The sequence below is a fragment of the Sphaerodactylus townsendi genome, linkage group LG07 (genome assembly GCF_021028975.2).
Source record: "Sphaerodactylus townsendi isolate TG3544 linkage group LG07, MPM_Stown_v2.3, whole genome shotgun sequence".
In the NCBI taxonomy this organism is placed as follows: domain Eukaryota; kingdom Metazoa; phylum Chordata; class Lepidosauria; order Squamata; family Sphaerodactylidae; genus Sphaerodactylus; species Sphaerodactylus townsendi.
Genome location: NC_059431.1, coordinates 45,908,446 through 46,052,624, shown reverse-complemented (window position 1 = coordinate 46,052,624; position 144,179 = coordinate 45,908,446). Strand labels below are relative to the sequence as shown.

The 144,179-nt window shown below is 45.0% G+C and overlaps 1 protein-coding gene and 3 long non-coding RNA genes across 14 annotated transcripts in view; 1 reads left to right on the top strand and 3 right to left on the bottom strand.

Moving 5' to 3' along the window:
* The window catches only part of LOC125436593, a 42,418-nt gene extending 25,093 nt beyond the window's left edge, over positions 1-17,325 (bottom strand). The window contains exon 1 of the long non-coding RNA XR_007245086.1: positions 17,002-17,325. This is a non-coding gene — a long non-coding RNA (uncharacterized LOC125436593). The remainder of the gene's footprint in view (positions 1-17,001) is intronic.
* Positions 8,267-12,936, bottom strand: LOC125436595. The gene is made up of 2 exons (XR_007245088.1): positions 12,214-12,936; positions 8,267-8,949 (listed from the first exon to the last, which is right to left on the bottom strand). It is a non-coding gene; the product is annotated as an uncharacterized LOC125436595 (long non-coding RNA).
* Positions 17,326-23,816: 6,491 nt separating the features above from the next.
* On the bottom strand, positions 23,817-33,469 carry NR2F1 (nuclear receptor subfamily 2 group F member 1). Of its 2 annotated transcripts, none has more exons than XM_048503747.1 (3): positions 33,025-33,469; positions 30,019-30,546; positions 23,817-24,874 (listed from the first exon to the last, which is right to left on the bottom strand). In XM_048503747.1, the coding sequence occupies exons 1-3, from the start codon at positions 33,461-33,463 to the stop codon at positions 24,594-24,596; spliced, it is 1,248 nt and encodes a 415-aa protein (XP_048359704.1). In that variant the 5' UTR covers positions 33,464-33,469; the 3' UTR covers positions 23,817-24,593. The 2 variants fall into 2 exon arrangements, with proteins under 2 accessions (XP_048359704.1, XP_048359705.1); XM_048503748.1 differs by having other exon boundaries at positions 30,019-30,543.
* Positions 33,470-35,484: 2,015 nt separating this feature from the next.
* Positions 35,485-139,551, top strand: LOC125436591. 10 transcript variants are annotated; one of them, XR_007245084.1, is made up of 9 exons: positions 35,485-35,817; positions 58,605-58,789; positions 90,766-90,889; positions 100,439-100,564; positions 120,586-120,822; positions 125,883-125,982; positions 127,515-127,577; positions 127,777-127,884; positions 131,674-139,551. It is a non-coding gene; the product is annotated as an uncharacterized LOC125436591 (long non-coding RNA). The 10 variants fall into 10 exon arrangements; XR_007245078.1 differs by having other exon boundaries at positions 125,888-125,982; positions 127,515-127,884; XR_007245085.1 differs by lacking the exon at positions 127,777-127,884.
* Positions 139,552-144,179: the final 4,628 nt, after the last annotated feature.

Below are 144,179 nucleotides of genomic sequence, written 5' to 3'. Positions count from 1 at the left end.
GTTTGAGTTGCCTGTGCAGAATCAGACTATGACCCATTTTGTACAATGCAGCTCTATTAGCTTTGCAAAAAAGCCCTCTTGAATCATTCAGTTTTGCATAGTTTGAAAGTCCAGACAGTGGGACGCTTGCTGGCCTCCTGGGGCAAACCACAGGCCTCTTGGCCAGCACAGCTGTATTCCGTCCTTATCATTTTTGCTAGGCTTGAATCCCGCAGGAGGCAGATCCAAGCGGCACACAAGATTATTCAACTCTGGCTCCAAGCAACTATGTGAAGCCCCTTGCCCAGCTGCTCTTTGGGCTGCATCCTGTGGGAGAGCCACAATGTGAAGAAGAGCTCCATAAGATGAGACATCACCTGAACTAATGACTCAAAGCCTGCAGGTACACTGACCAGAGATTCCTCCCTTTTAAAGACTTTTGGGAAAGGGTACTGTGGCCAGTTTGGGGAAAAAGGAGTCTAATTCCCTCAAATGCTGGGGGGGGGGCACCCTTCCACGGGAAAGGGAGCCCTTTGGACTGCATCTTTTGTGCTGACTGTGGGCTAGGCTCCCCTGGCAGCACTTGGGCCAAGCTGCACCATCCACCCCACCGGTAACCGAGATCCAACTAAATGCTTCTTGATGGAGTGTGTTGATGGTAGGCCCCTTAAATTTAATGGAAGTGGGCAGCAACTCAAGTGCTCCGCCAGATAAAATAGTGGAAATGCTTTCTCAGAGGAGTGGAAGAAGAGATCTTTCTCATTACCTCCACGCCACAGAAGACCCCCCCCTACAAATTCTTAATTCTCTGGCATGACTGTTTTGGAGGCTGGCCAAGAGGGTGCTCCTGAATGGCCTCCCTCCTTCTGCTGCCCCAGGGGGTCCATTAACCCTTCTCCCCTCCCCCCCATTGGTAAGGGAGATGGAAGGGATGCGCAACAGTGATCGTAAATTGCTGAGGGGTGGGGGGAGAGAAGGCAGGTGTGCCCCTCACCTCGTCGATGAACAGGGATTGCTGAATAACTTGCCCCCTTCAAAACCTTTCAGCTTTTTGCTCACCATCTGATCTGAGAAAGTAAAAAAAACGGAGTGTCAGTTATGGCCTTAAAGCACACTTTGGAGGGATAAATGTTGGTTTAATTGATTCCTTTGGATCGATGGTTTTAAGGTTGCACACCACTGGGCTTGTCACATCTGGATGGCTTCGGAGGCAGCCAAGAGGTCTGGAATGAACCCGCTCCACTGTCAGCACAGCCAGACACCGAAAGGAACAGGGGGAGGGTGGAGAGAGGTGGGTACAGTCATAGCAGCACACAGACAAGTTTCAGAAAGGGGCGGTGTTGGTCTGCAATGGAAGGATTCCAGTCCAGTAGCACTTTAAAGACCAATAAGAGTTTCGGAGGATGAGCTTTCAATATGCTCTCTTCGTTCAGGTATCTGATAATGGGAGCTTTGATTGTGGAAAGCTCGCACACATAGATTGCTGGTATTATCTGAGCAATAACAATTTCTGCATTACTCTTACTGGCTGAATCCACCTACCCTCCCAAGATGAGATGGTGTGTTGTTATCGTTCTGATCATTAGTTCAAAGACAAAGGGGGAAGGCTAGAGTTTCTCAGAACTGTTACTTGGGCAAACGACTACTGAAAGCACCCCCCTCCCCCCCAAAAAAGTGGAATTGCCCTGCAGTTTAGATTACAAAGAAGAAGCTAGAATGCCCTCCGGTTAGGGGAGTTTAAACTGAATGCTCACTTATGAACTTATCTGCCTTTGGGCATCTATTTTTACATGAGAAGGAGTAATTCCAACATTTACGTCTTTAAACCAGCTATCCAGTCACAAAAATAATTTATAGGCAACCAGCCCCTCCAAAGGTTAGTCCTTAAAATGCTCCCATTTTATAGATGGGTAACTGAGGCTGAGAGCCCAGCCACAGACTCTTCTCTTTTGCGGGAGGGGAATCTGTTTGGGTTGATAAAATAGGGGGACTAAAGCCCGGCCGTTTATCCAGCTCAGCACTTCCGCATCAATAAGCAATGTGACACGGATTCCTAACCAACTAAAGTGGGACCTCAAGGTATTTATTTTCTCCAAAGCGGGTTCCTTCTCCCTCCTCTTCATTTGGTTCTCAAACGAAACTAACAACTGTCATTAGAAGGAGATCGTTTGTGCTCCAGTGCTCAATTTTCCATTCGGGCTGAATTAAATCATAATGATAAAACCCAGATCTGCTAAAGAACGTGGGAGTAGCCCTCTGCAGGTCGGGCGAGAATCGCCGCGTTAATTGTTGACTGGGTCCCCAACGTGTGAAAGAGGAACTTCCCCAAACTTTGTAAGCACGGCCATGGCGTCCAGCCACCCCCTCCCCCGCCATTTTCACTTTTCTCTCCAGTTTCGGATTGCGTGTGTTTGTGAGCATTTCACCAGATCAGTGACAGCTCTTTATTTGCATAATTATATGCTCTGGTCTGAAGAGAAAACTAACCTCCACATTTCATGGGTCACCAAACTGCGACAATCAATGTTTTATCACGTATGCTAAGCAAAACCTAAGAAGCTATATGAAGTTTCTTGGGGAGTTTTTACTCAGAAAATTAAAGACGCGGTGCCTCTTCAATGGAGGCAAACTCTTTCCAAGCTCTTTGTAACCGAGTTCTGTTTGAAGGAGTGAAACTAGAGATTAACACGGAGATCTAGGGATGGGTTTTGGGCGAGGGGGGGGGGAGGTGCGAAAAAGAAAAATCCTCAAGCATGACTTCCCAGCTGATCTCCCAAAAGGAGCTCGGAGGCATTTCCCCACTTGCTGGATCCAAATACTGGAAGTCGAGTTTGCTGCGAGAAGGCGAAGGATGCGCTCGTGGCCAAAGCAGTGGGGAGGCTTGTGGGACGTGTGTGTGTGTGTGTGTGTGTGTGTGTGTGTGTGTGTGTGTGTGTGTGTGTGTGTGCGTGCGCGCGCGCGCGCGCCAAACTGGCAGGGGGAAGACTAGAGGTACACTTGCTCGGGGTCCAGGGGAGAGTGGGTCAAGCCTGTATGGTCTCCTTATGCAGTTTCACAATTAAAATAGATTTTGCCCCTTTCCAGGCTTTGTGTGTGTGTGTGCTGTGCGTTGTGCAGTACACACGGAATTTATATTTGGGCCTTAAGGAAGGGTGAAAGGTTAAGAAGTATAGATGAGATACTGTATTTAAAATAAAATGTGACTATTACTCAAATCTCCACCCCCTCCCCCACTCAAAACAAGGTTTGCGTGGCCCATCAATGCCTAATGATCTCCTGTTACCGTTAGGATGGAGGAAGTCTGAATTTTGGATCTGGTAAACATGAGTTGTTGGAGGAAAGGGACTGGGGGCATGGGGGGGACTGACCAGGAGCCAGCAGGACAATGGGGGAAAGTGTGGACTCCCCAGGACTGCAATGGGCTTAGTAGCGTCAGGTGTTTCTGAGGAGCAAAAGCAGCCAGGTTCAGTGCGACCTGAGCTGAGCAAAGAGAGATCTGCTGGGCCCCATTCCTATGGGACTGCCTCAGGAGTCGATGCTCTGCCTTGACTTCTCTGCAGATCTGGGAAGGCGTTTTCCTGGAGTTTCCAGGTCTCTTTCCTAACCCTTTCCCCTATGCTTCTTTGGCCAAGGCCGCCTAAAAAGAAGATGAAGCTGCGAGTGCGTCCGAATCCAGTATGGAGAGCAGGCAGAGGCTTTCTGCTCTCTTTCTGTCCCATTAGTTTGGCTGGAAGGGTATGTGAGGGTGTGGGTGTGGAGGGAGCGACGACCCGCGATGACTGCCTGGTAGGAGCCCCATTCAGTGGATGAGCCTACGAGGCCCTGCTAGCAGCTTCCCATCGCCTCTTCTTCTGAATAGAGGCCAAGAGCACCTGCCCTTGGCACCCGCACCCGCCCCATCACTCCCCGCACTCCTCACTGGAAGCACATCTGGTTTTCCTTTAGAAACCATAAACGAGCAAGTCCTCAGCAAGAACACGGCCGCGGCTGCCGAGGGCCTGGAGAAAAGCGCGGCTGCATCAGGTTACCTGGCCCTGGCAGGCGCGGGCTGACTCGCCCTGAGAAAGGGGAGACCCCCCTGGTCTCTCCCCTCCTGGTCACCAGAGCCTTTGCCTAGACCAGTTTTCGGGGACAGGAACTGCGTGTCCGCAGACAAACTTGCTTCATTCTTAGAAGCGATGGGAGAAGGAGAGAGCGAGAGAGACTGGAAACTTTCGAGCCTTTCTTCTCTGCAATTTGTATAAGGTCTTTTTTTTATTACTGCATCTAATTGTACTAACAATCCCCCCACTCCTAATATCCAACATTTGCTTTCAAAATCCTGTCTTGAAGAAGCGCTGATCCAAATGGGCAAAGTGATTTCCACCTCTCTTTAGGATCACCAAAGCATATTGGAGACAACTGTGTTTTTAGCAAAGCTGATCTCTGGGTTTCGAGAGGGTTCATGGGGATTCTTTCTTTCCACTCCTGGCTCCATATAGCTAAAATAATTATGACGAAAACAATGTTGCTACAGCAACTTAAAGAACCCTCATGCAAACACCAATAGTAAATAAAATCAAGTCAGCGACTGTGACGGGTTGTGTGAACGAATCTCTCTTTTTCATCTCTCTGCCTTTGTATAAGATTAATTCTTTTACAAGTATGCAGCTGATTGTTTCACGTTCTCTCTCCAAAGTAATATTATCTGAAAAGTTTACAGCAATTTTGCATTAATTCCTATAAGGGGCATTTTTTGGTAGGGATCAAAGCAACAATTTCCAGGGAGCTTCAAATAGAATAAGAGGAACTAAGTGAGAAATAATAATGTAATCACTGGTCATTGATCATGCTCTCATTCAGCTGAAAACGTAATTTGCGGATCGCCAAAGACATTTTAAAGTTGTGCCACCCGTCCTCATATGAGTATAGCAACTGGCTTCAGGTCCCTCCAATGCTTTGCAAGCTTGCCTATCCCGGAGGAATACTCTATCTACGGTTTCATGTCCTTAAATATCTGGTTGCTAACAGATCAGATTGTAGGTTTCCTTTTGTTAACCGCCCATAAAACCGTGAGGGTAAAAAGTGTGAAATTTGCAAGTAAATCTGACGTTATCGACGCAGTCTTTCAACTTTCTTTTCACCTGTTCCAGTTAGAGCGGGAAGTTATTCTTTTCTCCTCACTTTCCTTCACCAAAGTTAGCTTCTTACAAAGAATTTAGAAAACAGAAACATCAGGACGACTGAGCAAGGGGGGGGGGTTAGTGGCTCTTTGCTTTGTTGCGGGGGTCGCAACAAGTTTTGACAGACAAACTGAAGCTGGGACAGCCGATTTCCCCGGAAAGCGAAGCAGAGCTGGAGCTGCTCCAGCCACTCCCGGTAGCACCATGGACAGCGCCTAGTTCTGCGCTCACTCTCGGCCCCCGATGCGCCTCTTGCCTCGCCCACGCCACAAGATCCCACTCCCGGGGGAAACTGATCCGGGAGCCCACGGTTGACTTCCCTCCCCCTAGCACCGTGGAGGAGCTGCAAGTTCCTTCCTCTTTCCTCCTTCTCCGGCGACCCACCCGATGTACTCTTCCGGCTTGATCCACTGGCATTTTGCCGTTCCTATTTCTTTTTCACTTACTTACTAAGCCGCCATCACCCCCGCCTCCATTTCTTTTGCCACGATTCCAAAAGTGCCCACTCGTGGCTTCCTGACTGGTTTGGTCTCATTTGCTGTGCACATGGAGCGTGTGCGTGCGGGCGTGCATGTTGTCCCCCCCTCCAACCTTCTTGAGCCGATCCTGGTTCGCCTTGCACAGAGGCTACACTAGGCGAGCCAAGATTATCCTGACCTGCAGCAAAGTCTATCCTTACTTCTTCTCTGATGCGCGTCCACTCTGCGCAATCTTACTCCCAGACAGCTGGTTAATTGCAGCCCCCAGAGAGGCACCCCAGAGCCACGGCCCCACCTAAGAGCTGAAGTGTCTGACAGCAACTCACTTGACAGCCCTGCCTGCCTCACTCCCCCCTTGTCCGTCACCCCCTGCTCAAAGGTCGGAGATTCTCTGCCTCTGCCCCACAACTTTACCTCGCCCCTGCAGTCGCACCACCTGCTGAGATCGACGGGGACTTTAAACCCTGCTCATTTTCTTCTTCTTCTTCTGTTAGGTTATGCATTGGGCGGCGGCGGCGGGGGAGGGGAGTTGATTGTCTCTTTTCTTTCTCTTTGATCACATCTCTGTCGTTTTAGCAAACAACCTGGAGCCTTACAGCTTGTAAAGTCAAGCTATTTACGTGTTCCCTGTTAGAATCCAACGCGGTGCTGGTTGCTCATTAAGAACGCGGCGCTCTCAGCCTTTGGCGCGCCCGTGATCAGGAGCCTTTACATTCACTTCTCTGATCAAATCCAAAGTGTGAAAGTGATCAAGGAGCTGCTGGGGGAGTTTAAAATATTCGGGGTTTTCAGTTTAACCCCCGCCCCCAATTGAACAACAACTAACAAAAGTTGCAGACCTCCAAACTTCTAAGCTAGAAAAGTAACTGCTCAGAAGGGCGTTTGGGGCTTTAGAAGAGCCAGTCTCTCCCCAGGACCACCCCGGTCACAAAGACATCAGATCGAGCTCCACGAAGCGGTTCTTTAGGTGTGCGTTTCGCGGCTTTGTCTGCAAAGATGTCCTTTTTATCTGCCTGCCTAATCTTTCAGACGAGACTTGCTTATGAAAGGGCTCCTTTACAAGATCAAAATTATGCGGTTTCTTGCAGCCGTTTACCGGGCAAGTTATAAAGGAGAAACAGGCCAGTCTCCCGTCTTATACCGGCAGTTCCAGTGCCGAGATGAATTATTTCCTTCTCCTCCCACCTGTCGGCAGAGTTTCTCTTTCCCCCGCCCCCGTTTCTCACATGAGGAAGCAAAACAGACACTGAGGGATCGCCCGGACCCTCTCCTCTTGATCTTTCGCGGCTCTCCCAAAAACACCTAAGGGAAGGGACCCCTTTCCTCCAAACCAACCAACAGCCGGCGGGGCAAGGGCGGGAGTCGCTTTCGTTGATGTGAGCGGCACCCTCAAAGTCGAATCCACGCCACTGAACTTTTAATTCGACAACCTGTTGAATCGGCAGAACTTTGGAATTCCCTTTTGCAGAACTTTTCCCAACACAGCGCCTTTATAGTCTGATTCGAGTTGATTCACGATTGTAATTGGCATTGTTGTGATGGGCAAAGGAAACACGAAAGCAATTTTGTCTCTCCCTTAGTTTGCGATTTTAAAGTGAACAAATGGGCCAAGATGCAGTTAGATGTTTGCATATTGAGAAGCAAGACGCTAAGGGGGGTGTCGTTAGGATGTCTGCTTACTGGGAAATGAAATATTTGTTCCTTTCTTTGATCACATTCGGGTTTCCTAAAGCGTTTGCCCCGCCGGCTTTACAAATAATTCCTTGCTTCCAATTTGACACTAAATCTTAATGCCTCAGTTGGTACGCATTCCTCTTTCTGCCCGTGGTTTTGCTTCTGTTTATGGGTCACAGTTTTTCCTATGCATTTATGAGGAGTAGTGTTAAAATTGGTTTTAATAGGGGTCATACACAAAATATTGCAGTCTAAGAAAACAAGACTGCAAGGCAGGGGGAATGATATTTCTCAATGAATTCTTTCTCAATTATCCCCCCACATCGGCTTTTGGGTGTCAGTGTGATTATGTTCTTTTTCTCTTGTTCCTGTCAGGAGCTGAAAAACCTCTTCCCTCTCTTTCTCCCTCTCTTACCTCCTCTAACCCCTCAAAGTCGTTCGAAATTACTTTTCTTGTCTTTTGGCCATTTGTCAACGCGAACAGTACCTGGGCTATCTAGTTAAACGGAATTGTTTCGTGTACATCATAGGGATATAAAAAGACTCCTCAGCAGAGTTTTCTGGGGATCAGTAGGTGCCCATAAATGTCCAAATGCCCGTGGGGCATTTATAGGGGCAAATAATCAGGTTTGCAAGTAATATTCTGGCAGAAAGTTGCAGAATCCTTATGATAGTCCTCCAGTTCATTTTTTTTTAAATCAAACATTGTCAAGAATGGTCAGTTTTAGGCAGGATTCGGGAACCCCGGGGCTGACCTGAAATGCTGCTGTTTACTTCTGCTCCGGTCATATTTCTGCCCCAGAGTAGGCATCATCTATCTGTCCATCCATCCACTCATATACATGATGTGACAAATCTATTTCCTTGTCAAAATGCTGTAGCTCTTATTTTCTACGAGAGCTTCTGCCTCCATTTCTCTCCCCCCCCCTCCCCATGGAAGTGAACTTTGAAAAAGCAGAACTCCAAAATATATAAAGTGACACTCTCCGCATTTTATTAATCTTGATCATTTTGATTCCTTGCACAGTAATACTGATCTTGATTTGGGACTCCCCGAAATATTTCTGATATGCTCCACTGGTCTGATAACTGTGCTACTCAAAGTACCGTGGTGGGGGAAGAAGGGGGCGGACGGTGCCCTCGAAGATTCAGTAGACCAGCTCGGCACTTTTTCTAGGGCAGTTTTGCCCTGCCAAAGGAGGAAGAGATTCGTCAGTTTTTCAAGCACTGCTCTTCCGAATAGCTCTCACCTGCCTGCTGCTAATGAAACAGATCCCTGGGCGATTTGAATGGCTGAGCGTGTGTGTGAGGCGAATCAAAGCCAAGGCAGGGTAGGTACTCCAGCCAAGAGGAGATAAGGCAAGGCGAGGCAGCGGAGGGTCCCTCTGCGGAAGAGGGAACTCTCCCTGTAGGTGACACTGGAACCGCAACCCAAGAGCCAAATTCTGCAGCATTTCAGTTTCTCATTATCAGCTTTCAAGTCCGCTACACAAGAAGCATTTCTGAACTTAATCCGGAACATCTGGCTGCAACAGTAGCACATTTTTGTGTGTGCGCGCGCGTGCGGTTTGGAGCTGATCAAGTTGTAAATTTTCCGCCTTGGGTTTTCAGCGCCTCCTAGTTACAGCCTAACACTTCGAGGTTGTACAAAAGCTCTACATAAAAGGGGGAAAATGAAATAATAGCCATGTAATTTATCAAATGTTACCAGTCACACCAAACCAACCCATTTCCCCCCTTGAGCTACTGATAAGGAAGATCGTAAATTTTGGGGCAAACGAGTCAGAATGGAAAATGCAGCAAATTGCGCCTACAAATTCCATTTAGCAAGATTCCACAACTCATCTGTTCTTTTAAAAATTATAAATATAAGTTATCAGTATTTCTATAAGCATGATAAGGACAATATTGTCGGACTTGATTGTGTTAATAAAACTTTCAGAGTTCTTTTATGGACAGAGATTTGCCATGGAATGAATGCCAAGTCATACAATCAATATAAACGGCTGAGTCTTTTAAACTCCCAAACGGTCTTCTGAATTAACTGAATACACTTATAGAGCCCAGAGGGTAATTCCTACAGAGTAATGCTAAAATTTAGGAACTAATGAATAGAGCCCCACCCCCACCCCCAGCTTCAAAATTCTATAAAAGATAAGACCTGTCTTGGATTTTTATGACTTTTTAAAAGTTTAAATCTCTCGGAACTGTTTTGATCCATACGTGACGGGGGGAGGAAGCTTCAATTTATGCTGCATTCATTCAGTTGCAAACTTGTCTCGCATCCCCAATTTTTGTTGAATCTTGCGAACACAAATTAACTACATTTTGGCCTAGTTGGCCATCAAGCACCTCCCTTCCCACACAAACCAAACAAAAAAAATCCCAACATTAAGTAGATTACAACATGATTACAACAGGAATTGTCGGAGTAGATGGCACGGTTCATATTTTGCGGCTGAGCTGCCTTTTATTTTCATCGGGATATTTATAGGCTCTGGGTAATTCTTCATATTATTTTATTAGCACTTCTTGGCTGGGACCACGATGCATTTTTTTCCCTCCAGAAAGAAGAGAGCAAAAATCTGATTTCTGTGGCGGTGGCTGGAAGGGAGGGGGATGAGAAAAGGGCCGTTTCAGTTCTGAACCGGGATGTCTTGAAAGAGACAGCGCCATCTAGCAAACAAATCGAGAATCAAAGGCAAGAAGTCAGAGAGGCCCCTTCGGGCAGTCAGAGAGAAAGCCGAAGAGGGAGAGACAGAGCCGAAGTAGGAAACTTACACTCCCGCGTCAGTTTCACCTGGACTGAGCGCTCTTCCCCCCCAGCAGCAGACAACCCACACCCAGTCAAGTGTTGGGAAGTCTGTCCCCTTCCCCTGTCTGCTTCTGGAGGAACAGCTCTCCTTTCCCCCTCCCTTGTTTGCTCTTCTGCTTATTAGACTCTCCAACTCTTCCTTAACCAAGGCAAGATTCGAGCACTCTCCGGTATTTATACGCTCAGGACAGGTACATCCACCTGGCTGGCATGCAGTAACCTTCAGCGCTCTTTATCTCCACCCAGCATCTTTAAAGCAGGGTGGGGGGAGGGGGAAGTCATCCTGGGCAATAGAGAAAGGACATCCCGTCCTTCAGCTGTAGCCCTGGATCTCCCACCCCACTAGACAAAGCGATTTGCTGATATCACCGAATACGGGAGTGTAAACGCTCCCCTGAAACAGGAGTAGCCTCTTTGATCAAACTTGGATTTCAAATGGCTTTGTCGTTCAAGGAAAACAATCCCCTCCAATATGTATTTTCTTGTCTTTCATAGGACTGCAAAACAAAGGCAAGGGTATATTCCACCTTCCTTGCTCTTTGATTAGTCATCTTTTGTTTTTCTAACTTTCAGGATATCAAGCCAGAAGGAAAGAAAAGGAGGGAGGCAGGGAGAGAAGGAAACCAAATAAACCAGCTCTGAGTTTTTGAAAGCGATGTTTACATTAGTTCTGCAAAATTAAACAGACACCAAATGATTTTGCTGGAAAGGAACAGTAACCATTCCGCGAGCGCCTTGAAGGTTCCGTAATGAAGAGGAAACATCATAAAGGCTTCATCAAAATCTTCCCCCGTGTGTTTGGTTAAAAAAAAGACCCAGACAAACAACCTGCTCCTTTGCCCCAGAGGTCTTTATGGGCACCTGCCTGCAAACGTTCATTGCACAGTTTCAGGCAGCCCAAATGTCAGGGATCGCTCTTGTCACGCCGTTTTGGGGGCTTTGGGCTTCAAAACATCTCCCTGGGACGAAGCTGCCCTTCAAAAATTATTGTTATTGTGCTAGGGGTCCGCCCCCCTTCCGGGGTCCCCCTCCCTCCCTCAACTGGCCGACTGTATTTGGAATTTTTTTATTTTTAAAATTCAGTACTGAAAGGTTTCGTTGGATGTCCCAGCTTTTCCCCGATCCTTTCGGCGGTGCGCTTCCCAGTCAATGAAAAAGACCTGGCCCCACAGTTTTGAATGAAGAGCGAAATTCTCCATTCTCGTTATCACTACAGGTCAGTTCTCCCAAGGAGCCGGATTTGGTAGCCTGCCTCACTGAATGAAAACGGAGGATTCGGCTCCACCACTCCCTTCTTTTGGCGGCCTGAACGTTTCGTTCTGTAGGATCCGTGGGAAGAAGGGCTGGGGGGGAGGGGGACCCTCTCCCGTTTTTGAAGTTCACTTGACAAACTGAAGAAGGTGTGTGTGTGGGGGGGGGGGGGCTCTGGCTAGCTGATCTCTTCGGGTGGCTCCTTCCACCGGCTGCCTCATCCTTCACATTGCCCTACCCAGGAAACCCGCTCCTCCGTGGGGTTCCCCAGCTGTTTAAACGAGCATTGATTTATTGCGTTTAAAAGTAAATTTACACACACGCCAACGTCGCTCGGTTTTGTTTCCCCAGACCCGAAGATTTATTTTCTACTTAGCGCCTTTCTGACAAACCGGTGTCCTTTAACTTTATTACACGTCGATGAGGAAATCTGTCTTCTTTCTCTGCCCCCCCACCCCCCGAATTTATGGCTCTTGTTACCTGGTTTGTGCGTGTGTGTGTGTGGGGCGGGGAGAGGTAGAAGAGAATTTCCCTGACAGCCAGAGCCGCTGTGCTCAGGAAAAGACACCCAAAAAGTGGCCTGAAGAAATCTCAGTGCAACCCGCAGGCCCACAGCTATTGGGACGGGGCTCAAGGACCAGGATTCCTCCAAAATCCCCATGATTTTTCGAAAGGGGGTTCGGGGGCGGCTTAATCCATTCGGAAGCTTTTTTTGCAAACAGGAGAGGGGGCAACCCGTGGTGAAGCAGAACCGATGGTTGAGGCGTCTGTAATGCTCCTCTGGCAAGCGAAATAAACCCTATGCTCCCCCCTCCCCCTCCCCCGCCCCATATCACGCTGCTGCCTTCCTTACCTCCGCGTAGTAAACCCCCAATTACCAGGCTCGGGGCTGGCTGATCTCAGGGGACTGGGCTGCACTTTGAAGCCGCGTTGCCGGTGCGCTTCATCTACGTTTGGGCGGCCTTTAGTTCTCATTAAAAGGCCACGGGCTTCTTTGCCCTGATCTGCGGGCTCCGCGCTTCATCTCGGCCCCTTGAAAAACAAAGTTCTTAACATCTTATCACAGGGAAGGAGGCGCGGGGTCTCTTCGGGGTGGGGTGAGGGGACCAAGCGGGAGGCAGAGAAAGAGAGGGAGAAGAGCACGGGCGGGGGGTGGTGGTGGTGGTGGTGGACTGATCTGGACAGGCGAGCCACAGCTATGTTAAAGCAGGCGCCTTGGAAGCAACGGGGCCGATTGTCGGGGCAACGGAGGAGCTCTTGAGCGGAGCCGCCAGAGAATAGCCCAGGGTCTGGCTCACCACCCCAGTTCTCCCAGTGGCCTCCCATAATCATTTCGCCGTCCGGCCAAGGAGGAAACTCTCCTTTTGCCACGCAGAAGGGAAGATGCTCAGGGCGGAGGCCGAGGAGAGCTTCTCGCCAGACACCCTTTCTTCCCGCCCCTAAATTCACAGGCCCGAGACAAAGACACCCTCCCCGGCATGAAGGGTGACCCCCCGCCAGGCTGGCCCACTTGTTGTCCAGCCGGCCAGAGTGGCTGAGACGCGAGGGCCCTCGCAAAGGGGATTTGGGAGGCTGCTCTGGGGAGCGGCTGGCCCTGCTGTGCCTGTGGAAGAGAGCGGCTGCATCCCGAAAGGCCATCTCCGCGCCTCTGATGGGCAAGGGACGGCTTGAAAATGCAGCCAGGATCCTGCCCCAAAGGGGCCAAGCCCTTGCCCACCCCCCTCGTCACATTAGGCGCATTTCTTTCTGGCTGCCCTTTGAATAGGGCCGTGTCACTCAGAGAGGGGAGGGCCCTCGCTTTCACCTCTCTCGCTCCTCGCAGGCGGGCGGCCTCTGGCTCTCCCCCTCCCCCCCACGCAGACCTCCAGCCAACGGGGGCCCAGGACCCAGCAAAGATCACGGCTTTCTCCTGACGCTCAGACGCTTGACGCGGCCTGGGAGGCTGTCGGCCCCAAACAGCCAGCAAGCAGCTGGGGGTGAAAGGCGGGCGCTTTCGCTCTGGGCTTCTCTGCGGGTGGGGATCTGATCCACACAGACACTTCTCCTGCTGGTACCAGGCCCAAAAGAGTTAGGGCTGGGAGCCCAGTTAAGAGGTTCTCAGAAGCTAGACCTCAGAATTGGAGTGACTCCTGCTCTCCTGTCTGCAGAGAGTGAGGATTGAGGCATAGAGGGGAGTCCTCTCCAGACATGGGGACAACGGAGCAATTCAAGGCAACCCCCCCCCCCCAATACTCAGAGATGTAAGCACGTCTTGCGGCTCCGGTCCCTGTGGTGGGCTTTCTCTCGGATGTGGCTAGAAAACCAGCCCTCCAGGACCCCCCAGGACGGGCTGCAGGCGCCTGCACCTGATGAGCTTCTGGCCAGACCATCTATTCCGAGGGCCTTAGACTAAGGTTTGGTCTCACTGCAGTGGACAGAGAAACAGGCTGCGGCTGCAACAGATCCTTTCCTCCCTGCGTGGGGCCTGCTCGGCCTGGTTCCCCCTCCAGCAGCCAAGGGCAGCTTTCTGCTTTGCGCGCAGAAGGGGAGAGTAGAAAAGCCTGCAGCCCGATCCATCAGTTACTTAAGCAGCTTTTCCTGTACCGTCCAAATCTACCCTCCTTTGTGACTTGACTAAATCCCAGGGATTTGGGTAAAGGAAGGGATCCGATCAGGCTGTGCTGAGTGACCCCGGGAGGCCAACATTTCGAGTTGCCGATAGATTTAGGGCGGGTGGGAGTTGCAATCAAAGAAAGGAGGGGCAAGGCCCCCAGTCTGACAGTTGCAGAAATCGTGAAGGGCCCCAACGGATCAAATCTCCCCTCCCCCCAGTCCCCTACCCCTGACCGGCTTACTCGGAAACTCGAGAGGCCGCTCCGCCCGCTCCAGGCGGCCAGGCCAGCCACCAGCTCGGGCTCTGCTTTCTGGTGGCCCTTTGCAAACGGAACCCGCGCCAGGGAGAAAATAAAACGCCAGTTAAAATGCTATTAAACCCCGCAGAAGGTGCAAGGCTCGCGCCTCGTTTCGCCTTGATATGCAATTAAATTACAGCAAATTCCTCTTTAAATAATATCGTTTGGAATCCTTCGCTAAGATTCAAGGATGTCTGAGGTTAAGTAGCTTTTAAAACGTCAGTTCTAAATGGCTTATGCAATGAATAGCTACCTTTAAATCCTAACACCATTATAAATACGCGATACATGTGGATGTCAGTTTATCTCTACATATTTCTTTTTCAAATGAGGAAAGCATTCATGATCATCATAATATAAAAAGCTCCTTGACATATTTTAGTTTAGAAAAGCAGATGTTAATTTTTCCTCGCTTCTCTCTCTCTCTCTCTCTCTCGCTCGCTCCCCAAGTCTTATTTTATGACCAACCCTGCTGGAAAGAAGCCAGCTCGATCCTCTTCGGTGCTCAATGACTAGTAGTCTGGGCGCATTATAGTCTTCGCAGTACAACTGAAGTACATCTTTCAGCAATAAAATAAACATTTGGGGAGGGGGAATTTTGTAACAGCAACCGAAATCCAATAAATTAGGGAATTGCTGTGAAATAGGAGAAGGGGAATGTTCTAGTGGGAGAGAGATCACACCTGAAGCCAAGGGGGGGGGGAGTATTTGGTGAGGATATTTGTTCAGCCTTAGGGCCTGCCCCAGTGTGTGTGTGTGTGTGTGTGTGTGTGTGTGTGTGTGTGTGTGTGTGTGTGTGTGTGTGTGTGTGTATTTTCTCTCTGAAACGAGGTTACAGAATGAGTGAGATCTGGTAGTGGCTGGTGGTCCTCCCTACACCAAGATCACACGATTCAGGGTCCCCCCCCCTCTCTCTTTAAAAAAATATTGGGAGGCTTCCCTGTGCCCTTCGGAGCAGCCCTCTTTAACTGCCCGGGGGTGGATGTTTTCTGCCATGCTGTCTCCAGCCAGCCTCCCCTTCCTCCAAAGTGATCAAGTGTAAGAATTCCCAGCGTTTTCTCTCTCCCCTCCCCCCTTCTCTTTTCGCCCCATTAACTAATATGTTTGAGAAAGGTTCTTGTTCGCACTGAGTTACACGGGGACGAGAACACATGGGAGGGCGGGAGAGAGAAGAAGAAGGGGGGAATGGAGCCTTCTCTGGCATAACAATTAACAGTATGTAATATTTATAGTTCCGCAATGTTTGCCATCAGGAAAACACACCCGCACAAACGCAACATTGGGGGAAGTTTAATAAACAGACACCCAGAGATTGATCAAATAGAATGAATAAACATGCCCGGATTATGCAGCCGCCTGCGGTCGGTCGGCCTGATCTCGGTTTAGGAGTAAATGGCCCTGGAATCGAGCTGGGGAGTGGGAAGGTGTGTGTTTGTGGGAGGTGGGTGGGTTCGGCGATTGGGTCCACTGCCGAAGGATACCACCTCCCACTTTAAACCCTCCTTTTGACTGGAGGGAGTCCGGCTGGGCCCTTCAATCACAAAAAGACTTCCAGATCCTCTGGATTCTCCATCACTCCCTTGGAGGAGCATTTAGGGGAGGGGGAGGGGGGGGCGTGTGCCTGCCGATATCTGCCTCGATGAACTCTGGGAGAAGGGCTTGCTTTACTTTAATTTACATGAAAGGAGGCGAATCAGCCCAGAGGCCAAATGGGACTGAGGCGACTGTAACAGCCCCTTCCCCAGTCCTCAGTGCAGGATCTGGCCGGCTGGGGCAGCGCCATCATCTCGAGCCATGTCTGCAGCGCCTCACCCGCCAACCGCGTGGATGGCCGCTAACCGAGGCTCTCGGCGGGGGCCCCGGGCTGGGAGATGCGGACCTCGTGGCCCGCCGCTGAGCAAGGGGTCGCCTCGACCAGCCGGGGCATCTCCAGGTTGCCGCGCAGCCCCCTTCTGGGAGCCGGCTGGAGAGAGTGGGCGGGGAAGCCCCGCCCCTTTGCCTGGATAGGCCGACTCGCAGTTGACGTCACAAGCAGGAGAGGAACTGAGCGAGGGGAGGGGAGGGGGAAAGAGCCCGCCTGCCTCTCCGCAGTTGTGAAGTTCAGATGGGAGGGGCGGGGGCGGGGGCGGGGGCGGGGGCGGGGAGAGGCAGAAGGGTCTGCTCGAAACTTGGGTCTTGCGAGGCGCTTCTCACTTGCTTCCCCCCCCCTCCCCCGCCTGGCATGATCTAGTGGAGATGATCCAGGGGATCCCTGCCGCTGGAGTCGGCCTCACTTTGTTGCTTTGTGCGTACCAAAATCGCGCTCCAAGTAAGCTTCCGAACACGAGCAGCTAAAGAGCCAAGCGAGCTCAAGTCGCCCCCCAACCCTGGCCTGAACAGACGGACACAGACAGACAGCGACGCCTGGAAGCCCCGCCACCTACACTCTCCTGAATTGGAGCTCAGATCGGATCTCCGCCCTCCCCCCCCCCCCCCCCCCGCCTCTGCGACAGGCCGGCTCCGGCTCCGGCTTCCCGCAACCTGCCATCCCAGCGCCTCCTCGGCCCTCGACTTCTCTCAGGAGGTCGCCTGGGGCTGGGGTGAGATTCGCCTTCCCACCTGGCCCGCACTCTTGCTCACATCCCCGCCCCCGCCCAGCTCCACATCCTTTGCCATCGGGGGTGCCAGCAGTGGGGGGAGTGGAGTGGGAGTGTGCAGTATGTGGTCCCCCACCCGCAATGATCACGGCTGGACACGCAGCAGTTACTTACTTTGGGAGCTGGCCTCGTGGGAGCGGCCTGTTCGCCTTCCTTCGGGTCTCTGTGCCGTGCCCAGACACTCCGCCCTGGCTGGCGGGACCTGCTTGGTCGCCACAGGCCTTGGACCAGCAGCCAAGACGTTCAATTAGCCCCCTTCCGCCGTCTGTCTCTTGCTCGCCCCCTCCCTTCGCAGGCGGCCTTCTCTTCTGCCGGCTGCCTGCCTGCCTCTTGCTATATTTTATCCCCAGACGAGGCGGGGGGGGGGGGGGGGCCTTAGGTGGCCGGGCGTTGCGGCCGAGTTCTTTGGGAGCAGGGAGCCGCGCCCCCGAAGGCTGGCCTGGGAGTGGGAGTGCAGATTGAGACATATCGGGATCCTTATAAAAGGGTCATTGCATAAGGGAGGTTGGACACCAAGTTTGGACTCGTGACTGGCATTCGTGAGAGGCCTGCATATTTTAAACAACAACAAAGCAAGCCCCCAATGAAGGGCTTATGGGGAGAGGAGAAGAGAAGGGGGGGTGGCTGGGAGAGAAGTTACTAAGTGACAAACATCTGTCAACGGGGGCTAATTTGTACGCTTTGCTGCCAGAAGAAAATGACCCGTTTTGTGGGAGTAGTTTAGGAGTTTCAAGGATCTGTGTGTGTGTGTGTGTGTGTGTGTGTGTGTGTCCCAATCTTTGTGCGTTTCATCCCAGTAAGTTTATAAGTTGGAGCTAATGGAAAGTGGTCTTGGAATTAAAGTCGAGCCCGCTGACACCCAACAGTTCTTCCTGATCAAACGGTTCAACACGGGAGAACAACAACTTTGAAAGGAAAAACCAGCAGAGGACAAAAAGACCAAACTACCCCAGAAAGCGAGTGGCTCTCCGGCCTCCCCTTCGCCCAGGCAGGTCTGGATCAGGAGCAAGCGCTTCCCCCCAAAACTGGAGCCTCTCCGAGCGGGAATCAGAGCGGGCGGAATCTCCCTCCAAACCCGGACCCGGGGGATGCGCAGGGCCTGTCCAGAAGCCGGTTCCTCCTCAGACGTGGCAGGACAAAAGGAGGGGAGGCCTAGTGGTGAGCTGGATATCTCTGTTAGTTGTCAGGCAGGTCGCGGGGCCAAGCGGGGAATGCTAAGCAGCTATGGCCGAAGGGCTGGAGGGGAGGGTCTTCTCTCTCTCCCCCCCGCCCCCACACCAGTTTTCCTTTGTGGCCCTGTAAGGACTCCTGAAGGCTGATCGACGGCCTGGTGAGACTCCAGTGGTTGGACATATAAGCCCTTTGGTTCTCTCCCCTCACCCCCGTCCCCGGATTGGGAAATCGCCTGGAGGGCTTCTGTGAATCGGGTTTCAGGGCATCAGCTGGGCGGCAGCAGGTATCCAGCAGGCGGCTGGACGGGAGGGCGCCCGCCGGGGCCTTCGGGGGAACCGTGGCTCTGGCTCTTGGCGAGGCGTCGGGATGTTCCCAGCTTCTCTCTCTCTTTCCGACATGCATCTCCCCGCCGGCCTGTCTTAAGCAGCGAGATCGATAGCTGACCCCACGGCCGGGCCGATATGAGATATGATCAGCCTTAAACGCTACATACAGCAAACACCTCCCTAAATCAAGACGACGGGACGGCCCGCAGCGCCCCCCACCCCGCGCCCCTCCGCCTCCCAGGAGTTGTCTCGGGCCCTCCTCTCCAGGCCGCTTCCTCCTCCTCCAAAGTTTGCAGCGGGACACAGGCCTCGCAGTCCAACCCGGGCCTCTGCAGCCGGGGGAGGCGGACCGGCCTTGCTCCACAGCCCCGCTTGCTGTTCCCTCCAGGGAGGCCCTTGTCAGCCCAGCCTGAGCCTTCTTGGCAAAACGGGGGATATCCAGTGACCCCCCCCTCTCCGTTAATTGCCTTCTTTCCTAGCAATTGTATTTATAGACCCATTTGCTCCTTTCCGTATTACGGCCTTGTGTTTCTAATGGAAACCACATGGGCTGCCGACGGGGTGGGAGTGAAATGCTTACCAATCAACTCCCCCCCCCCCCCGCCGCCCTGCATGACTGCGACTCACAGCCATGAAAAGGGGCATCTTTGCTTAAAGCGTCAGTTTATGATGCTGTCTTGGAGCAGGTATACGATATTCAATTAGGCTTACTTCAGAGTAATCCTGCCTACCATTAAAGTGCAGTGCTGCTGAGCCTCTCCTCTCTCTCTCGGATTACCATTTGTTCCACTAGACCCGAACCGTGCTTTTCTATCCAATTATTCCACCACGGAGGAGGAATGCACAGATAACAAGACCAGGGCACCTCATCCCACCCCCCTCTACAGGTGGCACCTTGCAGGAATTGAGCTGGGTCGCCAGCAGAAAAAACAAACTCTAGCCGGCGATTCCTTGGCCCTCCCTTGAGCCACAAGCTAAACCGAAGCCAACGAAGCCGCAAGACTCCCGACTCCTGCTCATTTAGCCCCATATAAACCAGCCACAACGGCTGGTGCAATCCTTTTCTTGTGTTCTTAAAAGAAAAAAAAAAAAGGGGGGGGGGACCCTTAACTACACTAGCAGACCAATCCTAGACATACTTGTACTTAAGTAAGCGCCACCAAGGGGTTCATTTGCAAGTTAAGCGCACCTAGGACTCCCATCGGAGTCCCTGATCCATCAACAAGGGCTGTTGATCGGTTTAAAGCGAGGTCCTCATCCAGCTACTCGAAGGAACTTCCAAGCATCAAAGAGGATTTGGGATGGGGTTTGTGTGTGTGTATGGGGGGGGGGGGAGATGTCACATTTGCCTTACTTGGAGTTTCAGGGGTCTCAGTAAATTTCTCCTTGCTTTACACCTATTTTGTGCAGAATCATCTTTGGGAGTGGGAGAAGAACTGTGTGTGTGTATTGGGGGGGACGGGGACGGAAGAGTCTTTCAGAAGAATATTTAAGCCAAGATTGTTCAATGATCATTTTTTTAAAAACCGACCGCCCCACTCTGAAAACGGATTCGCTGACAAGGAAGGATAATAAATGAGAGGCGCTTTCAGATAGATATCTCAGACGTGAAATTGCGCCCAGCTGGTTGTGTAAGCAAACAAATAGTTCCATGTTCGAGACTCTCGACTTGCGGCCTGATGAATGGGACACGACAGAGGCAAATGGCTCTTTAACTCATTTCGTAGCACAAACTCGCAGGGTCTCCCCAGTCCATGGCCCCCGCGAGGCGTGGATCCCTGGGCCAGCCCTGGAAATGAGCCTTTGATGGCTTCCCGCTTGTGATCGCACCTCTCTCACCCTCCCCCCTCCGCAGGGAGGTCGCCTCAAGTCACGCATTCCCTCCGACGCCCCCCCCCCCGCGCAGTTTGCACAAAGGTAAACTTCTCCACCAGCAGTCGCCAGTCACGAGGGCTGGCCGCTGGCCTTTCTGCCCGGAAACCCACTCCAAACCCATCAAACTGCTCATTAAAAATAAAATGTAAAAAAGTTTTCCCCTAACACAGAATGTGTGCGTATGTTTCTTTTTGAAAATCACACTCAAATGGGTGCAAGCAAAGGATCCCAACCAAGGGTGGTAGGGGAGGGGGTAGATGTCTGGAAAAATGCGACATTTAGGGAAGACCCCCCCCCACTCTGAACAGCAACTATCAGACACGACCGAAGGTGTGGGGGGAGCGGCGAGTGCCCCCCTCCCAGTCTCGATTATCTGGTTTTCGTCAAGATGCCAGAGTTTCCCGGAAGCCCATAGAAGAGAGTAACTCATCCCCTGTAACTCTGTGCAGCACCGGACTTCCAAACCGCTCATCTGTGGGACCTGCTTGCCTGCAGCCCGGGTGGCAGCAAAAGGGTCCCTCTCTGTGGGCGGGGTAGGTCCTTGAGGGAACTTCCTCCCGGCCTTTCTGCAACACTTTCCCACCACTTCGATCTCATTCAGCCCACATGTGGCCTGTTTTGGACTTTCAAAGGGCACGAACCTTTTACAAAAACAAACTGAGTGAAAGAGAATGATCCATACCAAATGATCGATACCAAAAAGAGGCAGGCAGGCAGGCAGGGGGTCGAGCTCTCGGCAAAAGCTGCCTTGGTTCTTCAGTTCAGCCCTGGAGACCCTGCTCTAGGCACCGGGGAGGGGGGGCACCTTAAAATTTAATTCAGAAGAAGTTCCTACACCTCGGAGCCATCCCTAGTGGGTGCCCGAGGGGCTGTTTGGCCGGCCAGGAATCCTTTCCTACTTAGATCCTAAACAGCTTGGCACGAACCTCTCCCCGTTCATCTGAATGGAACCCATTTCTGCCTAAAGCGCTCATGATCTCTCGCCAGCAAGATGATTCCAAGTTCTCCATGTCAGGCCGATCTCTTGTCCCTGTGCCGAGAGGGTCCCCGTTCACTTGGCTGGGACGCCTCCACTAGCGTTTTTACACTGCAAAAGTCGTCTATCCATTTATTGTAAAAAGCCACCTCCCCCTTCCGTTATCCCGTTTATTAGCGGTCCAGCAATTGGCACCAGTCAGTCACCCCCAGACAAACAAGTCTTGGCGCTCCGCTCAGAAAATTGGATTGACTAGAAGAGGCTTTTAATTGGGGCGTGGAAGGAGAATAGAAGGAGGCCAGGCCTGCTGGAGAGAAGGGGGCACCGGGCTCATTGTAGCTCCGCACTTTCCTCGCTCTCCCGGGGACCTTTGCTACAGGGGTGGGTGTGGGGGGTGCGAGCTGGCAAACTGCTGGAAAAAGTTGGGTTACTGTAACCCCGGGGACGCAAAGGCCTCTGTGGGAAACCTGCCCTAGCTAGAGACTCAGGCTCCATCCAAGAACTTCTCTGTTTCTTAAGAAAGGCAAGAATCATGATCTGAGATATTAACACCTGAGGAAATCTTAGCTTTAAAAAATAATCTTAAAAGCCACCACATATGTAAGTTGAGAGGGGGGGGGGGTTCCTTCTGCCCCTGATCCATTCGCCCATGAAGTCCTGTGAGGATGTAACTTACTCGGTTCGGTTGGCCAAGAAGACCCGGGATTCCCTGCAAGCAGTGTTGGAATCCCTACCCCGAGATGCTGGAGTTGAGCTGCCTCCATCAGTAACGTTTGAAGGCCAGAACCGAAGCTGCTACCGAGATGGTAAATCAGCGTTCCTGAACTTGACTACTGAGAAGGATTTGGGGGGGGGGGGAGGGGATTCGTTAATTTTTATTATTATTACCCATCAACTGGAAAATGGAGGGCGGGAGAAGGATGACATAGCAATTAATACATTTAATTCTGAGACACCCCCCACCCCTTCTCCTCTCACTTTCTCCAGCACTTCCTCCCCAGGGGCTGAATGGCCAAGGATTGAAGATCTGAGATGATTCGGTCCTCTCGCCTTTCCCGGGGAACTTAGGGCCACCCCTCTCCCTGGCGATTCACCAGGCGCTGGGGGGTTCAGAGGGTGCCAATGTAAGTTCTTCTTGCTAAAGGAAGCGTCTTCCACCTTGCCTGCTGAAATCGACTAGTTCATAGACCCTAGCTGGCTAGCAGCCATGATTATGCAGCTATAAGTGCCCACCCTATAGAAACTCTCTCTCTCTCTCTCTCTCTCTCTCTCTCTCTCTCTCTCTCTCTCTCTCAACCTTCCTCGGATCTACTGCCTCTACTTTATTAAAAAAAAACAGGCGGGTTGGACTGAAGGATCTTGTTAATGTACCCCCCCCCCCTTGGAAAGTGTAGACAGCAAATTAACAGGAAAAAAACCTCTATTGCCAGTCACTTCTCCAATTGAAAATCCTGCCTCATCCTGGATGTGTTCAGAAGGCTGGGGAGAGGGGGGCGGGCGGGAGGGGGGGGAAAGCACAAATGTTATTTTTAAAGATTCAGCTTTATTAATACGTTAAGAAAGAGCTCCCTTGGCAGTGTGGGTTCTCACCGCGCTGTCTCAGATCCTATAAAACATTCATGCCCTGAAAGCTGTTACAGAGATCCGAAGCGACTAGCTCCAAGCACGGGGAAATCTTTACCTTCAGATGAAGCTCCACTCTGAGCACGACGGCGGGGCTTTTTCTATGGGCCGTCCTGTGGCCTCGTGCGGGGCTTTTTCTAAGGGCTTGGGCCGTCCTGTGGCCTTTTGTAAGAGACACTGAATTAGGATGCACGGAAAGGCACCTGGCCGCCCACAGCGACAGCCACGTGTGTCTCCTTCAGTCCCTGAACACAGGGGCCAAACACTTGTATCCTCCCCCTATAGATCTGATACTAACACATCTCTTGGGGTGGGGGTGTTTTTGTATATAGGGAGAGACAAAACTACATTCATTTTCATACTTCTACTTCAGTTACCCTCGCAAAAATAGGAAACTACCGAGCTGGGGATTAAAACACGTGAATAAATCGCAAAGATGTACCAGAAACAACACCCCCCCCCCCTTACAGTAAGTCTCTGCACAGCAAAGCAGCCCTATTTTTGTAAGGGGAGAAGCTGAAGAAGTTCTTTTAGTTTTTATCTCCAAAGGAAGAAACAAGCAGAGATGGAAGGCCCGGGAGCCTCAGTCCCAATTTGTATCCCATATTATACACAGCGGGTTTCGAAGTGTCTAGTAGTCAAAGGGAATTCCTCTAACTTCCATTTTCTCAGCCTCAGAAAGCCAGCCAGCTTGGGAATACTGCGAGCTGTGTGCACCTTGAACAGTAACCTCGCCACTTTGTTTATTACTTTTAAAATACACTCCCTCCCACGGAACTCCAGGAGAAGCTACAACCCCTTGGTGGGGGGAAAAGCACCTCCGCCCACCCCTCCCAGAAACCAGAAGCAACAAGACTCAGGAATTGATGTGGGATTTTGGAGTCGCTCTTGGGGTCTCTCTCTCTCTCTCTCTCTCTCTCTTTCTCTCTTTTTTTTGCTAAATTCTTTTATTTTTGTTTAAATTCTCACTTCAATTTTAATTCTTGAAGAACAGCTTCGACAACATATATCGCACTCATAAGAAGCAAAGGGTTATATCAAAAATTATTAGTATAGAATCACAGGAAACCTGGTTTGGAACCAGAAAAAAAATACAAAACAGATATAGATACATACACACAGAACAATTCCTTGTTTGTTTTTTAATAATTATTTGGAAAATGTTATTTCCCGCCCCTCCTAATCCTTGTTTGTTTCTTGTGTTTTTTCCTTTATGCGCATACGATGTTTTAAATTTTACAAAAAAAGTGAAAATAAAGACTAATATCTTACAAAATCAAGAACAATGTTCGTGGTCAGCGTTTGCCTGTGCCCCCCTTCTCTGTTCTACACCAGTCAATTCGCCTTGGGTTTCTGCTTTTGTTTTTTTTAAACTGCGTTGTTTGTTTGTTTGTTTGTTTGCTGTACAGACGAAATCCATCTCAGTCCGCCATAAATCCAAGAAGATCCGTTCTAGTCTCCTCGTGGGGTTTAGGTTAAAATCCCTTCGGTCCTTTCTTCTTATTATTTTTTAATGCTCCCATCTGCGTGCTGTTTGTTCCACAAACACGGCGCGTCCTTTCTGGTTATGTCTTTTTTCCCCCCGCAGGCTTTCCCAGGGTCCGAGCCGAGGGGGCCGTCCGTGCTGTCCTCGGAACCTCCCACACCCCGGGCGGCGGGCCGGCCCCCCTCCGGCATCGGCGGCGTCGGCGGCGTCGGCGGGGTCTCTGGGCCGGGGGCGGCGGCCAGAAGCTCTACGAGCACTGGATGGACATGTAAGGCCAGTTGAAGCTGCTGCCGGAGAGCAGCATGTCTCGGATGAGCGTCTCGATGGGGGTTTTACCTACCAAGCGGACGAAGAAGAGCTGCTCGATGACCGACGACGAGACGGTGCGCAGCGAAGGCAGCCGGAGGAGCAGCTTGCCGAAGCGGCTGGGCTGGTTGGGGTACTGGCTCCGCACGTACTCCTCCAGGGCGCACTGAGACTTCTCCTGCAGGCTCTCGATGTGCGCCGCGTCCGACAGGCCACAGGCATCTGCCCCACGCGCCGGGGAGACAAGAGGGCCACACCGTTAGCCGGCGGGGTGGCGGCCGGGGGCACCCCGTCCGCCCGCCCGCCCCACTCCCCTGCTCCCAGCGCCGCCGCCCCCCGCCCTCCTCACGCCCCCCCCCCCACCGTCACCTGGCAAATAAATCAGAACCGCCGGAGCCATTTTCCCCCCAGCCAGGGGAGCGCCTGTCTCGGCTGCTGGGGAGACCCGCACCATCCCATTGTTAGCCCCTGGACATAATCCTCCCCCCGTCCTCCCCCCAGCTAGGCAGACCCAGTCAGCCGCGGGGGCTCCGCTGCCTCCCCCCCCCCGTCCCGGATCATCAGCGAGAGGAAAAGGCTGCAGGGCGGTATCAATGGGCCCAGGCGAACGCCCGGCGGAACCCAGGCCGGGAGGGAAGGGGGCCGTTTCCACCGCCGAGGAAGGAAGGAAGGAAGGAAGAAGGAATGGAAGGCCTGCTTTGTCTCGGGATCTCGGAGATGGCATAATTGAAAACCGTCCATATCTAGGGAAGCTGTATCATCAACGGGAAGAACAGACCCCCCCCCCCCCCGCCTGTGCTTAAGGAGGTTTCTGCAGCTGCTCACGTTGGCTGCCTCGCTCACACAAAGCTACGCCGGCTGCTGCTGCTGCCTCGCATGAGCCGGGGCGAAGTCGGGCTGGAAACGGGAAGGACAGGAAGGCCCCGAGTGTGTGTGTCTGTGTGTAGAACTGCACTCCCCCAAACACCTAGATGCCTCGCAGGCTGTCCTCAGCCAGTAAGGACCCCATCAACACTTTTCTTTCTTTCTTTCTTTCTTTCTTTCTTTCTTTCTTTCTTTCTTTCTTTCTTTCTTTCTTTCTTTCTTTCTTTCTTTCTTTCTTTCTTTCTTTCTTTCAGAAATAAAACCCATAGACTGTATCTGGAAGGGAGTGGAAGTCCCACACCTGACCTAGGCGGTGAATAATTCCTGCTCAAGAAATCGCAGGGCACAGAAACGTAGAGCCGCTGTCACCTCCCTAGTACAAATACACGCCCTGTTTTCTTGTATTAATAATGAATATTTCAAAACACCGGGATCACAAGCCAGCAGCCGGTGAGAGCAGGGCGGCTGAGCACAGATCAAAGGCAGCCTTGGCTAAATATGAATTAATCGCGGGGCCATGGCCCCAAAAGGAGGAAACAGCTTGGCGAATGTAAAAGGATGACCCTGCAAAAGGCACTATGGATTATTCAAAGCAGACACCCCCTCACCCCCAAAGAATCAGGGGCAAAGGCACCTTCTAGCACTGGTTTATGTTGAAGTTGGGGCTCTTTCTGCTTCCACGGCTGGCTGTGGCAAAGATTGCCCAACACCTCCATCTCCCAGCCTCTGGCCCCAGCGAAAATATAAATACATCCAGATTCAGTTCAGGGCCTTCTGAGGAAAAGACCCCCATGACTCCCACAACTGACTAAAGAGTGCCTCGATGTGCCATTAATCGCCAGCCGACTGCTGGGCTATCCATACCTTGGCCTTAAATGCAGTGATCATTTGTAGAATCAGAAAAAGCTGCCCCGGCTGGCGGTCACTAGCAGAGGGTGCTCGGCCTCCTGGCTGTCAGAGATCACCTTCTACGGCTCCAGCCAGCTCCTAACTTAATGTTTATGCCCCATATCTTGCCAAACAAGAAAATATTAAATGGGGTCGATTCCCTCCCTCCCTCCCTCCCAGCACATTTCTCTGGAGGCCTCTTGTCCCATCCCCCCAGAATGGTAAGATATCTATCCCACCGTGGACCACAAACGTCCCTCCGGCTCACCGCCGCCCCAGGATCCTTGAGAAAGGACCTTGACAGAGAGATGGGCAGGTGCTGCTATCGCCCAAGCTCCTGTTTTCTTTTTTCCTCGACCCCTCGCCCTTTTTGCATTGTCAACACATCTCTAAATAAATGCCGCATCAGTCTTTTTTTTTAGCGCCCCTGGATAAGTCTGTTTTATACTCCCCTCCCCCAAACTCCCAACAGGCTGGGTTTTATTTGGCTCCCCTTGCATCAGAGTCAGTCCAGAAGGACTTATTTCCAACCCAATGTGTCTAGAAGTGGGGGAGGGGGGAGGCTTGCTTTCAACCTCCACAGTAACAACAGGATCTGAAAATTAATTAAACAATCTATGCTATCTGATCGATTAGCTGATTGAGTTGAGATGAAATAGAGCAAAGACAGAGAGCCAGGCATAAGCCTTGCTCCTTCTGTGAGCTACCTCTCAGGAAGGATGGAGGGGGCTGGGGGGGGGGGGTTGGGAAGGGACAGGGGAAGGGTGGATAGAGGTGGAAATTACACATGGCCCACTTTTTAAGACGGCCATATTTCTCCCCGCAGTCATTATTTCTCCATATTTCTTCCTGCAGTCTATGGCAAAGAAATGATGTAAATAAATAATCATTACTGTTCTGCACAAGCCAACCTGAGCCTTTGTACTACAGGGAATGTATTTCATGTAACGCATCCCGAAGAGTTTAGTGTTCAGGAAATATAGAGGTAATCAGCTCGCATATAACCAGAACTCAACGTTCTTATGGTGCAGAAGATGGATTTATTGAGCTGATCTTATCTAACCCGGTCCCTCCTGGAGACTGCATATCAAAATGGGGGGGGGGGGCAGTTCAGTAGGAGCGTTTTTAATGAAGCTTGCATATTTGTGTGAAACGAAACAAAACAAAGCAGGTTTGTGGCTTTCAAGTCACTGGTGGGACAGACTCCAAAGTTTTTGTGGGTGAAAAGAAGTACCCAGAGCCCTGATGGCGGTGGTGGCCAAACCAGTAAAACCAGGCCAGAAATGTTGATTCTCTCCTCTTAAAAACCACTGACTTGGAAGTAAGTCTCTCTTGGCGTTTAGGATGGGGCTGTTCAATTAAAACCCTTGGGACAAGGTGACTAAAAATGTCTTTTCCATCCATCAAAGTTTGCTTAAAAGTTGGATGACTTGGCGAAAGACCTGCCATAAATTATCGTCTGGCGAGCAATCAAAGGAAGATTAAGCCGAAATGGAAAGGGGTGGGAAAGAGAAAAGGGGGGGGGGGGAAGAGGCCGGATAGTTAATTTGGCATTCTGAATTTTCTATTTTTATGCCCCCCATAGAAGCTGGGAAAATATCATTATTCTTGTTCCCCCACCCCAATTTAACTGAGGTGTCAATTTAATTGCACCACCTTGGTGAAAAATAAAAGATATTAAAATGCAGGGCCATGCACAAGTACATAGAAACAGAGATACAGATAGCCTTATAAATTCATCCAGCTACTATCTGAGCAAGAATTTGACAGAGCAGAAAGGAATCCTCATTTTTGCCCCCTGGTGTGTGTGTGTGTGTGTGGGGGGGGGGGGTCCCGCCTTCTAGCCATCCTTTTGGGTAACACTCGCACTCGTAAACCAGTTAAAAAACAGAGCAGGTTGCTGGAGGAGTTAAATCAACCTGGGGGTGGGGGTGGGGCTCTTATTCTGTCAGTTTTGTACAATACGCTTGGGTCAGGCAAGGCTCCTGAAGAGAAAACGCACCCCAACCTGGAGGTGGCTGCTCCGTTTGTCTCAAGATCTGCCCCTGATCTTCAGCATAGATCGAGGCCGCCTCTTCGGCCGCCCTGACTGCGGACCTGCATTTGCAGCCAGAGGAACGAGGGGGGGCAGTCACGGTCCACGGTCGGGGAGCCCCCCGCGCATGCCAATGAGATCCCCTCCCGGCCTAAAGACACGAGCCGCTCTTCAAATCGATATTAATACTACAGTTGTTGCATCACAATATATTGCGTGCAAACGCAGGAGTCCCTCGGCTCGCCTCGACTACAGAGCACAGGCGATCCCTCGCGCACGAAAGCCGGAGCGTTCCTGGCGGATCCCCCTGGGCCCAGCCAGGCCCGCGCCTGCAAGGCCATCTTTGTTCCGGGCTGCTTTTGTATCGCCTTTCTGTATGCTTGGAAGGCCCGTTTTAATGGGCCAAGAAGGAAAGGGCCTTTTAAAGAAGTTTTTAAAAGGTGGTAGGTAGATCAACACCCGCAATGGCCTCCAAACTGCCCCCGCAACACTTCGTATTTCCTGGCCTTGTGATGTTTCTATAAATTTCCCTCGGAGCAGGTCGCAGGGAGAAAAGGTACCCTAGAGTCTTATGGCCTCCGACCGGAGTTATTCACAGACCAGGGTGCCGCACTCTCCCGAAAAGTGAATCTGAGCCATCCATCCTAAGCAAAATTGCAAACCTGCGCCTTGCCCCCGCTGATCCTTCGTTTGATATTTTTGCAGGCAATCTGCTGCCTTCCTTAATATTCGTGCCCTGTCCCATTGTTAGAAGAAAAGAAATAGGATCTCGTAGACCCGATCTCCTAACCCTGGGGCTGATTGCGGGCCTTCTTTCCCACTTGCTGGCTGGACAGGGGGGCTTTCCTTTCCTTTCTCTCTTTTTTAAGAGGAGCTGGAATCCATTTTTACGAGCCTCACAAACCACAGCCACGGCAAATATGAATGGTTTTCGATACGGGGGAAATCAGGCAACAGTAAAGCTGTATTATTTATGATTTATTTGTGCTTGGTCTTCCTTACTGAAAGAAGCCCTGGCACGGAGGGAGCCCTTTCTACAAGGCCTTGAAACCGACTGCCTGCCTGCCCTTTTCTTCCTCAGGACCCCCCCCCCCTTCACCCATTAAAAAATAATCTAAAAGGGAAGGTGGGCAAGAAATGCAAGAAATGGGCAAGAAATGTGAAGTGGCAGGGCCCTGCTTCTCGCCTCCCGGCATTCAACCTGGCATTTAACCTGGCATCCTCTCCAGGTTGAATGCAGAAGACCCACCTTTCATTTGTCAGTTTCACCGGAGGCCTGAAGGAGGCCCTCCGCCCCTTGGCCAGCAGCAGCCTCTGGTAGCCCTTTGACTTGATCAGAGGGAATCCTGGCCATCTACATTTCTGAGGGGGTGGGGAAAGAAAGGGGGGGCTATTTTCCCCAGGCCAACTCAGTTTGGTCCCTGCAAGAATGTCCCGGTTGGGCTGCCTCCTCTGGACAATCTAAACGGGGCTGGGAGGTCGTCCTGCAGATGCGGGGAGCTCCCTGGGGACGTTCCCCCCCCCCTGGGCCCCGAGGCCTCCTCCCCCTCCCCTCCAGACCGCGGTGCAGGCCACTGACCTGACGTGAAGAGGACGATGGCTTTGAGGCAGCTGTACTCGGCCGAGTCGACGTGGAGGGCCTTGAGCTTCTCCACTTGCTCCTGGAAGATGCGGATGTGGTCCATGAAAGCCACCACGCGGTCGGCGGACATGGGTGAGGCGTGGAGGCCGGCGGCGGCCAGAAGCGGGGCCACGTGCAGCGGCATGGAGCACTGGGCGGCGTTGAGGACGAAGAGCTCGCTCCAGGTGAGGCGCAGCAGGGCCACCTGGTCGGTGATCTGCAGGTCCGGGAAGAAGGGGATGTTGCGGGCCCACTCGACGGCGCTGAAGAGCAGCCGCGCCGCCAGCTCGCAGATATTCTCGATGCCCATGATGTTGTTGGGCTGCATGCACTGGCTGCCGTAGCGCGACGTCGGGTAGGGCTCGGCCCGCAGCAGCAGCGAGATGTAGCCCGACAGGTAGCAGTGCCCGTTCAGCGGGTCGCCGTTGGTCAGCGCGTACTGGCCCGGGTTCGGCTGGCTCGGCGGCATCCTGCCTCGCTGAACCGCTGACGAAAAGAGGGAGAGAGAGAGAAAAGGAGAGGAAATGTGCATCCGGCAGCCTTGGCAAACCCCAGCCCGCCAGCCGCGCGCGATGCAAAGCCGCCTTCCCGCAGCAACACACCACAGGCGCGCACACACGCACATACACCAGCGCGCACAAACACACACATACAAATCCGGGTGGGAGGATTGGGAGAGGAGCACAATGCAGGGCCCTGGACTTGCATAGTTATGCAAATAGGGACCTTGCTATCCCAGGCAAGGCTGCCTAAAATACTAATAATATTAATAAATTATTATTATTATTAATAATAATATCCTGCCAGAGCTACAAACAGCCCTTCCAGAAACCCCCGAAGTCATTCTAGCCTCCCAGCCAAGCAGGTGGCTGAGGCGACCAAAAGGCAAAATCTCTGCTGGATTTGACCAGTCCCCAGCCTCACTTTAGCAAATAGACTTACAAAGGTGCTTCTTTTTGGAAAGGGGAGATCCATTTCCAATCTTGCCTATGATTTCCCCTTAGAACTAGGTCCCAGCTCAATTTCTGACATTAAAAGTTTTAAAAGGCTAAGCGAGACCCGCGCTCGCCTTCAAGAATGCTCTCCCTGTCCAAAGGGCAGGGTCAAGAATTTTATTTTATTTTTAAAAGCAGACATGAAATAAGATTTGGACTTACTGAATCCAAACATGAGTGTCAAAATGGGAAAGGTGGGATTAAGTTCTTGCCTTTGTTGCTGGAGTAGAAAAAAGGCAGCCCAGTGAAGGCACCAGCTGGCCACTGCACAAAAAGCAGGATCTAGGAACTGTCCCAACCCAAAACGTAAGCAGGCTCGGAGTTCGTGAAGCTGTGCAAAGTTTGCTCTCTGAGTGTGTGTGTGTGTGTGTGTGTGTGTGTGTGTGTGTGTGTGTGAGAGAGAGAGAGAAAGAGAGAGAGTGTATTGGTGTGGGGGTTGCTTAATCAGGGCCAGCGATTCAGCCTCATGCCATGTAAACAAAGGTACCTTAAGACAAAGATTCCGCCACATTTATTTTTCATTTTGCAGGAGAAAAATATTTTCTTCGATCTTTTTGAGGGGGAGTAAATCCTCCTTTTTTACAGGGGAAATTTAATGTTCCCAAAGACCGCTCAGCCTCTCTCCTCCAGCTCAAAATTATACTTCCAAACCTGGCTTTTTTGTGTGTGCTTCAATGAAGTGCAAACACCATTCAAAGGCGGTGCTCTATTATGTCTTTCTCTCACTCTCTCCTTTCTCTCTGTAAATGCACATGTATGGATGTACCCCAGTCCCTCTCCCACCAACAGCTCTCGGAAGCTACAAATGAAGTCGTCAGTGGCCAGCGCTAAAGAAATCCTTTCCTTTCTTGTGTGATAGGGAAAATAAACAAAATAATATTCTGAAACCCATCTATGCCACAGAATGGACAGTTTGCCACATTTGGCATCCTTACAGAGAGTAAGGAAACCTAGCTGTAACTATTTGACTGCTAAACAGGTGGTGGGGGGAGGAAAATAAAATAAAGATACCACATATACCAAGCCATTAACTCTTGCCGCTGGGGGTGGGAAGGACAGCAAGGCAACAAAAAACAAACCCTCCCTCTTTTTTTTGGAAAAACTGGGAATTAAAACAGCAGAAGTGTTCGTTTTGTTGCCCAAAGATGAGCATCCCATTCCAGAGGCAGGTGAAGTGTTATGATTTTTAAAGGGGGGAGTGGATGAGGAACGCTGTCCTGTGTTGCAATTGGGGTACAGCACTGAAAGAGGCGGAGGAGTTTGATGGCCAAAGAAATAAAAAGAGCAGCATGCTTAGGGGGACAAACATGACAGAACTGGGGAAGCACTGATGGCTCACCAACTTTCCTTGGAAAGCACGAGGGAGTCAAAATAAAGGCCAGATCTTGTGACGGGCAGACTAGCAGACCAGGGCAGAGCAAGAAAGCAGCGACACGCCAGCAGCATTTAACCCCCTCCCCTCCAAAACCCCCTCCTCACTCATATTCCCCCCCCCCCCCGCTTAGATGCATGTCTTTCAGCTTTCAGGCCGCGTGTCTTCCTTTCTTTTTGAAAGGGAGATGGCTGGAAATGGATTTAACTAACGCAATCCTTCCCCCTTGTTTGCTTCCTTGGGGTAAAGACCCACAACTCAGGGAGAGAGACGCGATTCCAGGATCGAGAGATCCGGGTGCCCTTCTTCCCCTGCTCCCAGCTCACCATAGAGAGCAAGTCTCAGGACAGCGTGGGGCCCTCGGGGATTCGACACCCTCCGGGTGGCAGCTGCCTTCGTGAGCAAGAATAATACCGATAACGTGAAGAAGCGCGAGCGGCTCTGGGGAAGGGGGGGAGTGCTGCATGCGGTGCAGTGGGGGGGGGGGGAGGCTTGGAGGAGCGGGTGGGGGTTTGCCAGCGATTCCCTCCCCCCCCCCTTTTGGCGACCTGGTCTGGGGACGCGCATGCCGGAGTAGAAGAGGCAAGAAATATTCACCTTCCCGCCTCATGCCCACTTTGAGGCACTTCTTGAGGCGGCAGTACTGGCACTGGTTGCGGTGGTGCTGGTCGATGGGGCAGTTCCGGTTGGCCCGGCAAGTGTACGTTAAGTTCCGTCGGACGCTGCGCTTGAAGAAACTTTTGCAGCCCTCGCAGGTGAACTGGCCGTAGTGCTTCCCGCTGGACTTGTCCCCGCACACCACGCACTCGATGTGCTGTTGCTGCTGCTGCTGCTGCTGCCCGCCGCCCTGTTGCTGCTGCTGCTGGCCCTTGTCGCCCGGCGTGGACGGGGCGCCCGGCTGGCTGGGCGTCTGCGGCGTGTGCGGGGCAGCCGAGGCCCCCTGCTGCGGGTCCCGGCCCGGCTGAGCTGCTCCGGCGGGGCCGCCCCCGGCCACGTCCTCTTGCGCATCTCGCCAGCTGCTAACTACCATTGCCATATCTCGGGCCCGCGGAGAAAAAAGAGTGTGTGTGTGTAGGGGGGGGGGGGGCTGCCGGGGAAGAGGCCGGGAGAGGAGGGGAGCGGGCGGGGTGGGGTGGGGTGGGGTGGGGAGGGGAGCGGGTGGGGGAGAAGGGCGGCTGCCTTGATTGGGGGGCGGCGGGAGAAGGCTCCGGGCTGCTCCCGCCTCGCTGCTGGGCTGCTGCCGCCGCTCTGCTCGGCTCGGCTCGGCTCCGCGGCTTCCTCTGGCTGCCCTGCCCCCGTCTGCCCTCCTTCCTCCTCCTCCTCCGCCTCCCGGGCTCCGTCCGCTAGTCGGGGGGTCGAGGGGTCCCCAAGGGCTGCCTAGACCCCCCTGGCCTCAGCCCACCCTGCCCCCCAGCACCGCGTCCCCCTTCAAGTTGCCAAGCCGGGCAGGGCGGCGGCAGCGGCGGCGGGCAGAGGCATCCAGGAGCCCGCGGCCAGCGAGAAGAGGCGGCCGGCAGGACGCTCCGGCCGTGGCCGGCACAGCGCCAGCCCGCGCCGCCCAGCCAGCCAGCCGAGCCGGGCCGCGTCCGAGGCCGGGAGAGGAGCGAGGGCGGCGGCGGCGGGGGCGGCGGCGGAGCAGCTCAGGGCGCGCGGCGGTCCGGGGGCCAGGTCGGAGGCAGCGCGGCGCGGGCGGCCATTCAGGGGAGGCGCCTCGGGAGCTCCGGCAGGCCGGCGAGGAGGAGGCCGGGCGAGGCGCGCTGGGCTCCGGCGGCTGCTGTGCTGCGAGGCTGCCTTGGCTGGGGCCGCCGCCGCCGCTGGAGCTGCTGCTGCTGCTGCTGCTGCTGCCTCCTTTGCTGCTTCTTCCTTGGCTGCTGCTGCTGCCGCCTCCTGTGCTGCTGCTGCTGCTGCTGCTGCTGCTGCTGGTGGCGTTGCGGGCTGCTGGCGGTGGGCCGCCTGCCTCAGCCGCGCGGGGAGAGGAGATACAAAGGCGAGCGCCCTGCGGCCCCGGTGCCCGGGAGACGGATCTGCAGCCGAGCGGAAGAGCCCTGGACCGGCAGGGAGCAGGAGCGGCGACCGTCAGCCGCCCGGCCGAGCCCGAGCCCAACAGGCGAGAGATCCAAAGTAGGTCGAATAAATAAACCCGCGGCTCCGGGAGGCTTCCGCGCCCGCTCCGTGCCTTCTTTCTTCTGCCGTGCCGCTGACAATAATCACTGGAGAGCGCCCAAGAAAACCGCTCCTCTTCTTCGTCTTCGTCTTCTTTTTTTTCTTTAGAAAAAAAAATCGAAGCAAAAAAAAAAATCTTCAGCAGCCACCAGCAAAAAACCCTCCCCTAAAATAAAAAAGTATTAAAAAATGGACGGTGGAAATCTTAAAAGGAGTCCGTCTTTTTTTCTCTCTCCTCCTTTGCTCTCTTTCTTTTCGGTCTTTTTTTTTTTTTAACTTTCCCCTCTCTCTAGCCTCATTCAGGAAGGAAGCGAAAGACACAGGGAAAAGAAGGGCGGAAAAAGAGAGGAGGAAAGAAGGAGATGAAGAAAAAAACCTCTCCAACTAATAGAATATGCAAGAAAGGGGAGAGAGAGAGAGAGGGAGAGAGAACCAAAAAATGAATGCGTGGAAACGGGAAGACTAGCCGAGCAATGTTTCCGAAAGGGGGATCTGCGCGAATGTCTGTATATAGTGAACTTTGACACGACTATTGAAACTGACACGTTTCTATGGAGATCGCTGCCTTATATGGAGCTCATGTCAAGGAGCCAAGAGAGGGGCTGCTGGCGACTGATAATCAAAGGCGACTGACTGGTCAGAGCCCTGAATTGGGGGGGAGAGAAAATGGGCGGCTAAGGTTAGCCAAGCCTCCTTTCCTCCATTGGCTGAGGTCTCTCTCTCTCCCCCCCCCCTCCCGCCTTTATTCTTTGCTACCTACTGACTGAGATGGGAAGGAGGCAGGGGGAGGGGAGGGAGGGGGAGGGAGAGGGAGAGAGCGAGAGCGAGAACGAGAGAGAGGGAAGGAGGGAGGGAGGCAGGCAGGGAGGGGGGGAGGGAGGGGGGATTCTTCTGACAAGCGCAATTTACATTGAGATCGCCCTGCACTGCTATTTACTTTGAGACCTGATTAGTATGGGTCGTCTCTGGTCACACACACAGACACACACGCACGTTAAAAGAAAGGAAGGGGGCGCGGGAAAGAGATGCGTTGCGATAAGGGGAAGGGGAATTAAAAGGAAATTATTTTGGCTCGTTCTGAAAAAGTTTTTTTTAATTAGATTTCTCTGTGTCTCCTCGGGATTTTATTTTCTTTCAAAAAGACCCTGATTAGGAATTACGACACTTGGACTGGATTCCATTGTTTAATGCCTGGAAGTAGAGGGCTAAGGAGATTCCATAAGGAATGTAAGTATTTAAAAATACATTTATGGTTCCATATGTTCCAGTTCAACACGTTCCCCACTCTCCCTCCCCTCCCTCCCTGCCTCCTCCTTTTCTTCACATTAACCTCCCCCACCCTTTGCCTTTTAAAATGTTTCATTATCGTCACTAGCACTGAGTGGATTTCGCATTGAGTAGAAATCAACACCTTGTTACATTTGGAGAGATCTCCCACTCCATTTCTAACAGATCCCCCCCCCCACCAAGAATTCTAACTTGTCCTCTTCTGTTCCCGCCTCCCTTCCAAGAATGTTTTTAAACAGCCGCAGTAATGCTTAGTATATAACAAAGTAAGCGATCGTGTAGGCTATTTTATCCGGGGGATCAGTGCTTGCACGGGAAAGTTCACGAGAGAGAGAAAGAGAGAGAGAGAGAGAGAGAGGGAGGGAGAGAATGTGAGTTTGGAAGAGTGTATCCTGGGAACAGACCGGTGGAGGGGAGCGGGCAGAGAGCCTCCTTCTCCCTTGTTGGTGGAATCGCTAGATCGTGCTGCCATCTAGCGGACAGGAAGAGAGAGGTGAAACTACCGCTAGTTAAACGCCCTCTGTATTTTTTTTATAGAGAGAGAAAAAAAAGCTTCAGCGGCTGGTGGTGGAACAGAAAGCCATGCAAATATCTGGACTAATCATTTTCTCATTGTTTTCCTGCCCCCTAAGACTGCACGGGGGGTGGGGAGGGCAACCCATTTCGTACCAACCGTTTCCCATTATTGTCGATGGTCTTCTCTTATGTCCTGAACCTCCAGTCCTCCGGTACATCTTTCCCATCCTTCTAACTTTTATCCAAGTTTTTGAATCGGCTGAGAAAGAGGTGAGCGGTTGGAAAAGGGGGGGGGGGGTTTGAAGAAAGAGAGGCTGGTGCGATTTCAAAAGTCTTCAATAAGGGAAGAGGAAGCGAATTTGTATTCTGGGCCAGTATGGCTTCTAAAATCTTAGCAGTCGGTTTGGAAAGGAGAATCTTGGTTTGCTATCTGTTGGTGTGGTAATGAAGAGGGTGCCCCCCCAACCCGCCGTCACTTTCCCCTGCCAAGCTGTCCCTATTGTAGATTGCACTGATAAAAGGGATGTTATTGACTATGCAAAAGCAAGCGCCCTCGACTGCCTCTCTCTCTCTCTCTCTCTCTCTCTCTCTCTCTCTCTCTCTCTCTCTCTCTTTCAATAAACTCTCGGTCCTGTCTTTTGGTGGTCACTGACAAGGTGAAACGAATAAGATTAAATCACACACACACACAGCTCCGTACGTGCATTATCTAAGATTTTATTCTCCGGACTGTGAAGATACCAGGTTGAAAAAAAGAGAGGCAAAGCGAGAGGAAGGAAGGGAGGGGGAGAGAGAGAGGAGAGAGAGAGAGAGAGAGAGGCTAAGAGAAGGTACAGAGAAAGGCAGCGCGCAGCTCCTTGACAAGATTTCTTCGGACTCCGGATTCCCTCCACCGGCAGCGGGCAGCCCTCGGCTGACTAAGGCAAGTAGTTTTGGCTTCGTCTAGTCCGGGATTCTGACGGGGGCTGGAATCTGGGTAGGGGCGTCCCGCTGGTTACAGATGGGGTTCCCACCTCCCCGTCTAACTTCCTTAGATGGAGTTCCACCTAAAACAGAAACTTGGCAGGGGTAGCTCTTTCTTTCTTTCTTTCTTTCTTTCTTTCTTTCTTTCTTTCTTTCTTTCTTTCTTTCTTTCTTTCTTTCTTTCTTTCTTTCTTTCTTTCTTTCTTTCTTTCTTTTATTTCCAATCACTCCTGTTCTGGTCTCTTGCTTGCTTTGTCGGATACTTTGCAAGGAATCCAGTTTAGGCCTGGTTGAGATTTCTCAACCAGATTTTTTTCCCCTCTGAAACAGATGGGGAGGGGCGTGGGGAGAGAGGATTCGGCAGTGATGGTGACTGATAGTGGACAGGCTGTCACAGGACTGAATAAAAATACTGCGACCCCCTTTCAAACACTCTCACACATGTTTAGCCTAGAAGTCAAGTTTCCTTGAAATCTATCAGAGGCACTCTGGGGATGGAGCAGGACCTTGGCTTACAGGGTGACTCGAACTTGCTTAGGTGACCCTCCGCTCCTTCGGAAGAGAAGTGAAAACCGGAGCAGGGATCTGTCCCTAGTCACGGTCCTGACTGTGCCCAGGTGACCTGAGAGAGACGGGTCTTCTTTTTAGCCTTGACTTCCCGTCTCCTCCGAAAGAGGGACTCCAGCGCGCCTCCAGGCTAATGGCAGCATGTTAAGACTGTTGTCTTTCACCTGTTCCGTTTGTTATTTGATCACCTAATGAAAAGATCGATTGCAGCCTGTTTATCGGGGGGTGGGGGGTGGGGGGTGGGAGGGAGTGCCAACAGGTTAAAGGGACAGCAGTGAGATCCACTGGAAAGGGAGAGCCTGGGACAAAGAGGGGGACCTAAGGGGAAAAAAGTGTGCAAGGAATTACATCAATACAAAACATACAGTACTCTCTTTTCCAATTCTTTTGAGGAGGTTAGGATTTTTGTTGTTATTGCTGTTTTTTTTTAAAAGCAAATCACTACTTCACATTCCTTTTAATAGGAGCATAAAGTAGCACCTCTTTAATCTCTCTCTCTCTTTTTGGTGACGGGGGGGGGGCGTAGAGGACTGCCATTTTGATAGGTTCTCTAGGAATTCACCTCTTTTAGGGAGCAGGGCTTGTGCCATGGAATGGGAACAGCAGGCAATTCAGGCGAGAAAAGGTGAAACCTTCAGCAGGAGAAAGCCTTTCTATCCTCAGAAGCTCCAGGCAGAACTCTTTTTTCGCACTTGAAAGGAGAGGACAGGGTTGTTTCAGTGCCACTGGGTAGCGACTCCCCCCCCCCACCCCCGCCAAGCTTGTCTGTAAGTGTAGGCTAAGAGCCCGAGCAGAGCGACACGCTCTCCGTTCCCTTCTGCCTGCAATCATTCCTGCCCTGCCCACATGGAAGTCGTTTGGGCTTCAGCTGTGCTGCTCTGACTCTGGGAGCCTATCTGGGGCTATGGTGGGAAAATCGCTTAAGCCTTAAGCAAAGGCTGAACTGGTTGGACGGCTTGCCAGATGGTTGTAACATTTTCGCAGGCACAGGACGGTTTGAATGGGGACATCCTGGGCGATTTATAGATGTGTGACTGATTTATTTTTTAAGGGGTGGTGGTGGTGGTGAAGCACATCAGGCTGTGATGTTCTGAAGAAGGTCCGGTTTAAGGGTTTGTGGATACCCCCTCACGATGTTGAAAGAGGAGAACTTGTTAGCACTCCCTTGGCATTTCGGTCAAGGTGGTTTTGTAATCTGATCTTTAAACACAGATGGAGTAAAGCCGAGACTAAACCCACGGGGCAAAGCACAAGTTTTATTGGAAGTAAGCTCATTCATTTGAAAGTCGAGGAAGTAAAGCCACTTAGTGTGTTTAGGAGAGGATTGGTAGCTTCTCTGCATGCTCTGAGGGTAGCAAAAATAAATGCCTTATCCCTCTGGATGAAAGAAAAATCCTGGGTCTGTCTCAATTGTTTATGGGCCAGAGCAGGGATAATTAAAGGTAGGTAGGTGGGTGGGGGAACCCACCTACATTTTAAAAGAGATGACTCTGACAACTGCATAAACCTTTGGCTGGTGCATTTTATTATTTTTTAAAGTTGTGTTATGCTTAGTACACACAGTCCTTGTTTTATGTTTGGAGCAACCTTATATGGAAAGATATCGGTGGACACATAACCTTACTCTCTCCAGTCTGTGTGTGTGTATATGTGTGTGTGTGTGTGGGGGGCGAGGTAAAGAATGTTACTTGCAACTTTGAGCAACTCGCTCCCTATTCTGGTATGAGATCCAGCTCCATTTCGTTATGACATGACATTTGGAAAGTGCTTTTTAAAGCACACATATGCCATTCCCGTTCTACATGGATCTACTTAAAACAGATTCAGGAAGCCATACGGAAGGCGGGCTCTGAATTCTGTTCTCTCACTTCCACACACACCAATGTGCTGGGCCGTTTGCCCCACAAATCAGCGCACTCGCTCGCTCTTGACAAGCGTTGCCTTTTAGATTTTGGATGTACGATCCATCAGATGGGTCAGCCTGTCAGGGAACATCTCTCTTTCTCTCACTACTATTTCTAGTCTTTGGCAAATATTCCTGGCCTTGTCCCACCCCCTCTCCGAGCCTCTTCCCTCGGCAGCGTGGATTGAGCCCTCGCTGGCCCCCTGCTCCGCTCTCAAGCTGGCAACTACTCCTTTTGCAGGGCCGAGTCTGCCTGCAAGCCAGTCCTCGGCAGGGAGGCTTAGCCAGGCAAGGCCGCTTCCACCAGTAGCGGAAGTAGGCCTGTTCAGTGGCAGCAGTGCCGGGTCAGTTCTCCTTTCTCAGCTGGTCAAACGAAATCGCAGGCTTGTCCCAGTCTAGGACTGCAAGCTTCTCTCTCTCTGTGCTGTGTCACTGCTTTGCATATTCATCTAGTTCTGCAGATTAAAGTGTCCGAGCTCTCTGCCGCTTTCAAACGGGCCTTTCCGCTGCAAAGTAACCTCCCAGCAGATTCAGGCGTCCTTTTGCCAACCGGCCACTGATTTAGACGAACTTTCTGGCATATGCTTCAGGGTTCAGGGTGTCTGGGATCGCAGGGCGGCCCCCCCCCCTTGAGTCTACAACAACAAGCCTTTATTGGCATACAAAACGTGACAACATTTCAAAGTAAAACAAGTTTAAAAACACAGTTAAAATTACTAATTTTCAGTATAAAATTTGCAACAGTCTCGCAAAAGAGCACATCAGAGCTGTTCAGGAGGTTGGGTATCTTGTAACACTCTTGCCACTGAGAACATTGCAAGAAAATAGAATTCATATATTTCATGCGTATCTTATCATATTTAGGGCATACAAACAGAGAATGGTCAAGTGTTTCAACTGTAACCAGATCACAAGAACAAACCTTTTTAGAATGTTCTATATTCTTAAATCTTCCCTCCAGGAGAGCTGATGGCAGTACATTACATCTTGCACCCCCCCCCCCTCTTTTGAGTCTGATTTGGGGGTTTAATCGAGGTCTAGGCATGGCAGGTTTCAACTCCCCCCTTCTCCTGGAGTAAAGGAGCATGTCTTTGAAAGGGATCAGACCCGTGTGTGCAAAAAAATGTACTTTCTCTGCTCATACCCAACATCCCAAACGAGCTCATTTAAAATTGCAAGCCGAGGCATCCTTACAGGGAAGTGAATCCGGCTGAAAGAGATCAGGCTGACTTCCGGTGCAGTTCGGCCTTGGAGAGAGCTAGGAGAGAAAGCCCCTAAGCTGCCTGTTTATTAAAGACAGCTGGGAGCAGGGAGAAGCCTGACGCGGAGGTGAGTGGTTCTAACCTTTGGAAAGGGGCCCGTTTGAGATGCCCTAAAAAACCTCTTTCTGTTATGCAATAAGCATAAAGCCCGCCCCCCCCATTTTTTGTAACGACCAGAGGGAGGGGTCAGGAAGCAAAACACCTTCCCCAGGCCATCTGGCCTGGCTCCCAGCGATCAGTCTCTAGGCTGGGCCAGCTCTGGCTGTCGGGCACTTGCCTCCCTGGGTCCTCAATCTCTCACTTGCTGCCCGGGTCAGCAACCACCCCTTGGCCGTTGGGGGGCCCCGGCCAGGAGACTTGAGACAGGGCAACCCTCCCTGTGCAAGGAACCCTTGTGTAGCCACCTGAAGAATCGAGGCCCTGAAGTCGGAGTCGAGGTGTTTTTAGGAGCCTGCAAAACAGCCTGATCCCCCGACTGTGGGACCTGTTCCCCCATCCTTAACCTGCTCTTCCCCGAGGGGCTAGCTCGGTCAGCTTCTGGTGCTTTTGTTGCATGGCGGACAGGACCCGGGGTCGGGCCATCCCAGCAGTAGGCCTGGGCATCTTTCTGGCCCAGTCGGGTGTTTTTATTATCTGTGGAACTGCGATTGCAATCAAATGTTTGCTTTGGACATCGGCAAAGCTGGAGGGACTCTGCGAGAGGGGGGCAAGAGAAATGCGATTGGAAGCTACAGAAAGTGTGTGTGGGGGGGATGGGACCCCCCTGTTTTCCCACACGCCAGACCGAGCCTGGCATGCTGGCCCTGGGCCGGTTGACATTCCCAAGAGCTCGGCTGCAACGGTGCTGCAGGCTGGGAGGGCCCTTCCAGCTTGTCGGCTGGTTTCCCAGAACCGCCACAGCTCCCTCTTTTGGACGCAGCCCGTGAGAAGCGCCCCAAGCGGGCTCTCTTCTCCCCGGGATGCAACCAAGTCCGCCAAACAGTCGTCCCCACCCCTCCTCTGCCTGGCTTCGGCGCTCAGCTGGCGCAAAAAGGGGGCGCTGCGCGGCCAGTGATGCCGGGGACGGGGCCTGGGGTCAGCCGGAGCTCAGCCGAGCTGGGTAGAAGTCATAAGCCTGGCTTTTCCCTTAAATCTGTCAGGGCCGAGATATGTTTATTACAGGCCTGGGCTGGCAGGCAGCTCAAGAGCGGGCGGGGGAGAGCTGCTTTTTAGGGGCCTGTTTGAAGGCCAGAGAAACTAAGCGCTCCAGCTGAGACCGCTGCAACGGGGTGCGGTGGGGGGGGGTGCGGTGGGGGGGGGGCTGCCCTACAAGCCTCCTGAACGGCGCGAGGCTGGCCCAGGCGGGGTGGGGAGGGAGAAGAGGGATCCCTTTTATTGTGAGCCCCGGGCACGGAGGCTTCTGAAGTTGAAAGGGGGAAGTAGAAGGGCCTTTTGTCCCATCTGATCCTCGGCTATTCTGGGGGCTCAGGTTGGTGTGAAAGGGACCAAGAGGTCACTTGAAATCGCCTTTTATCTACTTCTCTTTTCTCTCTGGATCAGCAGCTTTGAATAGGCGCCATCTAATCGCTCTTCATACAGAGAGAGAGAGAGAGAGAGAGAGAGAGAGAGGAAAATGCCGCGACTCTCGAAGGAGGGGACGGGATTGCGCTCTCTGGTTGCCCCAAGGCCTCAGCCAGGCCTCAGTGGCGTGGAGGAGTGCTGCGAGGCCGGGGCAGTCTCCTCCTGGAGAAAAGCAGGGAGGCCCAAGAGAGGCGCAGGTCTCCGGGGGTCCCTTCGCCTCTTCCTTTGCCATTCAGACCATCAGTCCGATGCTGGACTCCCCCCTTCTCCCGCAGAGCCTCTTGGGTCTGCCTTTATTCGTTTTGTCCAAACCTCTGCCTGCCTCTCCTCAAACCTGGGAGAGCCTAACAAGGGAATCTCTGGGGATTCCCTTGTTTTCCAGTGATTCTTGCAGCTGCCCTGACTTTTGCAAGCCCCAAGCCGCTGGGCAGGGAAAGGACGGGATCCTTCGCAGGCGGCCTCCCTCAGCCTCTCTTGCCGTCCAGGAGCCCCGGCCAATCCCCGCTAACGTGGAAGATCGCTTCAGCCCCCTCTTCCTCGGGCCCAGATATTCGGATGCCTCTTTTCTGCGCCTACATTCTGGGTTCATTTAGTTCTCAGGCGCGAGGCACGAATCCCATTCGAGTTAATGGGACTCACTACCAGCTACGTAGTCTGGGATTGTGGGAGACCAGGCACTTTTGGCATCCGTCTTTCAGTGCCTCGGGCCGCACCCCCACCTCCCTGCCCCGTCCCCCAGCAAGAGCCACCTTGCAGCCCTGGGCCCAGGGATGCTAGAGATGCCTTCGGAGAGAGACGGCGTTGCCACGGCTACCCGTTCTCATCCCAACCCCATAAATCTCCCCCAGCCTCCCAGGACCCACGGGGTAGATGGGGGGACTGACTGAAGCCTCCTCCGCCACCGAAGAGCCTCTGCCTCTGGCAGAGCCAAACGGACCGCTGCCCTCCCGCCCTGATCCGCCGGACTCGAGGCAGGGCGTCGCCGATTAAATTAACTAGAAGGAGCCCGGTCCAGAGACATTATGGAGCTCCGCTGGGGCGTCAAACCAGTCTTTAACGCATTGCTTCCACTCCGCCGGCCGGAACCCCCTTCCCAGCCTCTGCAGTCTGTCTCCAGTTGCAGGCGAAGGGGCCCAGCGCCTCTTCTGTCCCCGTCCCGTAAGCCCCCCTCCCCAGACGGGCGGGTGAGGGCTTGGACTCCAATCTTGCTGTGGTCACTTAAGGGAAGCGAGGTATTCAGCCGAACCCTCGAATTGATTTTGCTTTCATGCACTGCGCGAAGTCCTCCGAAGTTATCCCCCAATGCAGAGTTAAAGTTGAGGAGTGGGGAGGGGGCGACAGAAATCCTGCCAGCAGCCAGGCAGCCTTTAAGCAGCCTCGGTTTGGCGAAAGTGACCGTGGTTCCTGGAAGGTCCGGGAGAGATGGTTTTAACAAGCGGCGGCGGCGGCAGCAGAAGGGGCAAATGTTTGGGAGCCTCGCTGGGAAGCGAAAGAGATCCGGGTGGAGGGCATGGGAGCCCACGCGGACCAGGCGAGGCAGGCATCAAAGGCGGCCCCAGGGACGCAGAAAACCTGATCCGCGCTCTCCAGCAGTCGCAGCCCGATCCGGTGACCGTTTGTTTCATGCAAATGGCAATGAATAAATAAACCTCAGCCCAGCTAGTTGGGGTGTAGTAGTTTAGAAGACTAATTGCAGACAATGGAGCTGAAATGACTTTTCCAATTAGCTGCTGGTTGGAGTTTAGTTGGAGGAACTGTCAGCTTCACCGATGGGTAATTGCTTTATTGCTCACAAAACTATCATCTATTTAGAACATATGTGCTAATTACTGTGGATGGGCATTGGGGAAAGAGAGAGAGAGAGAGAGAGCAGGAAAGAGAGAGAGAGACCATAAATCTATTAGCACTTGAAAAAAGTCCAAGGGGTTTGTAAGCAGGCGAACTCCCTTCCCCGTTATGATTTTTCGGAGGCTGCGAGGAACGACGCTCGATTATCAGCGTCCCCACAGCGGCAACTTCCTAAGGAAACCCACCCCGAAGACAACACAAGCGGACGGTTTGATCCACGAGTCAATTAAGCCTGGGTCCCTTGCTTTAATGCCTGCGTTAGGGAGAGCGGGTGCAAATCCGCATTTCAGTGGCTGTGCTTCGGCTCAGTTGGATGGGGGAAAGGTGGGATGTCTGGCAGAGGTCAGTTTCAGGTGCTGCGTTTGGAGGGATGGATGGGAGCCCACTCCGCCATTCAGCAGGGCCATACGTCCATTTCTTTCCTCTAGGCTATCCCCCCCCCGTTTCTTTCCCCACCCCAAAAGATTAGTTTAGAAAGCTTTTAATTGGATTATTCCGAAAATTAATCTCCTTTTGGCTAGTTAAACTTGGTGTTCCAGATATTGAAAATTATATCCGCTTCATTTAAGGGAGGGAGAGAAGAAGAAGAGGAAGAAAAAGAAATAGGGGTTCCGGCGTGGCTTTTGATGTAACTATTTGTTTAAAGGCCCCGGCGGGACCCAGGGTTCGGTATATGTAAAATTGCCCGAGCCAACCCACCCGCAGGTAGGCAGGGGAATCGGTGGAGCCACTCTCCTAAGGCAGAGAGACGGCTTTTGGGCAGGGATGCATCCCAGCCAGAAGATGAGAGACTAGCTGGTTGGAAAACAAAGAAATATAGGAACTGCTGGCAGCGGAGAAGTTTCCCTACGTGGAGTCTTGTGGAAGAGAAAGGAAACGGGACTCTTTTTTCTGTCCAAGCGGCCCCGTGGCTCTCTGCTGGGCGTCTCCCACCCACCTTCCCCTTTCCTTCTGGCGTTGAAGGTGGAAAATCCCTCTCGCCATTTCAAAACTCCTTCCTGCGCCAGATTTGAAAGGGACCAACGTGGGTCTCTTTCTACCCAAACTCTCCCACTTCCCCCCAGCCTCCTTTCCTGAGGCTGTGATCCTGAATCACCTCTTGTGCTTCTTTGCAATGGAATCGGCGCGAGGGAGTGTCAAGGAGAATTCTTTTAAGGGGGACACAAAAACAACCCAAGAGGCCCGGGGAAGGTCAGGGGCACCACCTGCCTTTGGGCGCTCATTCCCTTCTTAAAAGAACGCTGCATCCAACTTACAATTCTACTGTGGATTTGAGGAGGGTGTCCCCCCCCCCCCCGCCTGAGCGCTGGGGTCCTTTTTTTTTTAAATCAAGGAGCTTTGTAGCTTCAGCCAAAAATATTGCCTCCCCACAATTTCCTCACGCTGCCTCCATCCCTGAACATTCAGCCTTCTCTGATCCCCCCCCCCTTTCCTTATCTGGTTTGGGGGAGTCTTGTTAAGGCCGAGAGCTGGAACCGAGAGTTCCGTTTTTCCCCCTTTGGCAGCCTGCTGGGATTTCCTGAGCGAGATCATGACATCTCTCTGAAACGGGATCCCTCACTTTTAAGCTCGATGTAGCTGTTAATAGCAGTCCTGTGAGGTGTGGTTAATTGGTGGGGATAAAGGCGTAATGACTTCACAGGGAGACTGCAATGATCCTTTAATGTACCTTAAAGAAACACCCCCACCCCCCCACCCCGAGTGAGATGGCATCTCTTGTCTCAGAAGCGCATTCAGAAGTGGCTTCTTCGCAGAAAACATACGTGTGGCTGGCTGGATCTGTCTCTGCGGAAAGCGCTGGGGGTTACCGCTGCTTCCCAAACAATTTCCGGGCACGGGCGTAAGGGGCTGGGTTTTTGAGGTAGGGGGAGACCAATGCATGCAGCCCTCGAGGTGATAGAAGTTCTGTGTGCGCGGGTTTGTACGGAGAGTAAATACTGGCCTAGGAGCAGAATTGTTGATAGCCTTTTTCAGGGCAGCCTACCTCACAGGGCTGCGGTGCTCTGAGCTCCATTGGAGCAAGAGCTGGGGTCAAATAACCACCACTTACGATGAAACCGCAAGTGCGGAGAAGCAGCGGAGCTGGGGCACCCGAAAAGGGTGGTTTTTTTTTGGGGGGGGGAGTTCTTAAACTGCAGCCAGAGTGCCCCATTTCCGGAGCCCTGGAGGCTTTTCACTGGCGGCCGCCTGGGCTGCAACGCACTGCGTACATCTAGGGTCTCTGTATCTCCCTAAGGCTGCAGAAATAGCAAGCTTGTACCCCAAAACCCACCCTTCCTCTCCAAAACAGACTCACTGGTTTTAAGGAGGAAGAATTAATAGATGGTGGGTGGAGGGGGGGGGGAGGCAGTTTTGGAAAGTTATTCTGGACACGGATGAGATTGGGTGTCTGAACCCCAATGCTGGCATCTCTTCCTATCTTCAGCTTCCCCAGAAGAGTTCATTCAATTCGGATGGTCTCTGCAAAGGGAAGCTTCAGTAAACACTCCAAGAGTGAGGAGTATTTCGCGTATTCTTTGATAAATTTATTTGACCGCTATCCACCTGGGCAGAAAGGCTGCTCTCCAAAGGTGCGCACAGGTAAGTATGTGAGAATCACGCTTTCTTGTAACTCACCTGTTCCGGGGTGCACAACTTGAGCAAAGGGGTTAAATCCCCTCGTTGGCCCTCTGGTCTCTCTTATCTTGTCCAACCAAAGCACAAGACGCAACACATTTAACCCACTGTCTTGTCTGTGGACCTTACTAAACTCTCCCTCCAATCTTTCCCCTCTCAGTTCGATACTCAAGACGGCATAGCAAGGCTGTAGTGACAAGGCATTTCTGTCAGATATCTTCTCCTATACAGGCGTGGACGCAATTAAACCCCATCAGCTCAAGCGCACACACGGGCTGGGACTCGGAATGTCGGAATTCTCGTCTTTTAATATTTGGTTATGACCAAGCGCGAAAACAAACCCTGCGCTGGCCACAGGTCCAAGGTAATAATCAAAAGAAACCTTTCGGCCATTTCGCTTTCCTTTGAGGCTGTGGAAACGCAGGATACTATTTCCAGACAGCAATTAATCCCTATTCTTGAATGCAGAGAAGTAGATTGTAGGTGCTTCAGTTACAGCCCTGGAATGTTAATCGACGTGTCTCCCAGATCCACTCAATGAAAAAGGAGCACAGAAACAAAATTTGCTCTCCCCCTGCAAGGGAGCCATCCTCCACACGCTTCATCTGGAGAATTTGCAGTTGCTCTGCCAGAGGTCAGCTTGCGAGCGGATAGGCATTTTCTGGGGAGTAAGTCTATTTGTGAACCCTTCCGGATTTCCTTCGCTGAAGGCGAGACGATACTTTTCTGACTGCTGGCAAGTCAACCCAGCTAAACGCAGTGGGACACAATCCCAGACACATGGCTACAGGTTTGCTCTAGTCTAGGCTAAAATCTATTGCAACTGTCCTTGGAAGCCTTCTTCACTAAATGACTTACTTCCCAAGCAAGGGTGCCGAGAAACAGGCCGAAGGCTTGTTATCTTGGGAGTAAATCCCATAAGAACGCAGTGGATTTTCTCTTGAGCCAACATGGATGGGATGGGGTTGTAATTTGGAGTGGGCTTGGACAAAGGACACAAGAGTACTTTGGAGGAAGTGGTTTATAACTGGACAGCCTTTAGACTCGCAAGTAGACTCAGTGGAGAGAGTTTCAGGACGGACAACTCTGGGCGCCGACGGCCGCCACAGACCTGAGCTGGGCGTTGGGTGTCTGGAGCGGTCTCAGATTTCTTAGGCAATGCGCGCCTGAGCATCGCGTTTCGCACAATCTCTGGGGGAGCCTGAGACAACTCCAGCAGGAGGCTTTGGTTGGTGGGGGAGGACCTGGAGACAGCCGAGTCTCGATTCCCGACATTGGCACCAGGACCACTGAGCGCCTCGGCTGGCTTCTCTCCTCGAGGGAATGGCCAGTTTAGCCTCTCGCTTGAAGGGCACCCTCCACTCCCTTTCCACGGGCAGAAATTCTCTCTCCTGTTGGCCAAAGGTGCGCTTGGATTAATTTCTGATTGAGCCTGCCCCACTCAGATTGAGCATCCTTTTCCTGGACCCTTTTTTTCATTTGAAAATATGTATTCTAAAACAAAGAGATCACTGTGAACTGAGAAGGAAGACCCACTGAATAAAATGGGACTCGATTTGGAGTTAACGGGAAACGGCTGGGATGGAAAGAGAAGTCACACCTTGGTTTTCTCCCTCCCCTCCCCTTGCCATTTCCCCGGGGCCACGTGCACCGGCTTGGCACCTGTGAGTTAAGCCAGCTTAATCACTCCCTGGAACCCCCTAAAGTCCTAATTCTCTCCCTTCTCTCTGTGTTACTTTACGGTACATTAGCTTGGTCTTTGTTTCAGAACCAATGTTCATTGATTCCAGTGAAAAAGCATCTACCTAATCGACACCAGATTACTTTGAAGTGAAGCCTTTGTAACAGTTTGTGCAAATAGGTTTGTTTCCCGACCACCAGTTACTGGAATACTCGTGAGTGGCGGGTGCTGATGGAAGGCGCGAGTGCCACGAAGAAAGTACCTGCTCCGCTGAGCAATGGAACCGGGGTGGTTCTTAGCTTGGGGCATTAAAGTCCCCAATCTGAGTCCAGTCGTCCGGCTGAACTGCTTCCTGGATGCGGGCTGTGTTTCAGGCGGACAGCTTTAAGTCCAGATTTATTAACGAGAGAACCACCTCGTTATAGAAGAAGGTGAGGGAGGAGGAGGAGGAGGGAGCGGCGCTGCTCGGAGCAGAAAGGCCCCGGGAGGTCTAAGGTGAGGGATCTGTGCTTGTCCAGGTGTATATTGGGGTTATAGCTCTTGCAAGCCAAGTGACTCGAATTTCTGGGCTCGTTTGCAGGTCGTCATAGGGCAGGCACAGTTAGATGGGAACTTGTTAAAAGAGCCAGGGGCAGAGCGCGAAGATGGAGCAGCGCGCAAAAGGAGACTTTATGAAAGGAATCAAGCATGTTTCCGAACTTCCCCCCTTCTCTCCGACTAGCGGAGCTCTTTGGCCCTGGCGGCGGGCGGCGAGTGAAACCGAGAGGCCAGGGCCGACATCGAAGAGGCAGGCCTGGGGGCCGGTGCCTAGCTACCGAAGAAGGCCTGCTCCCTTCCTTCCGACGCACCCTGGCTGATCAGGAAGTCTTGCTGATCTCAGTGGGGTTGACTTCCAAGCAAACGTGCACGGAATCGGGTGGTTTGGCTGCAAGCAGCTCTCACCTTTGCCTACGTGCCATCCCTCTTCTGGCTAACGAACCACCCCAGTCGATGGCTTTGGCCAGAGGCCCCGGCAAGAGGCTCGGCTGGATGTGCAGGCAGTCCGCAAGGGGGCTGGGTTTGTCCGGGAACATTGAATCCTGCGAGCTCCACCTGGGACCTCGGGGCTGCCTAGGGCTGGGGGCCGCACGCAGCAGAGCCAGGAAGGCAGGCGAGCGGGAAAGGTGTGTCTCTACCTGTGTGGGGAGCCTTCCCGGTGCTCTTTCCTGTCTCCGCTTCCAAAGGAGTATCTCTTCCTCATAGTGGAGAGCTGAAGCTACTGCGGCCCGCCCCCAAAGAAGCAAGGAGGGCTGAAGAGTAGCCTTTAAAAGCGCCCCCTCCCCTTTGGTCAGAGCACAAAAAACCAAAGCTCTCTGCAGCTCCTCCAGATACCGGACTGAAATCTTGGGTGATGTTTGGGAGGGCCAGACCAGCTTTTCTGATCATGTGCAGAGTGCTTCCCCCCTTGACATAGATAATCAGTCATGGGTGGCTGACCCCTTCACCTTTCATTGTGTTCTTTTCAAAAACTACCCACTAGCCACCTGCATCTGGGGTTAAACCTCTGAACTGGTTTCACAATATCAGGGATTCCAGTTTCCTGCCCTCTCCTTTCTTTCTCTGCCCCCCTTCCTTCCTCCTTTTCCCCACCTTCATAGATTTCTTTCCTTCTGTCTTTCCTAGGCTTCTGTACCTTTAACAAACAGGCGGAAAGACAACTGTTGAAGCTCCTCTCGGCCAGGAAAGAGTTTCCTCTGCTCCCTTTCTGTGTGCTCTTTTGCTTGGGTGGAGCACAAAGGCAAGGTGAAGGCGTACATGATCCACCAGTATGCATTCCACACTTTTTTAGCAACCACAAATGCTTGAGAGAATCTCTTTAGATAGGAGGCCCATTTTTCAACATAGTGAGTTTGCTGGCTAATGTAGCCCCGTCAGGTCCCCCCCCCCCAAAGCTGGTGTCTTCAAAGTTGCTGAGTCTTTCTCCCAGTTAAGTGTGTGGCCACCTTCCCCTCTTCTGTAAAGGAGGGAATCTTTCATGCTAATTAACTGACCAGGCTTTTTTCAACCTGGCCTTCTCCAAACAAGAGGGGGAGTAGACTTTCAAGACTAGGGTGCAGATCTTTACAGGACATTTTAGGAGCTTTTGAAACAAACAAGCACACAAACTCCTATCACACTTTAAGAGAGTGGAGAAATAATATTAATCTGGGGGAGCAGAAGATAGTCTATAGTACCATCTGGAGTTTGCATTCTTTTTGTGTTTTTAGAAAGTAAAACCCCATTTAAAACCAGTCCATCCATGATTGGCTTGCAGGAGTCCAGAGAGACCCAGGTATTTCCAACCTGCTGTTCAGCGGCTCCTTAAAGCCACCCCCCCCCACTTAGTCAGCCTCCACCTCTCTCATTAACCAACCAGTTCAAAATTTGCCAGGTGGCTGCAGTATAAGCCTGGGAAAGCCCTTCTTTCCATACCCTTACCCTCTGACGGCTGGGAAATCCCAGTCCGAATCAGCTCTGGGACTGTATGAGCGAGAGCCTGTACACACTTCCTCTGCTTAAGCATTGCTGAAATAACTAGGACTGAGGTTTGAGTTTAATTGGGTGTAGGGTCTATATTAATTTGTTAGCACCTTGATGCCCAGTTAGAGGATGGCATCTGGATTCTATTCTTAAAAATACATAAAGCTGAGTAGGTTCTCCTTAAATGATCCTTTTAACAACACCTCTGGTTTAAGGGAAATAAAACTGCTTGTTCCCTTCCCTTTCCAGTACATACTTCCAGAGGAAACTTTTACAAAAAAATGATGTTAGTGATAGTGTGGAAGAAAAGGATAAATCCAGATCTTTGTGTAAGGGGCACTTTTCCAGAGAGGAGCTGGAGAGACTGTGGTAATTCAGCCAAAAGATTCCCCATCTTCCCGTCTCCCCACCCTCCACAATAAAGGCAAAGTGCTGGGCCAGATGTTACAATAAGGGGTGTGTGTGTGAGAGCAGGTAAGATGGGCAAGAGTGACACTGTTAACAGAAAACATCTAATTAACGGTGACTTCATTTGATTGGGGGATGAAAAAGCCTTTTTAAATCAATCCAGATTTACTAGCCACAGCCATAGCCAATTTATGACTCTGGAGTCTGGCGAGAGTCTGCTTTCCCTCAAGATGTCATCTGTGGGGGATAAAGGGCTAGGTGAAGTCATTTGGTTACCCTCTGGAAACTCCCGGAGTCCCTCGCTTTTCTGGGATTGAAGTCCCTGCCTCTTCTTCCTTTTATTAGGAACAGGCCAAGCTCGCCTGGCTTCTTGAAGCAATTAGGCCGTCCCAATTAGCATTCTTCTCCTGACCCCCAAAGCTTCTCCAAGTCCTTGCATTAAGCAGCTCTTCAAAGGAAGGGAAAATGTGAATACCTTGTGGATGAGGGCTGCTAAGGCCAGATTCAACCAAGCCCACACCCCCAAGAGAAAAAGTAGAAAAAGACACAGTGGATCAGGGCTAAAGTGCAGTACAGCCCCTGCAATAGACTCCCACCGCCAGCCCCTGAATGGACTCCTGAAACAATAAGACTTTATCTTAACAACTTATACCCGTTTCTTGATGAAATAATCCTTCTTGAGTTATTGCATATGTTGTAATACAAGATCTTTGCAAGCAAGAGCTTAATTCACTAGGCATAAAGAAGGGATCTTGTGATACATGTGCAGTAGGACTCGATTCTGCCAAGAGCTACTACTTCGACCCTGGCCAATGGAGAAAATTGCACATTCTTGCTCTATGCAACTTTTAAAGGTGCTTTTAGCAACAGTCTTCTCAAGACTGCTCTCAAAATGGTGACCTGGGCTCTAGGTCCTATGAATGAGAAGGGCTGTATTCCAGGTATGTGGTGTGAGCAGGGCAGTGCACTTTGCGCATCTTTGAAGGTACTCTTTTAGGTATTCAGGTTGATCATTCTTTCAGAGTCTCAGGCTGATAAGAAGTCTTATTTTAGTACAAGTACTGAGTTACATTTTGTGATGTAATAAAAACAAAACACAGGGACTGGAACCCTGATCTCTTAAGGACAAATTCTGATTTTGAATTGAATAACAAATTCTGATTATTCATTGAATAATAAGGTGACAGTTGTTAAAACTAACAAAGTCTGTGTCTGGATTATCAGTATATTTCCCCCCCAGAAAAGATGCTTAGTCATGCTCATCATGCACTAGGAAATGCCTTCTGTGTTACTCAAAAATAACACAGAGGTAAGTGGTGGGGTGGGCTTGTGGTTTGCAGTGATAGCTATGGAGGACAGTGAGGGACCCAATGGGGTTACCACTTGGCCCCTTTAATAGAGGCTTAATGTGTAGAAATGAGCAGCAGGGAAACTTTTCTTGGCACAGAGGTAAACAACACCACCTGGGAAACTGGATTCACTAAGCTTCTATTAAAGGGGCAGGTCATTTGTTGCCAGGCCAGCTGGCAACCCTAGACCCAGTCAAACATTACCAAGGGAAGGAGTAAGAGTTGGAGTGACAACTGCTGAAGTACATGGGAAAGGGAGGAAGGCTTTGTCCCCAAGCATTCTTGGTTTGCCACAACTCTGTCCCTACTGCGACAGGAGCAAGGGGTCCAGAGAGGATGCAGACATGGGGGTGAGGAATAGGCTCAGAGAACTGGGTCCCTTATATCTCTGCTTTATGCTGCCCTGCCCTAGCAGAATGTATGTAAGAGAAAACAGGCTATTGTGAGTATGCTATCCATCTTGCATTTTAAGGGTTAAAGTTTTTTATGGCCAGTAGACATTTGCTTTCCCAAAACCTTTGTGAGCTGGTTGACAAAGATTCCAAGATTTTACATACAGGCCAGCATTTGATTCCAGGCACAAAATCTTGGGAGCAGCAATCATGCTTTTATAAGGGTGGGGCTAGGGAAGGGAACCTTCAGTAGGGAAGAACTAAAGGCCCATCTGCTAACAACACATCACCAGTGTCCACCGCCTGCACTGCCTTCTTTTGGCCTGTTGTATTATAATCTGTGTGTCCAGTTTATTGTGCCAAGGCTGCCCATTAACCAAAAGCACCTTCTTAGTGTCACTGTCTCCATGCCTAGCCAGGACATCACAGACACATTGAAGACTGCCTCGAACTGGTGGAATTTGCTTCCCAGGCACATCAAACATTAGTTAAAAGTGGAGATGATGGGGTTTAAATTTTTTAAAAAGAAAAAAATATACATCTTTTAAAAATCATGGTTGCTTCTGCCAATGTTATTCATCATAATAGAAATTATGAGAATGCATTCAAGGGGAAAAAGGTGGAGGAGGTTGCTAATAAGAGCCAGGATGAGGCAACAGTGACTTCGGAATTACACTGCTTGGAAGTGTTAGGAATCATTAAGAAGAAATGTGGTCTCAGTCTGATCCCACTCCAGCCATTGTCTTTGCGCGTCTTAAAAATTGCCCCCAAATCTTGAACTTACTGAAGGCTTTCATAGCCAAAACTAAACTGGCTGTTGCGGGTTTTTCGGCCTGTGTGGCTGTTTTAGCGTCTAATGTTCAACCCACATCTATGGCTGGCATATTCAGAGACACTTCACTGGTAAAATGCGTTTCTCTTCATGGCACAGTGTGTTCTGTGTAGTTGAGTGTTTGCTTTGTCCACCTCTGAGGTGAGAGCGGGATGAAGACATACACGTACAAATGAAATTGCAAATGAACTGCACTCAGACATATGCCAATGCACCTCATCCCCCTCCACCTCAGAAATGGACAAAACAAATACCCAATTGCACAAAACACTTCACACAGTGCCACAGAGAGAAACACATCTTACTGTGACATGCCTCTGAAGATGCCAACCATAGTGGGTGAAAAATTAGGAGCTAAAACTACCAGACCCTGACCGCACAGCTAGGAAAGCCTGCAACAGCCACTTTAATTCATTATTTTCCTGTTTTTAGTCTACTTCTGCCTTTTAGTGATGCTTATGACTTTTCCCCCCACCAAGTTATTAATCAGTGGTCATTGGCAGCTGCCCAGATAGCAGTGCTGGCAAGTGCATATACACATGCACAGAGTTTAAATCTGGTGGACCTCAGTGACTCTGACATCTGAGTAAGCATGGTGACTTAGTCTTAATTAATATTAAAGTCTTTTAAAAACAGATGTTTAATATAAGTGATAATTGATAAGTCCATTTGGACTAAACTTTTGATGAGACTCTGAATGGCTGCTGTAACTATCTGTCTTTCATGGACAATTGTTTTATTGTTTTATTGTATTTATTGTTTTATTGTATTTATTGTATTTTGGAATGCCAATAAAGGCTATCATCATCATATAAGTGATAAAATGATTTATTTATTTAGTGCATTTATATCCCACTTTTCTCCCCAATGGGGCCCAAAATGCCTTACATCATCTCCTCTCCTTAATTTTATTTTCACAACAACCCTGTGAGGTAGACAAAGCTGACAATGTGTGACTGGCCCGAGGTCAGCCAGCCAGCTTTCACGACACTCAGACCTGGCTCTCCCAGATTCTAGTCCAACACTCCGACTACTTCACATGCTGACTCTCAAATGAGATTAAAGTTATGTTGTGAATTGAACCAAGGGTTAGCCCTGGAACCTCTTTTGAATACCAGGATCTGCTTTGGAACAGTCAGAGGACTGTATTTAAACAGGGCTTTTGAGCATACAAAGAAAGAACTGAATTCAGCAGCTTCTAAGGTGAATCTCGCTGAGGCAGTGAGCTCTGGCTCAGGAAAACTCATGCTGAAGTACATGTTATTAGTCTCCGTTGCACCACTTGACTTCTGTTCTATTTTGCTTCAGTACCCCACTCTTTAGAAAACAAAACTGTCCTCCACAACAACACTTCCTTTAGTATAGGCCATATGTGATAAAAGACAGAGGAACTTCAGGGAGGGATTTGCTGCTCAGTCTCTGGACACTTGGAGTTCCTGCTAGGAGCAGCCCTAAAGTGACCTCCTCTCCTCTCACAAACCTTGACTGTTGAAGGGACTCTGCCTCTCCGGGACTTTGACAGATTGTCTCAGAAGTGGAAGCAGCCCTATGAAGTCAATCACACATTCTTGCTAGCAGGCGAATAGGTGTTCCCTACTCTGCTCTCTCAAGACTGGCTGCTTTATAGACAAACGCTACAGGGTTTCCTGGGCCTTGGATTTTCACTCCCAAGTTGAAGATTTTCATCAGTTTTGCCTTTTGCCATTTCAAGCAGGGTTCTTCCGTTCCTAGGAAATAGTAGGATGAGGGATTGTGATGTCCCATATTGCTGACTCTAGAGAAGCTGCATTGCCTTCAATAAGAAAAGGCCACCTGGCTCCTAAACATTTCCTGCTAAAGGTGTCTTGCCTGGTGTTGTAAGGTCAAAGAGGTTTTTTTTTTTAACAACAGGATGATTTTTAGCAGTACTATAGCATATCAGGGTAGAACGCCACAAAGGCTGTCTGGCCTGAAGCTTCTTTACTTGGAAGCAAGTCCCACAGTGGTCTTCAAGGTGCAAGGGGTCTTGAATGAGAATTGGAGAGGTGTGGTCATCTCTTTGTTTTGGAACTGCAACATGTGCTTTGCCTTTTGGTCATTAGGAAATAACTGACTCAAATCTGTGCTGGGGACATGTCTCAGTAAGCATGTGAAGGATCTGGATCACAGATGCACAAAACAGCTGGTCCAGGACCTTTCACGTGATGCACTTTGCAGCTGGATTTCACTATGTGAAATAGCAAAATCCACTGGCAAGGACTCTAGTAAGGTGATCCAGTTTGTAAGGGGGTAGAAACAGACCCCCACTTGAATTCTCCCAGCTATTTTTACAGCTCTTGGGCCTCTTCTGCACATGCAAAATAATACGCTTTCAATTCACTTTGCAGCTGGATTTTAGTGTGCAGAATAGCAAAATCCGCTTGCAAACAATTGTGAAAGTGGATTGAAAGTGCATTATTTTGCATGTGCGGAAGGGGCCTATGCCCCACTGAAATTAGCACCTCTGCAAATTCCCAGTTGTTTGAATGCCACTCCATGGGTCCGATTTTAGAGCTAAGACCCAGCTGGCCCAACTCAGATAGTTCTACCACTAGGCAGAGACAGACACCAAGATCCTCAGGGTAGCTTCAGGACAAGCAGCACCTGGCATTTGCGGAATAAGTCTCTGCAGTGTTTCACTGCTGCAGGTGGGACCCAGTACTGTCTTTTCCAGCGACCCAGAGCAGATTGAAATCTTAGACTGGTTCAGCCCAGCCCTGCCCGCAGGAGACTCCCCCCCCCCATCAGCTGCAGCATCCCCCTTAGTCCCACAGAATCCCTCTTGTTTGTTAGGGCGAAGTGTGCAAAATAAGCCAGCAAGGACTTTCCAAGGGAGTCCGCGCTGTCCCTGTCCCCCGCTCCCACCCTTGCCAGGCTAGTTCCTCAAAAGGGTAACTTGAAAAGCCACGATCAAAGCGCTTTTTTGACTTTTAAGGTAGATCAGACGGGTTGCAAAACCTACAAGGCAGGCGAGCGAAGGCAGGCAAGGGTCCGTGGCACCTTACAGACAAACAGCTGGATTGCGGCTTGGTCAGATGCATTTCTTGGACTCTTGTTTAGGGAAAATTCAAGCCCAAATCAATGCAGAGTCTGTAAACTGCCACTGGACTGACTTTTGGGAAGGAATGCAGTGATTCCTAGATGTGGAGGAACACTCAGATGCTTCAGGATGGAACGGGGGGGGGGGGCACCAACAAGCTCGCCCCCTTTGTAGTCCGTGCTAATGGTTCCAGAGACTTCAGGTCCGGATTCAGCCCAGAACAGCCACACCTTGCAGATGGAGATGACTTTGTTGTGTGTTCATTATTCCGTTACATCTTCTTATCTGCCCCTTCATACAACCCAACGGAGGGGCAGCCTTCCCTACTTTTCCCCAGTCTGCTTTAGTTACGGCTCCAGGGGGACTGGCGTTTATTCTGGATTAATCCTCCTGAGGAACAAAGACGAGATGTTGCCCACGTGTGCCGTTCAGATGATGGAAAGATTTTTGACTCTGAATGGTGTCCAGTGGTTGGGAGGAGAGTCTGCTTAGTGGTCTTTTAGTAACTTTTGCTCACGCCAAGGGGTCAAAGCATGGCAAATGGGGTGGTCTTTTAATTTTTTTTTTTGTCGTGTATGAACTCAACAGAGGGGCTGATCAGAGTTTGTGAATGTGAATTTTAAAAAGGGGGGAGGAGAGGGGCAGTTGCTCCGTAGTGTACAAGGCTCGGGTACATGATCTTGGGTATGCGGGATTGAAGCCGGCCCTGTTGCGGTCCTGATTAAAAAGCTCGCGGGCGCGCACATACCCAGATTGCCTCTCTACAGTCTGGCGATGCAGCTCAGAGAGGGAAAAGAGCCTCAGAAAATATAGTCATTCACCCCTCGGTTTCTCACCAGCCGGGAAGGGGAAAAAATCTTTATAGGGCGAAGCAGGCAATCAAGTGAAATCTATCCTCTTTAAATAAACGGATCCCTCTGTATTTTCCCAGTGTTGGTGTAAGTTGTTGTCTGCGATGTCCCCCTGGGCTTTTCCCTCTGCTCTGTGATTTGGTGTATAAAAGCAGTCCTGAATGATGGATTACTGTGTCATTGCAGCCTGCGAAGGATTAATTTGTTTCATTGATTTCTCTTTAGGCAGATTGCCAGAATCCGCCGCTTCCCACCTTTCCCCGAGACTTCCAGCAGTAATAGACAGTAATAGCCTAAGACAAATCAGCCGGTTTTGTGCAAAAATAGAAACGCAGAGCTCTGAAACTCGCAGGGAGGAGTTGGCTGCCTGCACTGGCCGTGAATATTTAAAAACAGGCCTTCTTTTTTTCCCTTTGAAAAAGGACAATTTCATCGGAAGGCCTCTAAAGCGCCAGGGAGCTTTGTGCTGGAGCTGAGAACCCGGAGCATCTTCTTAGGTCATGGCCAGCTTCAGAACATCTGAAAAGAGCAAAGATAAGAATGCCTCTGAACTCGTGCAGAATGCCCTCCTCTTTCAAACCCCCTCCTTCCAGCGATGAGGAGGAAGGTCAGTGATCTTTTAGTAACCTTTAACCAGGTCGTCAAAGACCAGCAAAAAAAAAAAAAGATTTTAATCCACCCCTCCCAGTATATATAGTACACTTCCGGGTCAGAGGGTGCGACTGCTTCCCTCTAGGCAATTCAGCCTGGCTGCAAAAGTCAGACACGGAAATCGATGGGGGGATTCCCATTGATTTCCGTAGGGCGCATCTCGGCTCTAGATTGTTCTTTACAGCTCAGATACAGACACCCAATTCCTTACTTGTGCATAATGCAATGCCATAGGAAAACCATTACAGGGCATTGTGGGGATGCTTGGGAACCCTGCAAGAAACCAGAGATACCGAGAATTCATTCTCCTTAGGTTACGCTTCGGCCTATAGCTAATCTATGATCGATTGGTCTTTTGGTCTGTCTGCAATCCTGCCGAGACACTTCGGGAGCCCGAGTCCCCCTCCCGACTGCGGGGAGGACACGGCTGGATCAATTTGTCTGGAAACGTTAAGAGGGTCATTGACTGGGGAAATGAAAGCCTCCAAAGGCACATGGGCGAATGGGTCGTGTTAACACCGCTGGGATGGAGGCATAATGCCCTTGTTACCAGTCCCATCTGAAGGAAGGCGAATGGAGTCCCATGGGACTTCAAACTCATTTGTTGGGGGGAAGCAGCAGCAGCAGCAGCAGGCTAGCCAGCCCAGCTTGGCACTGAGAGAGGTGGTCAGCACTGGAAGGGACCTGCCTCTGCTGGTGAGTCTGCAGCAGGCTTGCCAGCCCAGATTGGCACTGGGTGGGGCAGCTACCTTGGCAGCAGTGGGGGTTGCTACCTTCATCAACCCAGAATGGCACTGGGGGAGCTAGTTGGCATGAAGAGGTGGCTGCCTGCCTGCTGCAGGCTCGTCAGTCCAGAGCAGCACTGTCTGGGGTGGTCAGCACTGGGGTGGTGGTGGTTGTCATAGCTGGTGAGCTCACAGTGGGCTCACCAGCCTAGATTGGCACAGGGGAGATGGCTTGGGTGCCTGTGGCCGGCTCACAGCAGAGTGGTGAGGCTTCTTGGGCTGGTGAGCCCACAGTGGTTTGCCAGGCCAGATCCAGAGTGGGGCATTATGCAGGATTAGTTAAATCTAAACTGAGCTAAATCTAAACAGTTTGGCTTGTCAATAGGGCTGTTCTTTGGGGTGGATCTATCTATCTATATCAAGGGTAGGGAACCTGCGGCTCTCCAGATGTTCAGGAACTACAATTCCCATCAGCCCCTACCAGCATGGCCAATTGGCCATGCTGACAGAGGCTGATGGGAATTGTAGTTCCTGAACATCTGGAGAGCCGCAGGTTCCCTACCCCTGATCTATATATATGTATACGGAGTCGTAGAAAACTGGGAAAGTCATTTGTTTCCTGAGCCGACAACTGTATTGATTTAGCCGTATCAGCTTATATTTTCTGTGCAATTAGCAGGCTGTCAACCTATTAACTTTTTTCTTTTTTTGAAATGGCTTTAAGCGTCTAGTTTTTAAGTGGTGCATCGACCAACCAAACAACCGCAGGGTACTTGTGGACACAGACAAGCGCTTCCAGTTTGAAGGGAGGGTCCATTTATGACTGGGTACTAAATGTAAGGCGTTGCCTGAATTGAGATTGTTGCTAGGGGAGCCAGAACAGTCTTTGGCTCCTCCATATAAGATCACAGGAATCAATACCATGGTTTAACCTTGCAGTTCATGAGCTGAGCTATGGTTATTTAGACCTGCAGTTAAAACGAAGGCTTTGCTTTTGCTTGCAAACCTACTGAAGGCGTGTCTCATGGAAAGCAATGCCACAAATATTTTCTACTGCCAAACACATTCCTTTATACAGATGTCACTGTTGTCTGATGTACATGTGAGTTAGCCTGTCATTTTCTTGTGAATCCTTTTCACAGGGCGGCTTCGGCAAAGAGGACTTTAGTGTGAGACCAGCAGCTGTCGAGGGCACTAAAGAGAAAAGCCTCCACCTTGTTAGGATCTGTCTCCAAATATTAGCTGTCCCGTAACTACCTTGCCTGGCAAAACTTTGGTGCCCCAAAGCGCCTTCCCTCTTCAGTCGCAGCGCCTGAGCAAGCACAGGTCTCAAGCCACTGTGCGAGGGACTGGTCAATTTCAAAGGCTGATCATTTTATTCAAAGTGATTTAAAGCCCTTTGACAAGGCCTTTGCTCCTGGAAGGGATCCCAGGCAAAAACTGTTCTGTGAATATTTGCATGCTGCCTATAAGCTGCCCCTCTCAGATGTCCCTTGTGTATATTAATTCAAAACTACTACTTCTTAGTATTGACAACACATTTTTTTAAAGTGGGGCAAAAGTAACAGTCCTGTGAGTTGGGCTGGCCTTCTTTCCAGTGAACTGAGATGAAGAGAGTGCCTTTCCTAGGGCCACATAAGAAGTTTGGCAGAGGGGAGTTTTGACTCAGGCTCTCTCAGACCTAGAGTTCTTCCCATTCTCTTCTTTAAAAGCTCTTAGAAAGTGGAATTTGGGAGAGAGGATTTTTAAAAAGTGGACAGGGAGGTGTGGAAATGGGAAAAAACTTCTGTTCTATTTCTTCTTGTCACCTAACTGTTAAAGGCACCTTCCCCATCTGTGATCCCTCTCCCTGTTCCCAAGAACCTGGGTAAACCCAATTCACCAAGAAGCAAAGGAACACCAAGGGACAGAGCAGGGTGGGAGTCTTTCTGTAGTTCTTCCCAATCATTTCAAAGCTATTTGTGTGAAAAACTCCCTGCCGGCTTGTGCTCAGTCCAAGATTTGGGAAGAACACAAAGACTACACAGTTTATCCACTCTGCTTTAAGCCACAGTCATTCACCAGTCAGTCCTCCAAAGGTCAGCTCAGTCATAGGGCACTATATGCAGAGCACCGACACATTACAGGAAGATATTTGGCAAACTGAGCTCTCAGAAATGTCTATCTGAGTTTGATCAGTGTAGCTAAGAAAGCCAGAATTCGAAGGCGAATGCTAGTTACATTGATCTGGACAAAAACCCTTCTTTCATATCCTGAGTGGTGGTGATAGAGAATGGAGAGCCAAATCACATGATAAGCAGATGCATTTGTAGCTGGGCAGTACATCTTTTGCTGGTGGTGTACAACACATGATCTTATACTGAGTGAGATCCTTGGTCTGTCAAGGTCAGTATTGTCTGTTCTGACTGGCAAGGATTATCCTGGGTCTTTCATATCATGTCCAATCCAATCCTCTTAACTGGAGATACTGGAGACTGACCTCGGACTGTCTGCACGCAAAGTAGGTACTCTATCAGTGAGCCATGATCCTCCCAAAGGTGGATGAATGAATGTTTGAATGCTTCCCCCAGTTTTTTTTTAAAAACCCTCATTGTACTTGCAAAAGTAGTACATTACAATCAAGGTTCTATCTGAGCTCATCCCCTGTTATTCTGGTTTTGAATGTAAGTGGCTATGTATGTATATGTACATTCAAGCATTAAACTTACTGTTGTAGTCTGGAGTGGCTCAGTTCATCAGTCGAAATAGCAGACAAGCCGGTATTTTGAGCCTTCCCCTTGGGAAACGTTCTGAACACACGAGTCTCAGAAAATTGAGTCAGACTGCAGTCCTACATTCATTGCCTACACTCCTACATAAACAAGCGTTGGCTCAGGTGCCACAAATAACATGCAATTTATTTGCCTATTGTGTGAATTAGAACCTTGGAATGAAGGGTTTGTCATCAAATAATGCTCATTTGGAGTAAGTTCCTTCATGTCTGTTGTCCGTGTGTCCAGCAGTTAGCTTTATGGTTATAACAAATAAAGAAATTCTTAATTTTTTCTCAGAGTGGCTCCCGTGAACTATGTGATCACTGGAAGAGTTCTGCAGTTTATGGCTTTATGGCTGCAGTTTCATGTATACAAAACATGGGCAGTAAGGCCCCCTGTAAATTGAACATTTCTTGGCCTGACCTCAGGAATAAATGCAATGTCAGAGGTGCACATGGTTTGACAGCTCCCATCTTTACTATAGCAAAAACATAGCCTTCTCAGGGTGTTGCAGGGTGTGGTATTTCTAAAATTATGAAAATATTAATTGGTTAACAATCTTGAAGCACGACGGTGTGATATAATCGCACCAGCTCAACCTTCCAGAGCCAAATTTAAAACAACTCTGCAGGTCCAGAATCCCCCAAGTGGCCACTGAAGGATCTTCTGAAAGCAATGCGTAGTTAAAAGTAGGTATATTAAAAACATGCACAAATCCATGAAACCCAAAATGTCTGGCTGCAATTCTTTGCGCACTTTACTTGAGGAAAAAAGCTCCATTGAACTTCTGAGTAAACTTACATAAGATCAGAAGGTGCCCATTGCTGAAATTCTATCTGGACGCCTCTTGTATGGCTGAGGATCATTTTGCCCATCTATCAGATGAAGAGTTCAGTATTACCTGGGAACTTGAATATTCCTGTATCAAGAGTTCAGCTTGTCTGGTTGGTCCCCTGTAATTAGCTGACAAGTGCTTATTGGCAAGACTCCATGTGATAAAGGAGAATAGTGATGAAATAAACTATTTCTCAAATGGCTGTCACTTGGGAGCACTTTATGGTCACACTAATTCCTCAAATGTTTTATTATCCCTCTTTCACAGTGCATGGCAAATCTGAGCCAAAACAGTCAATATATCCCTTTGCCCTCTTTGTCTTCTGCCACCCACAATAAAGCAGTAACATGAATTTCAGTGACATCCAAGTCTGAATGTCGAAAACGAGGCTGTAGCCTTACATCCCTCCAGAGCAGGAGAGAAACAAGAGCTGGGCAGATTAGCAAACATTAACCCCCTCAAACTGTTCTGGACAAGGAGTGCAGGTCTTTTGAAGTGACAGATGTACGCCCCTTGCAGATTTAACACTAACTGCACCTTTTAACACTTGCCAGTTCTAAGAGCATGGAGTAATCGTAGCCCCACACTTATCAGGAAAAAGGCTTAACATTACATTACAATACTTTTCTCAAATGTATATCTCTGGAAAACCTGAGTCTCAGTTATTTTATTCAAAATGCATGTGAGATTAACACTCGGCACTAGAGTATAATTTAGCTTTGAGCGGGACCACACACATTATTTCCAGCTGTGACCTTAGAATCAGTTTGTCTTTGGCCAAAATGGAGTCCCCCCACTATGCCAGTGCTAGATTTACACATAGTATGAGCTTAGTTTTTGTCCGCATGCTGTCCTGAAATCCTATGGGTTTCACAGTAGCAGTTTATTATTAACAACTTTATTCTCATGATCTACAGGAAATTTGCTTTTCATCTGAATAAGTCTTTCTTAAAGAGTCAATCCTTCCCCTCTTGGCATTTTTGAAGCTGGGCACACAACAATCTTAAGCATGAAATAAAGCAAAATATTTTTTAAAAAATGTAGGAAGAAGAAGTTGGTTGTTCCTTGGATTAAAAGGGTTTTTAAACTTCTTTTATTTTAACTTCTAAAACAAATTCGCATCAGCTGAAGCTTACAGTAGCCCTACTGAGAAAATTTAAAGAAAGACAGTCCCATTTTCAGAGGAAGGGGTTTTTTTGGTAAGTAAATGAATAAAAGCATTTTAAAAAACTTTTTATGTGAACATAAAGAATGGCTTGAAAAGCTGGTTGATCACTTGACCACTAATAAAGACAAATCCACGGTGTGCAATAGTCACTCTTTTATTGAACCAAGCTGAGCAACCTAACCCCAGGCATGGATGAGCTTGTACAACAGACACAGGCCAGTGACCTGCATGCTCTGGAGTCTGGCATGCTTGTGAGAAATATATTGTACTTGTAGCCAACAGGGAAGACTTGATCAGGTTATTTCAATGACTTTGCTGACTATGGTAGGTCCACAGGGGGCATGCTCTGTAGATGGCAAAGGTTTTCCTTGTGAGTGCTTGTATTGTTCTTAAAGCACATTCAGAAAGTTTTCTGGTGCATATCCCACTGAAATAACTGGTACTGTCATATGAGCACAGATGTTCATTTAAATTGAGTTGCATAGGAGCAAGTTTCCAGGGGCTTGTGCCTTTGGCTGGACATTGTATTGCCCATGATATAAATTTATATTTTATAAAGGTCTTGAAAAAATTGTACAAAAATCTGTGAATTCAGTATTTATGAACATTGTATCTTTCCAGTGTATTGTCAAAGGCTTTCACGGTCAGAATTAACTGGCTGTGACAGGTTTTCCAGGCTGTGTGACAGTAGCCTGGTAGTTTTTGCTCCTAACATTTCACCTGTCTCTATGGCTGGCATCTTCAGGGGCATACCATGGTGAGATGTGTTTCACTGTGCCACAGAGGGAAACACATCTCACTGAAGATGCCTCTGAAGATGCCAACCATAGATGCACAGCCAATTGTGTCTTTCCATTTGCACCATGGTCCCAAATCTACTGGAATGTTTCTTTATTCCAATCCTTAATCCTTCAGGCTTTTCCAGGGACATAACCAAAACCAGATTTTAAACAGTGGGTGGTTGTCTGAGAAAGTTTACCCATAATTTCATCAAACTCTTTTAGTCTAAATGCTCCACCTCCCCCCCCCCCCGCCCACTTCCAGTTCCTATCAACAAGATTATATTTTGCTGGTGCCTCTCAGCAGTCTCTTTTTCCTGGAATCCTGGCCTTTACAAGTGTTGCCGGCAAGAATTCCAGAGCACCAGTAATCTCAAAGGCTATGAGCATGGGCATTCACTTTAGAGGTTTGGTGGTAGCAGAGATAGGGTTGTTTCCATTGCTTGTTAGTGGCAGCATCTGATGTATGGATCAAACACTTCTCTTATATTACTGATGTAACACTAGGATTCCATCAAGTAAACTGGCAGGTAGACGGTAAGAAATATTCAAGACAGAAAAGCACAACACAGCTGTTTTCATTGATGCCCTTTAAGAAAATAAAAAACATAAGTGGAGTGTGCTGGGTGAGACAAGTGGTCCATCTAGTCCAGCCAATAGTTATCCAGGTGGGCCAAACAAAGAGGCCCTTCTCTGATGCTGTCTCCCTGTGTTGGTATTCCTACATTTCCTTCCTTTGTATATGGAAGTTCCTTTCATTCACCATGGCTAGTAGCCACTGATAGGAAAGGAAGGCAGCCTGGTATAGCCCAGTCTTGTCAGATCTCAAGAGCTCAGCAGGGCTGGTACTTGGAAGGGAGGCCTCCAAGGAAGTTCTGGAGAGGAAGGCAGTGACAAACCGCCTCTGCTTCTCACCATGAAAGCAACTTGCTAGGCGGGTGTCATAATTCACCATGTGACTTGATGGTACTTTACACACATAGTAGCCACTGATAAACTTATCTTCCTGTTATGAGGATTAATTCAAACTATCCCCAATAATACTCACAAACGATCAGATAACAGCAAATAGCTTCTTTATTGGTCACTTCTGCAGAGGTGGAGATTGACCCTAGGGCGCGGTCAATCTGAAGTCTGAGATGCAACTCAGCTCATTTTTAAAGGCATCCTAGCTAGCCCTGGCAGCCATAAAAATTAATTTTTATGGAATTTTTATGGCACCGCCCATTCCCAATCGAGCCGATCCTTTTTCTGTTCGGTCAAGAGGGGGGCAAAGCCTCCCGGTGCCCAAATGGGCACTTTAGGAGCCCTCTCTCTCTTTTTAGAGGATCCCCGTACGGGCCACCAATTTGTTATGAGGATTAATTCAAACTATCCCCAATAATACTCACAAACGATCATGATTTTACTCATAACATTCCATGAATCAGCCTAACCTCCTTTTAAGGTCAGCTATGCTCTTATTTAGTTATTTACTTTATTTTATTAAAGTTATATCTCACCCTTTCCTGACTGTAGTCAGGATCAGGGCAGCTTACGTCAGATATTTACAATCAATTAAAAATATATGCTATGATGAAATCTTATTAACTTTAAAATTCCAATGTTAACATTCCAATCAGTACCCTTTACAGTTAGATACAGTGGCAGGGATAATTAGTTAGGGAGGAGATGAAAGGGAAGGCAGAAACCAAAACAATATCTAAGAATATGGAAACAAAAGTTGGGATAGGGAGGCCAGACAGGATTTGGTGCCTCAACTGTAGACCTGGCAGAACATCTCAGTCTTACAGGCTCCACGGAACTGAGCCAGGTTTTGCAGGGTCCAAGTCTCACTCAGCAGAGAATTTCTCCAGGCTGGGGCCAGAGCTGAAAAAGCTCTGCCTCTGGTTGAGGACAGCCAAATGCTCCTTGGACCAAGAACCACCAGTAGGTTATTACCAGCTGAGTTTAATGCCCTTTGGGGAGTGTGTTGGGAGAGGCAGGTACAATGGTCCCAGACGACTTACCCTAATACATTTAATACCCAAACCTTCAATATGATTTGGTATTCAACTTGGAGTCAATGCAGCTGGCAGAGCACAGGTTGTATATGCCCTTTACATGGGATCCCTGTAAGGACCCTCACTGCTGTATTCTGGGGCAGCTGAAGTTTCCAGAGTTGCCTCAAGGGTAGCCCTGAGTAGGGTAGCCCTTAATATTAGCCCAGAACAGTAGCCTGGAGGTTACGATTGTATGAATCACTGTTGCTAGATCACTGTTGCTAGGGTGAGACAGGGAGAGCAACAGCTGTCTAGCCTGGCAAAGATGGAAAAATGCTAATCTGGCCTATATATTGGACCTGGGCTTCCATTGAAAGGGAGGCATCTGGAATCACATGCAGGCTCTTCACAGTAGGTTTTAATTTCATCCCATCCAGAGTTGGAAATCAGTGTCCAATCCCAGATCTCTCCAGCCCAAACATAGGACCTCCATCTTAAAGGGATTCAGTTTCAACTGATGCTACATCAGCCATTTCACCACAGCCTCCAGACATCTGGCCAATATATCTGTGATGGTATTTAGCCATTCATCCATCAACAGATATAGCTGGGTAGCATCTGCATATTGAAAACTCTGGACTAGCTGTGTGAGGGACAATATTTAGATGTTAAATAATATTGGGGAGAAGATTGTCCCCTGAAGGACTCCACATGCCTTCTCCCTTTGTGATACCCTTTGTCCCTGGTCTTGTAAAAATGAGACCAGCCACTGCAAGACTGTCCTACAAATACCAGAATTAGTGAGGCAGTGGGTCAGAAGGTCACAGTCGACCATATAAAATGCCATTGTAAGACTGAGTAATAGCAGCAGTGCTAGCCTGCCTCAATCCATCTGCCTATGGAGATTGTCTGTAAGGGTGACCAACACAGTCTGTGTCCCATGGCCAGGCTTTCCATCCATTTCATTTCATAACCTTTACTGGCATTAAAAAAAATCAAAGTAACAGTTTCTATAACCATACCTAAGAATTTAGCCACAGCCTCTAAGATCACAATGTTCTTGCTATTTAAAAGAAATATTTTTTTTGTGGATCACTTATCTCGACTTGGTCTACTAACAAGGGGGCTGAAAGACTGGCTCTTGCAGATGCATACAAGGGGCAATATATTAAAACATGCCAAACAGACTTTTCACAACCAACCTCACAAATATATTTTATCTCGTGATGCGGGAGCCCAAGTCTTCTCCCTTGTTGAAGAGCTGAAGGTAGAACATTACGGCTAGCTAATGTTGCCGCCCGTTGCCATTTAGGCTCAATTAACAGATATAAATATCTCATGTCCAGGCTTGAAGCTGGACTGAAATGAGTATGGAGTTAATGCATCCTCCAGAAAAACCTGGGCCCCTTCTGCACATGCAGAATCATGCACTTTCAATCCACTTTCACAATTGTTTGAAAGTGGATTTTGCTATTCTGCACGGTAAAATCCAACTTCAAAGTGTATTGAAAGTGGATTGAAAGGGCACTATTCTGCATGTGTGGAAGGGGCCCTGGAGCTGTTCTGCCACCACTCTCTCAACTACCTTACCCAGGAACAGAAGGTTTGATACCTCGTGGTAGTTGGATGGATGAGAACGCTCCAAAGAGCAGTCTCGCCACTGCCACTTTTTTGGTCATCAGTATGTCTACTGGGAGTGAAGCCCATTGTTTAATTAATCATGTTTCCTTTTACCTGTTCTGAACCTAATTCCCAACAACTTTATTGGGAGGTCTTGAGTTCTATTATAATGGGAGACAGAGAAGCTGTTGCCTTTCTCTACTTTCTCCATTCTGTGCATAGTTTCATAAACCTCTATCATGTTTTCCCTTTTGAGTTTTTTTCTAGACTAAAAAGTCCCAGATTCTCCAGCCTTTCCTCATAGGGAAGGTGCTCCAACCCCTTAGTCATCTTAAACACTTTGCAGTGTTCTAGCTGTTCAAAAGATGAAAACGAAGGAAATGTCTTTCATAACTGCCCACAGATCAGCAGCAATTAGTGGAATCTAGATCTTCTCCATACATATTTCATAATATGGTGACAATTCTGTGATATGATATTGGTCATGAATTTATTTTACAGTTAGTCACTCTGAATTGAGGATTAAGTATAGAAGGTGTCCCCCCCCCCCATCCAAATGAAACATTAGCAAACCACTCAGTCTCTTCTGCCACATACCCCCTTGTCTCCAGGATGGGTTGATATGGCCTTGGACCTTCAGTTATTGATCCCTGTGCAACAAAATGGCAGTATTTCAGCAAGGATCATTGTACTTAATCCATTTTATGTGTTTATTTTAAAGTATTTATGTACTGCCTAGTTGGCATGGGTATTCAAGCTAGCTAAATCCTGTCTCTTATACTGCAGGGCTTTCGTCATGAAAACACATGTATCTATATATGTTTTTTTAATTAAAAGGAATAACAGAACATAAAAGTAAATATAAGACAAACCTTTACAGATAAAAACAACAAAACATTACATTTATATTAACAAAATTATATATATGTATCTATATATGTTGATGTGTACTTATGGTAGAACCAGAGATGTCGAAGACAAAAGACAGCTAATTTCCTTTTTGTGGAAGAAGAACAGATACAACACAAGCTGGGTGGGTAACCCTGGTTTAGTTGCTGTCAGCGCAATCCCAAGGACACTGTCCTGGGAGTATACCTAAGTAAGATTCTGGGTAGATCATTTGTTTAGGATTGTTCTGTAAGGGAATCTGAAAGGTCCTGGTACAAATGCCATGCACTGGTTACTTTAAGCAAGATCTACTCTCTGCCACAATTCCTCATTTACAATAATAAACGGGGTAATAATTTTTGGTAGAGGGCTGTTGTGAGAGCTACTTTGCAAATGTATGTGAAATGCTTTGGAGTGCTACATGCATTCTATTGTCCCAGTTGTATTATTACCCCTCACACTCAGAAGCTGGTATAGTAAAGCCAATAGAGAAGCGGATGACTTTTCTTAAGATTCTGGAATAACGAATTCTGAGTACAGTTCTGTGTCATTCATGCCAGCCCCCCCCCCGCCCCAATCGCACAATTCCCTGCAATAATTTATATCATCACCAACATCAACACATTAATGCCTTCTAAAAATCTAGCAGCCTGATGGGTCTTAATTATTTTGGGGTTTTTTTCTGGATGTTAATTATTCAGCCAGAAGTTTAATGGACTTGATTTATAACATGAAACAGAGCTGCAACAGCCAGTGCACAAACACTTCTGAACAATATTTAGAGTGGCTAACCATTAACCTTGGCTATTATAGAGCTTTAATAGCAAAAGTCACTTCCCTATTCTGTTGTTATATTGGAGGTAAAAGTGATGATTTTTTTAAAAAAATTACTTGTAGCACAATTTGATGAATTAATTTAGTTTAAAAAATAGTTTTAAACATTGCGTACATTGAGAAGGAAAAAAAGACTCCATGTTCCATGTACTTCATGCATCTGTTTTATTAAAACTGCATTTGACAGACTGCTGAAAGTTATTCAACAAATGCTTTGTTCTCTATGGTCCCTTTGGTTACACATGGTGGGATCTTGCAATTGTATATTCTTATGTTTGATCAAGCTATTGGAATTAGTCCTATCCAATTGTCTCTGCAACTCTACACTGCATTAAACATCTTAGCAGCTTTTTAGTTTTACTACATTTCAGGGTATTGAGAAAATTGCTACCATTAACAAAAGTGGCTCTGAGGAGTTTGGAGGACTTCAGGAATGTTAATGTGTTGTAGAGACTTAAATATGTTAGTTCCAATTTGTTCCAGATAGATAGGAAAACAGCCCTGCTGACTGCAGTTTGGTAACCTTTGCATGAATTCATCCATGGCATTTTGTAGCTCTATTTTCCTGGTGCTTGCAAAAAAGAAAAGGGGCAGATTTAGGCAGCTGGGTAAAAACTGGAAACTTTAGTTTATATAAGCTGTCCATCTTGTGCTTTCCACAAATGTTAAAGATGTAAACCTTGATCTGCCACCATTCCTTTCTTGAAACATTTATACAAAAGTAAGACACACTGATTTCAGTAAAACTTTTTTCTGAGATAGGTGGTCTTAGAGTTACAGCATCCAAGACTAGTACTTTATGCCAAATACTTTTGCTTGGATATTAATCCTACTGATTTTGCTACTATTTTTCTAAAGAGAGTCAAACAGGTACGGAATTACATTCTTCATTTTATTCTGGTTTGGCAAAGTAATTAAACATGTGAATCACAGAATGGGATATAAGAGATTTCTGAAACCAAAAAATAAAAAATGCTATTTAAATTCATAATAAGCCAAATCTGAAATCTTGCAAGAGCTTTTGCACTTGAAAATCATAGTGGGTTGCAGAAGACTGTGTTCTTACTTTTTGAATTGCCGTATGAATACAATAGACAGAAGTTTCAGGTAGTCGTGTTGATCCAAAGAAAGATCTCAAGACAAAAGGTCATATCCCTTTTATTAAGCCCGACCAAAATGTCACAAAACAGCAAGTGAAAGCTTGAAACGTCTTGTTTTGTTTGATTTTAGTACTATAGCTTTTGTTTCTGTACGTACATAATTACGTCTAAATGTATCAAATGTAACTAATAAAATGATATTGAATAGAACATAAAAATATTGTTTTCTCTGATAGCCAATAGAAACTGTACAAGATTAGAAGTCCAGGGTGTATTTTAATAATTTGGGACCCTGAAACAAAAAATAATTTACATTATAAAATCTAAGGTTTATTAATTCCAAACTCTCTGTAATAGTTTTTTTAAAATCAGTCTTCTGCTTTATTTAATGGTAGTCCAATGTATTGTCAGTTTCACTGCATTTTAAATTGTTTTTCAGATTATTATAGTAAACATAACTTTGGGCTGAGAAATCTATCTTAGAAAAACACATATTAAAGAACCTGGAGTTTCAGAGAACCATTTTTACTTGTAATAAATTATAAGTTATGTATTTTTAAAAAATAAATATAAATTAGAGACTTGCAGAAAGCTTAGAGTCTAAAAATTATTACCAATATTTTATCACTTTCTGGAAACTAGAAAGGACCCTGAATGTGCATTGTAAATGAACTTCATTTACAGTACATTTTAAGTTTGTCCCTCCAGTTTTCTCTGGAGGAAAGAATGCTTCTTTTCTTTACTGAAATGTGATGTGATGTTGGCGTATGGCTAGTCCTGCTTTTCATATTTTGATACTTCAGTTGGTTATGTTTCATTGCTGTAGGAAGCTAACAATCATATTTGGGATCAATTTTTATGGATGCTCCCAATTAGTTTTAATAGGAAGTTGGATTCCCATGTATAGATTGCTGATAGACAGCTGATAAAGCAATTGTAGGGTTTATGGTCCTTCTATCTAAAAGATGAGAAATACAATTGTAAAAACGTACATTTCATTTTAGAACCTTCTTTTTAAGAAAAAGAAGAGGAAAAGGGATGTGACAGTTGTGTACCAAATATTACAAGGAATGGCCTTTGCAACATTTTAAAAATAAATTCTTATAAAAATGATTATTCTGACTATATAGCAATAATCAGTTAAGTGCAAACATCAAGCAACTTAAATGATTACATTGCCAAAATATTAAAATGTAAAGAAAAACAATTTAGATTTCACTGAACATGAAAAAATGCATATCAGAAAAATGAATTTGTAAGAAAAAAGGTATTCTGTATCATGTCAGAAATCTGTCTTTAAAACATCTGATCCTTGTGGAAAAGAGACCAGATGAACGCAAAATATGTACAAGACTTGTCAAATAGCAACTTCCTGCAATGCAGCTTAATTTCTATTTTTTTTTCATGTTCATTGGATTACTGTTTTTACAGAAATCTACAGTTGAAGACCACATATTCTTTAGTATGCTATAATATGGTTGTTGCTTTTTAGGTAAGAGAATAGGTTGATGATCTGTAAAGATTAAGAGGCAAGAAAAAAGGATGCTGCTGTTAAACAGATGGCATGCAATATGAATTATGTCATTTCTATAGTTATAAAATAACTTGAGAAAATGTACTGTAACAGTATGATCTATGCTAAGATTCATTACCCCCAAATGCTTTCAGGAAGAAATGGGGGTGGGGATAGGTTGTTTCTTTGCAAGCTTTACATCATAAAACGTTTCAGCTTTCAGGGAGAGAAATCTAGCTTTGTCTGTGATGTGAGTGGTCACTCTCTTTGTGTGAGCATTAAATAGCCAAACAGATTTATGCAAATGACTACGGGGTGTTTAATTTGTTCTACTGAAGTAGTGACAACTACAAGAAATAGGGATGAAAGTCACATAATGAAATAAGAATACTAAGAAATCCAAGGATTTTAGTAGAGCCCGTTATTCATTCAATCTCTGGCAGCCTTTATGATTACAAATCATTTGATTGACTAACTAGACATTCTCAAAGTGAATTATGAATCAGATTCATTTTTCCTGGGTGATAGTTGGTACACGTTGTAACTCTTCCTCTTTGTGATATATCAAGTTCTTGTAACAGTAATAAGAGATATAATCAACTCTTTATTTCAGGACAAATAAATTGCCTTTTCAAAAAATGAAATGTGGTTGCTAACATTTTAACAGGGCAGCAGTGTAATTCTTGCCTGCTATTCCAAGGTGGAAACTGATGTGATGGAATAGTTTTTAAGTATTTGACTTTGTTGAAATTATTTGAAGAGTAATATACCTTCAGTCTGCATGTGGCACTCCCATAGATTTCAGTGAACAATCTGAACATAGATATGGGGAAATATATGGGTTTTTTTTCTGTTTGAAAACATCAACTCTGGAGCAGTACAATCTGTGACTTTTTGCATTTGTATATGAAGAATATCCTTGAATTGCAATCTGAACTCTGGAAAACTCTGGGCAGAAAATGCAAGATTTCAGTGTGAAACATCTGCCAGTTTAATTACTATATCAATTGGCTGCCTATCATATAATTTTATCACCTAATTTAAGGCTGACCGTATAGTGACAGAGAACAACTTGGAAATGTAAGGACTCATGCATAAGGTACATGAATATGACTATGACAATTCTTGAAGCAAATCTAAAGATTTATCTTATTTTGCCTCATGGATAGGTGGGCTGATCAGCAGCTAATGCTAAATGCCTTCACCAGGAAGGTGGGCCCCCTGTTTAAGGGGCACCAATAAGCTGGATAATGTAGAGGCCGGCCAGTTGTGCCACACACATCATTGGAAATGGAAGGTCTGGCACAAGAATAGCCATGGCCCTAACAACTATAACTGAATTCACTGTTTTAAACCTGACATTGAAATGCTTCAAATATTGTGCAATTAATATGGCATGTACACAGTCCTTGAAATAAACAACAGGTTTGAGATAACTGAAAGTGTTTGAGAGTGGCTTCACTTCTCAAGGTCCTTTGCTTTTGGACAAACAGGTTTTTTAAAGTATACCAGAATCTGGAAAAGAGGAAGGAGGGGGTAATCTATGAACTGTAATCTTTTTGTCAGACTGACTGAAGTCTGAAAAAAATGCTATTATATATATCCAGTCTAACTTTAGAATGGTCATAAAAGCAGAATTGCTATTAACCACTTTCTATCAAACAACATTCCCAATTGATAACCTAGGACTTTACCAATCTCAGCCTGGGCTAATAGTGTTCCTCTTTATGTTCACTAAAAATCTGATTTATGTATTCATATTTCTCCATGACTCAAGATTGTTGGGGATGTCTCTGTACCATTTGGATAAACATGGTAGAATTGGTATAAAACAGAATTTTAAAAGTCTGCCAAGGCCTTTTTTGTCATCTCTGTATTTAGTTTCTGATCTTTTATTGAGGCAAACTATTCAGCAGCTAAGTCAAATATATTTTAAGGGATTTTATATTTCCTAATTTCCTAATTATGCCACTGCAGGATTATCATACAGTTTCACAATTAAGAGAAAAAGGATTTAGAATGAGGAGAAACAGTATTTCCTGCAAAAATGTTTGCAGAAACATCAGTGAGTTTTATTTTAATTTAAGCTGGCATCTCGTGATAGTTTACAGACTTAACAGATTTACAGAGACGTATTAAGATTATTCTTCAATAAATCTGTTAGTCAAAAAAGTGCCACAAAACTCCTCTGTGTCTTTGCTACAACAGAGCAACATCTATATTTCAACCTCAGGACCTAGGCAAGGAAGCACATAACATCACTTGGTAAATAATAATCCCCCCCCCCCCCTCAAGGGTTGGCAACCTTGGTCGCAGGTGAATGAAGTAACATAATACTGAGGTGGTTGAACAGATTTCAGAATGCAGGTGGAGGATTATTAAAGAGTATTCTGGAATACTTCTTTATGTCAACATACTTCTGCAAGTAGACAACTGGCACCCCAGGTGCATACTCTACCACTTCATTGCCACATCCAACTGCCAGAGCGATCCAAGCCTTTGTTGTCACATGAAATGGGTTGTGAGACTGGCCTGAATAATATAAGTAATAGATGGAAGTTCATGAAGAACTGTGTTAAGGATTTTTTTTTGGGGGGGGAGGGGGTTTGGCTTGGAATCTCTGGTGGCATGAGCAATTTTTTTTGTGGAGACAGAACTCCCCTTCCCTTCCCCGTTCTCTCAGCTGTTGCCTACCTGTTTTGAAAAACCTCTACTGAGGATTGGGAGAGACTTTCAAACAAAATGCACTAGGCCAGAGGAGGCTGTGGGGAGGGGAAGGGAAACTGGATCAAATCCCCTTTTTCTTGGAGTGCTGTAATCTTTCTATCTGCACACTGTTGGGGAAGATCTATCTCTGCAAGCTTTTGCATTTGATAACTTGGTGTACTATACCCTTTTCAACCAAAAGAATAAGTAGAACTAGGTAGGCACTAGGACCAAAGCAGGGCATTCTAAAACACAGATGGTCCAGCATGTGGCATATGAAGTTACTTAGTTCTTTTTGTTGAACACAAATGGAAGGATTTTCAGCCAGGGATGGTGGCTTCCTTGTTTCTTTCCTCCTGCTGCAGCCCAAAATGGACTCCAGAATATTGATGCTGGGGAACAAGGTTCAGTGGGAGGGGGAGAAGCAAGAAAGGCACTCTCTGCAGGCAGGGAGCCTGTCGTATCTGGCAAATCCAACCCCTAGGAAATCCATATACAATGGTGTTGGGAAAAAAACCTGGGTGAACAGAAAATGAAAGTGGGAAGCTGCTATGAAATCTAAAAACAAGTTTCAGATTTGATTCCAATGAGATCTTGAAGTCCAAAGACAAAGAACTCAAGGAAAAAATGTTTTTGTTGCCTTACAGGCAAGTGTGGGGCAATACAAAATCAGATGTATTTGCTACTCCTCTTGATGTGGATGAAATATAGTCATCTAAAGGACAAGAGAAGAATCATGCAGATTTGCAGTATACATTAAAATTGAAGGAGGAATGATATCTCATTGGGTTAAATGGGTGATAAATTGATGAGCAAATAATCTCAGAGAGTGTGTTCTGCTGGCTGTGTGAGAATGTGTCTTATACAGTCAAGAAATGAGGTGGCCAATGTATCTTACAGTCAAGAAACGAGGCTATGGATATTAGAGTGTTTTCTGCCCTGACACCTGTGTCTTTCTACAGACTATCTATCTATCTATCTATCTATCTATCTATCTATCTATCTATCTATCTATCTATCTATCTATCTATCTATCTATCTATCTATCTATCTATCTATCTATCTATCTATCTATCTATCTATCTATCTATCTATCTATCTATCTATCTATCTATCTATCTATCTATCTATCTATCTATCTATCTATCTATCTATCTATCTATCTATCTATCTATCTATCTATCTATCTATCTATCTATCTATCTATCTATCTATCTATCTATCTATCTATCTATCTATCATCTAAAAAGCTAACAGTGACTTCGTTAGTCACGCCCTAACACCAAAACGGCTGGACGGATCTCCCCCAAAATTTTCACATGATGTTCCTTCCTGTTCTGGGCAGGTAATCAGACTTTAAAATTACCAAAAGTCCATACCTGAGCCAGGTAAAATGTCTTTTTCCTGGCGCACCCAGGCCATGAAGCTGGCTGTGTTTAACTGTCACCCTTAGAATGTTCGTGCAGCCTGTCTGTGGCCTGAGGGCTTGGTATGAGGGCTTAGAATGTTCGCGCAGATGGCCAGAGATGAGCAGTTAAAACAGTAAATAGGTAACACTGTTAGGTAATACGACTGGAAGTGAAACACATACACACTTTGCCATGTGAGACGTCTGGTGGGGTTCCCCCCCTCACACACTGGTAACTTTCACTCTCTGTGCCTCACCCACTGCTACCACACAATACACATCCAGCTCATCCTCACACACCTCACTCTGCCCTCCCTCACATCCAACCACCACTTATCCACTTCCTCACCCATATTCACCACAGCTCTCTTTTACTAAAAGCGAGCTGGAGTTTGCCTTTTTCCTCTAAGAAAATCCACGGGATGGGGGCGAACCAACACTACTGGCTCCGCTTCTTTTTCACATGGCCCTTTAAGAACCCAGAGAGCTGGCCTCGATCTGAGTGCCTCACCACCCTGCCTCTGTTGCCTGACTGGGATAGCCTCCTTGCCCCAGTTCTGCCTTACCCAAGCCAGGACTGTGCGTGTCAACCAGCCTCATGGACAGCGGGATTTGCACTCTGGACAGTTCCGTTCTGCAATGGAAAGGGTTACATTATACTAAAAAAACAAGACACCACCATATAACAATGTGAATTGAAAAGGGAAAGAGGGATGCCATTTGACCACCCCAAAAGGCTATGCTGCGGATCATTGGACTTGCATGGACATCTGTGTTGGTTGTGGACTGTGATGAGAAGGACAATTACCACAGCAATGCGTGGCTGGACCCCACTAGTAATGTAATAGATGAAGTAGTTATGGTTAGCAGATATAAAAAAGACTGGTTAAGAAAGAACAGATTAACTTCTATACATACTGTAACTACTATCTCAAATCCCATTATGATATCAAAGTTTGCAGCAATCACTATTTGGTATTTCCTTTATTTTGCTGTCATTCATATAAGGGCACAGCTTCAACTATGTGTATATGTGTTAACTATTGTTGTTGAGTGGTACAGCAGCTATATACATTTACTATGCCTATTTATTCCTCTTGTTTCTTTGGGCATTCATTTATTGCAAAGGTTTTTTGTGAAGCAACTGTGCTCTTCAGCTAGCTTCCTATCCTGGCATTATACAGAGCTTTGTATATTTTGCACTGCTAGCTTATGATGCTTGTTGTGCAACAGAACAATGATGCTAAATACTTGTATACAATGTTAGCAACATACAGTTCTCGGTAAATAAGAGGCTCAGAGCAGGTGTGTGCTATCTCTGCAATCTACTAGTGAGAAGAAGCCTAAAGCTGTTGTGCTTCAGAAAAATCTTCAGGCAGTATCAGTGCTGGGGGGTTTCTGTGTCTTTTTCTGAGAAGCAAAACAATGTGGCAAAAAGGGATCTTTCAGAGCTAAACAACTGCTGATCATTAAAACTGTATACTTTGGAACTTCCTGCTATGTTTCATTCTGTGATATTTAGTAGAAACAGAAGTGGACTTCTGCCTATCTTGATTCCTGATTTTTCCCCCCTTTGCCATCTGCTTCATCCAAATAATGAAAAGTTGAAAATGAAAAGTTCATCATACTTGTCTGTTCAGAATAGAACCATAGCAGCTTGACCATTCCATGGAGGCAAAGCAGTGAAGACTCTTAAATCCTGTTGAAGGCAATGGGAGTTACTCAGCCAAGTCATATGTGGGATCATAATAGTTTAGCTTGAATTTTCTTTTTAGCACAGACCAAATAACCAACAGCCCAACTGAAAATGTAAGAAATTATTGGGTCCTGCTTATTTAAATTTAGTTTTGAACACTGATGGGCAAGGAAAAATCTCATGAAGTTCAAGAGTTCACACCAATGAAAATAATCTGCCACCTATTCTGTTAGAACCAATGCAAGTACCTTCTGTACAGCTCTGCTAACTCTTAGTTCTTTTAATTCCCATTGATAATATTGGAAATATGAATAAATATTTATAATCCTAAACAGAATTACATCCTCCTAAACTGAGCCAGGCTGGCAGAACCAAGGTCACCAAATGAGCTTCGTGGCACAGATTTTGGTTGTAGGCAAACTCTAACTCTCACATTGGCTGAAATCCCTTCAACCATCTTGCCCAAGGGTCATGCAGCATTTTGATTGCTTTAATTCATATTAAATTGTTCATCTGTACTTGTATGTTTCATAGAAAACACAGGAACACAGAACTGGAAAGGACCTTCTGGATCATCTAGCCTCCTATACAATGCAGGAAATTCATGACCTTTCCCTCACAGATCTGTGACCCATACCCAGAAGATGGCTAAAAAACTCTTGGATCCCTGACTAATTTGGCCAGAAAGGATTTTTTCCTTATTCTGAAATGGTGATTGGCATTTTCCTGGACATGTAAGAAAGGGCCATTAAAATCAAGCACTGATGCAACCTGTCCTGCCCTCCTCTCATGACCTGTCTATGTTTACAGAATCAGCATTATTCTCAGATGGCCATCTAGTCTCTGCTTAAAAACTTCCAAAGAGGGAAAGCCTGCCACCTCCCGAGGAAGCCTGTTCCACTGAGGAACCACTCTAACTGTCAGGAAGTTCTTCCTTATGTTTAGCTGACAACTCTTTTGATTTAATTTCAACCTGTTGGTTCTAGTCTGTTCTTCTGGGGCAACAGAAAACAACTCCATAGCATCCTCTGTATGACAGCCCTTCAAGGGGAAGGGGGCTTATTTTCACGCAAATATTCTATGATTGCCAGTTCTTGTCCTAAAGGACATGACACAGTTCTTGTTCTGTGTCTTTAAGCGGTGTGTGCCGTATGGCTCCTTAGGCAGCACTGAATCAGGGTTGAATGTGTGAATAGAATATGAAGTAGCAACACTGACCATATCTGTATACTGTGATGCAGCTGAGCAGAGAAACATGCTTCTTGGTACCATCTTTGACCTATAATAAGGATGGATCAGGTTGTCACTAGGCAAATATGGAAGGGTGATAGCAAAAATCAGGTTAAATGCCCAGGCTAGTTCCTAAGAAGACATCACATTCAGGTCTCAGGCCACTGAGAAGTGAATATGTCAAGAGGGTTGCTAAGAACCAGTGTGGTATAGTGGTTAGAGGCAGACTCTAATGTGGAGAACCCGGTTTGATTCCCTCTTCCACATGAAGCCTATTGGGTGACCATCAGGCAGTTAAAGTTCTCTCAGAACTCTCACAACCCCACCAACCTCACAAGGTGCCTGTTGCAGGGAAAGGAAGGGATTGTGATTGTAGGTCATTTTGAGACTCCTTAAGGTAGAGAAAAGCAGGGTATAAAAACCAATTTCTTCTATTTACATTTAAGGGATGTGGAATGGTATGGTATAGCTCAGGGGTAGGGAACCTGCGGCTCGCCAGATGTTCAGGAACTACAATTCCCATCAGCCTCTGTCAGCATGGCCAATTGGCCATGCTGGTAGGGGCTGATGGGAATTGTAGTTCCTGAACATTTGGAGAGCCGCAGGTTCCCTACCCCTGGATAGCTCTATCTTGTCAGATCTTGGAAGCTAAGCTGGATCGGTGCTTGGAAGACTGCCAAGGAAAACTTTGCAGAGGAAGGCAATGGCAAACCACCTCTGCTTATTCAATTGCCATGAAAATCCTCTTGGGTCACCATAAGTGTGATTTGATGGTACTTTACTCACTCACTCTCTCACACACACACTTAAAGCTATGAGCAAAAGGAAAATTTAGAGATCAGATGTAATTCATACAAGTGGACTGGTAACTGCATTAACCTTGCCAAGTCAAGGATTTTAACAGTGATACTATTAAAAGAAAAAATGATGCACTTCTATAACTCTCCTGTGTCTGACACATGAACTTTGCCAAGCATGGCATATCTCAGAGGGCAGAATATCATTTAGAGATGTTAAGTGTGGTTTCCTGAATAGAGATTCTGAACGATTATAATCCTGGCACAAAGCTCTGTCTTGAATATAATCACATCACAATTGTTTGGTTACTATCTATTAAAATATAGTCACTATCGAGAAAAAATATGCATCCTCATCATGACAAGACATTTGGATCTAATGGGAAATGCATATACAGATGGTTATTTATTTTTCAAGACAGGAAAGGAAAGTAAGGTTGGTGTGAAGTAATTATGCATTTAATTATTGCGACTACCCCCACAGTTGAAACTCATATTGCATTTGAAAGTAGCTCAGTAAACACACTATTAAGGTTGTGCACTGCACAGTGCAATCCTAAATAGACTTACACCTTTTTAAGTCAATTGAAGTGTATTGGCTTAGAAGGGGGTAACTCTGCTTGATAGTATTGACAATGGGCCTGGAGAAAAATGTTCTGTTCCATTAACAGAGGCTTAATGTGTCGAAATGGGCAGGTGAACTTTTTCATGGCATAGAGGTAAATAATATCACCTGCAAATATCACCCCATTAGGCCTTTGTTAAAAGGACAGGGCATTCTTTCCCTAAGTAGATGGCAACCCTACTGCTTAGGAATGGACTGGCAGTTTTGTAGTTCAGAACCAGCTGAAAGCAGGTATACTTCATGGGGCTGACTACCTGGAAAGAATTCTCAGGGTTGTACTGGTGAGTTGTCAACCAGGAAGTCCTTGGTTCAGATTTTGTTTTGCTTCTGGAAATCATTAGGTGGCTTGTTAGCAAGATTATAATACAACATATATAAAGATGTCTGAATTCTCAGAAGGAACTATTTTATGTTACTTATTATTTTAAACCAGATGTGTCAATCAAAGCCTCTGTCTCACAGGGAAACTACTGAGTGGTAAGGAGAACAGAATGATGCAATTTAAATGAGAAACTGTGTCAGGCATGAGAAGTATGGCATGTTTGCTGAAGAAAGTATGTAGATTTGTATCCAAGTATGTCCAGGATATCCTAGCAGTTACCCTTTCAATGTTCTCTAGGCAATCAGGCACAAGGAGAATTGCTAGAACATCTCAGGTACACCTTGGATACAAATCTGGAAATGAAAAGAATTAATTTGAGTTTCTCATAGGCTGGCACATAGATGTTTGGCTTGGTAAATTCATTTTTATCCTGAGTTTGAAAGTTAGCTAATTGAAAAGTGTTGATGATGGAATAGTGGCTCATGTGAAATCCCTTGAGAATAAATCCTAAAGCAGAAATCCAGCTAAAAAAACATGTTAAAAAAAACCTTGAAAGAAACAGTGACCTCTCACTGAAAAAAAAAAAGGTGTGGAATGAAAGCTCATGTTCAGCATTGCTTATTGGGATGGGGTGGCAACTTGGCAATCTGCATCCTAGGCCAATAGAGGTGTAAAATGTTGATAGGAGCTCAGGGAGAAGGCTGAATCTTTCCTGGTCTAAATCTCCCTAGAGAAGCCTGCCTTATGCTTTGAGAACCTTTGTGTTCTATTATTCAATATTTTCCATCAAGACAAGGGGTCAGTTACAGAAGTTTGATCATTGTTTAACATACACAATGATCTGTATTCATTTTCACCATTCCATAGCTTCCACTTGGCAGCTTTCCTGATGACATTCCTCTTTTGCTAGCTCTTTGAACTGTCACTTACATTACTTTGAGTTTCCTGAACTCACCTTCAGCATGCAGTTTTCAAGTTACCTTCCCAACCTACCAATGGCAGACTTTCTGAATATCATTCACAATGCTCAGTATTCATTATGTATCACAGTTAAGTAAAAGGGAAGATCTAAGACCGCATGCAGATATGTATTAAAATGGGCCAATTACATTCTATAAGTAATGACTGATCTTAAAAGTGGGCATATGCTTTTTCACTAGGATTTTCTTTGTGATGTGGGAAGCTCTGGATCATGAGTTGGCTTCTTCTATCACTGTTTCTTGCTCTGTAGCTGTGCCCCCTGTGCCCCACTTACCTGAGCTGGTGTCATGATAAGATGTGTTTCTCTCCATGGCACAATATTGAGTGTTTTGTGTAATTGGGTATTTGTTTTGTCCACCTCTGAGGTGGGAGGGTAAGGTACATTTACCTGTTTCTGGATGGAGTTCATTTGCACTTGCATTTGCAAATCTGCATTTGTGTGTATGTGTTCTGATGGTTAGAATGTGTGTGACTCATCTCAGAAATCAAGAGTGAGGTGAGGCAGTGCAGGGAAAAAGGAGGGGAGGGAAGGAGTTTGTAGCATCTGGTGGATTGTTGAATGGAGTACCCTGTTTTTGGTTTTGGTTTTTTGTTAGTACTGATAGTCAGGTTTCGTAGACTTTCAGACACTCTTTTACTTTTTGCTGAAACTGTCCCAGGTGAAACACTAGGAACAAAAACTACCAGTCCATGGCCATGCGGCCTGGAAAACCACAACCACCAATTGATTCTGTGTTGACCTTTAAGGCCTTACGTGGCCTGGGACCCTCGTACCTTCGGGACCGCATTACCCCATATGTCCCAGCCTGGCCTCTGCGCTCAGCAGAGGCAAATTTACTGGAGGTCCCTGGCCCCTCTATGACGTGGCTGGCCTCCACTCGGGCCAGGACCTTTCTGGCTCTGGCGCCGGCCTGGTGGAACACTCTCCTGCCAGCTGTCCGGGCCCTGCGGGACCTTGGGGAATTCCGCAGGGCCTGTAAGACTGAGTTGTTCCACCAGGCCTTTGGAGAGAGACCAACCTTTAGAAGGAACCCCCAGCGCCCTCCCCTGCTTTCTATGAGTCCCTAACATTGTCGGGACCCATTATTCTCTCTCTATTTCTTTTTAGGAGGGTTATGTAACGGTTTCGCGGGGCGCTGTTGTAGCTTAAAATTGCTGTTTATATTGTATTTATGTTTTATATATGATGTTTTTATACATGATGTTTTTTGTGCACCGCCCTGAGCCCTTTGGGGATAGGGCGGTATATTAAATCTAATAATAAATAAATAAACACGTTTTTGTACAGCATAAGGAAACTGTTCATAGTACTGTCAAGAGAAGCCAAACAATCTTAACATTTATTGTTTATTTGTTTAGAAGATTTCCATTCTGCTTCTCAAGAGAACCCGTTCATAGCAGTCCTTCTTCTGGTTTTAATAGTATTACCTTTCCAGGTAGGCTTAAAATATACAAAAATACAACAGATGTTTTCATATAGCTCCCACATTTTAAGCTATAATTCCATATATGTTGGACCACACTTTTGGCCCTATAGCTAGGGTTGCCAACCTCCAGGTGGTAACAATAATTTGGATGGGTGCACTATATGTTTGTCAGCCAATCCATTCTACATCTAAGGCTAATGCACTTGTAAACCTACAAGGTTGGTTTCTTCAATCTTTTTAATGAAATAATGTTCACGTTTGAATGCTAGTGAACATTATTTCATTATAAACAATTGAAGAAACCAACTTTGTAGTTTTACAAGCGTGTTAGTTTTGTATGTAGAGCGGATTGATTGATTAACCTCCAGTTGGTGGCTGGAGATCTCCCAGAATTACAATTGGTCTCTAGATGACAGAGATGAGTTCCCCTGGAGAAAAGTTTAGAAGGTAGATTCTGAAGGTAGAAAAGTTTAGAAGGTAGACTCAACTGAGATCCCTTCCATTCGTAAACCCTCCTCTCCTCAGACTTCACCCCCCTGAAATCTCCAGGAATTTCCCACCTTAAAGTTGACAACCATACATACAGTTTCTTACTCCCAATATACATTTGTCAGAATGTTTTTAAAATGCAAAATGTACTATTTAGAACAATCTACTCCCAGGTATTGATGAAGTCATGTAGATCTAGTATTAGCTATGAATTCAATATATCTGGGAAAATAGTAGCAATATGCCTCAGGTATACCCATACAGATTTATATGTAGAGAAATGCAACGTTAATTTGCATGGCCAGGTTGTCTTTGGTCTAAAGCATTGGCCTGTTAGGTCAGAAGAGGTTGTTGTGTAACATCATAGATGTGGCCCTGGTAAATGCATTGGGCCAACATATGCAATTTGAGGTATGTTGACTGAATTCAACCACCTTCTTTCTTATCTCCAATAACTTACTGACATTTTCAAAGCTCATAGCACTGTGCAGCTATAGGCATGTACATGAACACCGTCCATTGCTGTATGCATGTCTCTTTAAACGAGAAAACTAACACTGGGCGCCATTCTAAGCCAAGCTACACCTTTTCAGGCCCATTGGTTTAAAAGGCTTGAGAAAGGCCTAACAGTGCTTTGGAAGACACTATGAAATACTTATGAAATACTCAGGGGCATTAAATTCTGCATTCAAGCTATTCTTTGATTTTCACCTTGTACAACCCCAGTGAAGTCAGTCTGAGTCACGTATGTAGGTCAGTACTGAAAATAACTCACTAGAATATATCAGTGAATCTGAAAGAAATTGTAGTTCACTGTTGACCTGAAACTGAACTGAATGGTTCAATCTGATTAAATTACCTGCACCAATGCATTGCTCCCAATTATGAACGTACACTCTACATAACTGAAACGTAAAATCGCCTCTTAGTGGCTGAGCTTCTTACTAACAAGACAGAGAGCTACACGAGGATCCTTTCCGCACAAACCTTTAAAAATGTTTTGAGGCAGGAAATAAAATGTTTCCTCCATGGAGTCCTGCATTGTTTTTATCCCTTTGGTTCCCAACATATTTTATTTGATGCTCAAAATGTTTTGAATGCCCCTTTAAAATGATTCTTTAGTTGAAACTTTTTCAAAATGACATCATTTGCATGTGCAATCTCTTTAAGACATTTTCCATGCCTCTCTGTCTTCCTTGAACTTCCTCCTCAGTGCCATTTTCTGAGTTCACTCTCCGTTCCCCCTTGCCTGTTTTTTGAGCATTTTGAACAATTCCATGAGTTAAAAAATATTTTTTTTGGGGGGGGGGGGCGTAATCTTTGCTGCATCAAGTATATGAAGGCAGCATGAGGCATTTGAAACATTGAAGTATGGTTTTGACAACGTACTAGAAAAAAGAGGAAACATCACAAAATGGCAGCGAGGAATCATTCTGAGGGGGTGAGTGTGGACATGCATCATAGTAAAATAGGATACTGAAAACATTTTAGAAACATTTTCGGAGATTTGTGTGGAAAGGGCCAGTGTCTTAGTTTAAATGAACGTTATAACAAAATAAAAACTGTTTGCTCAGGAGAAGAATATGTATGAAGTTGTCAGCCAAGTTGAACTCCTTAGAAAACTGGGAAAGTGGAAAGTTGTCATCTGCAATGCGTTAATAAACAGAAACTCATATTTTCTTACCCTTGTGTGGATGAATGCCTTCCTCCTCACATTTGTGGATTTTATGCAAGACTTCTATGCTGTATGGTAATATTTAGGTATACCTCTCAGCTACAAATTAGCTCCATGCATTTTTGCAACCAAACCAAGCTCTCACATGAGACGTTGGGTTTAATTATACGACTGTTTTGAAGCTTGTGACCCAAATATGTCCTTCCAAGCTGTTTCTGGAGAATAAATAGAATGTTTGTAAACACAATAATCAGATATACCCTCAACTTATTTCAAATGCACTAAGGATGGGGCAACAGGCGGATGAAATGTCAGAGGTGAAATGTGAGAACCCATTTTGTTTTTCTGTGGCACTTCTGATTTCTCTTCAGATTGATGCCTTGGAAACTATCCATTGATAGGATTTCTGCCAAGAGATGTGTTACTACGAATGCTAGGTGTAAATAAGATTTCATTACAAAAAATGTCTTGATTCTTGTGATGCTTTACGAACTTTTCTCTACCGCTCTTGGTGAAACTTACAAATCAATATTTCCATGGATAATGTATATGCAATGTTTCAAGTGTTAGAGATAGTGGTTAAAACAATGAATTTAGTATGCAAAGTATTCACTGCAATCATACTGGCAAATAAACTAGGCACACATAATATTCAACTAATTGATTTTGGCCATTTTTGTGTGGCACAATTACACTGGGGTTGAGCCTGGATTATATATACCTGGGCTATTTTATCCCAGTTTCTGCATACGCATGGTTCCCCACTTGTGCCCAGGAGCAGAGTTAGTAATGCTCTCGTTTGCTCCGCACGCCCTGGACTTCTGTATTTGCTTCGGAAGCATTTCTGAGCATGCCCAGTGTCCTGTGTTATGATTGGCTGATGCTTTTGAGTGGCAGCTTGAATGGAAGTTAAAACTTGAGGAGAATCAGCTGGCTGGGCAGGAACAATACACTTGGTCTGCCCCCGATTGGTGTTTTTGTGTATGTGCTGTGGGAACGGAAGAAATTGATCTGTGTTTTTAATGGTTTAAAACAAGATTTTGCTGTCAGAGGGAGAAAACGAGTGAATAGGTCTGCTAATTGCTTTAAAATAAAGCTTGTACTGAGGAAAATAGACCAAGTGATTGTTCTGATTGGCTGTTGCTTTTGAGTGGCAGCTGCAAACACCTGTGAGCCTGCCCGGTATCCCGCGTTCTGTTTGGCTGCTGTTTTTGAGTGGCAGCTTGAATGAATGTCAAGCAGGGAGATCAGCTGGCTGGGCAGGAACAATAAACCGGTCCTGCTCGTAATTGGTTTTTGCACAATACAGGCACAAACAGCATCACACTGGGATTTTTAAAAAGAACCTCCAGACTGGCAGTTTTTGAAAATCCCGGGCTAAGGTAAATATCATTGGGCGGGGACACGGAGCAGACTCTGTCCAGCTTTGGGAGCCATGCAAAATTCCTGGCTGCACAGGGATATTTTCTGTGCTCACTCTGGAATTTTTTGACAGTGTAAAAATGGTATTTAACATACTGAAAATTTATCTGGAAACTACCATAAATACTTTAAGAGGTAATGTAACTCTGTTCTACTGAAATCTCCATAGGTAGATTTCATCTTATCTTAATAATAATAATTGGACTCTATGCAATGTATTTCTGTTGATTTCTGGAGCTAGGTGGACTTGGTGAAAAAAAAGTCCATTCACAATTTTTAAAATAATGCCTACCACTGCCAGTTTGCTGATTCCTAACAATAACATGAACTGCATTGCTTCCAACTGCAATTGGGAATCACAGGTTTGAATGCTTCCCCATGATATACAAACACAAAGCACAAGAAAGAGCTGTGCTAGAATCCTTAGCCCAGATGTTCTGTCTGTACTAGGGTTTCCCAATGTGGTGCCAACTGACATCTTTTCTGGTACCTTCTGAGCGTCTTTAGAAAGTGGATGAGATCAAGTCAGGCTTTTCCCAGCAAGCCATCTGATTAGCCATTCAATATTTGACTGGCTATGCAGATTTTTTTTTAAAAAAAACACTGCTTTGGCAACAACAGTCATCACAATACTAAAATATTTGTTGTATAACTGAAGGTAAGCTGTAGCAGCCATTTTGTAGCTGTGCCCATCATGCTGTGACAGAATCCCAAAGGTGCCACAGGTTCAAAAATATTGGGGAACACTGATCTATATTATTTGAAAACATTATGAGCACTCTTAAGTGGCACTCTCTGATGAGGTGATAAATCCATCTTGCCAGCTCATTCCTGCTGGTGTTGGAAAGTGCCGTCTAGTCACAGCTGACTTTGGGTGGCCCGTTTTCATGGCAAGAGATGTTCAGAGGTAGTTTGCCAATATTTCCCTCTGCATGGGCTGAGTGAGTTGTGAGAGAATTGTGACTGGCCCAAAGGCACCCAACAGGCTTCATGTGGAGGAGTTTGGCAGAGGGGTTTTGTCCAGATCAGAGTGTGCCACTCATAACCACTAAACTTCATTCCTACCTCATTTTAATTTGAATCCAAGTATAATCTTGGATAAATCCTGTTGAAAGCAAAGAGGCTTAAATTAACTGTGGCCAACTTAAGAGGACTTGTAGGGTTGGGACTGTGGCCAAAGTGCAGACCATCTGCTTTGCATGCATGAGGTTTAAACTTCAATACCTTTAGTTAAAAGAATCTGATAGTAACTGATGTAAGAGACCCATATCTGACAATCTGCAGAGTCATTACCAGGTAGAATATACTGAACTGACTGTGATGAACCAATGGTTTAATGAGGGTTCATGTGTTCAGTTGGCTTAGTCACAAGTAACTTCAGTTGGTCTGAAGTCACTGCATTCTGAAACTGAAGGGGAAAAGAGGTTTCCAAGATGGTTCTGAATAGTAGAGCTAATATTCAGAACTGTGAGGTGCTATAGTGATACTGCTTTAAAAGAGGTACTCCTTGTTCGTGCAACTACTGGCTTCTCATCAATTTTACATTTATATTAACTGATAGCTATATTGCCACTTAAGGCAATGTGATACATGAAGATATGACCCCTTCTTTAAGGCAGTCTTCCATATTCGCTTTAATTAGTAAAGAGCGATGTTGCCCATCACAAAGAAGTGGCCAAAATGAAAAGATAAGTGATTAGTTCTTTTTCTGTTTCTTTGTTCTGTTTCTCCTGTTAATATTGGAAAGACAGGTTCATACATGATTGTGCAGTCATTTTTGCTGGCTCTTTAATAATGTAGGCCAGCATTCCTGGAATTTGTATTTCATGAAGGAGAGTATGAGTCTACAATCCTGGGAAGTTTAATCACAGTAGTAGTAGTGCTATAATGCATGACCATTGGCACCTCCTTTAAGAATATGTAAACACTGAGTGTGTCCGGGTGAAATTTATTTTATTAAACTATTTTTATCTTGCTGTTTAGTACAGAAATTCCCCCAAATGCTTACATTACCATAAAAATCTCAATCACAAGATATAAAGAAAGCTGATAACAATTCTGCAATAGGGTGCTGTGTGATTTCCGGGCTGTATGGCCGTGTTCTAGCAGCATTCTCTCCTGACGTTTCGCCTGCATCTGTGGCTGGCATCTTCAGAGGATCTGATAGTTGGAAAGGGATTTTGCAAAAATTCTGCAATAACCAAAATAACAGCAACTGGAGGACAAACAAATAATAATCTCCAAGAACCACCAACACAACAATGCAAAGCCTTTATTGGCATACGTGAACCACCAACACAATCCAACATGAATCTCACCAATAGCTTGACATCAATTAACTAATCCTAAAGCCTGACCCCAAAAAAGAAATATTTTATTTCAAAAGGGAAGTCAGAAGGGAAGGGTGAAAGGATGCTTCATGGAAGGGGTGTGTGAACTGTGCTCCCCTCCCCAATGATTTGCCTGTATCCTAATGTCCAGGTCACAGAGACTTTTTGTACTCTTTCTCAAGCAAGGAACAATAACAACATAAGTAGTCAGTACACATTGTGATTTGGGGTACAAAATATGCTCTTATTTTTCTGCCACTCACAATTTACTGTAACATGTCGTGTATTAACTAGGCAAGTGAAAAGGAACCTAGATCCTTGGTCTGTGTACTACATGAGAATTGAGTTTGAACATGGGAAACAGAGGCTGAAAATTTTAATCAACCATGAAGCTTATAGGGGGGCCTTGGGCAAATCACTCTCTCAGTCCATGTTACTTAATGAGGATATAGAAAAACATTTCTTCCCCTGAACAGTTCTGGAAAAATGATACATACTAATAAGTTCCATTGTAAGACTGTTCATTTCAAATGTAAGAAGAAGCTTGGCTCAGCTAGGTAAACTATACATTAAAAAAACTCCTTTGATTTTCTTTACCGAACAATGGCTCTTCATTTTGATTTTCAGGCAGTGCTTTGTCAATTTCCTGTTCACTCTGACTATCTGCAGGGAACCCACAAGAAGGGCTAAGAGGAAGTCACCTGCATCCGCTTCTTTGTTTCCTTGGAACCAATATGTAATATTAATACAGGTAAGGCTATTCATTAGTTATCTGACCATGATTCATCAAGTAAGTTACAAGCTCTTCTGATATTGTTTAACTCATATAATTCACACCACCCCCACCTACTAAGGAAAACCACACCCCTTATTACTCTAACACTTTGGCGAGTCATTCAATTAATATAACCAGTCTATCTAAATAATAGTTGTTTGTCCCAATTAAGAAAGATACACACAGTTCTGCTGCACTTGGTATAAGAAATCTGCTGTGCCCATAGAGAAAAGAAGATGGAATCTAATAATTCATACCTCATAGAGATCCTTGTGTAGCAATCTCTGTAGAGATAGCTATAATTTTTAAAAAATAATACTTAGTATTGATATATTGATTTTAGTTTTCAAAGTTTATTACATGATCTTGCTGTAATCCTTACAACAACTCTAAAAGGTAGCACTATTACCATCTCCATACTTCCAAGTTTCCTGGATGAGTGGAAAATCTCCCACTGTCAGCATTCTTCCCCTACTGCTGTTAAGTGGGACGGAAGGGAGAAATGGGGAATGGAATAACTGGTACTAGCAATGTGATGATGTTACTTCTGGTGCCAACTGGAAGTGGTGTCACTGCCCAGTAATGATGTTCTAGAATTTATTCACAGCCCTGTGGTTTTATATGGCACAAATATATACATGGCAAAATTATTGCTTTGAAAGGGGTGATACAGGGATAACAAGGGGAGAATCCAGAGAGCTCATTTCATGAGTGGAAAGGACTTGCAAGGAGATTTTTGGTTTCTGTGGATTCCCTACTCCATCTATAGCTCCTTCCACCCCCTCCCCAATTCCATGGCAATCTAATAGGTCAACCTTTAGAATTTTTTTGGGGGGACACGGGGGGTTGAAGTGAAAAGAAAAAGGCAATACAGCCCTTTTCTGCAAGCCAGGCATAACTTATGAGTCTTACAGCACAATCCAGATGGGGGAAGGGTGCTCTGTAATGGCTGGGGATAGTGCTGTGCAAAGGTGGTGCTGCATAGCCTCAAAAGGGGCTTTGGGCAGTGCGGAAAGGAGGGAAATTTGAAATCCCTCTTGCTGCCCACAGAATAAATAGACTTATTCTAAGTAAATCTGCAGGCTTGGGGGGGGGGTTCCTGGACTGGAACGCTGGTGGAAGCCAGCTAAAGTCAGCTCCATGTCCGGGAATGCCCAGGTCCACTCTCCCTGAGCTTGGATGCTAGCGTAGCTCCATGGCAACCCCAACTTCCAGGTTTGTCTGCCTTAGAGTTGTGGGGTGGCCAGACACTGATGTGTTTGTTCCCTCTGACAGCGTTGGTGCCCTTTATACTGTTGGAGGGGGCAAAGGCGTCGGTGCAGCCCTCCTCTGCTCTCAAAGATTATTCCCCCCCCCCCAATCTGGGTTGGGCTGTTTGGATCAAATCTATTCATTTTCCTCATGTTCAATTGTTGAATGATACAAAGTGACTTCATTTTTTTCTTTATCTTCTTCATGTACCAGTCTTGTAACAGAAAAATAGAATGCAAGCTGCTAGCCCATTAGCCATCCTGCCACTTAAACAGCATGGCCAAAACTACCATGAACCTATTAGAATACAACAATTTAAGTGTACAGTTTAGTAGGCTCCTTAATTTGTTAAGAAAAAGAAATACATCCAATATACCTCAAATAGTTTCTTCTGACCTCAAATTTGTGGAGAGTTCCAAGTTTATATCCTAATTACAGAAGTTACTTTTTTCCTTAATAACTAATATAATGTACTTTGAAGTAATTGATGTCACACTGTAATCTGCTGTCAAACACCTAAACTAATAGAAAAGGTAGAATAATCTCAATTGAGATTGTGAAGACCGAAGTGTGTAATCACATGAATGAAAAAACAGTTTTGACAAAAGATTGCCGAACAGTAACAGGAGATATTACTGGTGTGTTTCTTACTTCATTGTTGTTTTTCTTTTAGTAAAAGTTCTATCAGCTAGGGAGAGTTGTTCTCTTCTTTGAAGCTAGCTCTTGTTTCTCTGAAGTCAGATTCCTTATTCCCAGGACTCCACTCTGCAATGCCAGCACAAACAGACATCAGCAGCTGCACAGCACTTTCAAGAGTTAGCAAAAAGCTATCAAGCAATTACTTATTCCATTTTAGATCCATGTCTGTGACTTCTACGTAGCACATCTGAAGTTTCAGGAAAGAGAAAATCAAAGGCAATAAAGTCAACAATTGCAAAAAGGAAATGTGTGGTTCATAAGCAATGAAGTGTGGCTGCATTTATCAGGAAAGCTAATATTCCAAAAAAGTGAGGGATGCCCACTGCATAACATCAACGAAAAACCATACAGAATATTTTGGATCAGGCATTCTCTGTGAATTTTAAAACACTGATCCAATTCTCGGCCAGGACTGCTTGTTATCAGATGATCAAGTCCAGGATATAGCATAGAAACAAGCCATGCTGACATGAATTCTGTAGTGATTCCATATCCCGTCACTAAAAATGTTGTAGGAATTCTGTACATATGGTAAGAGGTAGGGAGGTGTGAGATAATTTGCAGGTAATATAGAAATACAAGCTTATATATTACCACAATACCTGAAAAAGGCGGTGGATGAGCTGTAGGAATGGGGGTATTTATGTGCTGGAATGTACACCATGCTTGTCCAGTGCACATGTGAGATTGTAAGGGTAGTGGCTGGCATGTACATTGGTCTTTACAACACCAATAGTATTGTGTATCATGCCTTTCCTTGCAGCTTCCAAATCAAATTTAAATACAAGTAACCTCCCCCCCTCCATAACTCTCTTCCCCCCACAAATGCCCGGATAAATAAAATGACTTTGCAGCATCTCCTGAAAATGTCTAGATTTGCCATGTAATTCAGTCTAAAAAGCAGCTATGAAGGCCCTGAAAATGGAGCAATGTCAAGGTTCAAGGGAAATCTCACACCCAGTTGGTTTAAACTTTGGTAGCAGGCACATTTTTTCCCCTCTGCTAGGGCTTAAAAAAACTTCTGAAGACATTTTCAGTTGGAAAAGTGTGTGTGTGTGTGTGTTAAAGAGAACAATTAAATATTCCCCCTCCCTGTCTCTTTGGGCCATGCTTTTAGGGCTAAATTATGTGTCTGGAGCCCCAGTCATCGAACTCCCGAGACACGAATAGTTTGGCTCTTATACAAAGTGCACATATTATTAATTACATTTTGTGCAAGGAACCACTGGAGACTATTAGGGGATTTTCATTAAACAGCACCTTTAAGTCTCTTTCTCATTCCTTGCATAAGTCTGTGAATGTTGTTAATATGAGCAGGAGGGCAGAAAACAGTGTTTCAAAAAGCAAATATGCCTTTCTGGCCAAGATAGGATTTGCATCTGGATTAAAGTCAAAGTGATGAAGAAAGCTACCAAAAATGTCCTTAGGAGAAAGCAATATAACTTAGTGATATAAGTTGAATATCAGATTCAATAGATGAAGGAAGCTTGACAAAATACAAGATTTTTGTTTCCTGATGATCCTTGTGCCTTGTCAGGGGCCATTTTCGATCTGATTGTGACATGGTCTTCAACAGCATAAGTAGGGAAATATGACCATAATAGTTTGATCAATAGCTGTTGTTGATTATGGGTCGTGTATGTAGAACATTAAATGGGTTGTAGCAAACATACAAAATGTGGTGCAATCTCTCTGTATATCATATAATTCTACAAGATTGGGTTGCTGGAGGCATTTTGATGCTTTCAGAAGTGTCACAGTTGAACAGTACTCACCACAGGCATATGATGATTCAAGAATAAGGATAGAGGGCAAGAACAACGTGGCCAAAATACCCATTATTTCTTGCCTACGTAATCATGGAATGTTAGTTCAGGAAATAATCTGAATGCATAATTTCTGAAACAATTTTGGGTTTTCTAACGGTGCAAACAAGCACCATTTCTCTTTGCTTCTATTTCTATCATAAGATGGTCTTCTTATTGCCTGGTCAGAGCTTTTCTAAAGATCCTAAGCCTTGTAACTGCGCTATATATATATATATAATATTCATACACCTTCAGCAACTACCAGATTTTCCACCTCCATTTTTGCAGTCTGAAGGAACACATGGTGAAGCCTATGTGAAAAAAAAAAAATCCTCTAGTTAGTAGAACATTTCATTTCCCTCTTCCTTCCAAACCTGCATACCAGCAAAGTGATTGACAGGTTGACAAAGAGAAAGAACACCTTCTTCTTTGTTGTGGGCAAGCAATGTTTTAATCACAGTTGCCATGATGAAAGTGCTGGGGAGGGGAGCAATTGCCTTTTACACGCAAACTTAAACAAACACAATCATGCTTCGGAACTGCAATCCCAGATGTTTCTGCCTTTAGCATTTCTGTAGGACTCCCTACACGTTCTTAATGTTTGAAAGCATTGCTAGTGCTGGTCTCCAAGTGCTTGTGTCATTTGACAGCACTGAGCCTTAGAACACACTCATTTGGAAAGGCATGACAATGCTCCCTGTAATCATGAACGGCTTTTTCTTCCTGGTGAATAGTAGGCATTCTTTGGAATATATTTACCTGGGAGAAAGAACAGGGAATAAAAAAAGGGTGCAATGAATTTTTTGAAGTCCACTTATTCAATTGTTGCCATAGATCAAGGTCAGGCAGCTATATTCCAGAAGACACAGTACAATGCAATTTTTCCTTTTAGAGATTGATTCTCTGAAAATTGGCCCTATTTATTGCATATTCTCTCTCACACACATACACATACTGAAAAGCATGTGTGCAATATGATATATCAGTCTCTCTTTCTGTACTGCCATTAGGCTGAAAAACATTTTAGAAGCTATGTGAGAATCCTGCATAAATTGTTCCTTTTTTGTACCTATTAGACTCTCAAAGGTAAAATTACATTGCATTTCAAAATTGAAATATATATTACTCAGATAAAGCACCAAATCTCAAATTGTGCAGCCTTTCCTTCCATTTGTGAGCAATTACTTATACCAGTGCGCCGCCAATTTCACCAGTTTCACCAGAGTGAGATGGGATCTCACTTTACATTCTGGGCTGCCTTATGTAACCAGTTAGCAATCTATTTATATGACAGAAATGGATCCCCTGGAAGCTTTTCCCTCACTGATAGCTACAGCCTGCACATGATGAAATGGCCCTACTGTGGTGCTGATTTACACATACATGTACAAAATGTACTATCATGGTATGCAAGAACTTGATCAGAATATGTAAACTGCTTGAACTGACAAGTATTATGTGTGAGATGATTAAGAAAGCGTGACTGATTGATAATGTTCATGTTCATTAAAGTCATCCCATAGTGTGTAATCAAGACATTTGCTCATTTGAACATCAGTCTAGATCTCCTCATCCAAAAGGCCTGGAAACAGTAACCTATACTGTATTGCATTTATGATGGTGAAGCCTCTAACCCACTGAGCTGAACTGGGGAGGTGGTATGGAATGTTCACACATGCATATTTTAGTTACTCAAAACTGTTAGATGATTGCGTGATGGAAGGATATGTTTTCAGTTTGGCCAGGATTAGCTGAGTCAAGATGAGGACTGGGAAGAGTCAAGTGGGTATTGATCTTTTTAAGCCTTTAAGAGCTTGTATGTGTCACAACTGCCCACTTGTCCCTTAGCCCTCTTATGCCTAGGTTTTCCAAGAGCTCAGTGAGACTGTTTATTTTTTTAAAATGTTTACTGTCAATTCCCCCTGCTAGAACATGCCTTATCCTGGCAGAAGCTGCCACCATCAAGAGAATTCTGCTCCTTTGTTATGCTTCCCCCTGGTTCTCTGGAACCTTATGAGTTTGGGTTATGTCTGTGTGTATTTGAGAGAGCAGCTATCAACCCTTCCCCATTTCCTCTTTCCCTCCCCATCTACATTCATCAGAGCTGTCTTTATTCAACATGGAGGCACTTGATCAGCATGTAGCAGAGCAGCCTGATGATGTGGTTGAGTTTGTATGTAATCAGCTCACATGCAAAGATTGTGAATAAACAGAATTTTTAGTAACTACACAAAAACCTAGAAAATACGGAGAATTGGATAAAAAACTCATAGACAGAGGGTTACAGACATAAATCCTAAGAAAAGTATCAAAACATACATTTCTAGGTAACCTGATACTTACATTCGGGTCTCAGCATTCTGGTCTGGAGAATGGGTTCAAAAGAGAGCATTCTGGCATAACCTGGCAAAATTTGTCTTAGATATCAATGGTCAGTTCCGCACAGCAAATGTATAACAGGTTGCAGTCATTATAAAGGAGTACATTTCCCTTTTCCCCATTCACATGTGTGCCTTGCAGGCAGTGACTGGAGTCCATGGAAACAATCCAGGTTGCTTTTGCGCCTTTGCATGGAAACACTTCCTCTGAAGATGCCAGCCACAGATGCAGGCGAAACGTCAGGAGAGAATGCTGCTAGAACACGGCCATACAGCCCGGAAACCACACAGCACCCAACTTCTGTTTTAATTTCCCCCCCCTGCAACTCAAGCATAGCTGCGCAGGTGTACAGAAATGAACCCCCACAACTATGCCAATTGTCCCACAATATGATCTGCTGCATGTGGGTAGCTGCATATGTGCAATCCACAAAAAAGGCAAAACAATGTCAGGTAGTATTGTCGAAGGCTTTCACGGCCGGAATCACTTGGGTGCTGTGTGGTTTCCGGGCTGTATGGCCGTGTTCTAGCAGCATTCTCTCCTGACGTTTCGCCTGCATCTGTGGCTGGCATCTTCAGAGGATCATCTTCAGAGGATCATCTGGCATCTTCAGAGATCCTCTGAAGATGCCAGCCACAGATGCAGGCGAAACGTCAGGAGAGAATGCTGCTAGAACACGGCCATACAGCCCAGAAACCACACAGCACCCAAATGTCAGGTAGTGTCATAGCTACAATGATGACATCCAGGATCAAACACCCCAGGCGGCTCCTGTGGAGTCGTGTGTGTGTGTGTGTGTGTGGGGGGGGAATTGCCCCCACACTTCTGATCTGATGGGCTGTGGGCGTTCTCCCCGGCTGCTGTCTGAGGGGTAGGCCAAGTCAGAGGGGGTGGCACAGTGTGCACAGGCACAGCGCAGGACCTGGAGGCACTGCATGTTTCCCATGCCCCTCCTCCTTCACCCTTGCCCCGCCAGGCCCAGCAGGGATCACCAGGCCCGGCCTGGCGGAGGCAGCTGCTGGGTTCCCCTGTCTGCCCCTGCCCCACCAGGGCCCGCTGCTGGCTATGATAAGTGAAGTATGGGGGGCACGGGAGCCCATGGGGGGACAGAAAACTCAGAGTCTGCCCTGGGCCACGTTTTCCCCAGCTACGTCCCTGGTGGACGGCATGGTGGAAGAGAGGGAAATAAAGAAGAGTTTGGATTTATAACTTCTCTTCTGAAAGAAGACTCAAGATGGCTTACAAGCTCCTTTCCCTTCCTCTCCCCACAACAGACAACTTGTGAGGTAGTTGGGGCTGAGAGAGTTCTGAAGAATCGTCACTAGCCCAAGGTCACTCAGCAGGAATGTAGGAGTGTGGAAACACATCTGGTTTACCAGATAAGCCTCTGCCACTCAGGTGGAGGAGTGGGGAATCAAACCCGGTTCTCCACATTAGAATCCACCTGCTCTTAACCACTACACCATGCTGGCTCTCCCAGCACCTCTTGCCTGGCTGTTCACACGGGGGCAGCTCCAACTCAGAATTTTGCAAAATAATAGCTGGTTTAGTGATTTTTGAAAATCCTAGGTTGAGAGAAATAAAACAGGGAGGAGTTGTTTTGGAGATGGGACCTGTGCAAAGCCCCCCCCCCCAATGCTTTGTGTTGCATCCTACACCCATGACTTTTGGCCTGTGGAATACACCAGTGTATTGGCATAAAACACCAAGCCAGGCTAAGTAATATGAATTCCTCTGTAGCCTGGGCATCTTCTTTTCAAACCCAATCAAAATTACAAGTGCAGACTTAGTTTTTTCTCCAAGCCTGTTTTTGATCAATCACTTCAAAACTTTGGAGGAAGAGGTTAAGACACCAGTTAGGGAAATTAAACCTGATCCACCTTGGTTCCCCTAACAGCTCAACCATATTGCAACTTGAAGCTAAGATTTAGTTTCCCTTTGGTTAGGACAGAGACCATGATAAGCTTGGCTGCCCCTTCTTGGAATGACATTTTAGGATTGCATTTCTCATCTGCAGTAGAAGAAGTGGATTTGAGTCCAGTAGCATTTCAGAAACCAACAAGATTTTTGTGGTATAAACTTTTGAAAGTCCAAGCTCCCTTTTTCAGATCAAAGGGTGTGACGGGAGCTTAGACTCTTGAAAGCTTATACCCTGAAAATCTGCTTGGTCTCTAAGGTGTAACTGAACTCGAGTGTAGCTCTTCTTCTGCAGATGGACATGGCTTACCCCAAAATGATTCACAGATGATTTTGTGTTATTCTAAAAGCACATTTTATCCTGTCTGAACAGTTGGCTGGTTGGCTTCTGCTGTCCCTGTAGCAGTGGTACAGCACCCTTGGGGTGGGTGGGGGGCATGACGCCCCGGGTGGAACAGCGGCGGAGGCATGGCCGGGCCATTGAGGGGGCATGGCAGGGGCATCCCAGGGTGGGGCGGAGCGGGTGACTCTATGGCAGGGGCACAGAGTGTACACACGCCTGGGTGCAGTTTCCCCTTGCTCTGCCTCTGCCCTGTAGCATTATCTCATGGCAACCTAAGTGGGCAAAGAGGGCCATAAACCACAGAAAAGTGGGAACTGAATTTCTCATATTCATTTGAACTACTCAGGGTTTTTTTTGCAGACCTTTTTGCAGGTTACTAGAGCATCCCCACATTGCCATTGACATGATGATATTTCCAGCGAGTGCTGGAAGTGATGTTGTTGAGTCACCGGTGACTGAGGTCTAGGCATCATTTTGCTGCTGGTAAATCCTCCTGCTGGCCAGCTGAACAACGCTGGGAGAGAGACCCTAAATGGTGAATCCCTCGCCCCAGGGGTGTGGTGGTGGTGGTCTGGTAACTTTACAAATTAGCACAAAATCCAATGTACTTATTGGCCACTACTGTAGCCATTAAGGAAAACAACAACAACAACAACAATCAAGAAACAAGACTCAGGAGAAAAAAAAGGTGATGAGAAAGCATAGAAGAGGATGAAATTAGACAGGAAAGGTTTAAGTGGCTCTGTTCCAACCACCTTGCAGTTTCCATTCCCTCATTCCTTTCCAGACAAAAACTGTGTGTACATTTTCCTTCTGCAAATTCAGTGAAAGGGGATGGAGACCTGCTTTTTGGGGAAAAAAAGAAAGCTGGGAATTAACAGATGGGACATGAAGTTTTTGGGTAGGGTACTGTTCCCTTAGCTTTGGGTTTGACTTGGTCTATGTCGTGATTTTTTCAATACAATGTCTGGAAAACTTCTGAAGTTTCAAAAGAACTGGCAACAGTAACTGGAGCTTCCCCCCACATTAAGGCTGGTGAGAATGCGTGGTGATGGCAGTTGGTTTATTTTCTTTCTTCATTCCAATACAGCCATAGATAATAAAAGGAGTTTTGCTTTCTTTTCCCAGGCAATGAAGGGAGCAACTAGAATGATGTTTCACGTTCATCGTAACAACCACAATAATTAAAAATTGATGCCACAACACACATTGGAATGTGAAAAACAAACAGAGGTCAGAATCAGATGACCCAAGGTATGAAATATTCAATTAAAAACAAACAAAACAGGGAGGGAAGCATGGGTCCTGGCATATTGAGGAAGGCTGCCTGAGGCCAAGAGCTCTGGATAGCAATGCCAATAAGATATTAAAACCACCCCACATTACTTTGTTTTCTATCTCCTGAACAAATAAATGTTGGAAATATGTTTATCTCTTCTGTTTTACAAGTGAAAACATTTTCCAGAATGTATATATTAAGAGAGGATGTATAGTTATTTCCCAGCACTCAAGGCAAGGCAAATGTGGCTCAGTAGGGTGGGTGGGGGTGGGGGCAGGGGAGGAGAAGAGAGATGTAGGACAGATACTTGAACAGAAACTGACTTTGACTAACAGGGGGTCTTGCCTGGGCCATGATATACCATGTCCCACATGCTGATTACTTGAACAGACCTGTTGCCAAAATAAATTTTCCTTGGACTCCAGAGTTTATAGGATGTGCTTGGTTCGCCTTGCCAACACAGCAGTTTCTTCCCCACACAAACAATTCTGCCTTTGCTAGTCAGGATATAAACAGAAAGAATGCTTGGTTAATTATTTGTATAATGGCAAAGATTGCTGAAATCTGGACATTGCAGAAGGGCTATGAGGCTCCTCTTGGGTGCATCTGTATGAGCAGTTATGTGTGGATTAGATGGGCTCTGTCCAAGCCCTACAAGCTACACAGTGTCCCCAGCTATCTGCCAAAACAATGATTAAAACCAGAAAAATGGGTCAGAAATCCAGACCTTGCAAACTCACAGTTGGAAACCTAAGAAGAAATCCTAAGACTTGCATTCACTTTGAGATGGCTGATAAGTCAGAAAGCAAGGCAAAGGCATTGTCATCAAATATGAAGAAATCCCTTAAACAGCTCTCTTAAGAACTCTGCAAAGAGCTCTCTATAAAGAACCCCTCCCCCACAGCTAGCTGTAGCACCTTTACTTGGGTAAAATTGCTTCAATGAAAGCTATCCCTGTGAGCACATTTGGACTGTAGGTTTTCATGTTCTCACTGGCAAGTACTTTCAGGGGAGAGTGTGAAAAATAATGCCCATAGAAGAAGGAACAATGTGGTATTGGGGCGAGGGGGATCCTGCACTGGCATTGCTTCTCCAAATGTGCTGACTGCCCAGGAATGGCTATCAGAGCATGACACTATGAAAATACACTCGGACATCTCAATATGGATTTCGAAGAGAAGTTCCTGATCATCTAATAACCTAATACAAATGATCACTTTCATGCAGCCACTTCCATATTGAGGCAGACTTCTTAAGCACTGAAAAGTAAACAAGTTTCAATAAATACACTGAAATTACTGATTAATAACTAAATTGGAATGAAAGAAGTGATTCAGATAGTAAACAGGGGAAGCGGGTATAGAACCTCTTTTTACTGGGCTTTAGACTCTCATGCAAGTGGAAAAGGTGAGGGAAAAGCAGTTAGATGGCACCTGTTTTAGGGTAGCCGAAGACCAAACAAATGCCTGACTATTTGATTGTAACCTCTGAGGCACTTGTAACCTCAAGAACAATGGATGCAGATCATGTTCCATAGTAAGAAGAACAAAATTGCTGACTATTCTCACCCTGCATTGATTTTTATGAGTTTTTTTGTGTGACTCTGATGTGTGTTTGCATCATCAGTACTTTGAGGATGAAACAGAAGTGGCCAAAATCTCGGATTCCTCAGGTGTTCTTTACTGTGTTTCTGCATCTGCTTTGCTTGTTAAAAGGTTTGTTTTAGGGTAGGTAATTGACTAATAAAGAATTGCTATTGGAGATTTCTGTGTGGAAACTAGATCTACCCATGGGCAGGAGTTAAAACCCAGCCAAGGCAAGACCTATGTATTTTTTTAACCCATTGTATTTTCTAGGTATTTGCTGGAGGGTTTTTTGGCCACATTTTGGTGATAACATGGGAATGAAGTGCAGAAATATTTTCAATGTTCAGCCTATCAAATCTGTAGCGAAATGTGATGAGCCAGTTCTCGTACATTTTTGTTGAGCTTGCTCACTCTCCTTAAATGCTGGCCTTTCTAATGCTTTGACTTTGGTTCTTTGTGAAATTGCAAACTGCTTTAAAAACTTAATGGGCAGTTGCCCATACAGCATGCAAGTTCAAGGATGTCACAACAGAAGGCTTCTTAAGTGAATAAAACCACCACAAACCACCTGTGTAGAATACACTGTGTATATTCCAGGGAGGGGCTGCAGTTTAATAGAGACACATCTCATTTGCGTGCAGAAGGTCCCAGATTCAATTTATGGCATTGTCACTTAAGAAAATTAGGGAACAGGTGATGTGAAGGACTTCTACCTGAGATACTGGAGGGCTGCTTCCAGTCAGAGTAGAAATTCTGATCTTGTTAGGCCTAGTATATGGAAGCTTCAATGATTTCTGTTCTGTTTTCTGGTCAAGTTTTACCAGGCAATTAATTGTTTATTATTTTATTTTAGATATTCATATCCTGCTCAATGGGGACCCCAATGGGGACCCAAAGTTGCTCCTCCCGTCCTCCATTTTATTCTCACAGCACCAGCCCTGTGAGTTAGATTAGGCCACATGAGAGTGACTGGCTCAAGGTCACACATCTTCCATGGCAGAATGAATTAAACCTGCCTGCCAACTCATGTCTGTCCCCAAATGCCTGCTGACATCTGTTAATGAGGACCAATCCTCGTCAGTGAGATGTCATTCACTTGCTCTTAAGGCGCCCACTCTGTGAAATACATTTCTAAGGAGGTTCATGAAACACCTTCCCTCTTGGACGTCTGCAGAGCCTGGAAGTCCATCTTAATCTGGTGTTTAATGAGATCTTTCTTGATCATTTCTATGGTGTGGGCAGTCCATTGCTATTTAATTTGTTTATTGTTGGTTGTCACTTTTTTAACATGTTAGAAGTATAAACTGGTTTGAATCACTTAGAGGAAGGATAGAAATGTTAAAATTAATAAAGAGAATAATATATTTTAGCACTGAACTATGTTATAATTTTCAGCAAGAATGGTTATATAATTTTATAAACATATTATAAAACATATTATAAAACAAAAATACTATGGGCAGGATCACAGGAGCTGCCTTTGTGCCAGCAGACAGCACTTTTGTTAAGGCAAGGGAAAGATATCTTTGATTTTTGCAGATTCATCCTTTCAGTTGCAGCCTCTGTGCCACATTTCATGATATTCCGTAAGGCAGACATGAGCCTATAACTTTTCATAAGTTGCTATTCCCTGCATGAGGAATGTGCAAGAAGCGAAGCCATTTATACTCATCGTTTCTTTGAACCAGACTGAAAATGTTGAAGAGATTGGTCCATATTTAACGTACAGAAATTCTAATAATTTCTGCATCAGTATGTCACTGTTGGCACTGTAGGTTGTTAATATTGTTAGCCCAGTCAGCAGAACTGGTTGTATTAAAATTTTGGTAAATAATTTTGTTTATAAACAGAACTTCCGTGTTTTCACAGACAGTAAAGTAGGGACTTCCAGCACTGAGTTCCAGGCAATTTTATTTTTCATTTTTTTTCTTATAAAATGGACAGTAGTTCTTCCCAAAAGTTCCCCTTCTTGCACCTTTCTGTAAACCAAAGGCTGTGGTTTAACGATGCTTGTAACTGATATGCCTTTAATTCTCACAAATGGCAGGATTACCTTTAATTTCCCCTGCATTTAGGATCTGCGCAAATGAAAGAAAAGCTGGTTTTATTCTTGCTCAAGGGCAATATACACATTGATGGTGTTCTTGTGAAGAAATAAGACTTCATAACCAAACAGTAGAAGATGTATGTCAGATGTCTCTCCAATAACATTAAGGGAAAAAGCAGCTGATATATGGGATATTGAAGGCAGATTAAGTTGTTAATGTATATTAGTATATTCTTAATTTCATTTTAATTGAAAAAGACATATTGACTTTAATTAGAACCATTTCACAGGAACTGTCAATTAGCACATGTCAAACTAGTTAATTCAGAACAGAATTCTTTTAATTAGGGTCTGCTTTCCTTTAACTGTGGGGCCAATGAAATCAGCCTTTTCCTGATCAAGATTTTAAATGTCTCTAAGACATACAATACAAATGTAGTCTCTTATGTATTATTAGAAGCCCATATGGACAACATTAAACAATGATGCTGGCATTGTTCATGAAACACAAATCAGAGCTTCCGTTATGACTGTTTGGGGAAAGCCAGAAAAAACAGAAAAATAAAGAGAGAACCTTTCAACAAAGACTACTTCAAATATGCTGATTTACCCTATGAAATAAATGATATGCATGTTCCCATTTAAGGAATTTATTTAATGTCTCTTCAAGTAAGTGTGTCCAATTATACACATAATTAACAATGCTATTCCAGTTGGGTTTTCTTGAGGAAAAGGGTACCAGGGTAAATTCTAAAGAAGAAAGTTATCTCTGAAAGAGGCATACATCTTGCTTAGGTTTATATTTCCAAAACTGACCTTTACATTCAGTACCACAGATAGCTTCAATTGCATGTATGGAGCTAGTAGGTATATCCCACTCTCACTGATTTTTAACAGAAGAGATTATATAATTATTAAAATATTTGTTCCACTTAAATAAGCAGATCTTAACTAGATGGAATACACCCATTGCCTGCGGCATTTGAGGTACTGCTCAGTAGTATAGTTTTTGTCTTTAAAGAAGTTTTTTTGTTATGTTTGTTTGTTTGCTGTCAAGGATGGTGACCCTTTAGGATTTTCTAGGCAATTTTTTTGCAGAATTAAAGCAGTGGGTGATTATTGACTGGGAAAACAAGTTTTTCACATTGGTCCTGGAATAAATAAACTTGTGCCAGAGAGAGAATCCACATACTACACAGTACTGTGACTTATTTGTTTGTGTGTTGCTAAAATTCACCCAAAGAGATGTCTTACATTTCTATGTGGTTGGTTTTTTTGGGAATGCCCTCTTACAAGGGGGTCTATTAGAATGGCCCAGCACATTCTGTCCTGGCTCGGTTCATACTTCTCCAGCACCAACACACCCAAATGCAGCTAGCTCTACACTTTTATGGTCAAGTTATACTGCTCCTTTTTTCCCCTTTCTTTTTGTTTAGAGAAACGATCTTCTCAGAACTTCACTGCTCTACTTAATTAACTACTAACCATTATTTCAGAACTGAGTTTTTACACCAGTATGTCACTGTTACAAATAGCTACAGAGAGGGATTGCCCAGATGCTTCTAGTCCTTGAAACCTCTACTTGAAGGAAACAACACATTTTCATTTGAAAATGATTTTGGTTTCTCCTCCAACTAACATTCTGAGAGTGCCATAATACAAATATCGCTGAGGACAAGTGACATGGCATTTTCTTTAAAACGATCTTTGTGTTACCAGTGAAAATCACACCAAACTCTAGCAGTTGACAGACTAAGCATAGTCCAGCTGATGTTATGAACTGGTCCAATGTTCCTATAAATGGTGTGATTTCGTGGAAGAAATAGTCAGTCAGTTTCCCTTTAAATGCTGTGAGCGCCCCTCTGCCAGCCACCCCTTGGCCTCATAGGGATTGGAGTGTTTGGACCTTCACTGGGACTCCCAGAAGAGATTGGCTGTTCTACTGGTGTACCGGTTGCCTAGAACACCTGGCAGACAACCTATTGTGGCTCTTGGAGGTCGTCTCGAAGTGGGCGTTGTTGTACCCTAACCTATTAGTGTTGGGTGACCTCAACGTCCACATTGATTCTGCCTCCTCTTTGGCACCCGCTAATCTAGAGTCAACCGTGGCGATGCTAGGTCTATCCCTGGTTAACACCAGGAGCCCCATGCATCGACAAGGACACACTCTGGACCTGATCTCTGTGGCAGGTGCAAATGTGGGCTTATCCTCTATTGAAAGAGTGCCGTGGTCTGACCACTATATCCTTCAGGCTCAGATTGATGCTGCTGCTCTCCCCTGTCTAGACGATGGGCATATTTTGGCTCGCCCACAGAGGCTAATGGACCAGGAGCAGTTCCAGGATGCTCTGCAGGAGATTCTACCCACTGGCGCCACTCTTGATGAGCTGGTACTGGGACACCAGGCTTTCTGAAGCCATCAAGGTGGTTTTCCCAAGGCACCCTCTCCGGACAGGCCCCTGGGTATACCAAGGAGCTGTGTTGGATGAAAAGGGAGTTGAGACGGCTGGAGCGAGTATGGCGGAGGGTTCTTGACGAGGGGTCACAACACTCATATCGGATGTTTATGAGATCCTATGAGGGTGCTAAGAAGGAAGTGAAGAGGATATATTTCACCTCTATTGTGGTAGCTAGCTCGTGCTCGGCACAATTATTTAGAATAATTTGGTCACTTACGACCTCTGCCATGGGTCCTAAATCAAGGGAATTGGCACTAGGCTGTGAGACATTTGTGAGCTACGTCACAGACAAAGTCTTGACCCTTCGCCAATCCCTGCCTGTGACAGTTAATACAATGAGTGAACTGGAGGCCCCTTTGCTGTCTTCAGGTCTTTATTTGGACCACTTTAATCTGCTCGACCTGATGGACATGGACAGGACATTGGCTGCTGTATGATCTACCACTTGTCTTTTTGACCTGTGCCCTTCCTGGTTGGTGAAAGCCAGCAGGGAGGAGCTTCGGAGCCACCAGTTGGAAATAATTAATAGCTCCCTTGAGCAAGGAGTTTTCTCGGGTTGGCTTAAAGAGGCAGTGGTCCACCCGTTCCTAAAAAGATTGCAATTAGATCCAATGGATTTGGCCAATTACCACCCAGTTTCGAACCTACAGTTTCTGAGTAAGGTAATTGAGCGAGCAGTGGCGGATCAGCTCCAGAAGTTCCTGGATGATGCAAATGTACTGGATCGCTTCCAATCTGTTTTCCGCGCTGGCCATGACCCTGAGATAGTGCTGGTTGCAGTCATGGATGAACTCTGGCTTCACTTGGATAGAGGCGGTTTGGTGCTGCTGGTGTTGCTCCATCTCACTTCAGCATTCGATGTCATAGATCATGACCTTCTGGTCCACCGTCTTGCCGATATCGGAGTTCAAAGGTCAGCCTTATGTTGGCTGACCTTGATTCTCCGAGACCAGGGATTGCTGGTGGCATTGGAGGAAGAGAACTCCGGGCTACGCCCCATAGTATGTGGGGTACCGCAAGAAGCAATCCTCTCCCCGATGCTCTTTAACATCTACATGCATGTCCTGGCAAGTTTGGTCTGGAGTTTTGGGCTGTGATGTCACCAATATGCTGATGACACCCAGCTCATGTTCATGATGGAGAGCAGCCCGTCTTCAGCCCCTGGATATCTCCAGCGATATCTAGACGCCGTGGCTGGTTGGTTGAGAGCGAGTTGGCTGAAGTTAACAGATGGAGGTGTTGTGACTGTGTCACAGAGAGTGATTGGTGGACTTTTGCCTGCCTGCACTGGATGGCGAGGCATTGCACTTAGCCTCATCCATCAGAAACTTGGGGATAACCTTAGACTTGGCTTTAATGCTTGAAGCCCAGTTTGCCCAGACTGCTCAGGCAGCGTTCCATCATATACGGCAGGCACAGCAACTGGCCCCATACCTCTTCTGTTCTGATCTAGCCACAATCATCCATGCAATGGTTACCTCCAGGCTTGACTATTGTAACTCGCTATATGCTGGCCCACCTCTGAATGTGATCCGGAAACTTAAACTTGTTCAGTATGCGGCAGCCAGACTCCTTACGGGGACATCGAGTCAGGACCGGATTACACCGGTCCTGTACCACCTTCATTGGCTGCTCATCGAGTTCCGGGTCATGTTCAAAGTGTCAATTTTGACCTTCAAGGCTATTAGCGGCCTTGGGCCTACATACTTGAGGGACTGTGTTTCCCCATATTCTCTGTTAGGTCCCTCCAATCTTTGGGGGAGAACCTATTTGAGGTCTTCAGCCTGAAACACATCTGGCCTTACAGCCCTGGCCCCTTTCTGGTGGAACAGGCTCCCTAGGGAAACCAGGGCCCTTTGGGACCTGCAAAGCTTCTGCAGGGTTGTTAAATGGACCTGTTCCACCAGGCATTTGGCCAGACGGGTTGACTGAGACCCCAGACGATCTGGCCTTTGGTGGGCTCAGTTGGGGGAGCTTTTATAGCCATCTGCTGTATACAAAGTTTCTTTTAGTATTTATTATTGTTAGTTTTAAAATGGTTTTAAAGTTGTATGGATTTTACAGGATATTGTTATAATTTTATGCTGTATACCACCCTGAGCCCTTCAGGGGAGGGCGGTCTAAAAACAAACAAACATACACACCAACAAACAAACAAACCTCAAGATGCTGCTGAAGGTTGGAAGATCCTCTAGCCATGGAGTGAGGGCTGCAGTGTGAAGTGGAGCTTAGCAGGAATCACCTGTCCTCACTTTTGCCTGGGTGAAGCTGAAGTTCACAGAGAGAAAGATAGAGCAAAAGACAGGAAAGACAATTTCTGCTCAGTTTCCCTCTTGCTAAAGTCCCCATGCTACATGGTGTGCTGGACCTACCCCTCAAGTCCTCAGCCACACTTTTGGGGGAGCAGTGGGCTGCTGGGAAAATGGAAAACTGATAAATATGTGTTCTGGTACAGCTTTTAATGTGCTGGCAACACTGGTATCTTTTACCAAGGAGGAATCCAATGTAGTATTTAAACATGCCAGCATGTTTAAATGCTTAATGTAATATACTATGAATCATTCTGTAACTTAATCAGGTTGGTAACCACAATGCTTTTTTATTAGTGATCATCTGTTTAGTTCATGAGAATTGAAAGGACTGATTTCCTCAAACAATGTTGATGAGGTTCTGAACCTCATAAAAGGGTTTCTGCTGAGGTAAGGCACTTCTAGAAACCACTTAGATGGCTTTGTGTAATGGTTTCCTATTCCATGTGAAGCATAACACAAATACACTTCAGAACTCTACTCCCATGTTTAAATGGAAGTAAACTTTCATTTGATTATAACAGGACATTTCCAGGTAAATATGTTTAAGATTACATTCATAGTAACATAATTAAGATTTTTTGTTTACTGTTTATTTAACAATCTGAATGTGTCTCATAAATACTATCCTCTGTTTCCATCCTTACATAGAAGCCATGACTGACAAAAATGTAGCCATAGCCAAAATCATACCAAAATTAGTATCAGCTAGCAAGGAAAACACAGAAGCAAAGAAGGCATCGGAAACTATTACCTGCTGTATTCAAAGTTCTCTTAAGGCATGATCAACTCGTAGTCAAAGAAAATGTGAGCTAAAGTTTTAGTTGCCCCAGATCCTCCTTGGAAGCTACCCTCCTAAACAGTGGAAAGAAAAGCATTTAACCAAGCTAGGAGAAAAGCCCTTTGATATTTCAAAACAGTTGATTGATGAAAATAAGAAGGAACAGTAAGAAGGGGTGTGGTATAAAAATGGCACAAAGAATACTCTATGAGCCCTGCCAAGAGCCAACCAACAGTCTAATATCTCCAGTGCTCTTTCTAAGTCCAACAGCCTGTGGGCGAATAGACAACAACAGCAATGGAGGGACAGCTGTAGATTCAAGATTGGACTGCTAATGAGAAACATAAGGAAATGAAAGAAAAAGAAAACTACTAGTATCCTCTGACAACATGACATTCAAATAGAAGTGAGAAATCATATGCTAGGCTTGATCCCAATCCGAGTTCCAATTGAAGAACCACAGAAGCAACACAGTAAAGAACTCCATTGATTTCCAAAGAAAAACCTCAAAAAGTCAATCAATAGAGCTACTGACTCCAGCAATTCAAATGGCTACCCCATTAAAAAACTGAGATAGCACTTAAGCCATAAAGACATGAATTGCTGCAGGAACATGAGGCCCCCAGCAGAGGCAAAAACAGCAACCAACAGCCACAGAGGAAGCAGTGGCGAAAAGCAGAGCACACTCTTTTGTTAGCTTTCCATGACTGAAAAGCTATCTGGATAATGAAACTTTCCAACTAGTGTTTTAGGTATTTTTTCTATTTGTTGTGTAGCTTATGCTGTAAGCCTCCTTGAGGTCTATCAGGTGGAAAGGGGGCTGAAAATATTTTAAAAATACTAAATTGGCTGATTATTCAACTTCCAGGACAGTTGCTTAGAAGATGTCAAAAATACTTTAACCAGATTTTTTTTTTACAAATTATTACCAAGCTCTTCCCAGGCAATGGCTCTGAAACCCCTTTAGCAATCCATGCAGATTGACCAGTGATCTAAACGGGACTGCGCTGTATGCAAAGACTAATAATGGGATTTGACTGTTAGCGAGAGGAAAGCAAATTAATAGGGTGGTAATTAGATGGATCGGAACTGTACCCTTTCTTGTAAACTGTTACAATGATGGTATGAAGTTACGGCTCTGTAACTGCACTGGGATCACCAATAGTGATTTAAAAAGCTGCTAATAGCTGTGTCCAGTATACAGGAAATGTCTTTATTAAATCTCCTGGCAAGTAATCTGGCTCAGGAGTCTTACTGGCCTTGAGGACGAGTTTTAACCTCCTGTCCCATTACTGGGACAGTTAGTAAAAGAAGCAGCTGAAGACATCAGGAATGATGGTAAAAAAGGCCTGGTACAGCCGACTAATGCTAACCCTGCCCCTGGGAAGGCCCGTTCAGCCGTGGAATGAGCCCCTGAGCCAGAGGAGCACTGTCCGTGGCTGTGCTAGTGCTTGAGTGTTTCACTACCCATGGCTCACCAATGCTGGCGCCAGCATGAATGTCTCTTATGCCACACAAGTGGCATTTATGCCAGCTCTGGGGTCATGCTGCCTCCTGAGCACTTTCAGTCTCTGTGGATTGCACTATAAATCTTCTATTTTGTTTTAACTTGATTTTACTTGAGTCTTAATTTTTAGCTAAACAATTTAAAAAGTCATTCCATTTTTCTTGAAATTCTGAAATTTATCTATTATGTATGAAGAACGTTAGTTTTGTCACAACAGCATATTCAGATAATTTGCTCATCCATTCATTTGAATCTGGATATTTTCTAACTTCAATTTTGCATGTTACTCTTGCTGCCATCACCATGTACTTGAATATTTCACTATATATTTTTGGAATATTACTTGGTGCGATATTCAGTAGCATATTTTTCAGATTCCTCTCCAACTTAAGTTTGAGTATCTTTTACATTTCATCACGTATTTTCTGGCTTTCTTACATGTTCACCACATATGATAGAATGTTGCATCTGGATTATGACATTTCTAGCACTTTCCATTATATTTTTTGTTGGCTTTAGGTGTGATATTTATTTATTTATTTATTTGATTTAATATACTGCCCCATCCCCAGAGGGCTCTTTAATATACCATCTGAAGAACACTTTACACTAATTCTCCCTTAATATTTGATATTCTGTATACTTTAGTTGAGGCAGCTACAGACCACCAGATTTTGGGATGAGGCAGCTACAGTTTTTCCTTCCAGCTTTCTGGCCTCCTGATATTTGTTCCCCCTTCATCTCTCCGGGTATGGTAAATGTGGAGGAGATATTTGCTGTTATTTTAGTTACACTATGGCAATTTGTTGGAGCCTATTCAGATTTTAAATATGCTAAGCCACCATCATTGTATAGAACTTTAATATTTGATATTGTGGTGTAAAGTCATCCTGGAATTTTATATTGTATTGTATATATTTTAACCATGTGTGTAAGCTGCTCTGATCTCGGCTGTCTGGCTGGGAAGAATGGGGTAGCAAATTTAATAAAATAAAAAAAATAAAAAACTTAATTTCTTTAGTCCAATGATTTTCCCATTGGTTCATATGTATGTTTTCTCCAATATTATGTACCCATTTTATTACGCAATCTTTTACTTGCTTTGTTTCAGTATTATATTGCAGTAACATTTTATAAACTTCCTAATAAATGTCTTGAGTTTCCAGTGATTAATTGTTTGAAAGTTGTTTTTCTTCTCAATAGGCTACTTTCTTTGGTCATTTGTTGCCTCAGTTTTGATATAATTTGCTTGCTATAATTTGATGGTAAAACTTGGTGGAACAGGCTCCCAGGTGAGATCAGGGCCCTACAGAGTTTTTGCAGGGCCTGCAAAACAGACCTGTTCTGCCAGGCATTTGGCCAGTCGGGGGTAACATCAAATTTCGCAACAAATTAACATCTGGTCTCCCGTGGGCACACGGAAGAGGAGGGGAAATAATATCAGTGACATTGGATATCCTTGTCACCTTCCTTTTGTAGTTTCAGGTTTTTTTTTACTATTAAAGATTCATTTATTAAAATTATAGTTTGCTAATTTGTATAAATACTTCATTCAATTTAAAAATTCTGTTCCATAATTCGTATTTTGGAAGATTGTCATTACAAAATAACAAAGATATGTTGTCAAAAATTTTGTCTGCATTCAAAAATTTAAATGCAGGTTTTTCTCCATTTTCTTTGAATATTCAATTGCATTAAATAAATGTGTAATATTATCTTCCATATACTTCTGCTTGATCTTCATGGATTAAGTCTGTAATTCATTTTCTATTATTAATCTAACTGTAGTCTTTAACCATTACGTGTTACTTTAAACACATAAATTAACATTCTTCTTTAAACATAAAATTGTGCATTCCAGATTCTCATTCCTGAGTTTACAGAGTTTACCTTCAGACTAAACAGAGTTTACCTTCAGACTAACATATATGTCCCTGCTTGCATTAGATTACTGTGAAAAGTGATTTACATCTAAGCAATATTGGCATTTATTATATAGAGGTTGTTTGTCTTTAGATTTGGGTGCCAAAACATTGAGGTAGCAACTGGAATATGTGGTTGGTAAAATCTGGCCTACTAGAAAATTCAGTAGATTTACTTAACCTATCATCTTTATAATTATGGGCTGGTTGGACCTGATAACTCCCCTTCATCAAGTTTTCCACTAGCACAGAAAGATTCCATTCAACAAAGAAAGATGTTTCTCCATCAGAAAATGCCATTCTCCCTTTGAAGAAGTCCTTAAAGGAAGATAGTCATAGGTCCAAACTTTGAGGAAAGATCCAATCCTAATTATGTATATAGCACTTTTCCTATGTAATAAAAAAGATTCTCATATATACACTCAGTAACGCTTACAAAAACTTTGCAAGGCAACTCTGTATTTTTACTTCCGTATCACAGATGGTCTAAATTCACTCAAAGAATAAATGGGAAAAGTGAGATTAGAGATATGGGTGGCACAGCTCACCTTCCACTGTATTAGCTGCAATATTGCTTAATGCTTCTTGAATTCCTAAAGTCAAAGCAAGCTTATTCAACATGTAAGCATATGCATAAATATATACCTATAATTGAGGAGACTACACCATCCATGCAGCACCTCCTGTTTATCCCTTTGATCAACTGATCACATTCAGTCTGGATATAAGTTCCTGAATGCATTTTTTTCTTACCAGTTCTAAGTATTCATAAACTAAGTAGCCACTGTGTACAGCCCTAATGAGTTTTCAATGAGCTCTGATTACAGTAAAAATCTGACATGCATCGAGAACTCCAAGTCATTATAGAACTTCAACTGCACTTGAAGTGGAGCAGGATTTTTGCAATTATCTGTGTGATTTCTTCCAGCTCCTTTCAGCTCCTTGATCTTCTCTAACAATGCTAACTTTTCTGCTGACTTTGGCTCATGAAAAGTTGACCCTTGAGGCATAACCTTTTAAAAAATACTACAAAATACAAAGGATTTCATCCAATATATCTGGGTTTTTTTGAAGAGGCTCTTAATAAAAATTGCATTTTTGCTAAGTGATTGGTCACATGAATCTTGCACTGTTCATGTTTTGTTCATGAATCAAATTGAGAGTCATTTAAAATGACTAGGCATTAGGAAAACCTAATAGCTTTTTAACAGATTATTTAAATGACTGGAGAGATGATTTCGAATCATTTTTATTCAAACAGCAGAGCTGCTGAAAGCTTTGGTGGAATTCCCACTGAAAAGAAAGTAACTTCATGATTAAACTTCTTGGTGCTGGCCTTAAGTTTGTACAGGGGGAAAAGAGGAAATTCTCAGTTATGTGCTCATGTTTTGCACCTGGAGCTCAACAGAGTAATAGATTGACCAAGCACAGATGAAAGAAATGGTGGCTTGAAGAATTCTTTTTAGACTGTGAGTCATAGTCAGTAAAGCTGAGAAATACTTTCTGAACCAGTTCTTCATACAGATTTGTCATAACAGAAATAAGTTTTTAAGATGTCGCTGATTTAAAAAACTGGTATGTTGTCATGAATTTTGATAGTGGTTTGACAGCATTTCAGCAACATATGTAGCTTTAATGGGAATTCCTTCATGCTGATCAGTAACTCTTCTAACACTTTGATTTATAGTATGTCGGTACTGCAAATACAGATGTTATATTGCAAAGTACTACCTAGACCCATATTCAGCTCCCTTTCATATTCCTGGTGTTTCAATCCAATTTTGCTCACAAACACTTGGGCTTTAACCATTCCATTAATGTTCAGTGTGTTTTAAAAGAAATATAGTTGGATTGCAACCAGCATTTAACTGTGATGGACAAATGTAATTTCCAAAAGCAGTAACTTGCTAGAGTGAGCCTGATCAAGGAGTCTAACAGGTTGAGAAAGCTGAAAGGAACCAAACTTTCAGCATCTTTTCTAAGTCTTCTGTGAGGCAGAACCTTCCTCAGGACCCTGTATGGCTCTGTCCCAGATCATCTTAAGAAATCCAAATGACTATATGAGTCTATTCATCTAAGTCAGTTGTAATGGTATAAACAAACTTGTGGCTGCAGAAAACAACAACTATGCCCTACAATCTGGGCATGATGGCTGTTTTTGCCCTTTGCTATTATCATTCCATAAGGAAAGAACTGAACTGAAACTCTTATGAGGTTGTAGCATTGGGATGCCATTGATGGGTCTTCCTGTCACCAACCCACTCCCAGCAGTTTCCTGCAGTTAATTATCCTAGCACAGCACTGTGGGTTTGTGTTAGAAAACAGCAGAAGTAATTGTTGGTACTGTGTTTGTACTAGAGCTGCAACTGGACACAGCAGAATACCATAGAGCTATAGCATTGTGCCAGATTATGAATTATCTGAGACCAAGGTGTTGGACACATAATTGAGCCATGCTTGAAATTTAAACTTTGTGTTTGTATTTCCAGCACCTTTATCTCACATATGAGAGATACAACAAAAAAGGATTAATTGGAATCTGAAGAAAGCTAGCCTAAAAGATGTAGAACTTTTGGGCAGTGTGATGGTCTTAATACAATTAATACTCAAGGTTTTATCTATCATATTCTCTTCCTTTAAGGAGCTCAGAGCAGGGCACATGGTTCTTATTCCCTTCCTTTAGTCTCACAATAATCCTGTGAAGTAGATTAATCTGAGAAAGTATGACTGATCCAAGATAATCTAGCAATCTTGAATGCAAATTGAGGATTTGAACCCAGCTCTCCAAGATCCAAGCCAATCATTCGAACCACTATACCACACCGGTGCAACACAGTACTCCTTATTTTAAATAATCCTGAAAGTAAACTTAAAACACTAGATAGTTTCACATTGGCAACCATGTTGGGCTTCAGTAAAAGAGCTAGATGTGTGGCCAGGACTTAATGCTGCTATTTGAAGTTCAGGAGGCAGGGAGGAAAACGTGACTGGTTGCTGCATGGTGCCCTCGGACAAAACAGGGAGCATAGGCCAGACCACCTTCAGCCTGCCATATCAGTTTTGGGCTGGTTGGGCAAGGGGTGAGGCCATTGAACTCATAGAGCTATTTGAACAAGCCCACAAGTGGCATCCTCCTCTCTCCTTTTCTTGCTGGAATCAGCGGCTTACCCACCCTCCCTCATTTGTGATGTTGTTTGCCTTTTCTTTATGCTGGCTGGACTGTGTGTACGTATTTTGTTTCTGTCACAGCATGGTGGAGTGGCAATGGGATGGATCATTCTGGGGGAGGCTATGTCTATGCTTCCCCCTCCCTCCATAAGGGGCCTGAGGGGGTGTGAAGCCACTCAGATGCATACCTTGGCAGGGACAGCCAGCTAGCTGCACCTCCAGGTAACAAGGGGAGAAGTTGGCACCCACATGGCTATCAATAGCTTGCCATACCATGGTTTTCCCCCAGTAGGCAGTTTGGGGGAGGGTGCTCATCAAACGCCATGCAGGTCGCCCAATGCCAGGTTCTGTCCCCATGCTGCGCCTCTGTTCCTTTGCCTAAATTTAATAAAACATTCTGTGGTCAAAATTCTTACCAAAAAGTATTGAGTATGTCTCTTTTCCTCATGGCTCATCACCTATCCTTCCTTGAGCCTGCAATCAACTGTAGCTATTTTAAAGCACCCCAGTTCTACTTGCTACCTATATTTTAAGAAGGCTGTCAATCAGCACGTTGTATTTTGTAGCAAAGTCATAAAAACAACATGATAGCATCTAATGAGGGAAATGTTGCAAGCAGATGTCTTTTCCTATTATCGTATAAACTGATTGTGTACTTTATGAACAATTTCAGATATAAATATTTTCCCCAAAACATTTATTTTGTAAAAAATATAAACACAATATGAATGTAATATATAAATCTGATTTTAATGTCTGAATGGAAGTTTAAAAATAACTGCCAGTGAATACTTCTGTTTTCAGTTGCTATTGCTTGTGATAAAGTGAACAATATTCTATAATCAGAATCACATATCTTTACAGGATACAAAATAGCATGATTTCAGTTGCCATGTCTGTCTGGACCTATTGGCCGCTCATTTTATATCTGCTGTGCAGATGCTTGCATCACATATTCTTAAGTAAATACTAAAGGCACAGGAGAGGAAAGAAGAAATCAAATGTTTGTTGCTGTTGTCACTGAGATTTCCATGGTGTCTATGCACATTTGGTACCATTTCATTTTTATTGTGCTGCACTGCTAGCAGTGTCACATAACATTACGTTAATACCAAGGAAGTGAAAAAGGAGCAGAAAAGCAAAACCAATTGCTCCCCTCCATATTATTTTGGTATTTGGGCATACTGCACTTTATATACCATAACAGTTATGTGGAGGAATGCTTGTACACAGATCTGACATTGGGGTAATTCTGATATTGTCTTCGTCTGGTGAAACTGGGAGCCTCCCAACTTCCTTTCAGACCAATGTAAATGAAAAAGTTTTCTGGAAAGGAACAGCAGCAAAATGATTAATCTGAATCCATATCAAAATTCCTGTTACTTTTTAAACACTATCCGGCTTTGTTAGCATTTCTGATCCTCCAAAATCCTTGCCTTATGACTTCATAAGCAGGCTTTGTTGGTGGTTTTCAATACTTTGAATACTGGGAGCACCCAGAGATATTTTAGACTCCAAAATGACAGCGTAGAATATTCATGAAAGGAAAAGTTTGGAACGATGACTCTAGATAATCTGTGGAAATGTCTCTCAGATTAAAACCAATAGAACTGTTTTCAGATGGAGAAATTTGTCTACTACCACCAAAAATCAAACTAAACTGATAATCAGGCAAAATGTTGTACTGCAATGAGCCCATTTATAAATCTTAAAAGGCCTCATGCTTTTGGAAATACATACATGTTATATGAGGATTGTAATAATTGCAAATATACCTAATACTTGAGAGTGAGATGCAAACTGCTGCTGCACTCGATGCTGCCTTAGCACACATAGCTTAATTTTTGCTCTCTAGGGCTGGTTCCGCATGGGCCAAAAAAAGCGGTGTGAAAACAGTGTGAAAACAGTATAAACCAGTGACGGCGAACCTTTTCGAGACCGAGTGCCCAAATTGCAACCCAAAACCCACTTATTTATCACAAAGTGCCAACATGGCAATTTAACCTGAATACTGAAGTTTTTGTTTAGAAAAAATGGTTGGCTCCGAGGTGTGTGTTACTCAGGAGTAAGCTTGGTGGTAGTCGGTGGCTTTGCTTTGAAGCAACTGTGCAACTCTTCCAATGGGGGAATCACGACCCTTGGAGGGTTTACTCAGAAGCAAACCCCATTGCCAGCAACTCAGCTTACTCCCAGGTAAAGGATCGCGCTTTAGTTCTTTGCATGAAAATCAGTGGGGTTTAACAGCGCTTAACAGGGTTACCTACACTGCTTCCCAAAAGCTAGGTCTTAGGTTTAATGCTAATAATCAAGCTCAGCGGCCCAGGCCAGCCTAGATGTGTGGGGGTGGGGCACTCTGCACGTGCCCACAGAGAGGGCTCTGAGTGCCACCTCTGGCACCCGTGCCATAGGTTCGCCATCACTGGTATAAACCCTTTTACACCATTTTAAACCCTTTTACACCATTTTCACACTGCTGTTTTTGGCCCATGCGGAATCAGCCTAAGAGAAAGGGAAAAAATGAACGTTGAAGATAGAAAACAAATTCTGTAATAAATGAAGTGCTTTATTTGGACATTCTCAAATAGACACAGTAGGTAGGAGTACCAGCCCATTTGGATATAAAATTAAAATTGATATCACTACCCAAACTGTTTGTTTGTTTGTTTATGCATTTCATATCCCACTCTCAAGGTGGGGCTCAGAATAGCTATCAACAAGTTAAAATTTATGTAAGTATAAATAAAAACAATACCTACATAAGACCATAAGAACTAGCCTGCTGGATCAGACAAGAGTCCTTCAAGTCCAGCACTCTGCTACTCGCAGTGGCCCACCAGGTGTCTTTGGGAGCTCACGTGCAGGATGTGAAAGCAATGGCCTGCTGCTGCTGCTCCTCCTGAGCACCTGGTCTGCTAAGACATTTGCAATCTGAGATCAAGGAGGATCAAGATTGGTAGCCATAGATCGACTTCTCCTCCATAAATCTGTCCAAGCCCTTTTTAAAGTTATCCAGGTTAGTGGCCATCACCACCTCCTGTGGCAGCATATTCCAAACACCAATCACACGTTGCGTGAAGAAGTGTTTCCTTTTAATAGTCCTAATTCTTCCCCCCAGCATTTTCAATGAATGCCCCCTGGTTCTACATTTAAATACCTAATATTTAAACGTAGAATAATAATAAAACCAGCTTTAAAAATATAATTTAAAGACATTATAACATTAAAAGTAAAGGAGGGCAAGCACTAGGACATTATTGACCCAGGAGGTGATGTTATCATGTTTACTAGGCAGATTTTGTTTATGGGGTAGTTTGCCATTGCCTTCCCCAGTCATCTACACTTTACCCCAAGCAAGCTGGGGTACTGATCTTGGAAAGATGGAAGGCTGAGTCAATTTTGAGCCAGCTACTAAAACTGACCTCTGTTGGGACTGAACTCATTGCGAGCTTTGACTGCAGTACTGCATACCAATATGTGCCACGATGTTCTCTTCATAACATATTAATTATTATTCTTATATTAATCATAAATATTAATTATTAATTATCTATTCTTATGTTAATCATAACATACTAATTATTATGAATTATCCAAAATTATTCTTGACACATATTGCATATGTCTACCCCCTTCATAGGAATTTTGATTTTTTATTGTAATAGACTGACTTACATAAAAAAATTCATTCAAAACATTTTCAGTAAAATGTTTCCTGTTTCCAAAAGGGGAAAAAACCCAGATTTCATAGGCGTTCCCTATATATATATTTGGTGTCAGCAAAACCCTGGTCGATTCCCCACTGAGGATTAGAGGCGTGCTCGTCACACAAAATATCCAGGTTTCCAGCAGAACTCCCCACTGCACCAGCGCCGAACACGCTTTCATCCCGTTTCTGATGCTCCACCCCCTCAGCACATGTTATTTTAGAACCTGCAAGAAAGTATGCCTTTTCAAAAAACGTGTGGGCAGTCTGGAGCAGTGGGGAAATTGGGTGTGTGTGTGAATCCGGATTCATTTTTCCCACCACTGGTAGTGACGTGGAGCCTCCCATCCAATGAGAACGCAGAGATCCACGTGAATACGAAGCAACATGGGGCCGGTTTTGACTGATTGACTGAGTAGAAGGCAATACAGGTGAATCCACGTGGATCCGACTATATGGAGGCATGCGGAAACAGGGTTTCGCTTTAATTGCCCGTTTCTTTCTCTCCGCGTAGAGTCATTCTGCGCATGCTTGCAGAGACATGGATCCGGAAGTTTGAAAAAAAAAATCCCACCCAACACAACACAACAGTAAATCAGGATAGCCCCTCAGCGGATCGCGTGCTCAATCTGCCTCAGTGGGGAATCCTTCGTTGCTGCTGCGTTTCTGGGAACAAGAATTGTTTGCGGGGCAGAAGCTGCAGTTGGGATGCTGAAACAGTGCTGAAAAGATCCTTGTTTTTCCCAAACCGGTTTGTATCTACGTTCATTTTTTCAGTGGGGAATTGACCCCTGTGTATTTATTCTTTTCAAAAGGGAATATAGTTTTTTTCTAGTATTTGTTTTTTTCTAGTATTGCCCCAAATTTCCAGTTTTTCCTCTAGGTTAAAAAAGTATCCTTCTGAATTTTCCAGTTTTGTCCTGGACCTTCACATTTCTAATAAATATTTCCTCAATTTACCGGAAGGCAAAATGTTATCGGGAGAAGGAGAAATCTTACATGTGAATTATGTCTTTGGTCCCAGTTTTATGTTGAATATCATGTTTAGCTATGACATTAGAATGCTAGCCTCTGTCATCTGTGATAGTGTGTGTCAGAGAGAGAGAGAAAAATGTATAAATGGAAATAAGATGAAGCTTTTGCTTCCTTTTCATGCTGATTTCTCTCCCCCCCTTTTCCCTTAAATAGTATAATAGTTGCATTTTAAATGCTAGAAGAATGCATTCAGAAAATAAAAATAAATAAATAAAAACAAAAACACAATCTGGCCACGCTTGGTATTAAATAATCCAAATTCAATGTTCTCCACTTTTGGATTGCACCAAATAAACCAAATTTGGCTATATTTCTGGTGGCACTGGGTGCTTGACAGGTATGTCATCCAACAAGAAAACTTATTCCATGTTTATGCTGCACAGTACCCTGACAGTTGTTTCTGCATACAGTTTTTGCTCCCATCACATTTCAGCCACATTAGGAAAGTCTCTCATCCTGTATAACCTAGGGCTCACTTTTCTGGAACCATTGTAGATATCAAGAATTAGTCTGATAGCAAATGTGAGCAAATTTCACTTAAATAGCAATAACGTGCTGATTCTTGTGGGACTCTACAACTTCTTTTCATTGCAAGAATTGCCTATTTCCCTCCACTCTCTTATTTCATTATATTTAACCAATTGTAATCCATAAGAGGATCCACCCTCTCTCCCCATGACTGCTATACTTATTCACAAATCTTTGATCTTTCCTTTTTGGATCTGAGCACATTGTAAGAAGGGGCTTAAATTTTCCCCATCCCAATTTCTGACCCTGAAACAGCCCTCGGGAGTTGCAGTTTGCCCTACTGAGAAACTTAACACTTAATGTAGGGCTCATGTTTACTTCAAGCAAGTTTCCACTGTGGGGCAAAGAGTGGTACCTTGGGACTGCTTCGGGTTGGGAATAGGTCTAGGGAACATTTATATGCCTAGAACTGAGTAGACCCAAGGAAAGTGTGATGTGTAGTTTGTTCCTTAAATCCTCCCTTCACTGTGGGGTATAAAACTGCATTCCAATTGGCTGAGAGGCAAAAAAAAGAGGGAGTAGAAATGTGTTTCTCATTGAAACAGTGTAAACATCTTTCGAATGCACAATGACATTAAAGAATCAAGTGTTTTAAAGAGATAAAATGAGTCAAGTCAAACAGATAAACAAAGGTGTATGATCATCCTGATTCTTATCTAAACATAATACCATCTACCAGTATATCTAAGCATAATACCATCTACCAGTATATTTGATTAGGATGCTGCATTTTAATGGGGTTGATTTTAACATATAGAGCCATATTTAATGATTATTTACTGATTTTATCTGTGCTCTATCTATTTGTTTTGTTCACTGCCCTGAGCCCTTTCGGGGAGGGCGGTTTATAAATACAATTAATAATAATAATAATAATAATAATAATAATAATAATCTATAATCACACTTGCTAATTGCACCCTTTACACTTGTTAACCAATGCAAATGGTTCTTTCTCTCATCCTGGACATTCTACAGGTATATTTATTCCACTTCCTTTACTACCATCAGTTCCTCTGAAGATGCCTGCCACAAATGCAGGTGAAACGACAGGAGAAAATGCTACTGGAACACGGCCATACAGCCCAGAAATCCCACAACACTCCAATACCATCTCTGTTATTATAGGACAAGCTGCATTTTGGATCATAAAAATATTATTAAACTTATATTTAAATTTATGCAGATTGTTTTAGAAGCCTGGGAAAAATAATTTTTCTGCTCAGTGCTACAGGCTGACTACTTGTGTAAAACAGCTATCTCAGAAAAGGAAAAAGGTGATTTCAGCCACTCCTAAGGACCAAATAATTTCACCAGTTTACAGAGCAATCCTAGTTAAACCCTTTAATATCTATTAATTGAGAAAGTACTGGTGACCCTTACAGAACTGTTAAATTTACTACACACACACACACACACACACACACACACACACACACACACACACACACACACACACACACACAATACTTTGAACACTGAAAAGACTAAATGCTGAACATAATTGTTTTATCTCCAGTAACTGATATTATGAAGCACATTGAACATATGTATTTCATTTAGCTACCTTATTTAATACCTACTGATAGATTTATCATCCATGATTTTTCTAATTTATTTCTTAAAGGTACGTAACATACCGTAGTAGCAAATTCTACAAGTTAATTGTGCAAAGGAAAGAAAAAAAATCTGTGTAATTTGACAGAGGTCTGATACAGACACCGACTCCCTATTCTCATGGCTTGGCTCTAGAACCCAGAGGACTTCCGTGTGGCATGGCATCCACTCCTTTGTTACTTCCCTCCTAGCCAGCTGCCTCTTTTCCTCAACAGCACACAGTCACTGCTGTGTTTTAGGCCGCCAGTTAAATGCCAGTGATTGATCTTACATCGGCCCCTTCTGCACACGCAAAATAATGCGTTTTCAAACCACTTTCACAACTGTTTGCAAGTGGATTTTGCCATTCCGCACAGCTTCAAAGAGCACTGAAAGCAGTTTGAAAGTGCATTATTCTGCATGTGCGGAATGAGCTGATGATCCTTTAAAAAGTTGATTAGACACATTTGTAAGTTTGGAATTGCCTAGTTTTACTTATGTTATACCCTGTTTTTGCAATCTTTGTGTGAGTTTAATTGGTTGAATCTGGCCAGCTTTTCTGCTGGTGAAAAGGGAAGGAAGGGTTTTCTTTTCTTTGGTTATGATGGGGATCATGGGACCAGCATGTATAAAAACCATGTGAAATGTGGGACTGAGTAAAAAAGCTGGCTAGATCCAACTCTGTGTTTTTCAAAAAAGCGTGCTCCGGGGTCTAAGCTAATGTCCCAGTCCTGATCTCTTTCTGTCCTTTCCGCTACTGATCAGATCCTCTGAAGATCAGATCCTCTGAAGATGCCAGCCACAGATGCAGGCGAAATGTCAGGAGAGAATGCTGCTAGAACACGGCCATACAGCCTGGAAACCCACTTTTTCCAACTATTTGTTATGGTTGGAATAATTTTGCAGGAGCCTTTGAAGCTCTGAAGATTTAGAAAAGTCCATAGGATGCTTTTGAAGAAGGCTAGAAATGTTCTGTTCCACTAGATTGGGTACAACAGCTTTTATGCTATACAGTTGTGCTTAACAGATACTGGGAGGAGAATATTTGCTGCTGATGTTAAGGCCAAGCATTCTGGCTCCCAAGAATGGGCTGCAACTTACACTTTATCACTAAGGCTGTGTATAGAAAGTAGCTTCCTTCAGGAAGCAATTTTATAGATCTGCTAATAGAGTTCTCTCACACTTCTGGTCATGATTAGGCTTAAATTACCCTCGAACAAGAAAGGAAACAAAAATTCAGCCCAGTTTTTCTTAGCTGGGAGAGCCATTCTCAAGAGTTCCCCTTCCTATGTACATGTGGCTCACCTACCTTTCTGATTCACTTTTAGAATTATTTAAAGTTTCAAGTCAATATTTTAAATACATGAAACAATATTTTCTCTAGGATGTATTATTTGTTTACAATTTATATCTTGCCCTTCTGTACTTACCAGGGTTATCATGGTACCTCACAGATTAAAAGGACATCTTAAAAAACACTAAAACTCAACAAAATCACATCATTCGAACAATTAAAACCAAGTTAAAATACAAATACAAAATGATAAAAATACATATACGTGAAAACAACAATTACAAGCAGGGTGATCACTGTGGGAATGCCAGAATAAACAAACAAACAAACAAAAAAGCTATATTCACTGGTGGAAGACAGCAACAGAAAGGGACAGGCAGGTTTTTCTGGGGAGAGTGCTTTTATCTATGCTATAATAATGCTTCAGAAAAAGACCAAATGACAATTAATCGTTATCCAAGTGGTATTATATTCCACTTGTTATTTGCTTCTGATTTTGACCTTTATGTACTATTATTCCAAATATGTGGTATATCGCAGGATGGACTGCTGTCCCAGGGTGCATTTGAACCTGTCCTTCCTCCTTCAATATCAATGCAAAAATATTTGTTTATGTATTGGAGCATATGGCTTGAATTAGGGCAGCGTATTCAGCATCTTCATGTGTGTGTGTGTGCGTGCAAAGTGCAGTTAACTCGCAGACCCATAGGTTTTCAAGTCAAGTTGTTTAGCAGAGCTGGTTCACCATTGCCACCTTTTACAAAGGCACTCGTAAGTTTCCAAGATCTGACACAACTGTGCTATATTGCACCGTTCCACAATCCCCTAAATCTTGACGTAAACCTGTTCAAATCAAATACTTGGGCTTAACTAGGTTGTGAATTGGAACAAGATACCTCAGTGCTACAGATGTGTAAAAATGTGATGGAGTAAAGTAGCAGATGCCAATCAGATGCATAGGAGTGTGACATTGTGACTATCCGTCCTTGTATTAATGATAATGTTCTATCTTAAAATACAGGATGTGTAATATTTATTACACTAATGCTTCTTATCAAGCTTGTTTGATATTATTGTATTTTCCTGTAAGATTAGCCAGACAGTGATTAGTAAAAGAACTCTTTTCAGGTCTTTCAAAAGAACATGATCATTTTTTTTTTTGGAAAAAAGCTTCAACATATTTTAAGGAACCTGATGCAAAAACATGAATGGAAGACATAATGTCATCTTGACTTTCTGACCTTCCTTTAGGTTTCTTCTTCTGGAAGTTTTAGCCATATTGATGTTATTTGTCTAGCAATTTCTCTTTTTTAATGACTGCTTTAATTAATTGTGTCATTATTAATCCCCTTGCAAAGAGTAGAGGAGAAAATCTATCAACTGAAAATGTGCTGGCATTCCAGCTGAAGACATCATTATTGTATCTCATGAAGGAAATAAACTATTTTCCTTTTTAAGGTGATTCATGTTGGATTCCTTTTATTTTGCATGAATAATTTTAACCTTAGTTTATTCACCTTAGTTTATTCACTCCCCATTTCCCTTTCCCAGAATTTGCTAATAAGAACCAAGACTTTGAATACTGTTCACTATGTTAATAGGATTTTAAGATTTAATTTAATAATGAAAATAACTCTCACAACCCTTTTATATTCTTCTGCTGATGTTGATGGAGTGTCACTTTGTCACGAAACCTCTATATTTGGGTTGAATCTTGCTCCATTAGGGTTGAACCTGGTGGTGAACCCAACTCCATTAGAATTAACTGGATCATTTACTTGATGGTAAAGACATATAGTTACTTCCAGCAATGGAAATCTGTTGATAATTTTTTTTGCTTGTGTGTTCCTTTTAACCAGAGCCACAAAAACGGGGACACACTCAGCATCTACCTGCAAGTGCATATATGTATGCATTGCAGATCATTAAATCTAATAAATTAAATTACTGTCAGATCTGAAAGTCCTCATCATGTTTTTGGAGGGAGGAGATGTGGGGATTTTGAGTACCGCAGTGGGCAAGCAACTCTGTGCTTCGCTAAAGTGTCTTTGGACCAGGACTAGTCTTTGGACTAGTGTTTTGTGCTCCTCACGTAACAGGAAAGCAATGGCAGGCGGTCTGAAGTAAGGTAACAGAAATTACTCATTCAGGGAACAAAAGCTGTTTTTGAAAGCTGTCAGATTGCTGACAGTTTTGATGAGCATTGACTTCTGTCTTGTAAAACATATTAATCGAACCTCCTCATAAAGCTGAGTTTGGGGGGGACTGTTGTTTCTTTCAAAAGAATACTTCACAATAAGTGATGAGGGTTGACTACCTGAATGCTTCCAGTGCAAACCAATTTACAATGTGCATTTATTCCCAGTGTGTGTGTGTGTATGTATACGTACACACAAATAGCTTTATAGGCTTTTAACATGTCTTAAGGAAGCCTGAAGTAGCAGATCTATAGAGATCAGTTTATTATGAAATTCTTTGTAGAAGTCCTCAGCACTGAGCACTGAACCTCGACAAACAGTTGAAAATATAGCCTGTCTGTGCAAACTTCAGTGTACTACAAGGAGTGCTGGCAGGCTGCCTGGTTTTTACTTAAAGGATTGTCATTCAGGGGAAAATAAATTTCTCTAACAAGACAAAAGTCAATGTTTTCATGTTTTACTGCAATCAGATTGATACGGATGATAATTTAAAGTCTCAACACTAATAATATCTGTGAATAATCAGTTTCCTCAATCCATCATAACTAGAAGATTTCTTTATTTTATTTTTGTCTGTATAAATATGACTAAGATATTTAACAGCCCAGATACTCCCTCCCACCTCCACTAATATTTTATGACATATATTGAGCAATTGAGAGCATGTGCATGTATTAGCAGTTCCATTTGGAAGCGACTTTTTACCAAATTACAACAAGCCTGTATGTAATCAGAACTGCAAACCTTTCTTACAACATTCCATTCTATTTTAATTTTATGTATATCTTCTAGTCTGTTCGCCTGTCAAGGAGACATGGAAATGTGCTGGCATTCCAACTGAAGACATCATTATGAGTGAGAAAATGCTCAAGGCCTTTTTAAAAAATGGGTACTGAAAGAGATGCTTCCCTTCTTTGACTCCAGGGGATGCTGGTAGCTACCCCAGCAGACTGATACCGGGGGTCAGAGGCTAGCATTACTGTGTGTATACTGTGCACCCTTAGGATTTTTCCGGGAGATGGGCAAGCAAGTAATCATGCCAAATCTTAATTAGGAGGCACTGCATGAAAAGAAGAACTTGACAACAAAAGAAAAGTAACCTGCAAGGAGCGGAGTCTGGGCAACACAACCCTTGGCAGCTGCGTTTTTAATAATCTGACAGGTTGAGTTCCCTAATCTTTGTTATTGATATTGACAGGAAGCTTCATAAGGTTTTAGAGATTTGTATCTATTAAGACACGCCACAGCGTTCCTACAACATGGGAACAAGTTTGTTGGAGATCACTGTTCTTCTTCCTCTGTGATAAAAATTGATATGAACTGTTTTAAACTGCTAGCAGATAATTACTCTGAACACTCAATAAGGAAAGCTATATCTTTAGAGTCTTCCTTTATCTAAAAAAAAAAATTCCACTTTTTCCCTCTTTTGTTTCTTTGATTACTTGGAGCCTTGTAATCAAACTAAGCTTAGTTTCAGGACCCTTGGGGCAGTATCTCTTAGTTCCCTGTCAAGCTGCGTTGCAAAACAATCAATCTTGCTCTTGCACTCTCTTGGTGGAAGTGCCACGATACCGAGAGTGCAATGCTTTGCTCTTGCCATGAAGCCTCAATGACAAAAGTTTTTACAAGAAGCTGACTGTATTTAGGGTTATGAATATGCAATGACTCTCATTAGTATTGAAGCACAGGAGCAGGGGCTGACATCCCCCCGCCACTTTGAGCTGCTGCAGAATTGTCTAATGAATTGTCTTGCTCTTTCACTTGCACAGGCTTTTTTTCTGTTGTGGCTCCCCGTTCCAAGGGGAGTTGCCCAGTTTGAGAATACTATTGACTGCAGAAATTAATTGCCAAGAACTGCTCTTGATTTTGTTAAACAATCTTGAGACAGTGTTTAAATTGTCAAAACAGAAAACCATTCAACTTTATAGAAGATAAAACCTACAGGAGGGAGGGGACCTATGTGTCAATGTCATTTGGACACACACTTTGTTCATTTATCTACATATACAATGCAGGATTTTTCATTTATGTGCTGATATACATACATGTTCACCCATATATGTTCACACACTCTCCCTCACCCAAATCCTGTACGATCAATGCAGGAAAATCAAGTCATAGATATCTGACATTGTCTTGGTCTGGCATTTTCCTCCTCAATAGAACAAAGAGGGATGACAGAAGGATCTCAAAATGAAAGCTATTCATACAGCACAAAGCTATTTGGTGAACCCTTTAGGACTCTTTCTCACACTTTCTCCTCTTTTTCCAACTGGGCCTCTGCCAAACATTTTGTGGTTCACACATACACAATCTTACATGAATGCAAGGCTGATAATAACGTTTGCAGCAACAGATTAAGATATCTGCCTTGATGTGGAGTATATGAGAAGCAGCAAAACACGCTCAGCTATATGGCTTAGGTGGATAAATTATATGTTTCTTTTCTTGTTATACTTACTTTCCTCAATTTTTTAAATAAAGGTACTTGGACACTTGTCACAGGTTGTGGAAATAGGAATGGATTTAAATTAATAAGCTCTTCTAAGGAGTCTAAGAAGCAGGTTGAAACATGTGCAAATAGAATTAAACATATGGTCTTTGCAGCAAAAGGGATAGCCTCACATGCTCTTTAATTTATTTTATTTGTAATGAAAACAGTCACTGTGCGGGGAGTAGGAACTATTTCTTTTTTATCCTTTTTTCAGTAGAACAAGAACTTTGGGTATTCCTTGATCCACCTCCTTTAGTACCCAGATTCATATTTCTATCTTAAGTGGGATCTCATATGTGCAGTTTTTGAAAAAATAAATACAGTTCTGACAAAAGTGGAGCAAGTCTCATACATCAAACACTTGTTACCTCTCTTGGCCTTAGTGACTGCACATGACTACGAACAAGTCAGTGATAAAATCTGAAGAAAGATGAAACCAATCTGAGCCTTTTTAAAGACCATCAATCATTCTGTGCAACCATGATATTATTAGTTCAAGTAAGCCTTGTTCTCCCATTTAATAGACATCATACCCCTCCCATCCTATTCCTACCCCAAGACCAATGCTACCCTGGGGAATTTTATGGACAATGTCTTAGTAGGGAACCAATCAGATGTAATCATATAACAAGCTACTGAATTATTCAAAAACCTCCCTAAATTTTACATTTCAGCTGTTCTTTGCTATTAGCTCTTACTTCTGAAAATGTGTAATTTTTAAAAAATTACAAGGTTATATTAAGAAGACAATGGCACATGGGGATTTTTCATAGTATATGAATTTTCCACATATCATTGGTTTCCACATGATGTTTACTACACATGAATTACTACACAAGAATATTTGGTTCCTGTGTTGTTTTTTAACTACACTGCAACTAAGTCCTAACCACCATCAGCTGTAAAACAGCAGGCACAAGTACAGCAAAAATGAAATGATGATTTTGAAACATTAAATGATCAAATCTCCAAAGCAAATAATAACTGGCATGTCTTATGGATGGTGTTATGAACCCTGGAATTGTACTGTATGAAAATATTTCAGTTTTAATTGCAAATCTAGGCAGAGATGATTTGGGGTCTGTAATTAGAACATAAATTCCTGACTTTTTGACTGCTGTGAAAATACACAGTATTTATGGAACGATTATCTAAATATAGTTCAGTGTTTCCTGCTCTCAGTGAATACTGTAACATCTGATTTAATAAAGGAAAAATGGTTAATTCATGGATTTCTAATATACAGCATCAACATTCAGACCTGTTCAGTGCAACTGCTGCAACTTCACTCAGGGTAGTTTTAAACTGACTTCCTTTGTAGTATTTTTTTCGCCAGCCTGAGTGACAGAAATTTTCTTCTGTGAAAGATGGACATTCCTGCTTCAAAAAACAAAACAAAACACAAAATACAAACAAACCTGATGAGACATCTTTTCCTCCATTAGGTCAGGGACTCTGACCCATCAGTGTCGGCTTCTTTATCACAGCTTGATTGAATTTGCTGTGTTCTTACCGGTTTCAGAGCTTGAGGCTTTATTCAGGACATCATTTGGGGTTGATGCACTTGTTTCATTCTTCACTAATCTATTGTTTTTCCTCTGTGAACGCTTAAACATTAAAATAAGTGCATGTATGGGCCTGCTGTCTCTCCTTCCCTCCCCCCCTCCGCCGAGAGAGAGAGAGAGAGAGAGAGAGAGAGAGAGAGAGAGAGAGATTCACTCTTTTCTGGCATATGCCCAATAGGTATAATCTGCTGTTGTGGGCAGTGGGTTGGCAATTGAACTTTATATAAGTACAATTACCAACCCACTGCCCACAGCAACAGATTATAGCTATTGAGTAGGTGATTCAAGTTTTAATTTACAAAAGCATGAAACATTATTAACTTTTCCTACTGTGAAATAAAAGGTATACAACAGTATTGCTAGTTTCAAATCATTTGAAAGACCCCAGACGTATCCAAGGATAGGTACAATTGCCATATCAGATAACTCATTTTAGTGGAAAGTCCAGTTTTGCTGAGGATTCTTTTGTAGTATAGTATTAAGCCAGACATGATTGCTCTCAATTTCTTAGCAAATTGGACAGGATGACCCTGGTCTGTAAGAATATTGCAAATAGAAAATTAGCATACCATGAATAAAAGGAAAGGCTTTGCCCCTGACATGCCCCTTTACTGCATGCAAGCTATCAAAAAACAGAGACATATTCACACATGCAATCTTTCTCCTCTCCATACCTGCAGCTTGCTGTGCTGCAGTCCATAAAAAATATTTTCCTTTTGATTCCATTGATTGAATAGCTACTGTCTTTCAAAGGCTTTTGTTAACAGGGCCACATCTGACATTATTTATATATTTTCATGTATGATCTGCCTTTATCACTGGGATTGTTATGTTGGGGCAAGCTCATGTGTGCCTCTATGTGTACAAAAGTTTCTTCCTTCTCTCAATGCAGATCACTGATTTCCATGAAATGCTGTTTCCAAGGGGACAGGAGACCCCAAAGAAGTCATGAAGGGAATCTGCAGTGGAAAGAGAAAACAGATGAAAATTTCCAGTTTACTGTGGATCCAAACCATGACAGGGAACTGCAGCAGAACCCAACTTTTAGCTACATGGCTATGTGATACACATGGCAGAAACAAATATTTGCTGCTTGCTGACATCACAGTTTTATGAGCCCAGAAAAGTGGACTGCAAGGACCTGCTAAAAAGGGATCCTGAGAAGCATCTCTCCAAGCAACTACGGTAGTTAATTTTAGGTTTCCTGCAGGAAAGTGGTACTTTCTGCACAGTCTTTTAAAGACGTCTTGGGGACATCTTAAAAAAAGCATCTGCTGATTTTTTGTCCAGACAGCATGGACAAATAAAGCGCTAAAGGAGCCAGTGGTGATTTTTTCTCCCCCTCGCCATTTCTGCTGCTTGAATCTTCTGTGCCACAAACCATTTGCTGAAGGTTTCCCAGAAAGGTTTCCTCTGCCTGCTCTCTTTTCTGAGTGTAAAGCACATGAATAAAGTTATTTTTTCCTGGTGATCTCAGGAACATGTCGGTTTTCCTTTTTTTTTTGTTTCCAAAGAGGTACCGTTGAAGCTACGCAGACTCAAAATGTGTGCATGTTGGTGATTTTTATATTGAGTTTGCATAGATTCAAAGATATCTTACTGGAAAAAAAGGAAAAATGACACGTTCCTGAGATCACCAGGAAAAAAATAACTTTATTCATGTATTTTACACACAGGAAACCTCTGTGGGAAATCTTCAGCAAATGGCGGGCAGCAGGGAGAATCCCTGACGTGGTAGCAAATGTCTGTTCCGAGCTGCACAGAAAATGAAAGTAGAAGCTTTAAACTTGGGTGGGAAAAATAAAACAGGTTGCTCTCTGCACATCATTTAAGCCGTCTTGGGGAAAAAAGATCATGTTTTCCAAAAATGACAAATTGAGATGAAATAACACAGAGGTTCTTCCCAAGATGCTTCTTTTAATGTCTTCAGGGGACATTTTATTTGTGCAGTGCAGAAAGGGCAATTGTCCACCCTTGCACGGTTTCATGTAAACAGCTCTCATTCCAGGCTAGGCTAGCTTGCATCAAAGTTTGTTGTGAATATTGCTCCAGATGAATGAATCTGCAGGGGACTGAGGAGCTTGATGCCAACTTAATAGGCCAAAGGTAGGCAAGTTGTTCTTGGCTTTAGTTGCAAGACTGCAAGGGTTTGTAACTCAGATCACTGGGAACAGGTGGTTACAGCCCTGCAAATGACATCCTTTCTGTTTGTCCTCCTGATGTGAACTGATAGAGCAATTCAGAATTCATGCAAGGGCACACCTCCAAGCCCCGTAGTCAATTCTGAACATAGATGAGAATTGTGATATCAATGTCATGGTGCACTTGCTTTGAAAAAGTCGTTATGAAGAATAATAGAGAGATTTTGAGGGAAGCCACTGAAAGCTGTAATTTAAGGTTCCAGAAGCCTCAGTATTGCGATTGCCATTAAAATTTACAGTGACAGAAGCCCAATTACATATGGTTATTTTCTTTTCTTAAATCAAACCATATTTCTGCTGTACATGAAAGATTCATTTCCTCCTACCAATCACTGTCATGGGAACCTATCTTTGTAGCTTCTGGTGTCAGAAGAGATGGGTTAGCCTTATTCCTGTGACAATGAAAGGATCAATGGGGGTAGCAAAGCTGGGAGCCTCTTTGGAGCTAGCTGAGGAGACTGATTTGCATGATAATCAGCAGTGGATCCGCTCAGTGCAAGCCTCTCCACTTAGCAAAGTGCAGCTCAACTTTAATAGCAGCAGTGAAACAGAAACTAAGTGGAAGCTTTAGCACTAACTCCAGGAAAGCTGGCAGGTAAAGCGAAAAAAAATCGAGCGAAACAGCTTCAGCGGCAGCTCTTATGACCATCGAGGAATCAAAGGGGCTCAAGTGCAGGGTGACAGTGCTGTCAACTCCTGCATATTTGTTTATTCAATTAAATTGTGTTCATTGAAGGCAACTGGACAACCCAGCAATCAGATGAAAAATCACTATTTCTACCTTTATCTTCATTACATTCCTTTCTGACCACTCAGTCCAATGTTATTCTTTTTGAAAGCAGGATTGTAAATCTAAGAACTGAGCCATTTGTGGATTATATATTTTATTTCTTACCACTGCACTTCACACTTTCTCTGAGGAGCTCAAGGCAATATACACATTATGTGCCCCATTCCCTACCATCACGCCAGCTTTAAAAGAAGGGTAGGTGAAGAGACAGTGAGGAGGATCCTATCCAGTGTTGGGATTCAGCAGGTTCGCACCACTTCGGCAGAACCGGTTGTTAAAATGGTGCTTGTAAACAACCAGTTGTTAAATTATTTGAATCCCACCACTGATCCTATCTCATCATATCACTTTACCAAGCAAAATTCTGAAGCTTTCCCCCAGCCAATGGAGCCTTCCTCCAACTAAAGGGGTCCTTCCTCAAACAAAAGAGCCGCTTTATTAGGAAGAAGGCTCCTCAGACTGGGGTAGACTGGCTGTAGGTTTCCTGGTGAACTTCACAGCTGAGCAGGGATTCAAAGTTAGGGCTTTTAAAAATACCATACTAATGCTCTTTCTCTGCCCTTTCAATTTTCCTAAGTGGGTGAATCTAATAAAACAGTGCATGGCAGAGTTCATGTACCTACTATGCGGAGTTTACAAATTCTGTGCAAATCTACAGTATGCCTACAAATCATAGGTGAGCAGGAGTATTTAGTGAGGTCAAACGTCTGAGGAGCAAAAGCAATTCCAAATGCCATTTGAACATAAGAACATAAGAACAAGCCAGCTGGATCAGACCAGAGTCAATCTAGTCCATGAAGACTTACATAAAATCGGTGGTGTTTGTTAAAAAGTTATTATAGAAGGGTTGTATCTTCCAGATAGTACTAAAGCCAAACAAAAACGGAAAGGAATTGTTAAAGAAACATTTACAAATTTCTTTTCAACTTATGGTTGGATACGAACAATCTCAAAAAGCAGTGAGTAGTTAAGCCAGTGCTTAACTAACCATTTTCTTTGTCTTTCATTGTACTAGTCTAATCAGTGGACAGTAAACAGTAAAGACTACTGAAATGTTCTGAGCAATAACTATAACCTATCTTTCCCATAATGAGAGGTTTATGGGGTTTGTCAGAACTCATCAACTGAGCAGACTAGACTGAATTATTTCAACCTGAGAGGGGCTAAATAAATGTCCAATGGTTGCTTGCCAATAGGAGAAGTTGAAGACTTGAGAAAATGCTCATTCAGGTTGTTTCCCTGCAGCAGGAAGTAAAACAAGAATGCTGGTAGAGGTCATGCTAAGCTTCTTCCAGCACTGAAGGTTTCATATGAATGTCAGCAGATTTTTTTTTTTAAAAGATGGAACTACTCTTGATATTTTTGTGACGAAATAGCAAGCTTTCCTGACTGCAGACCTGGAAAGTTTCAATGCTATCAGTACTTGCTCCTCAGAACAGCAAGAGGATTCATCTTATCTTGGTCTCCGCTGATCCTCATAACTGGTGAGTGTGGACTGTGCAATCCACATGAAAACGCAGCCTCGGAGTTAGCCAGGGCTGCCATTGTGGCTGTTTCTGGGGCCAGTGAGCTGCGAGCACATGCCCGGCTCTGTCTAGTGACAGGGACCCATTATGTGACATGGGAGGGGGCGGACGAGCCTATTTAAGGTGTCGTCCGCCATGCTCCAGCCTCTTTCGAGGCTTTGGCAGCGAGCAGGATGCTGCTCGCTGCTCCAGAGCTGGACCATGTGCTTGTGATCAGCCGTTGGGCCTGAGCTGCAGTTTTGTGAAAGAGCTGAGACCGGCTGACAGAGCTTGAAAGTTAAGGTGCTCCAGAGTGAGCTGGGGCACCACAGAACCCATTGCCTGGGGGGTCTTTTCGGAAGGTGGGAACACCTCCCCCCAGGATTGTTAAGGGCCAGGGTGGATGGAGCTGCTGCTCAGGCAGGCTGCAAGGACATTGCGCATTTGCCCTTCACCCGCCACCCTTATTGAATATCCTTGTTGGACATTCTGCCTAGCAACAGTGCTGCAGCAGACTTGGTAAAGACAGGCAGCCAGGCTGTGCATGATAGGCTTGGCTGGGAGGCATTAGCTGGCGTTCACAGGGGTGGGGCTTCCCCCCAATAGCTTTCTGATCAACCCCCCCCATTTTGCTCACCCCTCAAAAGAAAACATTGTTATTTAAGTAGCTTATAGTATATTGGTCACTTATAATAGGTAGCCCATAGTTAGTAGTTAGTTCATAGTTACTGGTTAAGTTATAGTTGATAGTTTAGAGTTAGTAGAGTTAATTAGTTGATGGCTATCAATAATAATTGGGGATTGCTTCAGTATGACACCCAAAAAAACAAACCTGGAACTGCTCCGAGTGGAGGGTCAGGCCAGCCAGGGCTGGGCCAGGATCAGGTCCAGTTGTCATAGCTCAGCTGGGGGGGGGGCATTCTCAGACCCACCGATCCACAGTGGGTCCAGTAAGTCAGTCCTCTCACACCCAACCAGCAGGTTCAACTTCCCAAGCAGGTCAACTGCTTCCCAGCTGCTTCCGAGCCACCCGCCACTGGTGGTCAGTCCTCTCATGGTACCCCCTATGACGCCATGCCTGGCGCCACCTGTGGCAGATGGATGGCTAGGGCATTATACACCTGTGCCGGCTAGTGTGCAATTGTTTATGGGGCTGGCTGCAGGTAACACGAGTCAGACAGGGGAAAGCCCATTTTTGTATTTTGGCCAGTTCAATAACCCGGACTTAGTGTTGGGGCCAACTGCAGTTGGATCAGTGCAGCAGGGTCCGCCATATGGGGTGTCGTCCAATGGAAATTTCATGCAAGGGCTTTCCAATACCCTCATGCACTTGTCCCAGTGCATTGGTGGCAGAACTACCCCAGGATCATTTTCCCCGCTGTCTGTTCTCCCCCCACTAGGGTGGTGAGCCCTCAGGTGACTGAGCTGCCAACTTCAGCAGAGACGCCCACGACATTGGACACTCAGGTGATATGCCCAGAGGTCGAGGTAGGAGAGGATGGAGGTCCTCTCAGCGCTCCAGATCATTCAGCCCCTCTTCCTCCATTGAGTCCTCAGATGAGGAATCAGCACAGGTCATAGGTGAATTTTGGGCAACTGGAGAACAGGTTCCCCCTCTTCCCCAGTGGCTAGCTAGGATGCGTAATCCCAGTGATGGAACTCAAGGGACGCCACCCACCGGCATCGGCTCCAAGTTGGCGGCTTTATGGGATGCTGGGGATTCTCCTGAGTTTCCAAAAAACCTTCATGGGTATTATATGGAAATTTTTCAACTTCTTCGGCCTGAGGTTGAGCAAGAGGTGTCTGGGTCTCGTGTCACCAAGAGAAAATAGGGGAAAGCGTGTGCAGAGCACACTTTTGATAATTGGTTAAAAAGATACACTGAATATTTGGCACTGATAGAGGCTGCTTACCCTCTCAGGGCTTGGCATTTGACAACCCACTTGTCGCACGTACTCAGAGCCCGATCAATAGCGGGGGAGGCTGCCACCCTAGAATACGATGAGGCATTTCAAAAGAGTGCATCTCATTGGGTGGGCCAGCGCTGGGACTTGATTCATAACCAGACCTGGGTGGTCACTGTCCACCCTCTGGCAAAGGCTCAAGGGGAGGAGAGCCGCAAGGGGATGGGCACCTTGTGGGATTCTACCTGGCTGGTGTGCTGGGATTTTAATCAGAAGGGCTGCTGGCATGTTAAATGCACGTACGACCATATCTGTTCTGATTGCCATGGCTCTCATGCACGGGCACCCTGCACCAAGGCCAGCTGGAACCCTGGCTCGGGCAGCCCGAGATGAGACAACAGCAGCCAGGGAGGAGTACCCGCTATGCAGAAGGCGTGAAATTCCTGCAATCCTTCCTGCAGAGTCTGCAAGGAGGTTTTAGGGGAAAAGGTATTTGTCTTTCCCTGGAATGTCACTAGTGATCCTGGCTGTATCAGTGCTAAAAAGGAGAGCTGGAAGTTGTATTGAAATCACCTGCAAAAACCAAATGGTGGTAATGCCCTGTAAGATGTCAAACTCTGTATAAATCCTAGCACCTTCTAACTGCTGCTGCTAAAATGATCAGCAATTGTAATACAAACTACGTTTATGTTACTGCAGAAAGGTTATAGAATAACTGAGTGACATAAACACAGATTGTCCAAATCACCAAGAAATATTTATTATATTTGTAGAATGATAAAATATCTGACAGAAGCAAAACATGTAAAGGAATGGCCTATTGGGGTATGTTTTATTTTGTGATGAGAAAATGAAGTCACAAAAAATTGTCTACACCTTTCAGTGATATTCTTCCAGTGCTGAAATGTTAACCATGTCACTTCAAATACATAATACTTTGAGGGCATATATGCAAAACATATTTAAATTCCTCAGTAGATTACAATGGTGAGAATGATGTTGTCACTGCCCTATTACATTATTAGATTACCAACTAGGGTTTGGAACATTTCTGTGGGCTGATTTTCAGCTTCAATAAACTTTACATGAATTGTTCAGTGGCTCTTTTTAGAGGCAGGGAAAATGGTCGGTGTGGCAGTATAAACCAAAACATTTCACAGCTGGAGATGACATACAACATTCTGATGTGCAAAGAGAAGTGCAACAATTCACAGCCTTGAATATTTGGACAGGAAATGTTGATGTCATTATTGATCTTATCTCTATCAAAATGCTTTACAAGGATTATCTTCAGAATATCTGGGAATCAATTAGGTTGAAGACTGCTTCACAAATCATAATAAAGAGTGAAAACTATGTGGTGTGTATTATTGATTGGACACAGAAATTTTGCTCATGTTGTTTTGTTCTTCCATATGTTTTGTTCATCTTCTTTATTATAGGTGTTACAGCTGTTTGGATTCTTCTATTTTGTATTCATTTTCATTGGTTTTCATTTTAATTTCTGATCATAACCTTTTTGTTTTCCTTTCAGCTGGGACAAACTTCTCTTGCTTATTGTGTTTGCAGACTCCACTAGGCTTGAAGTAATTTTGAGACCGGCCCACATCCGGGTCCAGGTTAGCATAGTGGACATTTATTATACATAATCTTTACTATTGTTAACAGGATCTGTTTTAGATACCTTGATGTACTTTGGAAAGTTGATTAATGTTGATATACACAACATTCACACCAGAGAACTTTATGGAAGAACTTTGTTAAACCTTATTTGAAAATAGACAACCATTGCTGTGAGCCTTTTTCAGTGTAATTTTCACTGTTTACACTGTGTACACTGATCCCCACATAATTATTATAGTGACGACCCTGACCATGCCATATTTTCTTGGCAACAAAGTTTGCCAAGTTGACATCATGAATAGCAGTGAAACAGAGAGCTACCAGCTCTTCCCCAGGCCTGGCAGGACATTAAAAGCATTGCCTTCGTGAGAACCAGGAAGACTCCAAGGGCCTGTCAGTGATCCTCCAAAGAGGGGCTCATAAAAGGAGACCCTCCAGTTCCTCCAACAAGGCTCAGAGGATGGATGCCACAGTTGATGGATACCTCCACGACGACATCTCCTCTCATGTTGACCTTGCAGGCCCAATCCTGCCTTTCCTGCTGGCCTGTCCCACCCCAACCACCCTACTCTAAAACGCACTAAGAAGTCAGCACTAGAGCGACACAAGCCATCAGATTGAACAGCTCCAGGTTCATCTTGGGCACTCTCTTTTTCTGTTTGAGCCTGCTCCAGAATCCAGGACCCAAAGGTCTTTACTACAAAAGGGGCAGCCTATGCTCTGCCAATAAAATATCTGTCTATTGTTTTCCCATTTCTCAATGGTCTCTGTTCATCAGCGTGATCCTCAGTGCTTACCCTTGCAGTTCCTGAAAAGCAGCAAGAAAGGTTGTGGAAGCTTTCTCAGTCATGGTGAAAACAGGCAGAGTTTTACACATCCTTCACTTGGAGTACCTAGAACTTTGATTGGGAGTGGGTGAGGTGATGGTGGTTGCCTAAGCTGGCTTGAAGTCGGATAAGCCTTCTCAGGGGCTGGATCTGGCCATGGCCATGGACATTTATTCACCCTGCTCAAGATAAAATTGAATGAATAGCATAGCTTTTATTGGCATAACAAAAAAACCCACAACTAGCATAAATAATATTAAAACAGGAGATAAAACTCAGGTAAATATAAATAAATTACAAACTCTGAATTATTTCCATGATGAAATTTGCTACCTCTTCACAAAAAGCAGAATTAGAATTATTCAGCAGGAAAAATAATCTGAACAAATCTGTTAACTCGGGTTGAAAATGAGGAGATAAATTAACATACTTGGTTCTAATTTTGGCAAATCTAGTGCAGTGTAATAACTGGTGAACCAATGTTTCAACTTGATTGGAATTACAGCTGCATAGCCCCTTAGATTTTTCGAGATTGTTAAACTTGCCGTTTAACAAGGCAGATGGCATGACGTTAAATCTAGCAGTTGAGAGAGCTCTCCTTGAGCAGGGATTGGTTAAAGAATATAAGTAATGGGCCATCCGTCCCTGCTCAAATGATAGAGCTGATAGAGCTGATAGAGATAGGTTAGCAAATTCCTGGTCTAAAAGCTGACGTTTTAATACTTTATATGCTTTTGAATTGCAGAGAGGGTAAAGTAATTCAAGAGTTAATCAAATAGATACAATTTTCTTTTCTATCATAGAAAACCAGGGATTAACCTGTGTGTCTGATTGTTTTATGGAAACAAGGGAATGATCGGATTGTAGGTAATGAACACGCAGTCAGAATCTAAGGCCGTTTCCGCATGGCCACGATTGGGGTTGGGTCGGCGTATACAACGCCGACCCAACCCCCTGGGACCATTCGCACGAACGGTCCCAGAAACAGCCGGGAAGACAGCGCTGCGAAGCGCCGTCGCCCGGCCGACTTGCCGTTTCTGTGGCTGTCTAGCATGTCACCGAGGCCTGAGGACATGCTCCCCCTGACCTGCGCAAGTGCTCCAGCGTCGCAGGGCAGGGGGGCGTGTCCCCAGGCCTCGGCAACGCGCTGGACGGCCACAGACACAGTAGGTGGAGGGGGAAAGGGGGGGAAGGGCGCCTTAAAGCCGCTGCCGTTCGCACGGCAGCGGCTTGAATCCACTGTTTTCCGAAAACCTCGCTGGGGAAGCGAGGTCGGAAAACGGAGGCTTTGCGCCGCTCGGGCGGAGCGAGGGTGGCACGGCTGTGAAGCAGCTGCGCCCCCTGTGCGAACGGCTCCCTGGGGACGGCGTTTTTGCAGTCCCCAGGGTGCCATATATGGCCCGTGTGGAAAGGGCCTACGCCAGGCTCTAAGTTCCATGGAATTTTGACCTAGTTCCTAGATGCATAAGGGACACAGTTCGGTAATCCCATAATTTTGTGAAAAAATTTAGAATGAAGAGAGTTCAGTGAATGGTCAACAGCTTGTATCCATATTGGAACCCCATATTTTTAGGAATCAATCTTTGCATTAAAGATTTTTAATGCAGCAGGTATAAAGGAATGACCTTTACTGTAAAAAAACCCCCAAAAGGATTCTGGAGATCCTTTTTTGAGGACAAAGTAAGTACTGCCTTTATGTGGGGGATCCATGAAAGGTTGTAGGAGAAGAGAAAGCCAAGATATTTAAAACAATTAATCTGTTCAATTGGAATGTTGTTTAATTTCCAGTAAAACTTCTTCAGGGATCTGGAAAAACCCATAATCTTGATTTTTTTTGTAGTTGATAGTTAGTCAATTGGAATCACAGTTCTCTGCAAAACACTTCTTGAATCATCTCAATTTGACTCTGGATTGATAGAGCAAGACGGAATCGTCAGCATAGAGCAGAACTGGAACATGGTGTGAGGACAATTTGGGAGCATGTTTATCTGGACCTGCAAGGGCTGTGGGGAGATCACTCAGGTAGAAGGTAAAAAGGGTAGGGGTCAGCACACAGCCTTGCTTGAGGCAAGGTGAAATTGACAAAGCTGATCCAATCACCTCTGCTTCTTTTTATTTGTGCTCGAATGTTAACTGGGAGTGCTAGGTGAAATTGACAAAGCTGATCCAATCACCCTTGCTTTTTTAATATCTGTGCCTGAACCTTAACATTGCAAGCTCTAGATGAAATTGACAACACTGATCTAATCACGCTGCTTCTTATTTCTTCCTGAACATTACATATCTAGTTCGATATGACAAAGAGATTTTTTTTCCAAAAATGAACAATGAGGGGGAGGAGAAAATGACTGAAGGGGGGGTCTGGCAGCTACATCAGGGTGTGGATGACGATCAGGTGTTTGGTGGGGCAGATAAACACATTTGAACACATGTTGGCTTTGAAATGGATAGAAAAACAAGTCGTGGTAAAAAGTGCTTGAAAAAAACAGGAAAAATAAAGAGGAAACCTTTTTGGAACCAAATGGAAGAAAAAAATGTGCAGAATTCAAAGGAAAAAAACTGTAGCATTTGGTGGTAAGATTTGTTTTAAACAACTTGTGCAGAAAAAGCCACTATCTGGTTTGTGTTGTGCTGATGCAGAAAGCTGGTGAAAAATAAGCTTTAACCTCTACCTTTATGCCCCAATCCCTGAAGCCTTGCCTTCTAGTTCACCCTTGCTTTGGCTGCTCCTAGCAGGGATTGCCTGTTGTTTATATTGGACGAAGGGGCCAAGTTTCTGCCTGTAACTCCCCAGTCTCTGCAATACAACATTTTGCCTCTCTTTAGCAGCCACCACAGCCCCAGATAATATTTATAGGCAGAAATTCCTCCTTAAGTCACTGAGATAGTATTAAGAGTGGCAGAAAGTATAAATGCTGTGCACAGATACACCAGCTGGCACAGTCTTCTTTGGTGGGACATCAACGACAACAAACACTTCTTACTAGACAAAAGCCCTGTCAGGTAGATATGTGGTGACTTCCTCTCTCTCCATCATGCCTTGTAAAACTGAAACAAAGCACCAGAATATTTGAAGAGAATTCATGGCCATACTTCCATTTTTGGGAATGTCATTAATCTTCCTGTCCAGATCAATTGTAGCAACTATATCCATCAACAAGATCTATCTGGGTTATATTTTTAATTTGTCTAAATACATACTCCGAACAGACAACAGTGTTTGAGCATGAATATATTTCACCATCAGTACCTGCCAGGAAGCCTCAGCCAGTTGCAGCTTCCAAATTCCCACTTGTATGTGTATGTACCAGAACAGACTTATATGGCAACTTAATATGCAATAGCCTGTACTGCTTGCACACTAATTTGCAATATCTGAGCAACAGTGCCTTAGTGAGCATGACCCAGTAAACTTCATGGCTGAGCATAGTTTGGAATATATATCTACCACATACTATATATTTACTATATACATTGCATGGAAAGCATCTGGAGTGGTCAGGATTTTCACTCCCTTTTCTTTTGGAATGTATTTTCATGGCTACTGAAGGCAAGGGAAACAGGGTTCCAAAATTATTTAGATTCTCAGACAGAGGGACTGGTATGTTCCTGCTGCTTTTGTTGCAGACAAGCGTGATGACTGACAACAGATGTGACACAGATAGAATGCCTTGCACTGTCTTTTCCACCACTTCTCCATCTCATTCAAAATACAGATTTCACAGTTTCCCCAGGAGGCATATGCCCTGCACTGGGAATTTGCCCATCTCCTGAGATGGAACATACCAAAATTCTGTTTGGGATGAGATGAGGATAGAAAGGAATCGCAACCACCGCATGTGTACTAACCCCCGCCCCATTCTCAATATCAAATGTGAAGCCATTTGAACTGTAATTCTTGTAGGTAAACATGTATGCTTAGTTTATTTTTAGGGTTCAGCTTTATTAAATGTACTGGATTGAAAGTTGTCAGTTGAATAAATTATTTGAATCAATTCATTGTCTGGCTTTTAAGTGATTATTGCAAAAGTTTTTGAGCGTCCTGAAGGCAGGTAAATTATAATTTCAACCTTCCTCCAGCTTTTGGAGAAAGCCAGAGGGGAACAATCATCTTTACATTTCCATCATCAGTTTGGACATAAGGAGAAGGGAATTAGCATATCTGTATAACTTAGACATCCTGCATTCTGAGATATTCACTTATTGCATCCCTACTGATTATCTGGGGGTGACCAATTTTAAACTGTCATTAAATATTTAATTGATTTATTGCATCTATTAATTGATTAATTTCTTCATCCCTAAAAAGAAGTGGTTCAGTAGAGCAGTTATACAGGTCATATGGAGAAACATGGTTGGGAGGTGGGGGGGGGGGAGAGAAGAGCAGAAGGCGGAGGAAAATGCAATTTCCTTTTCCTTACCCCACAAACTCATCATAACTTGAAGTCAACCAAGTCAGCATTTTATACCAACTGCCACTTTGACATGACAGGCCTGGTATTTTCATACTAACAGAATTGCTGAAGAAATTCTCCCTAGCAAAAGTTT

What these genes read in the sequence shown, in the direction of transcription:
- NR2F1 (XM_048503747.1), bottom strand. Translation starts at nt 33,463, where the DNA reads ATGGCAATGGTAGTTAGCAGCTGGCGAGATGCGCAAGAGGACGTGGCC. An exon ending in AGTGGGCATGAGGCGGGAAG is followed by an intron (nt 30,547 to 33,024) that starts GTGAATATTTCT and finishes TCTTTTCGTCAG; the next exon opens with CGGTTCAGCGAGGCAGGATG. An exon ending in CATCGTCCTCTTCACGTCAG is followed by an intron (nt 24,875 to 30,018) that starts GTCAGTGGCCTG and finishes CGCGTGGGGCAG; the next exon opens with ATGCCTGTGGCCTGTCGGAC.